The sequence below is a fragment of the Vipera berus genome (assembly GCF_964194415.1).
Source record: "Vipera berus genome assembly, chromosome: Z".
Lineage (NCBI taxonomy): Eukaryota > Metazoa > Chordata > Lepidosauria > Squamata > Viperidae > Vipera > Vipera berus.
This window is the reverse complement of record NC_138205.1, coordinates 89,672,047-89,816,225: the sequence shown is the minus strand read 5'-3', so window position 1 is coordinate 89,816,225 and position 144,179 is coordinate 89,672,047. Positions and strand designations below refer to the sequence as shown.

Below are 144,179 nucleotides of genomic sequence, written 5' to 3'. Positions count from 1 at the left end.
ATTGAAGAGTGGAGCCAGACAGAAAGATGACTCTGCAGGAAGTAAAAGAGATTAGCACATGTAGAGAGTAGGTTTTTCTACTCCCTGGAACCTTTTGTTTGGAGTTATTTCCTTAGCCTGAGTGTGCCTTTCTTAGTGGTGGGTTAATCCTATTATGTCCTGAGGTCATATCCTGCTTTCCTGGGGCTGGGTATTTAGGTCTTTGTCTTCCTAAGCTTCTAGCTGGGGCCTCCTATATCTGCATTTGTACAGAGCTTGGGGGAGGGAGAGCTAGGGCTATTAAGCAAACTGGGCATGCTTTTCTGGTTCTTCAATATCTTTTTAGGAAACATATTTTCTGCCCTTTTAATATTTCCTTCTCTGGGGAGCTGACTTCCCACACTTATAAAGTATTAAAGGTGGGATGAAAATTTAATAAATACCTTACTGCTGTAATTCCTTCTTTACAGTTTAATAAACACATGAATTTTCAATAGTTATGAAATATAATTCCATACATATCTAATTATGTATTATAAATATTACTTTTATAATATTTTATATTTGTTGCTTATCTGCCCATATTTCTCTATATGAGCCTGATTTTCAAAGTTGTACAACCTATTTTTTAACATTCTTTCAAAATATATAATAATAAAATGGCTAACCCACACAGATATAAGATGATGAAAATCTTGGTGATTACAGATGATGGGAATGGTAATCCAGCAATTGCTGCTATAAGTCATTTTTGTCCATTTGTTCCAGAAACTGGAACAACTTTGTCATGGAACAGCCCCCATGACAGGATCTTGAAGTGTTAATTGGACAGCAGGCAGTTGTGCTAAATGTTTCCAGCACTATGTGTGAAGGGATTCAAAAATATATTAATTTTAGAATAGACACATAGAAAACTGTAGGATTGAATTGAACTATCAATGGACGAAAGGATATCAAATGATATCAATGATATCAAATAATATCAATGGACGATTCCAATAGGAAATAATTGTTTGAACATAGAAGATGTCTTTTTTTACCTGGTATCTTCTAGTTGTCATTCATTTATTTTTGATAGCATCATTCATGACTAATCTTCCTACAGTACTAGTAAAATGTCTAAAAGAAACAACTGACATTATTGTAAAAGCATGAATGAGGCATCTTAAATATTAATGGTGCACCCAACTTCATTTTGTAGGACACAGTTCATTTATCCCTACTTAAATCTATTTTGCCTGCAAGAAGGCAAGGAAGATACCAAGTGTGAATACTATCAGGAAAGATCTTCATGTCTCTGTCTTTCCTCCCCTCCTAACCCACAACATTTCTGTGAATATGTGATTTCTTATCTGTAGTGCCACCTTTCAAATAATATCTTGATCAGCTATTGGGTACTAATAACTTGGGAAAAATAACATTAGCAATTTGACTAATTCCAATAATTCTCTAGAATGCATTTCAAAAGTTTCCAAGGGTGCTGTTCTGGTTGTCAGTGCAGAATAGCTGTGAATGTTGTTTTAATTTCCATTACTGACAAATTTAATCTGCTTATTTGAGAAGCCAATGCACAAAGGCAAGGAAAGTAAGGCCATCAAATTTAATAGATTTATTTCTAGTATTTATAGATTTTCAGATTTTGGTGTGATTCATATGACTGGTTTGCTTAACCATGGAAATTCTAATCCCAGAATTGGTTGTAATCAAGAATTACCTGTACATTATACTTAAGAGTTAATATAATGTAATGGTTAAGGCACTAGAATAGAAACTGAGAAACTGTATGTTTTAATTCTTCCTTAGCCTGAAGCTAGGTGGGTGACGTTGAGCCAGTCACTCTCTTTCAGCTCTAGGAAAGAGACAATGGCAAATCACTTCTGAAAAACCTTGCCAAGAATATTGAGGGGACTTGTTCTGGTAGTTGTCAGGAATAAAATACTAATTCAAAGATACACACACACACACAGAGAGAGAGAGAGAGAGAGAGAGAGAGAGAGAGAGAGAGAGAGAGAGATTGAGATTATCAAAGGGCAGGAAAAGAAACAGGAGGGCAAAATAGCGAAAGGAAAGAGAAATTTAAAGAAAATTTGCAGCATGAAGTACTCGAGAGGGCTAGGACCCTATTTCTCTTATTTGTTTTTCGCATTTATGTGTATATTGATATTTTATACTTTTGACACCAGATGCTCATAAGGCTATAAGAAACCTATCAGTAATGTCAACCTCCAACAAATTCTGAAGTGCTATCATGTTGCCATCTCTTTGTAGAACAGTGAAGAAAGGTTATAGGCCAGAGCAAAAGAAATCTATCACTTACAAATTCACCAGCAGAACAGAACAGAATAACAGAGGTGGAAGGTACCCTGGAGATATTCTAATCCAATCCCCTGCTCAAGCAGGAGATGCTATATCATTTCAGACAAATGGTTGTCCAATCTTGTCTTAAAACCTCCAGTGCTGGATGCAGAAACATCTCTCTTCCATTTTATCATTTCACAAGAACTTCAAGAAATTAGAATGATAGAAGTGATTGATATGAAATGATGTCTTTCTTACAGGAATTCAGTGGAGTATACCTTATGTGAAATCCCTTCATTTTATCTACGCAATAATATATTTGATCGTGAAGTAAGTTAACCAGAAAGAAGAAAGAAAGAGAGGTGGCTTAGAGCAGACATATCAAACTTGTGATGTCATGTGACGTTGTGCGACATATCAAGACTGTTTTGCCATTGCCGGCAATGGGGTGGGCGCGGCTTCTGCGTAACATGTCTGGCCTGCCAGCCGGCAGATTCACACCCCTGGCTTAGAATCATCCAGTGGGTTTCAATGTATTTCAATATTCCCATTTGTAGTCCAACTCTACAGTACAGCATGAAAGTGTGTTGAAGCAGGAATATGTTGATGTAATAAATTAAGTCAAAAATTAAGAAATATTAATTTTTCTAGGCAGGGAATTTTTATATATAAGCTGAATCCTGAATCCTTCATATTAACGAAGTTTAGGCAACTGTAATTGAGGTTTAAAAAACTCCAAGCTAGAGGCAAATACCGAATCCTCTAGAAACACGTTGCTTTGTTACCTGTGAAATGTGAGTGAAACAGATTTAGCATCAAGGATCTCTACAGCAGGGCTTTTCAACCTTTTCACCCATTGTACCACTTTTAGGATATGTCAACATCCGAGTACCACCAGTCGCCTAGCAAGGTGTCAAAAACTTGGATGACCAAAAAAAAAAAAAAAGGAAAATGTGATGAAGTACAGGTAGTCCTCGCCTTACAACAGTTTGCTTAGTGACTGTTCAAAGTTACAATGGCACTGAAAAAAAGTGCCCCCCAAGCCACAGCCAAGCAAGACACCAGCCTGCCCTCCTGGCAGCGCTCTTCCTCCTGTCCAAGGTTTTCATTGTTGTGAGCATTTCTGTTAAGGATTGGCAGCGGGGTGTGTGTGTGTTGTTTGGTTTTTATTCCCCCCTGTCTGCTGGGTGGTTGCAGCAGGTTTTGGTCACTTCACATGACCCTGGGACACTGTGATGGTCATAAATATGAATCAGGTGGCAAGCATCTGAATGTAAATCACGAGACTCTGGAGATGCTGCAACATTCCAGCTGATCGGTGCTTCTTCTGGGCTCAGCAGAAGCGCCGGGATTAGCACCGAGCTCCAGCTGGAGCATGGTTGCCATCCTGGCGCTTCCGCTGAGCCCTGACAGCCCTGCAGCTCCAGCCATCTCCTGCTCAGGCTTGTGTGGTGCTGCCATTCCCCTCCCCCACTACCACTTTTCTAGGATGGTCGCGTACCACCTGCCAGGTGTCAATGTACCACAGGTGGTACCCGTACCACTAGTTGAAAAGCCCTGCTGTACAGCATATGTATAAATTCATCTCAAATGCTAATTAAACAAGAAGGCAGGATTGTTGTAAATTTCAAATTCATATCTTTTGAGCCACAACTGTTATCTGCCTGTGCACTGAGGCAACAGGTGAAGTAACTCAGCATGGATATTAGCCTAGGCCAGGGGTGTCAAACTTGCAACGTCACATAACGTGTCGTGACGTATTCCATTGCCAGCAATGGGGTGGGCGTGGTTTCGGCATGACACATCTGGCCGTGGGCTGGCAGTTTGACACCCCTGGCCTAGGCTATAGAGGTTTTTCTATTCAAAGGGGATTCTTAGCCAAATGTAAGGCTAGTGTGGGTAAGTGAATGTCTTGTGCATGTGTCATGAAATGGAAGGGCATGCTCCTTTGTCACTTTGTAATATACAGTCAACATCCCAATCTTAGAGTTGTGCTTTTATGATGCAAACTCAAGCTTATGATGATCCAGTTAAAACAACAACATATGCTATTAGCAGGGCAAAGCCAAGGGAGCTTTATTTTTCTAGTCAGATTATTCCTTTTGATATTTTCTTGATATAGGAGGATTTGTCAAAGTATGCAGAAATATTCAGAAATTCCTAAAGATTCTGTTGCTTAATTTTTTTCTTCACCTTTCAATTTTTTTAACCCATGAATTACCATCAAAGATTTTGCTTAGCTCAGCAGTAATTCAATAACTATTTTTGTTGAGAAACAACAATTACCTGGATTCTTGTAATACAGTAACGTAATCTCAGGCCTTAATTTTAATAGCTAAAGGTAAAGGTAAAGGTTCCCCCGCACATGTGTGCTAGTCGTTTCCAACTCTAGGGGCCGGTGCTCATCTCCGTTTCAAAGCCGAAGAGCCAGCGCTTGTCCGAGGACGTCTCCGTGGTCATGTGGCCGGCATGACTAGACGCCAAAGGCGCACGGAACGCTGTTACCTTCCCACCGTAGTGGTCCCTATTTTTCTACTTGCATTTTTACGTGCTTTCGAACTGCTAGGTTGGCAGAAGCTGGGACGAGTAACAGGCGCTCACTCTGTTACGTGGCACTCGGGATTCGACCCGCCAAACTGCCGACCTTCAGATCGACAAGCTCAGCGTCTTAACCCACTGAGCCACCACGTCCCTTTTATAGCTAAGTTCATGCAAAAGGCTAGGGTTAAACCTAACAAAGCAAATAATATATTATGATGTAGGAATAAGAATTAAAAGGAAGGTTGAAAACTACAGTACTACTGAAACTAACGGATCCTGTTCATTTCTATAATCATTAAGTTTCTTTCTCTAGATCTGTGTGTAAATACAGCAGTATAATAGCTTTTCTGTATAGATAACTGTAGTTAGAATGATTACAGTATCTTATAACTCAGACATAATAGAATTAAAATAAAGCTACTGTTCAACTGCTGAAGGAATGTGAGCTATTTATTGTAGTCAGAAATTGGTAATATTATTAGCGTTTTATACTTCTCAAAACAAACCATCTACCAGTCAATTTTATGATGGATCATACATCTTAATATTCACATCACTGAATGACCTTGTGGCTTGAACTTTACATGGCTGAAAGCAAGAGATTAGTCTTCGACCTTTATTGTTATGTGTTTTATAGTGAAATGACTTCTGCTAGCAACAGTAAAAACATTTTTAGTCATACTGTATTCTGTATTAATAGCATATTTTTACATCAACTGTGATTATTGCACTTGAACAAACTATATGTTATTGCACTTGAACAACTATATGTTATTTTGCATCCTTTGAATTAAAGCAGTGACAATGTTAGATAAATGTTAAAAAGTAAAACATTAAAAAGCAAAACAAAACAGTTCTGTTTCAATTCAACTTCCTTTTTGTATAATAATTTTTATTAAAGTTTAAAGCAAAACACTAATACAAAGTAAGAAGCATATAAGATTAAAAAAGAATAAATGTGCAGAAAAAATTAAAAATATAGTAAAGAAAAAAGATGACTTTCTTCTTTATCATGACAAGTACAATTTTAGTAACTTACACTTTTTCTGATACTATGACCTAAAGTCTCTTCTTCCCATATTTATCTGCTGTGCATAAACAAATTCTTAAAGCCACAGTCCTAATCAGGAATAGTCTACTAAGAGGTACTATAAATGACGTATATTTTGAATTTAATCAAATAAACCAATTTTATATTTCTTTACTTACTTTTTAGTATTCTGAAATACAGTAAAAGATCTCTTCTTCCCATATCTTATCTGTGTAACCTTTAAAACCTCTTTAGATTCTGATCAACAAAGATTCATTAAGAGTTACCACAAACAACAACACATATACATATACATATACATATACAAACCTTGATCAAATAAACCATATTTATACTATTTCCCTTTACTTTTAACAATCTTGATCTTTAATCTCTTTACATAGTGACCCGTTTCTTTCCATTTTCTATTTATCTCTTTAGGAAAATCCTTCAGAATGTTAGCATATCCTTTTTGTAAACCTAAAATTAGAAAGTTATCCAAGTCACTGTTGTGCTTTGTTATTTGTATATCTCTTTTAATTATTGAGACATCAGCTAGTTTCATTTGTATATCTGGTATGACATTTTTTCCATATTATCTTTTAACCTGTCATTTTTAAATCTAATTTGAATCAACTTCAGTCTCAGTCTGGCTCAGCAAAATATATTCTTATTCCATAACATTCTTAAAATCTTATTTTATTATAGCACACAATTTTAAGAGTAACTTTTTACTACATTGTTCCCAAAAGTTAGAAATTTTGTGAGACACTTTATTAGTAGTTCTCTTCTCCTTTAATTATGATTTTGGTTGTTTCTAGTTCCCTCTAGTATCTAACCTTCAAAATCCCATATTATTATGTTTATTTTTTAATCAACATTTCTCCTCAGAGCGAGGGGTAAATAGTTAATTTTCAAATTTTATTTAAAATACGTCTGGCCCCTTAGACCTTTTATAACTTTGCAAAATCAATGTTATAATTACCCTTTTGCTGTCCAAAGTAAGACTTTTTTAAGCCCTTAAACTAACATAAAACTTATTTTCCTGAGGATGGAAGGAGACTCACCAGGTGTAGTGAAATCTGCCATTCTGAAGGCTCCTAATATTTAAAAAAATTAACTCCCAGAGTTCAAATCCTAGTGGAGACTATTTCTTTTTGTCAAACAACTGTCTGGAGCATGTGCAGATGATTCCAGGTCTTGTCCTCAAATGGAGAGGAATTCTGAGAAGCCAGTCCATTCATTACAACATCACTCCCAAAAGCACTTATGACACCTTACTGAAGTCACGAATGTTGCAGCACCATGGCAGTCGTTTATCCTTACAACCGACTGCTGAGACACTACAATATTTCCCCTGCCTATTCCCCCACTCCAGGGACCTAACAGGCACTGGGTCTGTGGAGACTCATTTACCTTGCAAAAATCTCCATGATCAAGCGAGCTGTCTCCTCTGTAGTCACTCTGTTGTGGGTTTTTTTGCCTAATCATAGAGCTCCAATAGCAGAGTGGTAAGAACCGAGGCAGAGTGGGACAAGCGCATCCTACTCAGCTTGGTTACTCACCGAGGCTGCCTGTGCAAGATATCTGATCCATTGTTGGAACGCCAGGGAGCCTCAGTGAGTCTAAACAAGTGCGAGATCACATTCTTGAAGGCTTCCATTCTCCATGTCAACAGCTTTTGCTGCAGAGAATGGAGACCTGCAGGGCGCGAAATTGTATTCCTGAAGGCTTCCATCTCCGTGCCAACAGCTTTTGCAATGGGCACAGAAGACTTTGGGGGTGCAAACTCACATTACTTCAGACTCCATTCTCTGCAACAAAACCTTTTGCAAATTGGATGGAGGCCTAAAGCGGCTCACGATCATGCCCCTGAAGTTTTCTGTCCCTTTACAAAAGTTTTTGGAGCAGAGGATGGACAGCTGAAGAAGCGCAAGATTGTGCCCCTGCAGGTCTCCATTTTCTGTGGCAAAAACTTTGGTGTGGAGAATAGAAGCCTTCAGGGATACAATTTCACACTTCTTCAGACTCAACTACCTGCTACTCCAAAAGTGGATCAGGTATCTTGCGTAGGCAGCCTCATTGAGTCAGCCAAGCTGAGCAGGGCATGCTTGTCCCACTCTGCCTCTGCTCTCACAGCTTTATTATTGGAGCTCTGGGAGCAAAGAAATCGTGGCAGAGGCTGGAGAGAAGACAGTTCGCTTGATCATTGAGTGCTTTGCAAAGTAAGCAAGTAAGCCTGTGGAGCCCTGGGGGGGTGTAGAATGGGGTGCAATCAACTTTGGGAACCCCAGGGGAGCATGAGGTAGCTCAATGTGTCAGAGGGAGGCCTTGGGTGGACTGAAGCAGGTGGCCTGCTCCAGCACTAGGCCCGCAATGATCTTCCCCACTCTGAGATACTAATGTGCACTTAATGAACTGCACATTTGATTAACGAATGCGTTCAGGAAAGCAGGGATTCATTTAATGTGATCCAGTTAACAAATCCTCAGGTTATGAATATAATTGGCAGGCTCTATTACATTTGTAATTTGAGGATTACCTGCAGTAAAGTACCGAAAATAAGAACTATCCCAAAAATAAGACCTAGTTTCATTTTTATGTGTGTGTCTAATATAAGCCCTATCCCCAAAAATAAGCCCTAATTAAGATCCTGCCAATCCTGTCTCACCATCTGGTTGTATGAGATGGGGCAAGGTGCACACGTAAAAATCAAGCTAGGATGGGGTTGGGAGATGGAGCTGCCCATACGCCCTGCACAGGCTTACTTTAGGACTGCCGCAGTCAGGCCTCCTATGCCCTGACACCTGTTGCTCTGCTGCCTGACTTGTTTTGCTGTCGCTTGTGGCTGGACACCATGTGGCGCATTGTGCTGGTCATGTGGCATGTTGTACCATGTGCACAAGTGGCAGCCCTGGGGCGATGCACCACATGGCCTCCTTCCACAAGCAGCAGCACCAGCACAACATGCCACATGGCGCTGCAAGCGGTGGCAGTGGCACGGCCTCCTGCTGCGAATGGCGGCGCTGGTGCAACACACCAAGTGGCCTCCTGCCACAAGTGGTGGCACTGGCGTGACATGCCAAACAGCATCCAGCTACAAATGGCTACAGAAGAAGTCAAGCAGCCGCGGGACAAATGTCAGGGCCTAGGATACCTGGTTGTGGCTCTCCTAAGATAAGCAGGGTAAGACATCCCTCGAAAATAAGACCTGGTGCCTCTTTTGGAGGCAAAAAAATATATAAGAACCAAGTCTTATTTTCGGAGAAAATAAATGTCTGTAGTTCTGCCTGTTTGCCTGGGATAGGCTTTCAGGGCCTCTTCACTTGTTGCAGCCATTTGAGATACATAACTAAGGTGACCAATCGTCCTCCTTTAGGGAGGACAGTTCTCCTTTTGTAAGTTCTGTCCTCTCTTGAAAATGTCCTCCTACATGTCCTCCTTTTCGATATTTGAAGACTAATCCAGGGCTTTTCAACCGGTGGTACGTGTACCACCAGTGGTACGTGCGCCCAGCCTAGGTAATTACAGTGGGGGAGGGAACAAGTCAAAATGGAGTCACACAGATCTGGAGATCATCTGGAGCTGCAGAGCTTGCCAGAATCCCCAGGATCTGTGGCGACATGCTAATTGGAGCTTCCAGTGCACCCAGAAGAGAAAAGGAGCAGGGCGGAGAGAAGAAAAAGTATAAAAGGGGCAGACCGGCCTCTTTCAGAGGAACAGCAAGTGGAGCGGCAAGCGAGGAAGGGTGAGTGAGCAAGTGGTGTGTTTGGGGGGGAAGGGCTAGCAAGCAAATGGCTCCTGCACAGCTCGCTTGTGGAAAACATACTGCTTGCTAAGTGAAGCCCCAGGATCAGAGCCGGGTAGCCCGCTGATCCTGGGGCTTCACTTAGTGAGCAGCCTATTTTCTGCAAGCAAGTGAGCCGAGCAGGAGCCCAGGATCAGCGTTTCTGAGCGCGATCAGCTTAGCTGATCCTGGGCTGCTGCCCAGCTCGCTTAGCAAACAGCCTCTTTTCTGCAAGCAAGTGAGCTGGGCAGGAGCCTGGGATCAGCTGAGCCATGCTCAGAAGTTGAGCTCAGAAATGCTGATCCCATTCCTCCCCACCCCAAAAACCAGGGTTTTTACTTGCTTTTTGCACTGCTGCACTTTGCGCGACTCACCCTTTCGCAACGTGAAAAGTGAGTAAAAGGCCTGCTTTTTGGGGTGGGGAGACTCAGGTGCTGTTCCTTGAGAATCCTCTCTCCCCACCCCAAAAAGCAGGCCTTTTACTCCCTTTTCACGCTGCTGAGCTTTGCATGACTCACCCTTTCGCAGCGCAAAAAGCGAGTAAAAGCCCTTCTTTTGGGGGTGGGGATATAGGATTTCCAAGGAACAGCACCCGAAGTCAGAGCACAGCTCAATTGAAGCTCAAAGGGGAAAAGCGAGACCTGGGAAAAAAAAAACCTTCTCCATGGGGCTCGACACAACCATTGTCACTGCCTTCCTTGCTTGCCTCTTGCAGGACCCAGACCCGGACTGCCAGGAAGGAAATCCCAGATGTGGGGGCAAGGTAGGGACAATGGGAGGGAAGGAGGGAAGGGACGAAGAGGGGAGGGAGGGAGGAAGGAAGGAAGGGACAAAGAGGGAGAGAAGGAAGTAAGAAAGGAAAGAAGAAAAGTAGGGACAGTGGGAAAGAGGGAGGGAAGGAAGGGACAAAGAGGGAGGAAAGGAAGAAAGGAAAGAAAATAAACACATTGAAATTGATAAAAGATGGGTGGAAATATTCAGCCATTTCAAAAATGAACATATTCCATGTGAAAATTTATTTATTCTTGTTCAATTTATGTTGTGCTGCCCTGGAACTAATGCAGCAGTTGAAAGGGTTTTTTCAATTGCTAATGATTTTTGGAAAAGTGAGAAATCGAGATTGAATGTTGATACTCTAGCTGCAGCACTTGCTGTAAAATTCAATATGAAGGATATTTCTTGTTCAGATATTTCCAATATATTGTTAGAAGATGATACATTGACAAAAAATATTCATTCAATGGAAAAGTACTCATTTAAATAAAATTAATAGGCATGTAAGCATAATTACCCCCTTCATGGATTACTGCCTTGTCGTGGCGAAGGGGCTTGCGTAATTCAATGAAGCTATGAGCTATGCCGTGCAGGGCTACCCAAGACGGAAAGGTCATAGCAGAGAGTTCTGACAAAACGTGATCCACTGGAGAAGGAAATGGCAAACCACTCCAGTATCTTTGCCATGAAAACCCTATGGACAGTACTAAAAGGCAAAACGATATGACGCTGGAAGATGAGCCCCTCAGGTCGGAAGGCGTCCAATATGCTACTGGGGAAGAGCAGAGGACTAGTACTAGTAGCGCCAGAAAGAATGAAGCGACTGGGCCAAAGCCGAAAGGACGCTCAGCTGTGGATATGTCTGGTGGTGAAAGGAAAGTCCGATGCTGTAAAGATTTTTTCTCCATAGGAACCTGGAATGTAAGATCCATGAATCAAGGAAAGCTGGACGTGGTCAAACAAGAGATGACAAGACTAAACATCGACATCTTAGGTATCAGCGAACTAAAATGGACAGGAATGGGTGAATTTAATTCAGATGACCATCAGGTATACTACTGCGGGCAAGAATCCCTCAGAAGAAATGGAGTAGCCTTCATAGTCAATAAAAAAATAGGAAAAGCAGTACTGGGATACAATCCTCAAAATGACAGAATGATCTCGGTTCGAATCCAAGGCAAACCATTCAATATCACAGTAGTCCAAGTCTATGCCCCAACCACCAGTGCTGAAGAGGATGAAATTGACCGGTTCTATGAAGCCCTACAGCACCTTATAGAACTAACACCCAAAAATGATGTCCTTATCATCATGGGGGATTGGAATGCTAAAGTAGGAAGCCAAAAGATAACGGGAATAACAGGCAAGTTTGGCCTTGGAGTACAAAATGAAGCAGGGCACAGGCTGATAGAATTTTGTCAAGAGAATACGATGGTCATAGCAAACACTCTTTTCCAACAACCCAAGAGACGGCTTTACACATGGACATCACCAGACGGTCAACACAGAAATCAGATTGACTATATGCTCTGCAGCCAAAGATGGAGAAGCTCTATACAGTCAGTAAAAACAAGACCAGGAGCTGACTGTGGCTCAGACCATGAGCTTCTTGTTGCAAAGTTTAGGCTTAAATTAAAGAAAGTAGGGAAAAGCGCTAGGCCAGTCAGGTATGAATTAAATCATATCCCTGTTGAATATACAGTAGAGGTGACAAATAGATTTAAGGAATTAGATCTGATAGACAGAGTGCCTGAAGAACTATGGACAGAGGTTCGCAACATTGTACAACAGGTAGCAACCAAAACCATCCCAAAGAAAAAGAAATGCAAGAAAGCAAAATGGCTGTCTGAGGAAGCTTTGCAAATAGCTGAGGAAAGGAGGGAAGCGAAAGGCAAGGGAGAAAAAGAAAGATACGCCCAATTAAATGCAGAATTCCAAAGAATAGCTAGAAGAGATAAGAATGCCTTCTTAAATGAACAATGCAAAGAAATAGAAGAAAACAATAGAATAGGGAGGACCAGAGATCTTTTCAAGAAAATTGGAGAGATGAAAGGAACGTTTCATGCAAAAATGGGCATGATAAAGGACCAAAATGGCAGGGACCTAACAGAGGCAGAAGAGATTAAGAAGAGGTGGCAAAATTACACAGAAGAACTATACAAGAATGAGCTTAACGTCCCTGATAATCACAATGAGGTGGTCACTGACCTCGAGCCAGACATCCTAGAATGTGAAGTGAAGTGGGCCTTAGAAAAGCTGAGCAACAACAAAGCTAGTGGAGGTGACAGTATTCCAGCTGAGCTATTCAAAATCTTAAAAGACGATGCAGTAAAAGTGCTACACTCAATTTGCCAGCAAATTTGGAAAACTCAACAGTGGCCACAGGATTGGAAAAGATCAGTTTACATTCCAATTCCAAAGAAAGGCAGTGCCAAAGAATGTTCAAACTATCGCACCATTGCACTCATTTCTCATGCTAGTAAAGTTATGCTTAAAATTCTACAAGCTAGACTCCAGCAGTATGTGGATCGAGAACTACCAGAAGTACAGGCAGGATTTCGAAGAGGCAGAGGAACTAGAGATCAAATTGCTAACATACGCTGGATCATGGAGAAAGCTAGAGAGTTCCAGAAAAACATCTACTTCTGCTTCATTGATTGTGTGGATCATAACAAACTCTGGCAAGTCCTTAAAGAGATGGGCATACCAGACCATCTTATTTGTCTCTTGAGAAATCTATATGCGGGCCAAGAAGCAACAGTGAGAACTGGACACGGAACCACTGATTGGTTCAAAATTGGGAAAGGAGTCCGGCAAGGCTGTATACTGTCGCCTTGCCTATTTAACTTATATGCAGAGCACATCATGAGAAAGGCAGGGCTAGATGAATCAAATGTTGGAATTAAGATTGTCGGAAGAAACATCAACAACCTAAGATATGCAGATGATACCACTCTAATGGCAGAAAGTGAAGAAGAACTAAAGAGTCTCTTGTTGCAGGTGAAGAAGGAGAGTGCAAAACTTGGGTTGAAACTAAACATTAAGAAAACCAAGATCATGGCATCCGGCCCTCTCAACTCCTGGCAAATAGATGGGGAAGAAATGGAGGTAGTGACAGATTTTATTGTCCTGGGCTCCAAGATCACTGCAGATGGGGACTGTAGCCAAGAAATTAAAAGACGCTTGCTCCTCGGGAGGAAAGCCATGGCAAATCTAGACAGCACACTAAAAAGCAGAGACATCACCCTGCCAACAAAAGTGCGTATAGTAAAGGCTATGGTCTTCCCAGTTGCAATGTATGGCAGTGAAAGTTGGACCATCAGAAAGGCTGAGCGCCAAAGAATTGAGGCCTTTGAACTATGGTGCTGGAGAAGACTCCTGCGAGTCCCTTGGACTGCAAGGCGATCAAACCGGTCAGTCCTAGAGGAGATCAACCCTGACTGCTCTTTAGAAGGCCAGATCCTGAAGCTAAAACTCAAATACTTTGGCCACCTAATGAGAAGGAAGGACTCACTGGAGAAGAGCCTAATGCTGGGAACGATTGAGGGCAATAGAAGAAGGGGACGACAGAGAATGAGGTGGCTGGATGGAGTCACTGAAGCAGTAGGTGTGAGCCTAGATGGACTCCAGAAGATGGTAGAGGACAGGAAGGCCTGGAGGAACATTGTCCATAGGGTCGCGATGGGTCGGACACGACTTCGCAACTAACAACAACAACAAAGCATAATTACAGTATAAATGTTATTGTTACAAATGTTTTTATTATGTATTTATCATATTATAGTGTATTCTATATTATTGTTGCAATGAATAAAATGTTTCTTTTATTTACGATTTTTTTTTCTTCATTGTAAAAAAGTTGGTCACCTTAACATAACAACCTATGGTCCTTATTTAATGATGACAAATGAGACTACAGTAGTGCAATTGCTGTTGCTAACTGATGCAGTCATGTGGTGTCATGCTTTACAATCCCCTGCTTAGTTACAGAATTCCAGTCCCAATTGCTGTCATAACTAAAGCACTAAGCTGTAGATCTTCTGACAGTTAATTGCGCCAATTAATGCAATCTATGGATTCAGGCAACACCAGATCACTGTTATGCAACATCAAGGAAACAAGAACTATACAGATTTATTAAGTTTTCTTTAATACAATATGGTTAAATTCAAAATTTCACAAGCTGTAAGAATTTCCATCCTCATTTATAGAGACTTTTTCAATACTTTAAAATACATTCACAATTTCTCTCCACTTAAAATAAGCTGTCACTGACTTGCCTACCATCTTTTCAGTGCTTATGTCTCTTAATTTCTTTTCCAGTCTTTTCTCTTACACTGGTAGCCTATTCCTGCTGCTCTGTGGGAACTCTGTAGTGCAAATTGTTTTTTTGCAAATTGAGATGCAGGGAAAAACCCCCAGTGTGCTTTAGAGAAAATTTCCCCATTGAACTAACAAAATGATCTAGGGACAAAGTAACATCACTCATCATACAATTAAATCATGTTTGCCTATCCCCTCCCCGATACCTATTACTTTTGGGATGGACTTGGCCCCTGAAGATCATCTCAGCCTGATCTGCCTGTTCATTACTCCAAAAAGGATAAACCAGCCTGCTTGAAAACTCCCATCAATTTGATCTATCTACTGGCTAATATGGAGCTGTATACCAAAGCCTCATAAACCTATCCTCTCACTTGGCTAGGTATTATGCATTTTTATTTCTGCTTGAATTACATCAGAATTTTGATGTAGATGTACATCAGAAATGGGATTGCCATGATCCAGAACACATTCTACATGCTATTGCAATTCTTTCTAATATGGGTTGAATGTAAAATGTAAAATCCAAATTGAAGTTAATACTCATGGCAAAAAAAAGTATAACCCATTATCTCTGGATAAGATGTAGTCCAAGGAAGAAATGAAAGCAAAGCAGATGGCTATATGCAGAATAATAATGTGAATTGACCCTCGCAATCAAGTTAAAGTACTTTTGATATGTAATAAATTATTTCCATTATCATTAATAATGTTAAATAGAAAACAATACGCATTATGATTGGAGTAAGAATTCAGGACATTGGGTCTCAGTTGTGAATCAGAAAAGTTATCTCTATGATACTGTGTTTTTCTTTTATACAAGTTTTATTGATTTTTTAATATTTACATATACATGTATTTGTGAAGCAATACGGTGGTTGGGTAGTCAAAATAACAAATAACAAGTTGTAAATAGTTCAGGTTGCATCAACGGGGATTCCCTCTCTGATTCCCTTAATTATCACATAGTCCAAAATAGTCAAGTTAATACATTTCTAGTTGTAACCTAGTCAATTAACAAAATTTTCAATATATTTTCACTAATACATATCAATATCCTGCTTTTAAATTTTATCTAATTGCAATAGAATATTCTAGAATAGCCTATAATGTACGAAAGAAAGCTTAATTTTGGGGTAACCCAGAATTCCCTATTTCAATAAAGAATAATTCTCTTACCTACAAAACTTACATTGTTCATTACAAAGCATTCTTATGTTTTACCATTAAAATCTAGTTTTCATCTTAACAAATCACCAATTATTAGAAAGATATTTTTTGTCTTAACCGTTCAACAATTATTAAAATACTACCTTTTGTATATTGTCAGAATCCATTTATATCACATTTCATAATTGTATAGGTAGAACAACGTGCTATTTCTGGGGATTCTGCCATCTCTCCGAGGGGGGGGGAAGGATGGTTACTAAAGCGATTTTCAAATAACAGGGGATGTTTTAACTGGGGAAGGGAGGGGGACAGACAGGTTTGGATTGTATCTTCATTTACAACTGAAAAGGAAAGCAATAACCATAAAACCAAGGAGAGTTTCCTTTCCCATGGAAGGACCTGACACCTAGCAACTGACGACAGCCTGACCAAATGGATGAGGGGAGGGGCTGAAATGGGAATGGTTTATATAGGATTGAAATGTAACTTTTGTCAGATTCCGTCTTGTATTCCCACAATCGATTCCATCCTAGTAAACATTTTCCTTTTGGACTAAACTTGCATACAAGAGTTCTTATTTCCTAAGATGTGGATTGAGGTGGGTCCTGACAGTAGACGGAATCTGCTTTAAGAGTCAACCTGGAAGGGAAAACCTTACCGGGGGACTTTGCAACAAATACAATGTCTGGCGACGAAGCAAGAGAGGAGGGAAGCCCCATGGAGGGGGAGTCTTCCCCCCAAATGGAATCCCAGAGACAATGGGAAGCTGAAGCAGCATATTCCCCCGGGGAAGAAGCGGTGGAGCAGTACGACCGAAAACCCCGGTGGTCGATGGGCGTTGGAAGGAAAAGTGAGTGGGAAAAGGCTTCGGGAGAAACGACCCTGAGGCGTAGTAACCACCAACCGGAATGGAGGCAAGAGATGGAGAGTTCCCTGCACGCCAGCGAGGAGGAGCGGATCCTGGAAAAGGCCATTGATCTGATGAAAGCAACCCTGAGTTCACTGAGGGAGGAGAGAGCTGAAAATCGCAACCGAGGCAGCGCCTGGGGACGCAACTGGAAAGGTAACGGAGGGGATCCAACACCTGAAACCCCGGGGCCATCCAATGGAACAGGAATTGCTGCCTCAGCAGTACCCCCCCCAGAACCACAGATGGGGACCAGGATGAGGAGCGATACCGGCCACGGCGCAGACAACGCTCCAGCCAAAGACTCCCGCCCCTGGAAGTCAAATTCAAGGGGGAGCCATCACGACTGGGATTTTTCCTAACCCAAGTCCTCAGCTACATGGAAGAGTACGGACGGGACATCCCCAGTGACAAAACACGCATCCGAATTGTGCAATCTGCCCTGGACGGGACGGCTGCAGACTGGGTGGTGAACTTGCATGACTCCAACGCCCCAGAACTCAACGACTTCAACCGATTCATGTCATCTTTGAGGCGACGGTTCGAGGATCCTTTGGCTGACCGTAAGGCCCGGGAGAGAATCAAAACGGTGAGGCAGGGCAGGCGAGCAGTGGCTGATTATACCCAAGAATTCCGAGCCATTGCCAGCAAGCTGAACTGGCCAGAAGACATCCTCCTTAGCCACTTCAAAGATGGTCTGAACTACGACCTGTATGATGCTTGCCTGCCTCGAGGAGACCCACCCCACCTCGACGACTGGTACATCCTGGCGGAGGAAGTGGAAATAGACCTACTGAAGAGACACCGCAGAGGAAAACCATGGGGCCGCCTGCCACCCGAGCAAACACGCGAGGGGGAAAAACCACCAGCCACAGCCAAAAAATCAACAAGTTGCTTCAACTGCAGGAGAGAGGGCCACCGTGCTGCAGAATGTCGTTCAAAAGCCCCCCCACGAAAACCAGAGGCATCATCCTCCAAGAAGCCGGGGAAGCCCCAAGGCAACACAAAAGAATCTTCCATGAAGGGGACAGAGGCTGTAGAGTCCACAATTCCTGCCAGGAACTGGGACTGGACTCCGGCCTGCACCGCAGGGATGGTGGACAACTCGGAAGACAGCTCAGAGGGAGAACCATTGGTAAGTGGACCCCTTCCACCCATACTTAAGACAGTGACTATATTAGCTTCCCCTATGCCTGAAGCAGCCAAAATAAAAGCTCTGATAGACTCTGGGTGCATCCGCTGCCTTATCAGCCCAACGCTGGTGGAGAGATTGAGCATCCCAGTGAGGAGGCTAAAACAACCAATCTCTTTTAGTCAATTAGATGGGACAATAGCAGGGGGAGGACCAGCCACCCTAGCCACTTTACCAATCCACCTATCACTGGGGCCCCATGAGGAGGACATAACGTTTATAGTGGCCCCAGGCATGGAATGCCCAATGATTCTAGGACTGGAATGGCTGAAGAAATGGAACCCCGGGATAAACTGGAGGACAGCAGAACTCAATTTCCCAAAGGGGGGGCAGAAGAACTTAGACTCCAAAAGCACCCCCCCAACCCAGAGGGAGGAGACAGCAGCAGTGGGGAAAGAGAAGGGATTACCAGAGATACCGGAGGAATACAGGGACCTGGCTGAGGTTTTGAACACAATTAGTGAATGTAATCTGTACCCCCTTCCCCTAATGAAGGATATGTTATCCCACCTATCGAAAGGAAAGATTTTTACCAAACTAGACCTGAGGGAAGCATACTACCGTATTAGGATTAAGGAAGGAGACGAATGGAAGACTGCATTCAACTGCCCAATGGGGTGCTATCAATTCAAAGTATTGCCATTCGGACTGCAAGGGGCCCCCGCAGTCTTTATGCAATTAATTAATGACGTGCTGAGAGAGCACCTATATAAGGGGGTCCTGGTTTACCTCGATGACATCCTTATCTTCACAGAAACCAAAGAGGAACATATCAAACTAGTCAGAGCAGTCCTGAAGAAGTTGCGAGCTGCCCACTTATATGCTAAATTATCGAAGTGTGAATTCCATCAGGAAAAAATCGACTACCTGGGATATCGCATATCTCCAGAGGGCATCGAAATGGACCCTGAGAAGGTCAGGGCAGTACTAGAGTGGGCACCCCCCCGCACACGGAAGCAATTGCAAAGTTTCCTGGGGTTTGCAAACTTCTACCGCCAATTCATCCCCGCATTTGGCCAAATAGCCATGCCCCTCACAAATTTGTTGAAAACGAAGGGGGGGTCACCCGTGAAACCCAGCCAGCCTCTGAAATGGTCAATGGAATGTCAAGCAGCATTTGAGAGGCTAAAGAGACTTTTTTCTGCTGAACCTGTCCTAAAACACCCAGATCCCGACAAACCTTTTGTAATACAGGCAGATGCGAGTGATGTAGCGGTAGGAGCCGTACTATTACAAGAAAATGATGGGGGGACATTGCAACCATGCGCATACACATCCAGAAAACTCACAGAAACAGAACAACGCTGGCCAATATGGGAAAAAGAGGCATTCTCGTTGAGGTGGGCATTACTAACATGGCGCCAATTTTTAGAAGGAAATAAAATACCTTTCCAGGTCTGGACAGACCACAAAAATTTGGAAGCACTAAAAACGCCCAGGAAGCTCACTCCTAAGCAAGCCCGCTGGTCCCAACATTTTCACCGATTCAATTTCACTCTCAAACACTTACCGGGGGGAAAGAACTTCCTGGCAGATGCATTATCCCGCATGCCCCAATATAACAGCACAAGAGTTACTGACTTTAAACCACTTGTACCAGAACAACAACTGGCAGCACCAGTCACCACCAGGGCACAAGAAAAAATGAAGCCGAAGGTAGATAGCCAAACTGGAATAGAATTCAGGAAATCTTTGGAAAGTGATGAATGGTTCCAGAAAAATAAACATGTGTGCACAATTAAAGATGGACTGCCGTGGGTGGGGGAGAAGCTATATATACCTGCCACACAGAGAATCAATTTCATGCAACTGTGCCATGATACAAAATCAGCAGGACACTTTGGCTTTGTAAAAACCTTACACTTAACTAAAAGGCAATTTTGGTGGCCATATATGAAAAAGGACATAGAAAGCTATGTGGGTAGCTGTCAAATTTGCGCGATGGCCAAAAGACTGCAAGGGAAACCGCCAGGTCTGTTACAACCGGTGGCAAACCCCTCAGCCCCATGGAAAGAAATAGCCATGGATTTTATCGTAGAACTGCCAGAAAGTAATGGAAACACCGTAGTCTGGACTGTCACAGATCTGTTCTCTAAGCAAGTACATTTCATACCTTGCCAAAAAATCCCGACTGCAAAAGCATTAGCAAAACTTTTTGTACAGCATATTTACAGATTGCACGGGGTACCACAACGCATCATATCTGACAGAGGGGTGCAATTTACGTCGGCATTTTTGAAACAATTTTTATCCCTCTTAGGAACCACCCAAGGACTGTCATCTAGTCACCATCCTCAGACAGACGGAGCTTCTGAAAGACTTAATAATATACTTGAACAATATCTGAGATGCTATATTAATTTTCAGCAGTCCGACTGGACGGACCTACTGCCTTTTGCAGAAGTAGCATATAATAATGCAGTCCACTCAAGCACAGGTTACACTCCTTTTCAAGTAGCTACAGGCCAGAGTTTCAACCCAATACCAGAACTAACCCCAAAAGAACCAGTTATCCCTGATCTGAAGGAATGGATTGCTCAATTACAAAATACATGGCCAATCGTTAGGAAAGCGTTGGAAGATGCCAGAAAAGCATACAAGACACAGGCAGACAAAAAAAGAACCGATCCCACACCATTTAGGGTAGGAGAGATGGTATATTTATCCACAAAATACCTGAAATCACTCCAACCCTGTAAAAAACTAGGACCAAAATATATTGGACCCTTTCCAATTAAAAGAATCATAAACCCAGTAACAGTTGAATTAGAACTACCCAAAAATCTTAGACGAATACACCCAACCTTCCACTGCAGTCTATTAAAGAGAGAACAACAATCACCACAACGAGAAAAAAATCCCACCACCACCACCCCCCATCATGGTGGAAGGAGAACAACATTTTGAAGTGAAAGAAATCTTAGATTCCAGAAAACACCATGGAACGATACAATATTTAGTGGCATGGAAACACCTCCCCTCCTCAGAAAATGAGTGGGTTAACAAACTCCATGTTAAAGCACCTAAGTTGCTTAAGAGGTTTCATACAGAATATCCAAACAAACCAGGCTAACATTTATATGTTTTCTTTCCCCACAGATGGACTCATCTTTTTTCTGAAAGGAGAGCCGAATGTCAGAATCCATTTATATCACATTTCATAATTGTATAGGTAGAACAACGTGCTATTTCTGGGGATTCTGCCATCTCTCTGAGGGGGGGGGAAAGGATGGTTACTAAAGCGATTTTCAAACAACAGGGGATGTTTTAACTGGGGAAGGGAGGGGGACAGACAGGTCTGGATTGTATCTTCATTTACAACTGAAAAGGAAAGCAATAACCATAAAACCAAGGAGAGTTCCCTTTCCCATGGAAGGACCTGACACCTAGCAACTGACGACAGCCTGACCAAATGGATGAGGGGAGGGGCTGAAATGGGAATGGTTTATATAGGATTGAAATGTAACTTTTGTCAGATTCCGTCTTGTATTCCCACAATCGATTCCATCCTAGTAAACATTTTCCTTTTGGACTAAACTTGCATCCAAGAGTTCTTATTTCCTAAGATGTGGATTGAGGTGGGTCCTTACATATATAAAGTTCTAGATTCTATAATATAGTTCAAAGGTAACAACTAATATATTCTATGTCGTCTTAACCATACATCAATTGTTAAAATACTATCTTTTGATATATCATTCCAAATTCTATAATATAGTTCAGAATTATATTCTAAAAGCTTACTTTTGTTTTCCCATACAAATCTAAAACCTAAATGTAAAATCAGTTATATTTTTAGTGATTCCCTTTAATCCATTGAAAGGTATTTTTATAGTCTATCTTTAGGAATCCCAAAAAAGAAACAAGTTCAGTTTTTTAAATCTAATTCTTGCCTTCCTTTTGTGCCAATCAGGCTTCCCTTTTGGCATCTTTAAATTCTCAAATATATCTCCCTTTCTTCCTATACCCCTTATTTGAATCCAGGGAGAGTATCCAAATGTCAGTTTTGCAAAAAAAGGTGTCCCCTTTGTAACTATTGAAGTTTTGCTTTAATAATTCAGTTTTTGATGATTGATGTAATATAGTTGTCATTAAATCAGGCACGTCTTTTTCTTCTTCCAATTTCATCTGGATTATGCAAAAAGTAGTAGCTGGTGTGATGGCTGTCATTTGATTAGTTGCATTCTCAATAAAGAATATTTGAAGGCCTTTAATGTCTTCAATCTTAATATTGCTTTCTTCAGGTGCTGTTGCTTTTTGAGCTGTAAGTTTTGTAGCTGACATTGAAGTTTGGACTTTAAGATTCTCTGTAGGTTGCATTTGTTGTTCTTTGAAATCTCTTATTTTAGTGTTAGTTTCCACTTCTATTTGCTCTTGAATTATTATTTCCTCATTTAAGGTCAGAATTTGATTTGGTGGCTTTAAGTTGTCAGATTTTTCTTGCAGTTTGACTTTAATTAGCTCTGTCATTGCCAAAATTGTATCTAGTATCATTTTATAATCAAGTGGTGGGATATATTCATCCATTTCATTGTTGTTTGCAGTTAAATTTTCCATGGAGGCTATTTTAATAATAGTCAAAGATTATCCACCTCCAAGAGTTGTTTTCAGTGCCAGGTGTTCCCACACTTATCTTTAAAAGTAATGTCAAGGACAGCTCTGTTATTCAGTCAGCTCTCACAACAGGAGAAAAGTTTACTTGCTGTACCAGGTTTCGCCACAAGATATCATCAATAGCATATAAAATGCAATGTAAAATTTTTCTTTTTTTTCCAAATTAATATAAAACTTTTATAGCATTAGTCCAATTTTTTCCCTTTAATTCACAGCTTAGACAGGAAATAGGGTAGTAGATTCCCCACCAAAAAAATAGAAGCTTTTTAGTAAATACAAATAAAATTACTTAATTTCTTTGCTGAATTACTTGAATTTCTTTAAGGCTTTAAGATTTGTTCCCAGAGTAGATATTTGCCCTTTTTTCAAAAAGTGGGGAAAGAAATTTTCAGGAAAGTCCCACAGGAAAATAGTTAAGAGAGTAAGAAAGGTAAAATCTCACCCAGGTCCTCCAGATTGCTTCTTAGTGCTAGGTAGTGCTTTTGGCTTTCGGCAGGGAGCAGCTTAATGATCGACCATCTTTATGGCCGGTCTCTTCTTCTTCGGGCCAAAGGAGTAGATTCAAGCAGAGGGCTGCTGCCCTTCTGTGATCACAGGGAAGGCCTCCTCTCAGTAGTCACCCCTCCAGGGCAATTTTTGACCCTTTTCAGGGTCCTCCAAAAAAGAAAGAACTGACGGCAGGAAGTGGACTGTTCCTGTGCATCTGGAAGTGCCATGCACGCAAACCGGAAGCTCTGTGGGTTTTTTTTTCAATTATCTTTGATGGAGAATAAAAATACTTATCAGTAAATCACTGAAAAAATTCTTTTTATTGCCTTGCCAAGCAGCATACACTTTTGTAATTTGTTTCTTAGACAACAGAGAAGGTATGATTATGTTCTTTGCAGCAGGCATAAGGATTTACAAAATACAAATATAAGAAGAGGGCTCTAATTTTCAGTGACTAGCCTGCTAAGCTGTAAAGGAAGATATACTCACTTTTTTAATCAAGACCACACAATTAAATTGTTTATTGTTCTCCTTTCTTGACTGTTCATTGTTCTTTGTATCAGTTAAAATTATTTTAGCTTCGCTGTTGCCAACAGTTGAGCAGTATTCCACACATAGTGAAATTTTGATTTATAAGCTTTTTAAACTTATCATAGAAAATTTTCTGTTGATCATTGACCTTTTTGGCTTTTGAAGTTCATTCAACAGGCCTGCTTCAACAGGCCTGCTTATATTATGTCAGAAGCCATAATATGTTTAGTTTAGTTTAGGCTTAATGGAATTGTGATCCCTCTGTAGTTTGTACACCACAATTTATGGTTGTACACCACATCATTCAACAAATCACTTGCTTTAGTATTTAAAATCATGGAAATGGCTTTAGTATTCCAAATCATGGAAAATAAATCCTAGGCTATATAGTTCTGTATTCTGCATAGTTAGGAGTCACCTTAAATACAATTTAAATGTGGCAGGGATGACTACTTTAACATAGTGTTTGGGCAGAGTACAGAGATCGACTTTGTATAAATAAATATGTTTTAGAGACTTCAATGCAGTATTTCTCAACCTTGGCAACTTTCAGATATATGGACTTCAGCTTTCAGAATTCCCCAACTGAAGTCCACACATCTGAAAATTGCCATGGTTGACAAACAGCACACTAATAAAAGTTAAAGGTTTTCCTGTCCAGTTGTGTCCAACTCTAGGGTGCGGTGCTCATCTGCATTTCTTGGCCAAAGAAGCCAGTGCTGTCTGAAAACATTTTCTGTGGTTATGTGGCCAGCAGGCTATATGCCAAAGGCGCATGGAATGCTGTTACCTTCCCAGCAAAGTGATACTGATTAATGTACTTGCATTTGCATGCTTTCAAACTGCTAAATGGTAGGAGCTGGGTCAACAGCAGCTCACCCTGTCACATGGTACTCAGGTCACAAATCTGGGCTGTCAGCTGATAAGCTGAGCATCTTTAACCGCTAAGCCATCACACCCCCTCTACACCAGGGCTTTTCAACTAGTGGTATGGGTACCACCTGTGGTACATTGGCACCTGGCAGATGGTACGTGATCATCCTAGAAAAATGGTAGCAGGGGAGGGGAATGAGCTGAACCAGTGGCAGCACCACACAAGCCTGAGAGAGAGATGGCTGGAGCTTCAGGGCTGTCAGGGCTCAGCAGAAGCGCCAGGATCAGCGCTTCGTCAGGGCTGTCAGGACTTAGTGGAAGCACCAGGATCAGTGCCATGCTCCAGCTGGAGTTTGGTGCTGATCCCAGTGCTTCTGCTGAGCCCAGAAGAAGCTCTGATCAACTGGAAAGCAGCACTGATCCTGGTGCTTCTGCTGAGCCCAGAAGAAGCGCCGATCAGCTGGAATGTTGCAGCATCCCCAGGGTCTTATGATTTACATTCAGAAGCTTGGCAACTGATTCATATTTATGATGGTCACAGTGTCCCAGGGTCATGTGGAGTGACCAAAACCTGCTGCAACCACCCAGCAGAGGGGAGGGGTGGAAATAAAAACCAAACATCCCCCCACCCCACCCCCGCTGCCAATCCTCAACAGAAATGCTCACAACAATGAAGACCTCCGACAGGAGGAAGAGTGCCACTAGGTGGGCAGACAGGTGTCTTGCTTGGCTGTGGCTTGGGCACTTTTTCCATTGCCATTGTAACTTTGAACCATCACTAAGCGAACTGTTGTAAGTCGAGGACTACCTGTACTTCATCACTTTTTTCTTTTTTTTGGTCATCAAGTTTTTGACACCTTGCTAGACGACTGGTGGTACTTGGATGTTGCCATATACTAAAAGTGGTACAATGGGTGAAAAGGTTGAAAAGCCCTGCTCTACACTAACTACACTAACTACACTAACTACACTACACTACACTACACTACACTACACTACACTACACTACACTACACTACACTACACTACACTAGTGCATAACAAAACATTGATATGTAAAAGTATAAAAACTGACTTAAAGCAAAGTAGGACCAAATTAATACTTGGATAGAGACCACTAGAAAGTTATAGGGCTGAAGTTTAGAATGGGAAATGAAATTAATATCTGGAAGTAGGCTATGACAATCCACTTCCATATTTTATGAAAAAAACAGTTACTCAACTGATGTTTGGAGAGATGATAATATTGCTAACTGAGAATGGGATGGAAATAAGCATATGCTCAGAAATTTTTCCAATATGAATTGGCTATTTTAGGAAAATAATCTACAAATGACTCAGAATAGATTACCTGTTGAATGAAGAATGTATAAATATAGATTATATCTTTATTTACCTTTCCAAAATGTTACTGTGTAGAATCCTAATATTTGATAGGAATAAGTTTGTATTGGTGGTGTAGAATTATGGTTCTCTGTGAAATCACAGTTTGTTAGATTTTTCATCCTGCTTTCAGGACTTTATAAGCAACTCAAGGCAGCAAACATATGTCATATTCCTTCCTCCTCCTATTATCTCCACAACAAGTGACAAAAAAACTCTGAAATGGGTTAGGCCAGGTGTCAGCAACCTGAAACAGTGAAAGAGCCACTCGGAACCGGTTCCCTCACAAAAGGAAAAACTGGAAGCCGCAAAAAAAGTGTGCACATGCGCATACATGCGTGCATGCGCAGAACAGGGTTTGACTAAAGAGTGGAGCCAAGGCGAGATATGCACCTACCCTGCATATTTGAATTGATTGGTTGAACTTTTTTAGTCCCACTTTTTTTTTTTGGACTGCACATGGCAGAGGACTAGGAGCCGCAGGAGGCGGCTGAAAGAGCCGCATGCGGCTCTGGAGCCGCGGGTTGCAGACCTGTGGGTTAGGCTGAGAGAAAAAACCCGACGCAGATCCCGGTGGGCTCCATGGTTTTCTTCAGAGCTCCGGGAGATGAAACGTCGGAGACGGGGTCTAGAGTGCTGTTGGAGATCCAGCCGATCTGACCCTGACCGATTGCGACTAAGAGCCTTTACAAGGTCTTATCTCGCTGCAATGAGGACGGCGAAGTCTAATTACTTCGTTACCCTCATCGCGTTCGCAGATAATCACCCAGCCACCCTGTTTCGGGTTACTCGCTCCCTCCTTCATCGGGAGGAGAGGGAGGATCCCTTGCAGGGACAGGCTGAGGAGTTCAGTCATCATCTTGCGGATAAAATTGCTCAGATTCGGGCCGGCTTGGACTCTGACTGGACAGAATCTGACAGGGAGGATTCAGGTGGTCTTGAAAGTGTTATCTGGACTGAGTTCGATCCTATGACCCCCGATGAGGTGGACAGGATCATGAAGAGGCTGAGCTCTACCACCTGTTTATTGGACCCGTGCCCCTCCTGGCTGGTTTATACAGCCCGGGAGAAGACACGAGGCTGGTTCCAGGCAGTAATAACCGCTTCTTTGAGCAAGGGTGTTTTCCCTTCTGCCTTGAAAGAGGCAGTGGTGAGGCCCCTCCTCAAGAAGCCCACCCTGGACTCAGCGATTTTGAATAACTATCATCCTGTCTCCAACCTTCGCTTTTTGCCGAAGGTTGTTGAGAGTGTGGTAGCGCATCAGCTCCCTCTGTTCCTGGAGGAAACTGATTATCTCGACCTGTACCAATCGGGTTTCAGACCTGGGCATAGCACAGAGACGGCATTGGTCGCACTGGTGAATGATCTCTGGCGGGCTCGGGACAGGGGTTGTTCCTGTGTCCTAGTCCTATTAGACCTTTCAGCAGCTTTTGATACCATCGACCATGGTATCCTACTGTGGCGTCTCAGGGGGCTGGGAGTGGGAGGCACTGTTTTACAGTGGTTCTTCTCCTACCTCCTGGGCCGCTCGCAGTCGGTGTTGATGGGAGGACAGAGGTCCACCACGAGGCCTCTCGTTTGTGGAGTCCCTCAGGGGTCGGTCCTCTCTCCCCTCCTGTTCAACATCTACATGAAGCCGCTAGGTGAGCTCATTCGTGGTTTCGGGGTGGGGTATCACCAGTACGCTGATGATACCCAACTTTTTCTTTCCACCCCGACCCAACCCAGTGATGCCCTCACCGTGATGTCCCTTTGCCTGGAGGCGGTCCAGGTTTGGATGGGGAGAAACAGGCTTCGTCTCAATCCTGACAAGACTGAGTGGCTGTTCATACCGGCATCTCGGGCTGACCAGCCTTCTCCATCATTAACAATAGGTGATGAAATATTACCCCCCGTTGATAGGGCTCGCAATTTGGGCGTCCTCCTGGATTCACGGCTCAGTTTGGAAGATCATATAGGAGCCGTGACCAGGGGGGCTTTTGCCCAGATTCGCCTGGTGCACCAGTTGCGTCCCTATCTGGACCGAGATGCTCTACGTACAGTCACTCATGCGCTCGTGACCTCCCGGTTAGACTACTGCAATGCCCTCTACATGGGGCTGCCCTTGAGGACCACCCGAAGGCTTCAACTGGTGCAGAATTCAGCCGCGCGAGTTTTGATGGGAGCTTCCCGATACTCCCGTGTAACACCTCTTCTCCATGAGCTACATTGGCTTCCAGTTGCCCTCCGGGTGAGATTCAAGGTGCTGGTAATGACCTATAAAGCCCTAAATGGCTTGGGTCCGGACTATCTAAGGGAACACCTGCTGCCGGCATCATCTTCCCATCGTCCTGTGCGCCCCCACAGGCAGGGCCTTCTCAGGGTACCGCCAGTTAATGAATGCCGGCGGGTTATTCCCAGGGGAAGGGTGTTCTCTGTGGGTGCGCCTGCCCTATGGAACCAACTACCCACAGAACCTAGGACTGCCCCTGACCTTCGCTCATTTCGCCGGGACCTGAAAACTTGGCTCTTTGATCTGTTTGGTCCAGACTGTGGGGTTGTTAATTTAACTGGGTTTTAGATTTACTCTTGGGGCTTGAATTTAATTTAATTGTTTTAATTGTTTTTAATTTTTTGTATTCATGGTTTTAACTGCCCTGTAAACCGCGCTGAGTCCTACGGGAATAGGGCGGTATACAAATCCAATAAAATAAAATAAATAAAATAAATAAAAAGACTAGCTCAGAGTCACCAAGCCTGCCTAGGGTAGGATGAGAATTCAGTCTCCTGATTTCTAGGCCAGCACCTTAACCACTATACCAAACTGGCTCTATCTATTGTATGAAGTGATTCCTATTAAAAAAGGAACATATGTCTCCCAATTTCATGCCTTATTCTATATTTCTATACAATTTATGTCTGGGGAATATTTTTGTACATGCTGCTAGTGGCTGTTAGGGATTTCAGGTAGTTTTTCCAATCTTATTCTGAGAAGGAACCTGGGACTTTATCCACACAAAGCAGATGCTCTATTATTGGGCTGTATCTTGTCTATGAAATTGGCAAGAGAACTTTAATGTCCTCAGCATAGATGCACAAATCAGACTTTGTTACCTTCCTAATCATGGGCAAGGAAATGGATTTTGCACTTGGTGTTTATAATGGCAAAAATTAGTGTTCATTTTTATTAGGTTTGTAGTGAGCCTACATAACAAATTATTCTAATAATATGGTTTGTAAATTCTGCTTTTTGTCATTCATTCATTTCTGTGCCCATCTCAGCTAGAGATCTGAGGCAGCTTATAGTTCTAAAAACATAAAAACAAACATTAAAAACATTCAAAATAAATATATAAAACAGCCAAGAAAATTAACCAATTGACAAGAAACAGGGCTCTTAACACATTCAGAGCCCCCAGGCCCAGTACACAGCCAAGTTTTTAAAGCTTTACAAAAGACCAACAGGTTTGGGGCCGTTCTAAGGGGAGAATATTCCATGCATCAGGGGCCACTGCAGAAAAGGCCCATCTTTTGGTCACTGCTAGTTGACACTCTAGATGGTAGGATCTCATGTGTGCCTAATCTACTAGATCACTGGTGTCAAACTCGCATCACGTAAGGTGTTGTGACGTATCACGACTTGTTTCACATTGTCGGAGCTGGGGTGGACATGGCCTCTGCATGATGCAACTGGCCTGCAGGCTGGCAGTTTGACATCCCTGTACTAGATCATACTGGGTGGGTAGAGACTGTTAGAAAAAGGCAGTCCCTCAGGTAGTCTTAAAGGTGTAGAGCTTTAAAGGTGATAACCAGTGTCTTGAATTACTCTTACAACATACCAGTAACCAGTGCAGCTCACACAGTAGTAGTATTATGTGTGCCATGTATCTTTCACCATTTACTACACACATAGTCTCATTCTGCAGCAGTTGAAGTTTCTGAATGCTCTTGAGGCATAGCTCATGTAGAGCGCATTGCAGTAATCTAAGCAAGACTTTTCAATGGCATGGGTGACAGTGAACAGAGCCCCTCTTTCCAAACTATGCAGAGGGTCTCCTAACCAAGGCTGCCACCTGCTCTTCAAGCAGGAGCCATGAGTCTAGAACTCCCAGGTTATCTGGCAGTGCTTGCACATCTAAACATATGCTACTGTACAATCCTACTAGAGATACCTACTTAAGAGATACCAGAAATGAAATCCATATTAAATCATATGGACTCAGACTACCAATTAAGGCATAATTTTATATATTTCTTGGACATAACCTTCTGTTATATTACTGGACCTCAGCTCTAACTATTTAACTCCTTAGCTTTGTAAATGCTGAGGTTCATAGTATGTACTTGTTTATATTTCCTATGTAGTAAATAAAATAAAATAAAGCTACCATTGTTGGCTTATAATGCATGAGCTCCAGTGTACACCTTGGAAGATCCCTTTAAGTCAGGGGTGTCAAACTCAATTTCATTGAGGGCCGCATCAGCATTGCGGTTGCCCTCAAGGGGCCGGGTGGGTGTGGCCAGGGTGGGCGTGGCCTACTGGGTGGGCATGGCTAGAATGCGTATGGCCTACAGGGTGGGCATGGCCAGCTCTACAACGTTGGCATCAAGGGTGCCTATGGGGGCCTGGGCAGGAGTGGGACAGATCTGAGGGTCTCTGGCAGAAGGAGGGTCTCTGGGCCAGGGCCAAGGCAGAGGGGGCCGTTCCCTCACTGTTTCCAGGATGGCTTCATGGGCCACATGAAACCACTTCGTGGGCCGGATCCGGCCCCCGGGCCTTGTGTTTGACATGTCTGCTTTAAGTCATACCAGTTTTCAAGGAACTTTTTTTTAAAAAAGAACTCCATTGTAGGAGAAAATCTGAAGGAAAAGTCTTTCAGCTGTAGACTATAAATGGTATTCCTCTTTTGCTTTTCAAACAGATCTTTATCATGTATTTTCTTTTACTGGAGTCCTGGGAGAAAAGGGTTTCTTATTTTGCAGGAGACATTTTCTTCAGAAAAACAATTGATGTGCATAGGGAGATTTGTTCTCAGAACAACTCCTATTTCATGTCAGGCAACTTGCCTTCTTCTGTTTTCACTCCAAACAACTGCTTATTTTTCAAAATCATTTTTGGAACATTGATTTCTTTTTTTGTTGTTGTTTTGTCATATTTATATTTGCTATAAATTCCTTTTTTTAGTTCTCATCACTTTGTCAGATAATTTAATCTTTTTTGCAGTTCCTGCTTACTTACTGTTTTTATTCATGGTATTTTAAAAGATCAGTTGCTGCTTATAGACTTCTGTTTATTTTTGGTGTAAATGGCTGGATTGGGTAAAAAAGACTACAGGTAGTACTCGACTTACGACCATAATTGAGCCCAAAATTTCTGTTGTTAAGTGAGACATTTGTTAAGTGAATTTTGCCCCATTTTACGACCTTTCTTGCCTTGGTTAAGTAATCAGTGCAGTTGATAAGTTAGTAACCTAGTCATTAAATGAACCTGGCTTCCTCATTGATTTTGTTTGCAAGAAGGTTGCAAATGGTGATTATATGATCTTGGGACACAGCAACGGTCATAAATATGAACCATTTGCCACACATCTGAATTTTGATCACATCATCATGGGGATGCTGGAAAGATTGTAACTGTGAAAAATGGTTCATAGATCACTTTTTTTAGCGCCGTTGTAACTTTGAACTGTCACTAAGTGAATTATTGTAAGTTGAGGACTATCAGTACTGAAAAAGAAACCTCTTAGAAGTATTATTTTTTGTATAGTTGTATGGAGGCATAACAAGCAGATAGCAGTTAACCCCACTGAAGACCAGAAGTTGCTTTATATTGAGTAACGTCTTTGGTCCACTTAGTCCAGTGTTGTCATGAGTGATTCCTACTAGACTTTGGGAATTTACATTTTATTACCTTTATTTGGAAATGCCAAGGAGTTAATCTGGCACATTACAACACGCAAAACATGTGCTACATCACTGAACTACACTTACTCCAAAAAGGACCTTTTTTTGTATAATTGTTAATATTCAGTCTTTAAAAGTGACTGACATTTTACAGCATATGAAATACTGCAAACATTATTCTTACTAATTTATTACATAACATTTATATGTTTGAAATGCAAGCATACAGGATTTGTAGGTGTTATTTTCCTAGTGGATTGCACATTAGGGGAATGCTTTGGGAGTGCCATGATCTGGCTCATATTGTTGGAAAATATTTGCAAGAGATATTCCTTTGCATGGTTTTTTTTTGGGGGGGGAGGCACCTTTAGTTCCCATCTTGCTTTCTTTTTGGAAATGTCATCTCCATATCATTGAGTATACACTATGCATTTATTTCAGTTTGATTTACACTTTGGGGGCAATTTATGGACAGAATTGATTGTCTAGGAATATGATTCTGCCCTAACCCAATCCAGTTGGTCTGATGATGAGTTAACCATGGATAATACTGCAGTATTTTCACAAGTGAAGCCAATGATATTGCTTATCGTGGAAAACTAATGTTTTTGATTATCATTAATGTGGAGAGCACCAATTTTTAACCGAGTGCACGATTTAATCAGATTAGGTTTACTTCCAACACAGATGGAAAATGAAAAGCTGTCAAACGTGCCTTTGTGAAAGCGCTCTTCACAGACAAGCGCGTCCGTGAAAAAAATGCAGTTAAGAAATAAGTAAATTTAAACAAACGCCTTGGTAAGGAAATGACTGAGGAAAAGGCATCAGATGCTTAAAAACAAGCCAGTACTAATTTTGGTGGGGTTTTTTTGTTTGTTTAATTAAAAACCTAAAGGGGGGCAGAGTTGTGATAAAGTGGCCTTTTTCTCCTTCAGGGTAGCGTCGGTCCAGGACTTCGGCTTTTCTCCCTCCGTCCGCTTCACCGTAATTTGTTTGGCTTGCCGAAAGGGGTCCTGGGTGATTGCCCAATCTGAGTAGTGCTCCTTCGAATGATTGACAACTGGGCTAGGCCGGCCGCGGTGCAAGAGGCAGAAGTCAAGGCTGTTCTTCTTGCGTGGGTGGAACCCCGCTTGCCTTGCTTAAGGGTGTCTCGCTCTCCTCCGGCTAGTTTGCTAGCGAGTCGGCGGCTCCGTGAATCTATCACTGCGCGTATCCGGCTTCAGGCAGAGGCGGGAAGGGAGAGGAAGCCGCGATTACTGCTGCTGTTATTGAGGCCAGAGGAAAACAGCGAAGGCAGCAGTAGTGACTTCCCTCACCTTGTGGAGGTGTGTTTTTTAGGTGGGTGAGAAAGGGAAGGAAATGGGCGGTAGTAAAAGTGAGAAGTAGCCTAAAGGATAATATTGGGCGGTGCTGGGGGGGGGGGCATGTTGCGCAGGCGGGATTTGAGGACACCGTACAGGCACAGAAGAGTCGCCCGAAGCGGCGGGCCGAGATCGGAGGACGTGGGGAAGTGCAAGCTGAGAGTAACGCAGGCAAATTGTGCACGTGGGCGCCCTGTTGCCGGAAGATGGGACTCTGCCGGTTGTGCAGGCTCGGTGCAGTTACTCGGAAGAGATGTTTGTCCGCGTTGAATTGCAGAGGTGGGTGGGTCGGTCCGCTCCTTCGGCGCGGTCGACGGAGCTATCTTTCTGGATGGAGGTGTGTACGTTGTTCCTGGACGCCCTTTGCTCCTCGTACGCCTAGATTATGAGTAGGGCGGGAATTGCATTTCAAGGCTAATAGGCGGCGGGTGTGAATTGTTAGCGGGTATAAAGGGTCATGGCTTGGCTCTTGGCTTGCTTGCAGTGTATCCGAATAGAGATCGGGGAACTGAAAACCAGAGAACGGTAGTCTGGTGGTATGCTTTCTGATGTGTTGGGAGAGGATCGACGATGCTTACCGTTTTCTAACTTAACCCTATTCCTTTGACTATTCCACTGCATACGATGCAAAAAATGCTAATTCTCTTTGCCTTGAACTTGCAAACCGCGAACTGCTAGCAGCAGCGTTTACCTTTGCTGTGCCTCGTACATCGCACACGGGCGCTTCCAGATTTTTTTTTAGTGGGGGGGGGGAGGATTGCGATTGTTTTTCTACATTTCCTTCCTTTGGAGAAACCGTCTTTGTTGTAGCAGGAAGGGATTGTAGCTTTAACCTTTTGTGTGCTGCTAAAGCGTTTGATTGTTGCATTTCATCGTTTCCTCCTTCCTCATCATTCGTGCATGCGGTGCGTAATATTTTAACTTATGAGTATTTCTGGGAGCCTCATTTAAGAGCAGATATTCTCCTTTTTCTTGCTTTCCCCCAGGTGTGTGTAGAGCTCAGATGTGTCTCCAGCACGTTGCAATTTAAACTACAAAAGGAGAGAAGAGCGTTTGGCCACTCATCTCTTCAGATCTTTTTGTGTCAGGGAGGAAAAAAAAGCGGAAGAAGAAGCGCAATCATCATCACTGAGCTGAGCCGCTGCAGGAGGTGGAGAAGGAAAGAGAAAAGCAGGAAAATCACAATACTGTATGCTTCTTTAGAATCAGATGGCGGAATTTGGCAGCAGAGGGGGAGACACTAGTGGAGGGGAAATAACCTCCTCCCCAAATTTGGCACATGGAAAGGTGGCTTTTAAAGCAGGTGATGGGGAAGGAGGAGGAGGAGGAGGAGGGGGTGGTGGTATTGCAAGAATCCACTTGGACAGTGCTAGCAATGGGGTCTCCAATGGGGATTGTGCTCTAGTAGGAAACAGAGAACACCCAGACTCTCCTCAACCTGGTAGCCCTGCTGTAGAGAGAGGATGTTCCAATCTGCATCCAGAAGGCAAATCTGGTATTCCCAAGAAAGCCAGCATCATCAAGGTAAGACAATATATTTTTAGCTTTTATTGACTCAGAGAAGATAACTTGCTTGGGGATACAGAATGACCCTGTGCAAGTCAGGTTGTCCCGATCACTCAGCGTCATAAGCAGTCTGATTGCTGATAGGCAGAAGCCACATTTGTACAGTCCAGGAAAGACGTCACAGTCCCAATAACAAGTTTTGTTTATGTAAATTAAGAGACATTATCTCTGAAAAAGGTTCTTAACAAATTAGCTGATGGAACTGAAGGTAAATGTTGCTGGGGATACAGAATGACCCTGTGCAAGTGACCCCATGCAAGTTAGGTTATCCTCATCATTTAGTGTGTTATAAGCTCTCTGCTGATTGGAAGTAACAGCAGCTGTGCAGGCCAGATGTCACAATTCCAATAACAAGTTTTGTTAATATGTGTTATGTTTCTTAATTTATGTAACGTCTATCTGTAAAAGATTCTTGGCAAGTAAGCTGTACTCTCAGAATGGAGGCGAGGGTATTACAACCCAGTAAAGTGTGAAAACAATTCACCTTACAGAGATTATAGATTAAATAGTTTTTTGCTGATCATAGGGGCTGTTAGATGCACCTGTGCAGAACAGTTTTTCCTCTTGCTGACTGATATACAGCAAGTCATGTGAACATAAGGGATTAATGACGCCGGTAAGAGAAAAATATAGAATGCTCTCTTGAAGGTGACTTTCTATCATTCAAGGAGATTGACAGTGTTGGAGATGAGATAATAATAGGAGAATCATATATAGACCAAAAATAGTTTCTATGTGCTTTGTGTAAATATATAGAAAGTATACAAATTTTTTTCCAGTTAAAACAGATTTCATAATAGCTTATTTGCATATATTCTACCCTGGCTGTTTGGTGCAGAAATGAGCTGCACCAAAAATTACATAAAGTAGGATTCTATACGGAGTGTATCAGTATTGCAATCGGTTTTATTTCTCTAATTCTACAGGAGTAAATGTTTTGGGTAGTCTTAAATTCTGTTTCAAAATCTTGCTTGAGATTCAAGGGAAGAACAAGGACAGGGATTACCATAATGCATTTATCAAAATTTTGCATCTACCCTTTCTTTAGAGAATGGCTTTGCAGACTATTAATAACTCACAACAGCATATGTGGCAATCTGTAGTAAAGTTTTTCTACAATGTTAAGTGATTTTCTACACATACACCGTAGTCTATGTTTGTGTATAAGTATAATCTGATCTTAGTTAAGAATGCCAGAGGTCTTTTGACCTAAGTCCAGATTCAAATATTCCAGATATCTTTAAAGGGGGATATTGCTATTTGTGCTATGTTGTCATAGTTTGTTAAATGTATTTTTAAAATATCCATTTTTATTTGAAATACATTGTTTTAACGTAAACTATAACATTTGGAAATAAGCTAAGGATCCACACTTAGCTTATTTCATTTGTTGTATACAAAAATGAACTTTGTCTTCTCTATGTAATTGTTGACATTAAATTACTCACCTATTTAGTGGTCATTGCAAAACTGCATATTTTCTTTAACATTTTTAGGACATAATTGCTTGACAATTTCTACATATAATATAAGGTTATTTTTGTAATATCTGTTTAGCTGCTGTTGCAATTACTTCATCTGGTCTGAGTTTCAGTGCTATTTTAAGTGCATTGGCTCATTCTTATTTTGGACTGGAGTGTTGTTCTTTAGAACCAAATCCTATATATGTTTACTTGGAAGTTAGCCCAACTAGATTTAGTGGAGCTTACTTCCATGTAAATGTTATCAACATTAAAGGTACATGAATTTTATGTGAGCCTTATCTTGGAATTTCATAATCATAAACAGGGTATTTAAATATTTATGCAAAATTTCTGAAAACTCTGGTTTTTCCTTCTTAGCGCGCTACTCTTTATAGATATTTGTATTCAGGGTTATAACAATACACATGCATGGTTAATAGAGCAGAAATACATTCACGGTAAAACTTATTTTCCAAATTAAAGTCATATGGTATGTGCTATCATTTTCAACATATATGGTGGCTAATGCACAAATTACTGATGAATAGATTTAACAAATTTCATAGATACATATTTTTAAAATGGTTCATTCTGTCATTGGATTCTATATAATTTTCCCAAATTATATGATAAAAGATATTGAAATAAGGTATAAATCCATATTTATGCAAATAATACATGATGGTGCTGTTACTTCCCTGTATACAATGTATTTTTTAAAATGCTTGTTATCTCTTTGACTGGGAAATACATTTTTCTTGCTATCCTGTCACCTGATGTTGTTCTCTTCTTAAATTTCATTTTGTCCAGAGTCTCCACTACAGTTTATTTTGCTTTTGTAGCTGAACTTAAGATTTGGCAAAATAGTCCCAGTTGTAAGAGGAGTATTTCATCTCTTTTCAGCTAGTTTAAAACCTGATTATAGTTAATTTTGGCTGTGTATAAAATCCTGAATTAGACTAGGTAGTGTATTTCTGAAGGGTCCTCTGGGTCTTCTCAGGATTTATAGAAAGGATAGTTTCTGCTTCCAAAAAGCTAGTCTCTGTGTTAGTTTTCTGTGGTAGGCCTCATCTGTGTTGCAATTCTCCATGTTCCATGTGTAACCTCTGGGTATCATGTGGCTGTGTACCAAGTAGTTCATCCTGATTGCATCAAAGTTTTCAGTGCAGTAGACAAAGCTAAATAGAAAGTATTGTAAGACTGCATATTCAAGCTCTGGTCCTTTTTAAGATGATGCTGTAGCTGCAAGGATGCAGATACCTAGCGCGAGTCCTTAGCCAAGGTTTTACATATGGTGTATAAGCCTTTAAACTGTTCAGGACCAATTGACTGTATATAGTTTATTTCTGAGTTCATCTGGATAGGTCCAGTTTCCTGTGGACAGAATTACAAAATGCCATCCTCTAATTGCTTATAGGTTAACATTCTGGAATTCTCTCTCCCCTGAAATTCTATATGAGTTTGGAACAATGGGGTTTTATTACTGTTTTTCTTCCTTTCCCCCATTCTTTTATTTTAAAATATGATTTAAAATGCATTGTTACTGTTGTGCATTTTATATTTTATAAACCACTTTGCTTTTTTATAGGAAGCAGTACAAGGTAATGAACCTGCTTTTTCATGTGTTTAAGAGTGGGAGGGTTGTTGTGGTAAGTTTGGTGTTTGTAAATGCATATATTACAGATAGTAGTACTTTTTGCATTTTATTTTTCTATAAAGAATTTTTTCAGTTTCAATTTCTCTAAGTTTAAAAGTATGACTTTTGTTTGTATTGCGTGCATTATTTTCTTAAATATGGACAATTAGATCTGTTGACAAACAGAAGGGTTTTTTTCTTTCTCAACTTGTTAATGTCTCCCATCCTTTTTTTTGTTTTCCAGTAATATTGGTGCCCATGATGTTGGTCAGAATATTCTGCTACATAATGCAAGTAATATATCTGCATTGAGTTCATATTATTAATAAACAATGTATCTAGAAATGCATGTGCTGCTTTATCCCTAAAAGAATTTATTCTTAAAACGGTGGTTTTAGACTCATTGAGAATATGACAAAGGCAGATTCCCCCCCCCTCTTCTAAGATTGTTATTGAAAAAGCACTTTTGTTCTGTATTTTTTCTTTCCTAAACATAATGGATCTTTCAGTGTCCCAAAAGGAAAATAATAGATACATTTGGTGATTTAATTGTAAAATACCTTTAAAATTTCAGTTTATATTTCTCAGTTTCTGAGAAATAGTACTTTGTGCATTTCAATGGTAAATTTACAGTTGTGTTCAATAGAAATGAAATTCTGGCAAAGAAGATTTTTCTTCTTTACTTTCCTGCATGTCCCTATTATCTGCTCTGGGGAGTTCTACAATTGATTGTAAGAGATTTGAGGTCAGGGTATGCAAGTGAAATACAAGGCAGAGGAGAATTCAGAAGGTATGTTTCATGAACTGCATTAATTTGTCTATTGCTGGCTATTTCTCAGAATGAGGAAGTAAGATAAGATTTTATGATTCTGTCTTTATGAGAACCAATAATCTATATTTCATCTAAGTTGCTCAGGAGATGGTCTACTCATTTCTTCTTTCATTCTTTTATGAGGATAATTCTGTGAAGTAAGTTAGATTGAAAAGGAAGTTCTCTGTTATGTTATGAGCTTCAAGACTTAAGAACCTTTAGACCTGAGGGGGTCTGGTTCTCCTTTATTATATCATTTAGGATTAAGTAATCTGTTACCTTCTACAATACAGCTTCATTTTGTCAGGCTAATAGGGGATCAGGTTTAAAATTCCCAGAGAGGACTCAAAAGCACAGTATCCTAGTTTCTAGTCCAATGACTTAATTGCTAGAACAAACAGCCTCCTCTTCTTCATTTGATTCTTCAGTTACTACCACTTTTGTTTACATAGTATTCCTTCAATTTTGGGGATGAACGGAAGTTACATAGCAAAAGGTCTGGACTACATGGAGGAATAAGTAAGACCATGGTATTCAACTTGGTTAAATGTCTGTTACTTGAGTCCTGAGGTATGAGACCTAGCACTGCTGTTGTAGCAAAATTTCTTTCTTGTGCTTCCAAATATAAACAAAGTGAATTAATGTTGCAATGAAACACTTTTGAGTTGATGTCTAGTTCCAGGAAGTCCATGTGAATAATGTGTATCCCCAAAAACGTTACCATAGGTTTTTTTAAAGTAAAGCCTGGGATTCGATTATTTTTTTCCTGCAGGTGAAGATTTGTAATCACATTTAATAAACTGACACCTCATTTTTGAGTTATAATGATGGGTCCATGATGATGGGTCCATCATCTTTGGTTGTCACAATATTGTGAAGAAATTCCATATTTTTATTTCCATAGTATGATTATTGACAAATTTCATCTCTCAAAGCTTTCATCTCTGCTGTCATATGCAGTGAACCTATCTTACAAACTCTTCCAATAGTATAACCTATATCTTCCTTGAAATGCTGAGCTTAACAGCAATTCCTCTTTGATTGATCCACTGATTGTCCTTTACTAGTTTAATGTTTCTTGTTGATTGCTGTGATAGGTTATATACTTCATACTTGATCACACAAATCAGTGGTTTTTGGTTCACCATCTGTACATTTTTGGCCCAATCATGCACAGTACTTACATCAACAGAGCCATTATATAAACAGCCTGCATTTAGCACTGAATATCAGTTGGAGGGACTCCTTCAATGGTAAAAAATTCAGTCATGAATGCATTGTATGAAATGCATTGACAAGTATTTAATGCAGGTTTCCATTTCATACCAATTCAGCCTTTTTGGACAGCAACTTTCCATCAACTGAAGTGAAACAACAGATGCTAAACAACCCATCAAAGCTTCTACCATATCAGTACTGCCATCTGTTGGCAGCTAATAACATTGAAGGCATTACGTTTCATTCAACAATTGTAAAAATCATATGACTATTCTTAAAGGATAATGTAATGTATATGTTCTGATATTTAAGACTATTTTAAAAAGCTAAAGGAATGTTAAGGGCCACTGATTAAGATATTAAGAAATGAATGTTTGTATTATTATATTACAATAACCTATTACAAATACATTCTACAAATGATTCTACTAGATGTACACTTGCTATGGTAAGAACATAATTTGGAATTTCCTACTTTTATTATTGTATATCCACACTACCATACATCAATATACTTTTTGGAACAAAAGGACTGTTCTTTGTTATTTTAAAATATAGTTAAAATGGCTAAAGATGAACTAACAGCATTGCATAAATATAATTCATAAGCAAAAATATAATTTCATACTTTTATCTTTGCAGGGGCAAAGATCATAAAAAATCCTGGAAGAAAGTGATACGTTGCTCTTGTTAAGAGTTATTTTTCTTGGTCTTAATTGCCTAGAATTTTTAGAATTGTTTTATTGACTGTTTAATATATTAAGATGTTGCAAATCAGTTATTACAATGTATAGAAATGTTTTGTTGCAGCACTATACAACAAAACTGGAAGACAGGTAACACAAACTCATTTGTAAACATTTATTTTAAGAATTGTTTACTCTATGTATAAAATACAATTTTTAAACAGAGGAGAGAAATTTTTCAAGTCAGATTGTTTAGACTGGATTTGACTTCCAGGGTAGAGTTTTATCCTGTAGTTTCTTATATATAGCCAGTGGCAGAACTGGTAGCCAATTTTTTGTTGCCCGGGCCTAGAACAGACTTCTGGAAATGGCATCCACACAGAGAACTGGTTGTTCACATATTTGAATCCCACCACTGTATATAGCTATCTAAACTACAAAAGATAGAAAAAGTTCCCCAATGTGCACAGTTTTGAAAGATGTGAAATATCAAATAAAAAAAGCACTTTAACTTGACAAGTTTTAAAATTTCAAAAACAAAGAATGCTGAATGTTCTGAATATATAAAATACTAGATTTCTGAAACATGTTTTCTGAAGTAAAACTTCAGCTGATATATTTGAAAGGTTTTTAACAAGAATTTAAGAAAAGAAATACTTTAAAACATTTTAATTAATTAGTAACCCTGGGGACAGTTGTGATTTGTAAAAAAATTGAAATATAAGGAAGGTAACAATTGATATGCCACATAAAACAAACATTAAACTGAAATGATATGCTCCATGAGAAATTTTCATTGATTTCTTACAAAGCGTATATAATACCGGTACTTTGTTTTTAGGCCTTGATTGATGCTTAGAAACAAAAAGTATTGTGTAAATTTGGGATTCATATTATTGGATAAATAAAATCAATTAGATTTGCTTGTGTGATAATTCTGAATTAAAAGAACTAATTTAATCTAGCGGTTAAGCAATTGGGCTAGAAAGCAAAAGACTGTTCAAGTTCTTGCTTTGGACATGAAAGCCAGCTGGGTGATCTTGGACCAATCACACACTCAGTCCAACTCGCCTCACAGGGTTGTTGTGGAGAAAATAGGAGAAAGATGTGTTGAATATTTGCCACCTTGAGTTATTTATAAAGAAAATAATAAAATATGAGATATAAATAAATAATACAAAAATAAAAACAGTGAAAGCTAAAAATATATCCTCCAGAAAGTATTTATGGTTTTTTCTTAAAGTGGCTGGCAATCTATAGCTTCACTAAGAGCATAGACAAGATTAGTGTGGTTTCCTAACTGTGAGTCTTTGTTTTGGAATGTTTAATGGTTTTAATGGTTTTTTTCTTAAAGTGGCTGGCAATCTATAGCTTCACTAAGAGCATAGACAAGATTAGTGTGGTTTCCTAACTGGTTTCCTTAGTTATTCTTAGTGAATTAATTGAGGCTGCTTCTAATAATAATGTAATGGTATAGAGAATGACCATGTTTCATTATAATTGTCTGTGGGTCTGCTTCACTCTTACTTTCTCTGCTCCTTTCTTTCCTCCCTTCTCTTTTTTCAAGGTTGTATCTATATGGTGAAGTGAGATTAATTTCAGGCAGTGGTGCTGTTTGATAATGAGATAAGTGTTTTATTTTATGTCCTTTTAGTAAGTTAGATATGAACTTCCTTTTTAGAATGTAAAGACGTTTTTTCTGTTACTAAATAAGACAGAATTTGCTTACAATTTTGATTATATATTTTAGTTCTGGAATTGTGGCACTAAAGTGGCATGTACTATGGCTTTGAAAGACCTTAAATGTATTTTAAAAAATGCTTGTTAACATTCTAAAAAAAGTTCTTTCTAATATTTCACAATATTTATAGCAAGAAAATATTCTGAACAAATTCAGTTTTTGCTATGAATGGATAAATTTATATGCATAACTACAGGTAGTCCTTGACTTACAACAAGTTCAAAGGTACAATGGCACTGAAAAAAGTGACATTTTTTTTCAAACTTGCGACCATTGCACAATCCCCATGGTCATATGATCAAAATTCAGACACTTGGCAACCAGCATCTTTATGACAGTTTCAGTTTCCTAGCATCGTGTGATCATCTTTTGTGATCTGACAGTAGGGAAACCAGATTAACAGTCATGTTACTAACTTAACAACTGCTGTGTTTCACTTAACTGTGACAAGTAGGCTTGTAAAAATGAAGCAAAGCTCACTTATAATAATAATAAAGTTGGAAGTGACCTTGGAGGTCATTGAATCCAACCCCCTGCTCAGGCAGGAAACCCTATACCATTTCAGACAAATGGCTGTCTAATCTCTTCTTAAAGGCTTCCAGTTTTGGAGCATTCACAGCTTCTGGAGGCAGGTTGTTCTACTGACTAATTGTTCTAACTGTCAGGAAGTTTCTCCTTAGTTCTAGGTTGCTTCTCTCTTTGATTAGTTTGCTTCTTGATGAGTTCCCCATCTATCCCCTCATCCCAATCATTGATGAAGATGTTTAAGAGCACTAGGCCCTTAACAGATGTCTCACTTAGCAACAGAAATTTTGGGCTCAATTGGGGTCATATGTCCAGGACTACCTGTATATGTAAATATGAAATGAGTAGAAAATATTTCTCAAAGTTGCCCTTTATATTTTTAAATGCTTAAACTATAAGGTATATTTTGCTGCTTATACTGTATTACTGCAGTAGAAACTGCATTTTGCTAAATATATAACATCTTTCTTTCAAAAATCTAGATAAATGAATCATGGAAATTTGAATTTCTAGCTGCTAATTGGGAATAATTAGTCATTTTGTTGTAGAAAGAAGAGACTCACACCAGCTCTTCAGGAAAGGAAAGGTTTATTGCACAGGTTCAGAAGGCTTAAACAAAGTAAAAGGTCTGAACCCCGAAGGGCTCATGAACAGACGTATTTATACACCTCTAATTCCTAGTTATACATTGTTATACATTGTTCCTTATATGGTTACATCCTGCACATTCTTATCAGACAACAGTTTACAGAAGAAAATTACATGAAGTACATGTAGTTTCACAGACAGGATATGGCATCCCAATCATCATCTTCCTTAAGGACAAGACTATGTTTGCTTAAACAAGGACTTTAATACATTCCTCTTTAAGACAGTCGCCGGGGAATACGTGCAGTTACGCTATCAGGATTATGGCTACCTTGATCAGCGTCTGCCCTAAGGACACGAATACGTTTGTTTACACAATTACTTTAGTACACTTCCTCTTTAATTTTACATCTGTTTTTTAAATATGCAATTTTTATAAAATTAGAACTAACTAGAAACTTACTATCTTCAAGCAGGACTTTGAAAACGGTATTATTGATCAGAAGTATAAGTTTTCCCAAAACAGGGCTTTATTATATATCACTTAAAAGTTTTCCCCTATATATGTATAATCCCAAGAAAATGGTGAAAATTTTCTTTGCATTTTCCTGCCTCTTAAGTAGGATATCCTATTTTTAAAAAAAACAAAACAAAACTTAATTCATATTTTGCAAAACATATGTAAAATATAGAAATCATGACAATGCTTTAGCAATTTTATTGGAAATAAACATTCTAACTATATTCTGAGAATTCTTCCCATTTACTTTGCCAACTGTATTGGGGCCTGCTCATTATGGTCGAATATAGTGAAGTGTTCATTGATTGCCTCACAACCCCCTATGCTGTTCTTCCTGATGCAGTCAATAAGTGGAACATGGTTTACCTCAGGGACCCTGGGCCAAGCCCTGGGAAGCCAAGCACATGTCCTGCCCTGAGCCCCCCAACGCCTGCCCTACCCCAACATATCCCATGCTCCACTTCCTGCTCTTCCTCCTCACAAGCCTTGGGCCTCTGCTTCCCATCCTACCAGACCCCACACTTCTAACCTCACCCCACATCACCCATTGTATACTTATCTTTTGAAGATCTATGGAGTTCAGGAGAGGAGGCTGCTCCATCTGTCCATATGGTATGATCCTGGAAGCAGCTACTATTTTTTTGGGTGGCCAGAATGAATCATGGGTGCTTCAAAAATGGTGGCTGCTGTCTGGATCATACCGTATAGCCCAGGAATGGAGTGGCTTATTCTGCTTCCTTCATGCAAGCTCCAGACTTCTGCAGAGCTTTTTAGAGTTTATGTTAGAGAAGCTCAACAGGCCTTTTTGTTCCTGGGCTGTATGGCACAAGCCAGAAAGTGGCTTCCTTTTTTCAAAGCACCCACAATTCAATGTGTTTTTCCCCAAAATGGCAGCCACTTCTGGGATTCTGCCACATGGCCCAGAAATGAAGAGACCTCCTCTGCTTCCTTTACACAAGCTTAGGGAAAATTTATGGTGGTCTTGAACTCTCTGCAACTCTTTGGTTCTCACATTAAGGAAGCAGAGCAGGCTTCCTTCCTGGGCCATGTGGTGTGATCCTGGAAGTGGCTGCCACTTTTAGAGTGGCCACAATTCAATGGTCTCCTTAAATGGAGCTTCATAGATCTTCAAATGGTAAGTAAGGAGGAGGCTGTGATGCTTGATGGAATAAGAAACAGAACCCAGTGGAGGGGTAGGGGAGAAATGGGCGGGAGGGGGAGCGCCATAGTGGCCTTGCAGTTGATTATAAGGGTGAATGACCGCAGGGGCACTGCAATGACCATAACTTTGAAACCAGGTTGTAAGTAGTTTTTTTGTGGTGGGGGTGTCCATTGAATAAGTCAAAGACTACCTGTAATTAGAATAGCTGTGTATAAGTAATTGCCAAAGAATGGCTAGTGAAAAATCCATCTCCAAATGTGAAATTTTTATTGCTTGGATATTCTGTGGCTGAATTCTATTTTTTCCCAGTGAAGCAGCATAGGTTTCATTTCTTGTAATGTTGCTTTTCAGTTTGGGATTCCTAAGAAAACAGGCTGTATATTTGCTGTTCGTTAAAAAGATGTTTTAGTACTCCAACTTTAGACTGAAGCTTAACATAAGCAGGCAAATCCCACTGTAAATAGCTTCATGTGTGCTTATAATATGTGACTTTATTATAAAATATTTGTTATGTAAAATCAACAAAGCAAAGCAAACATATATGTTATCATGCTGTTTCCTTTTATGATAAGCAACTGCATTGCACAGAGGGAGTAAGAAAAAGCTACTCAAAAGAAATTTAGACATTAGATAGGAAGGAAAATAATAACAAATCTAGTTTATTCCACCACCTACCTGATGTATACCTTACTAGACTTGCAAACTACAATTGTTTCTGTGTCCATATATTGCTTCTTATATTGCTTTTTACTCTAAATCAGGCATCCAAATGCAGCCTGTGGGCTGTATGTAATTCTGAACATGTAATGTGGCTTCACAATATCATAAGCGTTTAACATCATTATTATTATACTTCCTAGATGCAGCCCAAGACAATTCCTCTTCACTCAGTGCAGTTCAGACAAGCCTAATTTGGTTATCTATGCTTTAACTTTTCATTTCATTTTATAAATCTTATCAAGTCCATCTGGCCATAACTTTCTCAATACTGTCAACCCATTTACATTAATACATATACAAAACACACACACATGTGCACATGCATATCCCAGTTTGATTCTCAAACTACTTCAACATACTATCAGACTAGATTTTTCTTCTGATCAGTTGTGTCTAATTTGTGAATACTGCTTGGGTAAGTTCCTGCAGTTTTCTTGGCAGGCTGATTCAGAAGTGTTTATTGCGTCCTTCCTAGTCAGAGAAAATAGTCACCCAACTGGCTTTTATGCCCAAGGTGGAACCAGAACTCCTAGTCTCTGGTTTCTAGTTTGATGCCTTAACCATTACACTAAATTGACTCTAATCACTTTTGTATTCATCTGTGTTCATTCAACATCCATTTTCACCTCCATCTCTTGTTAAGAATCCTATTGTCACTCAAAACATAACAACTTTTCGAAATAAGCAGGATACTTTTACATAGTCATTTTCACTGATTTCAATACTGATTTATTTATTCCTTATTAAGGACCATATTGTCCATTATCTTTCTATTACTATTTACACCTATTAAAATTTCTTCATTGGTTTTCCCACCTTCAGGAAATATTATACAGTCAGACTCACAAATGTTTTTAACTCTAGTTTGTCACCATTTATATATGCATTGCAATCATTCTCTTGGTTTTTCCTGTGAAACACAATTATCTTAGCTTTCAATGGAGTATTTTCCAGAGTCTAAGAATTTATAATAGAGCAGCATATAACAGTAAAATAAATCTGTCCAATGTTCTTTATAAAACTTTTATCCTGAACACTTCTATAATTACCATAAATTTCCTTTATACATTAATCTATAAATACATTAATCAACAAACATACATCTTTATTTTGCTCCCTTTTCAATGGTTTGGTAAACATTCAATATATTTCCAATCATGCTTCTTCATCCACAGTCAAAACAACTTTTTATTTCTATCAAAATTGTTCTTTATTTCTCTGTCTCTTGTTATTTTAACCTTCCATGCCATTTGACTTTGTAGCATTTTATTTCTGTGCATTTTAGAATATCTTTCTCCTCGTTTTATATGCATCTTTTTCCTCATCAATACTTTTTTTTACACCATGATTCATCCAATGATCTTTTTATATATTTTTCATTAAAGTGCTCACATTTCTGTGGCACTCTGTAATATAATTCTTTTCATTTTTATCAAGCAGCTTCTTGTTCTTTTTCTTTATTTCTACAATCGGTTCATTAGGTTGAAAGATCTATCTTCTAGTCCTTACAGGACCCATCTTCCTGTTGTTCTATTTTGACTCATTTCTTTCACTTCTTTTTTCTCTGTATAGTTTATATTGACAGTAACAAACAATGCTCTGTCTCATACATACAGCTACTTAATATCCTGGCATTCTATATTGATTTTCTTAGTTTTCATCATATGTACAAACAATTAAAACCAAATCATGCCTTTTGATTTATATATTTTTTTATTTTTAATTCCATTTATATCCCGCCCTTCTCCGAAGACTCAGGGCGGCTTACAAGCTTAGCAGTAGCCTTCATTCTATGTATATGCCTGCTTATTAGGGCTTTCACACACACCCCAAGCGGCATTATTACAAAGTCAGCTTAATTGCCCCCAACAATCTGGGTCCTCATTTTACCTACCTCGGAAGGATGGAAGGCTGAGTCAACCTTGAGCTTGGTGGGATGTGAACCTGCACTAATTGCAGGCAGCTGGTGTTACTTAAGGAGGCACTGCTCCACCAAGGCTCTTTTTTTTTGTTAGAACAAACAATTTTTAAAATATATATAATGTTTTATCAATAAAATACAAAACAGAAACATACATCCAGCAATAACAAGAACAATAAAAATTTTGTATTAAAAGGGGGGGGGAAATCACCCAAACATCCAACATCAAACATAAAAAAAAATCCACCCAGGCTGGATGCTGAAAAAACAAAACAAAAAAATCCTGATAAATTTTCCTCCCTTTACTTAATGGTCCTGCAAATAGTTATAAATTTTCTTATACTTATTTGACAAGAAAAATATATTACATAGACAAATATTTCAGATGAGGTTATATTTTTTGAAGCAGGGACTTGGGTTGGTTGATTGATTCATATATAAATAGCCAGACAGGTGTTTTTTTTAAGTCTCATGGGATATTTTCCTATATACTCATTCATGTCATTTAGCAGAATATTTCCTTCCCCTGTATCACATGAGTCCTACTATCGTTAGAGAAAACAGTTTTTTAAAAAAGTGACTTGATTTTAGTATAGGATGAAAACTATTATGTCACCCATGTCAGGAGAAAGAATAGATTGCTATATTAAAATATTCATTTTCTCTGAATGGTTTTTTGTTGCCAAGAGTAGACGGCAAGCTTGCATCCAACCGTCTTGATCTCCTAACTCTGAAATGAGAAATAAAGTGAGAAATGAGTAGGTTAATATTAATAATGACTCAGTTCTCATAGTTGGTACAGTAACAGTTACATTACTAAAGAATGTACTTCATAATATTTCTCATATTATCATTAAATGATAAAATACAGAAAAGGAAAATGATGAGATTAAGTGTTTTGTCAGGATTAAGATTGTGTTTAATATGCTTATTTGTATGGAAAGAAATGTATTAGAGAAAAGATGATATAATACTACAAGGGAATCTTCTGTTACTACAGAATCACATATAATTTTTAGATAGCTCATATGTTAAATAACTAAAATATGTTCTTCTGTTACAGAGCAAATGGTTACAGTCCCCAAGATATGACTGGAGCTTATCTATTACAGTCATATGTCACAACAGTCATTAAATGAAGCAGCTCAATTAATGACCCTTCCATCCCAGCTCTCCCCAATTAATTATTAAATGAACATGTATGTCATAAGTTGAGGTGGATCAGGTCCTTTGAGGCCTAGCACAAGTCCAGACAACTTGGCCTGGCCCTCCGAAGGCCTCTCCCACACTCTTGAAATGTTCTGTGCTCCACTTCCCACCCTTTAGGTCTCCATAAGTCTTTTCCACTCCACCAGGCGAAACACCATTTACTTTTTGAAGAGCTGGAACGCATGGCCGCATGGCACAATTCTGGAAACAGCTACCATGTTTCCAGTGGCTTTCTGAAGCTGTTAGAAGTTTTGCAGCACTGTGCAGACCTCCTTAATGCTGTAAAATGGAGAACTTTGTTCTTGGTCTGCACGATGGTGACTTGTAAATGGCAACATTTTGTTTTGCCCCCCCCCCCCCCCAAATATCGGCTTCTGGGTCACAGTCAGATAGCTCCAGAACAATCTGCTTTATTTTGCTGCCTTAACCAAGTCTGCATATTGTGGCAAAAGCTTTCCGCAGCATTCAGAAATTTCTGCAGCTCTATGCAGACCTCATTAAGGTAACAAAACAAAACAGTGTACCACAAGCAGCTTGTCACAAGTTGCCATAAGCAAGTGGAACAAAATTGTCTGTTGCCTGTCATTTTGTCCTGCCCACAAGTGGGCGGAAAAATAGCAGCTGAATTTGGATCAGCCCCTCATAGCCCAGGGACAAGTTGCTTTATTTTTCTACATTAACGAGGTCTGCACAATGCTTCAGAAGTTTTCTGCAACATTCAAAAGCTTGCAGCGCTATGCAGACCTTGTTAAGGTAGCAAAACAAAGCAAGTGGTCTGCTGGCTACCATTATATCCCCACCACCAAGTAGCTGCTACAAAATGGTATTAGTGTTTAGGGTGTTTCCACGTAGCCGGGGACACATGGCCAGGGACACTTTTTCCCTAACATGAGATCCAGAGAGCTTCAAAAGATAAGTGTGAGTGGATGATGGGTGTGTGGAGAGCAGGCCCAAGCATTGCAGGTTCCTGATGAGGTAGGATGTGGGAGAGAGGTGCACTGCAGCATCCCTGTGGTCAATCATAAGGGTGAATGACTGCAGAGGTGCTGCAGCCCTCATAATTTTAAAGCAACGTCACATATAATTTTGGGGCATCTCTTATAACTTGAATGTTCATTAAGTGATCTGTCAAGTCTGGAGGATTACCTGTACATGGATTTAAAAGTGCTTCCCCAATATAATGCTTTCCAAAAGCATTACATTACAATTCACGTTTTCCAGTCGTCTTGCCCTGGGTCGCTGGCTAGTGATTATGAAAATTGAACACTAGCCTATAAGGCGTGGAATCTGAACTTCTGATTCAGATGTGATGATGATAAATTTTATTTATTTACATTCTTATTTTAATCAATTGATCAAGTCTTAACTGCCAGTAATCATGACCACAAAATAAAATCACAGCAATAAAAACATTACATTTTAAAGCATGAAACCATCATAATCTTTCATTTCCAAAGATACTGTAAACGAATTCAAAATTTAGTGTTTTCTGAAGGATGCAGAGAGTTAGTAGGGGGTGAGGACTGTTCCACAAAAAAATAATGCTTCCCCTCTCCTCCTCACAATTGAGAGGCATCTGATGCATGAAAAGCTTAGTTCTATCTGAAGATACTAGGAGAAATCCAGTTTTCAAGGTTAAAATCAACATTTAATTGCACCCAGATTGCTATAAGAAACTAATGTAGTGCTTGTGACACAGATATTGCACATCTCAATATTTGATCTCAGCCATTAGCAAATAACTCTTCAGAGAGGGTATCAGAAAGGATTACCAGAGCTTTATTTCTTATTTTAAGTTTAGTCAAACAAATGAGCTTTATATTGCTTCCTTTTACTTCTGCAAGTTTGATCTTTAATTCATTCAGATATTGTCATAGGATTTGATAGCTTCAAATTTTCTTTTTCTTATTCAAAAGTCTTATTTACCAGTATTCCTGGTTTTAATATTTCTACATCAATCAAAATTTGTTTCACTTTTTTATCCTGTAAATCTCAAAAAAAATCTGACCTTGCAGCTGTTAAATTCTGATCTCATTCTTCAAAAACTCTTGAAATATTTTGAAAGTCATAACATGCATGTCATTTTGTAAATTCTAGTACTAACCAAAAACAAAGGGCAATATTTCACTTTTTTCCCCTTTCCCTTTTCTGCTTTCTGAAATTTTTAACCCCCTTATAGACACCAATTTCTGAAATCATAACGTCTGAAATTAGGATAGTTAAAACAACTTAGTTTCCATAAAAATTATATAAAAGTGTTTGTATAATTATTTAAAAAATCCTATAGTAAAAATACTAATGCTCCAAATTCGTTTGGTCCCTTAATTTGTAACTTTCTTAGATTAGAATCATAGTTAGATTTTGCTGTTTATTTCCATTTTTTTTAGATTTTTAAGCTTTATATCTAATTTTACTTTCCTTCAAGAATGAAATTAAATTTACCAGGTGGCTTTTCAAACTTGTCATTTTCAAGGTTTCTAGTTGCCTCAGGTTAGGTAATTAGAAAGTGAAGTTGGAACCTAGTATCTTTTAAAATCTCCACCTCAGTAGAGAACATGATAGCTTCCCTTTGTCTCTCAACCTACAACTCTGTGGGAGACTGCTATCTGGAGCACATGTGGGTAATCTCCCATCCTCTCCTTATCAATAGATGCAAAAAGGGTCTGTAAGACCTGTTCTTTATTTTTTGCTGCGGTTGTTGTGTCTGCTTAATCAGACTTGTGCTAGCTCAACATACCTCCCCAGAAAGTCATTTCTTGTCAATCCTTTTCTTACATGATTTCACACATATACACAGAGACAGAAAGACAGACAGACAAATAGAGAGACACCAGCTATTTCATGTACCTCTTGTTAGTATTACCAAGGAAAAGAAGTTGTACAGATTAAATTTCAACTTCTATAAACTCAAGATTTTGGCACTATTTTTAAGAAAAAAAATTTCATTCTCAGAATTTAGGCTGTTGCAGAGTCATGCTATTTAGCAGATGCAAAATGTTACAGTATTGTGGGAGAAAAAAAAGAATTTATTAACTAGAGACTAGATTGGGTAAGCAGTCTCTTGTTAAAACTATCTGTTGTACATAAGATTGTCAACAGGCATAGATGAAAACTGCTTAAGTTTTGGTTGATTGCAGTTCTAAGAATTCATTTTTTTCTTAGTGGAAATGTATCTAGTTTATTCTGCGGTCACAAAATTGTCGTTTTCTTTTTCCTTTTTTAAATATTTCTATTATAAAATACAAATGCAATTAAAGATATGGCAATGGGAAAGAAAAAGAAAGTGGAAGGAAAAGTGTAGGGTACAAGGACTCCCCTGCAGATTTTACTCTGCATGTCGTTGCCAACAATAGGATGCGGTGCATCTCTGTTTTCAAGGCCATTGAACCAACATTGTCTGAAGATATTTCCATGGTCATGTGGCCAGCATGACATGACAGAACACTCTTACCTTCCCATTGAAGTGTTACCTATTTATCTACTCACATTTGCATGTTTCCGAACTGCTAGGCTGGCAGGAGCTGGGGTGAGAATGGGAGCTTATTGAATCAGATGACAATCAGGTCTTGAACCTGGGCTGCCAGGTCTCCAGCCACACCACCTCAGACTACAAGGGAAAACAAAAATATGCATTGAGTTCCAACTTTTTCCAGTACAGTAAAATAGAAAGTTACAGCCTCAAATCTTTACTTTTACATAGTTAGTAATATTAGCCATTTCTATAACAAACTAATCTAATCAGCAAATCTCAGTCAAGATCTCATTTTTTCTTGTTTCCAGCAGAGTCTAGAAAGTTTCCAAGTAGAAACTAAAATAGCTAGTATATTCTTTTCTCTGATTAAAACAGTTGTTATTTTCTTGAACATTTGCTTAAAAAAAAAACAGTTATTCCAGATCAGTTTAGTTATTCTAAATAGACTAATAGACTACCTCTTGCTTAGTTCAGACTTTTTTTTAAATTTTATGGCGTAATACTTTTGAATATATGGTAATATGTCACTTTTTAGTTACAGCATTTCTACCACTTGTTCCACTGTATGTATATTATATATGTTGGCAATCATAGAATTATTTACCATCTGTAAAACAGGCTAAAATACTTCCTTTATATTGTGGCATGGACCAATTTTCCATTGGCCTTCCCATTGATCTGTAATTATGTGTTTTGCATCCTTTTTGCACCCAGTTATTATATAGTTTAAAATTATTTTTTCTCTAATATGTTTCAGCAATGATCCTAATAAGTGATCTTGGTTTTATATAAGAATTCAAAATTCTGTATTTTTTCTCAAAAATACAAAAAAGTCCTTTTTTGAGATTGTTTTTTATTTTTGCAGTTATGTGCAAATATATTAACCAAATTCTTTCCTGCATTGATATATGTAAAACTATTTTTGTATAATTATCCTTGGAAGTAAAAAGTGTTTGATGGTGAACTTGCTAGTCTTATTCTTGCTTTTAAATTGCAGGAAATCTTTAAGAGACTTTGTCTTATTTTATGTCCTTTCAAATTCCAGGGGTCTCCAAACCACTGTTTTATTTGATCAAAGGATAGGTGCTGTATTGTATCCCAGCATCCTACCTGTTAGGGTTTTTGTTTCATTGTGTGTGTGCATGTGTTTTCAGTTTTATAGATAATTGAAACAGAATGTAGAAAGGTTTATAAGGTGTAAAATACAGAGAAGAAAAAACAGAGATTTGTGTAAGTAAATGCTGTTAAAAAGGTTAAAAGAATAAAATGTCAAAAGTGGGTACTTAGTTAGACAACTAACTTATAATAAACTATTTTTTATTGAGTAAGGCTGAAAGCCAGCATCTCTAACTATTTCTGTGGATTCATTTTTATGAGAGTTGAAGCAGAATAAGATGCCTTTTAATCCCATCAGAAGCTTTAGAATAATTCTTTTATAAACATTATAGACTTTAACTTCTCAAAGCTACTTTGATGTTTCTCTAAAAAGAATAGGGATTAAGATAGTTGTCTATGCTTGGCCATGGAGCAAGTGGCTGAATCTGTGACATAACTGTTTTATTTAAGTTGGGTCTAAACTAAACCTTCAGCTTTTTAGATACTTTTCTTAACATACTGTATATGTTCCATACAAAAAGGTAGAAAACAATCTTAACTATTAAAACTGTAAAGGCACAGTCTTCTGCATTTGTAGGAGAGTTATTTGTAAAGGTCCACTTTGATCTAATTGTTAAGATACCATGCTAGAAATTGAAAGACTATGAGTTCTGATCCTGCCTTAGGCATGAAAGCCAAATGGATATTTTGGGCCAATCACTGTCTCTAAGCCCAACTCACCTTACAGAGGTGGTGTTGTGGGGAAAATAGGAAGAAGCAGTAGTATTATATATGTTCACCACTTTATAAAAATAACAAAAGCAGGATTTTAAAAATAAGCAATAAAAATGTAGTAAGAAACTGCTTAGGAATTATATGTAAGCTGCTGTTATTATAGCATAGGTCACTAGCGCAATAATAATGTGATTTCTAGTAACTGGGCAAAATAGAAATAGATGAAGGTAACAGCATATTTAGAGATCAGTCACATTGTTTGTGAAAGTAGAAAAGAAAACATTCCCAAATTTCAAAACAATTCTCTTAAAAACTAATTATATGCAGCAGTTAAGATGAGAATTAGATGAAAGAAAGAAATGTAAATCTGAATTGGAGGATAAGATGCTATGATCTCCTGAAAATTACTTGGAAAAATCTGTGGTTGATGGAATCCTTGGGTTTCAGGAGCTATTAAGAGTTATAGCAAATTTAGGTTGAAGTTCCAACTTGAAAAAATGAATATAGTGGTTGGTACCAGGCTATGGAAAAGATTTTATGCAAAGTCAAGAGGATTATATTGACTGTATAATCCTATATACTTATAGAATAGAATAAAATAGAATTTTTTATTGGCCAGGTATGATTGGACACACATGGAATTACTATGTACTTGGCACTTAGCACAGTTACTTATGCACTGTTCATCTCACGGTTAGCTTATTGCTAAGCTTCCACATGGAATTAAGCTAGAAGAGTATTTGGAAGCTACAGTTGGTACAAAATACAGCTGCATGGCCAGTTAAGGAGACTGCTAGGGTGGCACATGTAAATCACTGCTGAGCGATCTGCATTGGTTACCAGTTTGTTTCTAGATGCATTTCAAGGTGTTGGTCATTACCCTTAGATGGTTTTAGATGAAAGTTCACAGATCATATTAGCTTTTAAAGTATAAGGTTCTATTAACTTAATACAGAATTAATTTCATGAAAATAAACTGGATTGTATTTTTGATTGGTTGTCCTGTCCCATGATCATGTGACCACCATTTGTGATATTTTTTGCCGGTTTCCAGCCAGAAAATCCTAATTAGGACAATTTGTTTAACAACCATGGTGACTTTATTATCTATCATAACAATCCTTGTAAAATTGAATCTGGTCACAGGTGACTCACTTAACTACAATAACTTAAAACCAGTTTTTTTGGGCTCAATTATGGTCATTAAATGAAGACTTATTGCATGGAAATATAATTCTTAATCATGTACAGCAAATCATAAACTGAAATACAAAAAGGTCTGTAGGTACCTCTGATTAAATTAAAATGAAAGATTCTTTGTTGTTATGTAAAAAATGAAAGTGCACAGGGAAGACTGTAAATTATTCCTTTTTGCTAACTACATCAAACCTCATTTAAAGCATTCGTGCACAATTGAGTTTCCAATATTTCTAGAAACTGAGACCAAACTATAATTTTAATTAAATACATGATTATTAATAATTTAATTTTAATTTTAAATCTAAATGAAATTTACCATATTACTTTTTTTTAAGATGACAAACTTTCCATTAATTAAACTTACTGCTAACGCTGTAAACATTGGATGTTCCCACCCTTGACAACTGATGAAAATTGCAGCCATTTTCTCTTTTAACATGCTTTTTCTGGTATTTAGAAATCAGGTGCAGAAGGGGGGGATGGAAGCTTGAGCTCAGCTAGCTATAATAATGTGGCTTTGTGGGAACCCAAGAACAAAATGATAATGTTTTGGCGGACTGAGGAGCTGGGGAGAAAGCCGTGTTTTAGGCTAATTGGAGAATAGTTTATGACAGCTTATTGTGGGTGGGAATTGCGCTTTGTTATTTTGTATCCGGGGGAAGGGAATTTAGTTTTTGGGTTCAACTATGTCAGGGGTGTCAAACTCAATTTCATTGAGGGCCGCATCAGCATTGTGGTTGCCTTCAGGGGGCTGGGTGGGTGTGGCCAGGGTGGGCATGGCTGGAGTGTGTGGCCTACTGGATGGTGGCGCAGAGGTCAAATGCCCAGCCCAGCCCTCAAGCACCCACGGCACTAAGCCCAGCCACACTTCCCCAAGGGGGCGCCCAGCTGCACTTACCTCCTCCTCAAGTCTGGTGCTGCTGTGCTTGCTCTCCTTAGCCAGGTTGCTCATGATGGGTACAAGGGCAAAGTCAAGAGGGAGACCCACTCCCTCTCCATGTGAGGAGACCTGGCTTTGTATCCAAAGCTTCCTTAGCAATAGGATGGGAGACCCCCCCCCCAGGATAGGCTAGGAGGAGGGGGCAAGGGGATGGTGAAAGGGCAGCAGGACTTAAGGACTAAGGCAAGACTTCACTCAGACTTCCTTCCTTCCTCCCTCCCTCCCTCCCTAAGAGTGGTGGGAAAATATTTGAGATGAGGGAGGGGAAAAAACAGGCAAGAAACGCAGCTGGGGAAGTGTCATCCTTCGTGAGGAATGAAGAAATGCACCATCGCCTGGAAGTGGCCAGCACATGGCCCTCGCCTACTTCACATATCCGGCTTGGTGGGTTCTGGGGGAGGGGATGCCATGAGCAGCATGAGAGTCGATGTTACCTGCGCAATGTTGCCCAGCCCCCAGCCTGCCTGGTTTTGGCAGGCAGCGGGGTGCTCTCCTCACAGTGTCGAGAGGCTGAGCCAGGTGGCATGAATCTGAAGAGAAGCGCAACGCTGCCCAGCCCCTAGCCTGCCCGAAGTAGGCAGGAACATGTGCTGGCCACTTCCAGACAATGGCACATTTTTTCATTCCTCACAAAGGGTGATACCTCCCCAGCGGGTGCCCAGTGGCCAAGGCCGACGTGGCGGGCTGGTCCCTCGTTGTTTCCAGACGGCCTTGTGGAGCTAAGACTGAATGCGTTTCAGCATAGATGGCCACCATAAAATTGTACATTGGCTCCTGGCCAGCCTGGGCTGGGGCCAAGGCTGTGGGGGCCGTTCCCTTACTGGGTTCGCGGGCCATATGAAACCACTTTGCGGGCCAGATTTGGCCCCCGGGCCTTGTGTTTGACATGTCTGAACTATGTAGTGCCAATACTTTGTTTCCTGAATATAATGTTCTTTAAGGAAGAATTTTTGCCTTGAAGTTCTTTTGATGGGTTTCATGTATTGGACCCATGACATTTATATGCTAGTCCTTCCTTCCTTCCTTCCTTCCTTCCTTCCTTCCTTCCTTCCTTCCTTCCTTCCTTCCTTCCTATTTTGGTAAATTGACTTAAAACTGTAAGACGCTCCTGTACCTTTTGGTATTAAGTACAGTAGCATGTTATTTGGATAAGAGCTGAAGAATTACTATCTGGGTCCCTTATGAATGTGATTCCCCTGCCAGTTGACAGCACTCAGAAAAGATACAGATCCCTGAACAAATACTGAAGATACTTTTAACATATGTTTCCTCAAGTGAAACAAGGTCAAGCACAGTCAGATAACCCAAGTACCTCCTTCTGCTGGTAAAATAAATAGACTTTATTTTAAGATGGGGTAGGATACAGATGAAGATGTGAACTGAAGCTGGGAAATACATGTAACTCTCATCATTTCCTTACAGATTCTGATTAATTGGAAATTTCCAAGAAAGGAAAATTGAAGCAGAGAAATAAATGTTTGAGATGTTGCAATTCCAGTAGAACTAATAAAAGTATAGCCAGAACTTGTATTAGGTTCTTGATTGTTTTTTTGTGCAAGACTAACATTCTTAATTTTGTTACAAATTCTGAAAGAGAGTGGGTAACTTCAATCTTTTTTCCCATTTGTCAAACATATCTGTAATTTTCTCTAGAATGTTCATATAATATTAATCTGAAACTAAATATTTCCTGTTTTACACACTTGACACAAAACATACTTATTTGTAATAAACCAGCACCCGTCTTGCAGTATGCCTGAAACATTACATGTTCTGTTCATTTAGTCATATGTTTCTACTTGTTTATTTATATTGTTTATTATTTTTCTTCTGTTTACAAGTCTTTCAATTTTTCCTTCCTTTTTATTATTATAAACTGCCTAGAGTAGCCCCAAAAGAAGATATAAGGTAAATTAGTTTAAGAAATAAATAAATAACATGTAATATATTTTAATAGGTTGTAATTTTGGTACAGTATGAGAATCCTATTTCTCATACACCAGATGAGGGTAGATTGAAAGTGGAAAGCCTCTAGGACATGGGTTGGCAACCCGTGGCTTGAGCTGTATGCAACTCTCAGCCTTCTTGTGCAGCTCCCAGTTTGCATAGAGACAGAGAGAGGCACTTGTGCTTCCCTTCTCTCTCTCTCTCTCTCTCTCTCTCTCTCTCTCTCTCTCTCTCTCTCTCTCTCTCTCTCTCTCTCTCTCTGTGTGTGTGTGTGTGTGTGTGTGTGTGTGTAAAATTCACACTGTTCGAGAAGCTGACAAGCTTATCGGGCAGGGCTCTGGCCTTTGCTGCGTCTCCGCAGAAAGCAGCAGAAAACAAGGCAGGAGAGCCAGCCCAATAAGAATGTGTGTCAGCTTATCCAGAACAGCATGAAGCCAGCTTGCCAGGCGAGCAGAAGATCAGAGAGAGGGAGAGAAGGGGGGGAGAGAGAGAGAGGGAGAAAAAGAGAAGGGAAATGCAAGTGCCTCTCTCTGTCTCACACACACACACACAACACACAACACACAAACACACTGAGTGGAGGAAGAGTACTGGCAGACCAAGGGCAGAAAGGAGGGAGGGAGAGAAGGGAAGCACAAGTCTCTCTCTCTCTCTCTCTCTCTCTCTCTCTCTCTCTCTCTCTCTCACACACACACACACACACACACACACACACACACACACACACACACTCTGGGGGAAAGGACTGGCAGACCAAGGGCAGAAAGAGAGAGGGAGGGAGGGAGGGAGGGAGAGAGAGAAGGGAAGCTCAAGTGCCTCTCTGTCTGTCTGTCTCTCACACACAACACACAAACATTGAGTGGGGGAAGAGGACTGGCAGACCAAAGGCAGAAAGAGAGAGAAGGAGAAAGGGACGGAGGGAAGAAGAGGGACAGAGAAAAAAATGGATATATTACTGGACTTTTAGTAAATAACATTTAATGAAATATTTTGATTTTTTTAATTAAGAGGTGAGAGATGGGGAGATATGCTTTTGCTGCATGCAGAAATAAATTGTTTTCTTGTAGCAGTTCATTGATTTCATAAATGCAGCACACTAAAGTTTTTTATACATAGCATAAAGGTAAAAAACAAAATATGCAGTATTATCTTCATTTTAGATGTCAAAAGTGTTTTGCAGCTCCCAGTGTTTTCTTTTTGGTGGGAAACGGTCCAAGTGGCTCTTTGAGTGTTTTAGGTTGCCTACCCCTGCTCTAGGAGATAAGTGATGGCAGTAGGAACTATGAGCCTAGATAAGTACAGTCAGGGAATGAATCCTTTAGAGGATTTTTGAGGGAGGTTTAAAAATTTCAACTATCTAATCTCAGCTCATACTTTTGAAGGGTCTCTATCCCCCTTTCCCTACAACCTTATTTCAAATTTGAACCCACATCAGTTAGCAACTCCACATATCTGATGAGGTAAACTTACACTTTTAATAAAATTTGTTAGTAAAAAAATAAGATTTTTGGTTAATATGGATTACTGTGACTCACTTGCCCTGGTGATGTTTTTATATTATCTTGCTGAGGTTCTACAAAGTTTCCTGTATGTGTCAGAGTACAAGGATGAGAAGTTTCTTTTACTTTATTATTTTATTGGAAAAGTGGTTAACAAGATAATACAAATGTTAGAAATGAAACAATGAAAATTAAGAAAGAACAAATAGAAAAGAAAGAAGCTTCTGATCTTTTTCACAGGGAGTTATAAATACATTACCATCACTCTCTAAGGTTACATTATATTCCTCTCAAGAACTATTTTTTCTAATCTTCAAATCATAAATCACAAGTTTATCTTTCTGTTTTCAGAAAAAAGCTCATAAAAGATTTCCATTCACTAATAAATGTAATTGATTTTTTTTAATCAAACAAGTTTTATTTTTTATTTTTATTTTAATTCCATTTATATCCTGCCCTTCTCCGAAGACTCAGGGCGGCTTACAAGCTTAGCAGTAGCCTTCATTCTATGTATATGCCTGCTTATTAGGGCTTTCACACACACACACCCCAAGCGGCATTATTACAAAGTCAGCTTAATTGCCACCAACAATCTGGGACCTCATTTTACCTACCTCGGAAGGATGGAATGCTGAGTCAACCTTGCCATTTCTATTGGTTAGGTCATCTTCACCAAGCATCTTCAATAGATATTTAATAAGATAGATATTGTAGATATTTGTAGATATTTAATAATATTTCCATTTTCCCCCAACATAGTAGTCTTCAACAGTAATAATATATAGAAGCAGTCTTCTTTCTAATCAACTACCTTGACAAGAAAAGTTCCTGTATCAGTTGAATGTTGACTTTTAAAATTCTTTGTATGATTATGTGTATTTATTATACATATTTAAACCCAGAAATTCCTGATTCCTTTATGAGTCCATCGGGCATAATAAAATGAGCCTTTATGTTGTCCACATGTCCAACATAACTTTGAAATACCTATATGCATTCTAGACTGTTTTTTTGGATTCATATATTAGTGGTGCATCATCGTAAAAATTCTATATAACAGTTTCACTCCTGTTAATCTACATATTTTCCCCTCTAGTATATTGCGTCCAAAGTTCTTAGCCCATTTTATCAAAAGAAACTTTTCTTTTGATTTCACCTTACATTCTCCATGTATCTGTTCTAACGACTTCTGTTAAGTCAGGGGCGTCAAACTCAATTTCATTGAGGGCCGCATCAGCATTGTGGTTGCCCTCGGGGCCGGGTGGGTATGGCCACGGTGGGCGTGGCCTACTGGGTGGGTGTGATTAGAGTGTATGGCCTACTGGGTGGGCGTGGCCAGCTCTACATCGTTCGCATCAAGGGTACCTATGGGACCCTGGGCAGGAGTGGGACAGATCTGAGGGTCTCTGGCAGAAGGAGGGTCTCTGGGCCAGGGCCAAGGCAGTGGGGGCCGTTCCCTCACTGTTTCCAGGATGGCTTTGCGGGCCACATGAAACAGAGCCCCTCTTTCCAAACTATGCAGAGGGTCTCCTAACCAAGGCTGCCACCTGCTCTTCAAGCAGGAGCCATGAGTCTAGAACTCCCAGGTTATCTGGCAGTGCTTGCACATCTAAACATATGCTACTGTACAATCCTACTAGAGATACCTACTTAAGAGATACCAGAAATGAAATCCATATTAAATCATATGGACTCAGACTACCAATTAAGGCATAATTTTATATATTTTATATATTTCTTGGACATAACCTTCTGTTATATTACTGGACCTCAGCTCTAACTATTTAACTCCTTAGCTTTGTAAATGCTGAGGTTCATAGTATGTACTTGTTTATATTTCCTATGTAGTAAATAAAATAAAATAAAGCTACCATTGTTGGCTTATAATGCATGAGCTCCAGTGTACACCTTGGAAGATCCCTTTAAGTCAGGGGTGTCAAACTCAATTTCATTGAGGGCCGCATCAGCATTGCGTTTGCTCTCAAGGGGCCGGGTGGGTGTGGCCAGGGTGGGCGTGGCCTACTGGGTGGGCATGGCTAGAATGCGTATGGCCTACAGGGTGGGCATGGCCAGCTCTACAACGTTGGCATCAAGGGTGCCTATGGGGGCCTGGGCAGGAGTGGGACAGATCTGAGGGTCTCTGGCAGAAGGAGGGTCTCTGGGCCAGGGCCAAGGCAGTGGGGGCCGTTCCCTCACTGTTTCCAGGATGGCTTCGCGGGCCACATGAAACCACTTCACGGGCCGGATCTGTCCCCCGGGCCTTGTGTTTGACATGTCTGTGCTAAGTTAATCATTTTTCTTTACCTAGTTTGTTTCTTGTATTGAGATCTGATGGCATTTTTGGGCAGTCTGGATTTATATATGTTCCATATTCTCAATATGACACTGCTAATGTAATAACTCTTAAAATCTATATTAACCTTAACACTATCTTCCTTTTTTGTTGTTGTAGAAAAATGAATTTGTATAGTTGAGAAATATTTCCACATTGCTTTATCTTAAAGGTGATATTCAGAACAAACTTGTCAAATGTTATACCAAAGGGAGATGTTTATTCAAACTGAAGAAAGAGCATCACAATGCTGCTAATTAATGAGTTCTTTATTTGAAGAATCTTGATAGATTTTCAACCAATCATATATTTTGTGATGTGATTTGAATTCTCTAATGTCACTATAGAATAGTTATTGTACTGTAATGATTTGTTTCAATCTTACAAATAGTTTAATTTTGTATAATACAGGTGAATTGTTTTGATTTCTACAGTCAAACAAGCCAGCCATAGTAATACAATATCAATATTCTAATATCTTAATATTTTCTAGAAACCTGTGTTCACGCACTACAAAAAGTTCTCTGTGTGTGTGTCTCTCTCTGTGTGTGTTTTCTTCTGGGCAATATTACAAGGAAGTGTATAAGTGGAAAGACACATTTAAGGAACGTCTAAGAGCTAAAATGAAAAAGTTCCAATAATAATATGGAAAGCATTGAATGAAAACTTTGAAGAGCAGGATAGATTTGCTTATGGATTGGATTAGTATACTGCCTAAATAATGTATACCATATTGTAGTAAATTTCATTCTTATAAAAATGCCTTTCAAATTGTATCCAGTGATACAGGTACAAATCAGTTTGGCTTAAGAATGTTACATTATTATTATGAACAAAATACCACAAAGCATAAGGCTCAGAGCAAAATACTTTGGCAAAGAGAAAAATGGTCTCTTTTTGTAAACATCAGATTATTTGTGGAAAGAGGAAGGGTGGAAGTAATTACATTAAATCTATTTTTTTTAAATGATGGATTTTGCATTACTAGTTTGTTATATATAAAAGTTAATGTTTGAGTAACCATGCCCCCTAAAGTTAATGAGTAAAGTATTTCAAATAACAGGTGTTTTTGAGTGATGGTTAGCAGAAACACAGGCCACTTTATGAAATCTTTCATGTAAATATTTTTCAAGTGGTCCTCAAGTTACAAACACAATTCATCCCAAAATTTCAAGACAGTTATTGAGTTTTGGCCCACTTTATGACATTTCTTTCCACAGTTGTTAAAGGAATTATTGCAGTTAAGTTTAGTAATACAGTTGTTAAATGAATCTGGCTTCCCCATTGACTTTGCTTGTCAGAAGGTGATCACATGACCCAGACCACTGCAACCGTCATAAATACATTCTGTACATTTACCAAGTGTCCAAATTTTGATCACTTGACCATGGGGTTGCTGCAATTGCTTTTTTAATTCCAAATAAGTCACTAAGCAAATGGTTGTAAGTCAAGGACTACCATATTAGCCCATATATAAATGTATTTGGCATTTCTTGGCCACATATTCTAATTATGAATAAAATCAGACAAAACATTTTCCTTTGATTTCCATAAAATAAAAATTGGTATAATTGGGAAATTGGGATAGAATTAAATTAAAAAGCAAACTTCCTGGGCTAAATCCATTGAAGCAATCAGAATTTCTACATGGAGGAAATGGATGCAGAATTCATCCATATGGAAAGAAAGCACATCTATATATTTTGTCCAGATATACGTAATAATTTTTATTTTTATATTTTTCACAATTGCTAAAGACTGGATAGTTAACTGTTAAAAATATTTAGAACAAGAAAAACAATATAAAACAAAAAGAACAAAGGCAATTAAGATAACAAATCTTGGTGGAAACAAAAAGAAGAAAAGGGAGCTTCAGTTATGCTTGACACAGACATGAGCAAACGGCCAGGTCTTTGGTGGTCTCTGAACTTGATTGTTTTCTTGCAGATATTTCATTACCAAATTAGATAACATCATCAGCACGATCTGTGTTGTTTAGTTTGATAACGAAACATCTGCAAGAAAACAATCAGGCTCAGAGAATACCAAGGACCCTGCCATTCAGTCCTGAACTACAACTATTCTTTTTGAACAGCAAAGTGTGCCAATCTTGGCTGATCTGAGCAGCAGGGTAAATATGTCAGGCAATTCCTCCTGTCCATGTGCCATATGGGGCACATATAGGTAGATATGGATTCATATGTGATAATTGCATACTTTTTACTGTTATAGAAGATTAGAGGCCTCTGAAGGCTGCATTTGTTTCTACAGCTCTTCTGATTCTATGGCAGTCAGGCAAAAGTGGTATGTTGACTAAAAGAGATGCATTTGTGATCCCATTATCTTATAATAATAAGTTGGAAGGGACCTTGGAGGTCATCTAGTCCAACCCCTGCTCAGGCAGGAAACCCTATACCATTTCAGACAAGTGGCTGACCAGTCTCTTCTTAAAAACTTCCAGTGTTGGAGCATTCACCACTTCTGGAGGCAGGTTGTTCCACTGATTAGTTGTTCTGTCAGGAAGTTTCTCCTTAGTTCTAGGTTGCTTCTCTCCTTGACTAGTTTCCATCTGTTGCTTCTTGTCCTGCTTTCAGGTGCTTTGGAGAATAGCTTGACTCCCTCTTGTTTGTGGCAGCCCCTGAGATATTGGAACACTGCTATTATGTCACCCCTCACCCTTCTCTTCATTAAACTACACATACCCAATTCCAGCAACCGTTCCCTATATGTTTTAGCCTCCAGTCCCCCAATCATCTTTGTTGCTCTTCTCTGTACTTTCTAGAGTCTCGACATCTTTTTTACATCATGGTGACCAAAACTGGATGCAGTATTCCAGGTGTGGCCTTACCAAGGCATTGTAAAGTGGTATTAGTACTTCATGTGATCTTGATTCTATCCCTCTGTTAATGCAGCCTAGCACTGTGTTGGCTTTTTTGCCAGCTGCAGCACACTGCTGGCTCATATTTAAGTGATTGTCCACTAGGACTCCGAGATCTCTCTCACAGTTACTACTATTGAGCAAGGTACCACCTATACTATACCTGTGCATTTGATTTTTCCTGCCTAAATGTAGAACCTTACTTTTTTCACCATTGAATTTCATTTTGTTAGATAGTGCCCAGTGTTCGAGTCTGTCCAGATCCTCCTGTATCTTAAGCCTATCTTCTGGAGTATTGACTATTCCTGCCAGGTTGGTGTCGTCTGCAAATTTGATGAGTTCCCCATCTATCCCCTCATCCAAATCGTTGATGAAGATGTTGAAGAGCACTGGGGCACCCCACTACACATTTCCTTCCATGTAGATGCAGTTCCATTGAGGACCACACGCTGAGTACGGCCTGACAGCCAGCTACGAATCCATCTGGTGGTGATGCTATCTAACCTACATTTTTCTATCTTTTCAAGTAGTAGGTTGTGATCTACTTTATCAAATGCCTTACTGAAGTCAAAGTAAATTATATTTACAGCATTCCTCTGGTCCACTAGTTTTGTCACTTGGTCAAAGAATGCAGTAAGATTTGTCTGGCATGATCTGTTTTTGACAAACCCTTTATTGGTCTGTATTAGTATGTGTATGTGTTACCTTAGCTGAAAAAGATACTAAACAATATTGTACCAAAAGAGGATTACATCAATCCTGTACTATTAAAAAGTTAGATTTTGCCATAGTATAGTATATAGAACCAAAGTATAAATTAAGCCTTCTGTATCTAACTTATTGCTTTATAATATGCAAACTGGAACACAAAGACTTTGAATATTTTTTCAGGCCTATTATTTAAGTAAAAGATTGCCCTGACCTGAAAGGATTAATCCTCAATAGGCTTGGTAATTAAATTAATTAAAATATGAGTTTTACTTTTCTTGCCTTTTATTCTGGCCAAAGAAGCAAATATTTTAAAATTAGGGTAGAAATTGCTTACTATAAGCCTGCTGGTTATCTGAAATGTGCAAGTCCAGGAAATTACATGTACTACTGTTCAAAACTTGGGTTAAAATGTTAAACGATCACAATATTTATTTCCTGAAGAACTCTCAAAGAAATTCACTGAGGATTTCATTTTAGCAGTATCTATTTGTAACAGAAAACTTGTGGCTGGCTGGGTGTGGATGGAGGAAGTGGGTTAAGAAAAACCATAAAATAGAAGGTGAAAGAAGGGAGAAGCATTAAATGAGCAAAGTAAGAGGCAAATTTAAAATTACTTTTTACTTTCCCTTATTCAGCTATATTTTCAGAGAGGTTTGCTGTTATTAAAATAGTTCTGTATATAGGACTGCCTGAGTAAATTGGCATAATAAGAGAAAAGAGAAATGATTTCAATTATCATTTCAATACCAGAGAGAAATTTAAAATGGTGTAGATAATCCGATACATAGTATACTCAGATATATAAGAATTGGACAACATACTGTTTCATAAAATGTTTAATACAAAATTTTATCACAACTTAGCTGCAGTAACTGTAGTCTTCTCTCCAAACGTGGTTGAAACCACAGGAATCTTGGCGGGGAGTGACCATGCAATATTGGAATTCAGCATTATGCAAGCACAAGCAATAGAAAACAGTCAAACTAGAGTCTTGGACTTTAAGAGAGCTAATTTCAACGAACGTAGAGCTTGGGAAGGATTCAATGGATGAGAATCCCCAAGGGGAGAATAACTTAGAAAGCTTGGGAAATTTTGAAATGTAAAATTATAAAAGCCCAATCTAGCACAATACCAACAAAGAAGAAAAATAACAGCTCTCAAAAGAAACCAGCATGGCTGCATAATTGAAAAACAAAAAGGATAAGTATAAAAAGTGGAAAGAAGGGTGCATTACTAAGGCAAAATATCAGCAAATAGCCCAAGCCTGCAAAGATGAAGTTTGGAAAGCTGAGGCTCAAAATGAACTAAGGCTTGCAACAAAAGTCAAAAATAAAAAAGCTTCTTTCAACATGTAAAAAGCAAGAAAAAAGTTAAGGAAATGATTGGTCCGTTAGTGGGGGAAAGTGGCAAGAAGGTGACAAGCAACAGGGAGAAAGCGGAACTATTTAACTCATTTTTTGCATCTGTCTTTACACAAAGGGAAAAAACAGTCCAACCTATCAAAAACAGTACCATAAAAAACAGATTAGAAACACAAGTTAAGATAGAAAAGAAAATGATGTGAGCACCTGTCGACCCTAGATGAGTTCAAATCACCAAGACCAGATGGACTACACCCCAAGGTTTTCAAGGAACTGGCAGGTGTGATCTCAGAACCACTGAACTATATTTTTCAAAGATCCTGGAGCACTGGGGAACTAACAGAGGACTGGAAAAGAGCTGATTTATTCCCATCTTCAAAAAAGGAAAAAAATGGATCCAGGAAACTACTATCAGCCTGACCTCAATACCTGGGACGATCTTGGAAAGATAATCAAGCAACAAATCAGCAAAAACCTAGAGGCAAACAAAGTCATTACCAAAAGCCAACATGGTTTTGTCAAAAACAGATCATTCCAGACAAATCTTATTGCATTCTTTGACCAGGTGACAAAATTAATGGACCAGAGGAATGCTGTGGATATAATTTACTTGGATTTCAGTAAGGCATTTGATAAAGTAGACCACAAACTACTACTTGATAAGATAGAAAAATGTGGGTTAGACAGCATCACGACCAGATGGATTCGTAGCTGGGTCACCGGCTGTACTCAGTGTGTGGTCCTCAATGAACTGCATCTACATGGAGGGAAATGTGTAGTGGGGTGCCCCAGGGCTCTGTTCTGGGCCCAGTGCTCTTCAACATCTTCATCAATGATTTGGATGAAGGGATAGATGGGGAACTCACCAAATTTGCAGCTTGACACCAAGCTGGCAGGAATAGCCAACACTCCAGAAGATAGGCTTAAGATACAGAAGGATCTTGACAGACTTGAACATTGGGCACTATCTAACAAAATGAAATTTAATGGTGAAAAAAGTAAGGTTCTACACTTAGGCAAGAAAAAACAAATGCACAGGTATAGTATAGGTCAAACATGTCAAACTCGCAATCTCATGTGACGTCGCACGATGTATCAGAACGTTTTCCTCATTGCCGGCAATGGGGTGGGTGCGGTTTCATCGTGACACATCTGGCCTGCAGGCTGGCAGTTTGACATCCCTGGTATAGGTGATAGCTTGCTTAATAGTAGCAACTGTGAGAGGTATCTTGGAGTCCTAGTGGACAATCACTTAAATATGAGCCAGCAGTGTGTTGCAGTTGCCAAAAAAGCCAACACAGTGCTAGGCTGCATTGACAGGGATAGAATCAAGATCACCTGAAGTGTTAATACCACTTTACGGTGCCTTGGTAAGGCCACACGTGGAATACTGCATCCAGTTTTGATCACCATGATGTAAAAAAGATATTGAGACTCTAGAAAGAATAGAGAGAAGAGCAACAAAGATGATTAGGGGGCTGGAGGCTAAAACATAAGGAACGGTTGCTGGAATTGGGTATGTCTAGTTTAATGAAGAGATGGACAAGGGATGACATGATAGCACTGTTCCAATATCTCAGGGGCTTCAACAAAGAAGAGAGTCAAGCTATTCTCCAAAGCACATGAAGGCAGGACAAGAAGCAATGGATGGAAACTAACCAAAGAGAGAAGCAACCTAGAACTAAGGAGAAATTTTCTGACAGTTAGAACAATTAATCAGTGGAACAACCTGCCTCCAGAAGCTGTGACTGCTTCAACCCTGGAAGTTTTTAAGAAGAGACTTAAAAGCCATTTGTCTGAAATGGTATAGGGCTTCCTGCCTGAGCAGGGGGTTGGACTAGATCACCTTCAATGTCCCTTCCTGTTGTTGTTGTTGTTGTTGTTGTTGTTGTTATTATTATTATTATTTCTTTGACCTACCTAGGATTCCTGCTGAAATTTGTTGAAAACTAATCTTACGGCATGTGTCATATTTCTTGATAAAATACTAATAGAAAAAGCATGATATTTTAGACCAGGCATAAAATTAGCTTTTTGCTAATCATGACTTTGAAACCAGGCATCAGTTTTATGAATGTATGTTGCCTCTTTTTTATCATCCTATGATTAGTCACATTTTATGTTAAATTTGTACATAAAAGCAGTCTATAATATTTAGGAAATCCGTGAATAGAATCTGAAATTAAGACAAGTGAAACATATGATAAAAAAGATTTGCTGCAATGCAAATCTCTTACATAAAATCGTTTAAGGAGTAGATGAAAAAGTCATTTTCAGAAAAGGACTAGAAAGTGACTGAAGAGTGCATTGCTAAAGAGAAATATCTTACTAAAGTTTGTTGCTGCTTTTACAATTATGATTTGAGCATATTAAAATATTTGAATAAGTTACATTCACTGCTGCTTAATAATATTTGACTACATAGTTATAATTATCATTAAAGTAAATTTTGTCAAAATACTAATTCAGTTGATGGATATATTTTCTTCCTGACATTCAGGCAACTCTTTATAACAATCTTTCCATCTATCTGTTTATCCTACTGCAGGGACTTGATTTGTTTGTTATTTTACACTGATTGAAAATAAAATTAATATAGGAATAATTAACACTGTTTTAGGAGTCAATATCCATCTATCATTGCAGCATTGAAATAAAGTTACTAGATTTATGAAGCTCAGCAGTAGGTATAAACATTTTTTGATATGTTAAAGTTTAAATTAGATTTTGCAGCTCTTCAAGCATAACATATTTTTGGCTATCTGTGAAGTTAAAAGAATAATTACTGTAATTTAGTTCTTCAGTTTTGAAAATAATTTACTCCAATTATGGTAGATTTCACAAAACATATTGCACAACGTTTAAGCAATAAAAGTAGACATTCCAGAAGACTCCTTTAGTGGGTTAGACAGCATCACTACCAGATGGATTCGTAGCTGGCTGACTGGCCATACTCAGCATGTAGTCCTCAATGGAATTACATCTACATGGAGGGAAGTGTGTAGTGGGGTGCCCCAGGGCTCTGTTCTGGGCCTAGTGCTCTTCAACATCCATCAATGATTTGGACGAGGGGATAGATGGGGAACTCACCAAATTTGCAGCTTGACACCAACCTGGCAGGAATAGCCAACACTCCAGAAGATAGGCTTAAGATACAGGAGGATCTGGACAGACTTGAACACTTGGCACTATCTAACAAAATGAGATTCAACGGTGAAAAAAGTAAAAGTTCTACATTTAGGCAAGAAAAACCAAAAATACAGGTATAGTAGGGGGTACCTTGCTCAATAGTAGTAACTGACAGGGATCACTTAAATATGAGCCAGCAGTGTGCTGCAGCTGCCAAAAAAGCCAACACAGTACTAGGCTGCATTAACAGAGGGATAGAATCAAGATCACGTGAAGTATTGGGTTCTGGAATTTCGGTGCTCCCAGACGTGTGAGGGAATCGCTCCTCGTGTCGCCTGGATTTGTTCATTGGGGCGCCCCTGTAAAGGGGTCAAAAGTCTCCCTGGAGGGGTGATGAGCGGGGGAGAGGTATCTCCAGTCAGCAGTAGAAGGGCGGCAGCCCTCCCATTGGCTTGGAGCTACTCTCTGAACCAAAGAAGAAAGGATCGACCACTCCCATGGCCCATCATTTAGCCGTTTCCTGCAGAAGCCAAAAGTACAACAAAGCACTTGAAAAATGGGTGAGAATTGCCTTCTTGTTTTCCTAATTGTCTACTTTCCCTGCCAAAAGCGTCTCAAATTTGCTTTCCCCTGCAAGGAGAGAGGGAAGGGATTTTTCCCCCCACCCTTCATAAGAGTGGCCTTTGTCTACATTGGGAGAGAAAAGAAAAAGCCTTCTACTAAATTATACTGATTTATTGGACTTACTGCCTTTCTACTTTTGGCCCAAAGTTCCTATATTTATAGAAATGGACTATTCTACCTATTAGTCTAAAAAAGGGGACATACATACATACATACATACATACATATATACATACATACATACATACATACATACATAATAAATAAATAAATAAATCTGTCTGAAAAGGATTTGAAGCATTCTGGGGATATCTAGTGAATACTATTGGCAAACAAGCTTGCTTACATTTTGGACTGACCTTGCAATTAAGATAAAAACGTGAAACAGCTGGAGATGAATTTGGCTTAGGCTTGTGGAGTTGGACTCTTACTGATTATTGTTTGAAACATAGCCTCCACCAAGAACTATTTATAATTATTACAAAATGGAGAAAGATCAACCACAAACTGTGCTTGATTATAACCTCATACTGGAAACAATCTACAGAGTCACAGATGTCTATCTCCAGATTTAATAATTTACATGCCAACCTTAAGTCACAAATTGAAACCCAGACTGCAACTAAAGAATTTATACTTCAGAATATAACAAAATTGGAAGATATTACTATTGAGACAGAGGAATATAAGAACAACTATCCAAAGAACCAACAACTCTAAAAGTACAAGGAACTATCACTATGGCAAATAACCTTAAGGATCAACAAACTATGGGAAAACAATACTCAACTCCATCAAAAGGGCCTATAGCTTTAGAAGTATACTATGTACAAGATAGTGATGCTAACGTAGAGGACGTGGAAGATCAACAAAGACAGTTTTCTGAAAGCCTGCATACCCAAGCATTAATTACAAAATTGGATAAGACTCTTTACTTAAAGCAGATGAACCCAGACGGAAGAGGAATCCAGACTTAACTGAAGATAAAGTTTTTAGAGCAAATACAGAGACTAGAAATCAAGTTTCTGATGTATGAGCTTTTCAAGTGACTCTGAGGCATTGTTTACCTTAAAAAGTCCTTTATTCAGCCTAATACACCGGCAAATGCTTGCTCGAAGGAAGCTGGAATCTGACATCTCCGCCCCCTTGCACAATATATTAAAACACAATTCTCCACCTTTCTAATTTTGTCATTAATCATATTCTATTAATTTAAAGAATCAGTTTCCCTTCCATTAGAAACCCCCCCCCCCCAAGCTCTTATCTTCTTTAATTTCAGATGGCCTTGAGGAACAATCCTTCTCTCCCAATCTCATAAAGCAAAAACTCTTAACATATGAAATAGCTACTACTTCATCTCTTGTCAAGCAATAACATTCGATGTTAGCAGCGTTGACATCCGGCCCCCCTTACAAAAAGGACAAAACACAAGTTAGGAACTGGCTTTTGGTTTGTTGGGGTGTTTCTCGTAAAACCTTTTTATAAGTCTGTTAGCTTTCACATCAGTAGATTTCACGCAAATGGCTTCAGACAATGGGTATCCCTTCCATTGTACTAGGTACTGCAATTTTCCCTTAAAGATTCTAGAGTCAAGAATACGTTTCACTTCATAATGGGTCTGGCCTGCTACTACAAAGGGTCCAGGTGCTTTCTTAGGGGGACGTCTTAAAGTGGAGGTTCTAAAAGGTTTCAGCAAGCTACAATGGAACACCAGGTGAATTTTTCCCAAAAGTCTGGGTAGTTTCAATTTTACTGTGACTGGGTTGATGATTTTCACAATGGGGAAAGGCCCCAGGAATTTCGGTCCCAATTTCTTATTGGGTAGTTTAAGGCGTAAGTATTTGGTCGCCAAATAGACCTTTTCCCCAACATGGAATGTTCTTTGGGGAGCTCTCTTTTTGTCAAAAGTCTTTTTAAAAGCCACCTTTGTATTTTTCCAAACTTCTTCCCAACCCTTCACCCAATGATCAAGAGTCTGGGAAGTGGAGGGTAACTGAGGGTATTCCGGTATGGGGTTGAATTCTTTCCCTGTGGCTACACGGAAAGGAGTGTAGCCAGTGCTGCTATGTACTGAATTATTGTAAGCCACCTCTACGAAAGGGAGGAGGTCGGTCCAGTTTGTTTGTTGGTAAGAGACGTAGCATCTAAGGTATTGTGCCACCATTTTGTTGCCAGATTCTGTGGCTCCATTAGTAGCCGGGTGAAAAATAGTTGATAGGCCTTGAAATGATCCAATTAATTTAAGAAAGTTTATCCAAAATTTAGCTGTGAACACCCCTCTGTCCGAAATTATTTGGGGTGCCATGTAGTTGATAAATATGTTTTAGGAACAACTTAGGCGTTGAGCTGATGGAAGTCCTTTGCAGGTGATAAAGTGAGCCTGTTTTGAAAATAGTTCTATCACAGTCCAAATGACAGTATTTCCTCTACTGTCGGGTAGGTCTACTGTAAAGTCCACAGCTATTTCTTCCCAAGGTTGAGAAGGTTCGGCCACTGGTTTGCAGTAACCCAGGGGTCTTTCCTGGGATTCTTTTCATGGTGGCACATACGGTACAGCTCTTGACATAGTTTTCTACGTCTCGTTTTAGTCCTGGCCACCAAAATTGCCGGCGAATGAGATGTAGAGTTTTTAGGTATCTGAAATGTCCAGCCTGTTTGACATCATGGCTGTGTTTGAGGGCATTAAGACGAAGAGCTTCAGGCAAGTACAATTTTCCCCCCTTGTATGCCAGACCATCCCTGCATGTTAGGGATGTCTGATTGTCTTTAAACCTTTGATCAGTGAGGAGTTCTCGCTTTATTTTCTTTACCCCGGGGTCATCAGGATTAGGGGTCCTGTGAGGTGTGAGTTGGGCTGCAGTTTGTGGACCAGGGATAATTGCCTCGTGAACTTCTTCGCGTTCGCTTTTGTACTGTTGGAGAGCACATCAGCTAGGAAGTTTTTTCTTCCTAGTATGTACTTTAGAGTAAAGTTAAAATGGTTGAAATGCTGTGTCCATCGTACTTATTTTTGGGACAATTTGCGGTGAGTTTTCAGTGCCTCTAAATTTTTGTGATCTGTCCATACTTCAAAAGGCACCTTGCTCCCTTCTAAGCATTTCCGCCAGTTTAATAGCCCCCACCTAATAGCGAAGGCCTCCTTCTCCCAGATTGTCCATCTCTTTTGACTGCAACAGTCAAAAGTGTGAAACCGTCGTAAATCACTTTTTCAATATCATTGTAACATTGAACGATCACTAAATGAACTGTTGTAAATCAAGGACTAAACAAGTTTTGACAAAGGCTAGAAGGAAAGAAAGGCAAACGATAGAAGACCAAAAAAAGGTCTGTTTGCTCAATAGGTTGGATATCCCAGCCTTAAATTAAGAACTAGAGCTCATAAGGCGCTTATTATGATTTAAGCATGAGAACCCTGTTCTGTACAATCAAAAACCTTTCTGTGACTAATAAAGCAGGCATAAGTTTCCTTTTTATATTTTCTTGTTCTCTCTAATATCCATCTTAGATTATTTAATGTCATGTAACTGCCTTTTTAAAATTGATCCATTACTTTTGGGTATCTGTTAGTATACAGTTACATAATCTTAGCTTCTGTGGATTGCAGAAGTTCACTTATTTGCATATTCTCTTACCTTTCTTAGTGTAATAGCGAGATTTTTTTCCCAGTTGCTAGGCTGAACATAGGCAGAAATATTAATATCTTAACAGTCTCTTGCATCCTTAAACAGTTCAGTTGGTGTTTTATTTCTGCTTGGTGCTTTCCTATTTGATAATTCTTGCCTATCAAACCGCCTTTTCTAATGGGTTTGTTTCCTGAACATATGCTCTCTACAAATGTTTTCTATTCTGTAGTCCCATTTGTAAAATGTTTCATATGTTTAATGTTATTCTACCTTCCCTTAACCTCATCTGCCTGTATTAATTTTCCCCTAAGATTTCTCATTTTCTACGTTAGCCATATATTTTCCTGTCACCTTCTAAAAAGTTTTCTCATTTTACTTGCATTTATCTATTTATTAATATTTTTTTGAATTTACAAGATGTTTTTGTTTGAAAGCTCATCATCTTGCATTGTTATTTTTACTCAAATCTTTTATCCTACATCTTTGCCTGGTCAAAATTCTTTTCCAAAAATTATATTACCAAATCTCTTCTATTATTGTATCTGAGTTTCTATCTTCCTTCATTGTCCAACACTTTGCATTCTAGTTAGCAATTGGTATTTCCTAAAATATTAAGATTACAGTTATTTGCCATAATATATAGTGCCTGTCTACATTTTATGGACAATCTTTTAAATAAATGAATACATAAATTGATTTTTTTATAGTACTTTACAAATATAACATGTTTAAAAATATAAATATATGTGAACAATATTTATGTATTGATTTTTACTGAAGCAATACAATTATCTGTTTACTTAGAATAAATCAGAACCATATTATTAAAATGTGCACTGCTGGGTGAGATCATCCGTGGCTTTGGGGTGAGGTATCTCCAATATGCGGATGATACCCAGTTGTTTATCTCCACCCCGAGCCAACCCAGTGATGTCCTTGAAGTGATGTCTGTCTGTCTGTCTGTCTGTCTGTCTGTCTCTGTATATATGTATATGTACGTGTGTGTGTGTGTGTGTATATATATATATATGTATGTATGTATATGTGTATGTATAGGGACGCGGTGGCTCAGTGGGTTAGGACGCTGAGCTTGTCGATCAGAAGGTCGGCAGTTTGGCGGGTCGAATCCCGAGTGCCGCGTAGCAGAGTGAGCGCCTGTTACTCGTCCCAGCTTCTGCCAACCTAGCAGTTCGAAAGCACGTAAAAATGCAAGTAGAAAAATAGGGACCACTACGGTGGGAAGGTAGCAGCGTTCCGTGCGCCTTTGGCGTCTAGTCATGCCGGCCACATGACCACGGAGATGTCCTCGGACAAGCGCTGGCTCTTCGGCTTTGAAACGGAGATGAGCACCGGCCCCTAGAGTTGGAAACGACTAGCACGCATGTGCGGGGGAACCTTTACCTTTACCTATGTGTATGTATATGTTTTTATAATAAAAGACATCTGATGATGTTACCTAGTTTGGTAATGAAATGTCTGCAGGAAAACAACCAAGGTCATAAAACACCAAGGATCCTAGTTCAGTCCTGAGCTACAGATATTCTCTTCTATCAGTACCTCTGTACGTTTTAAACTTATTTTTTATTAAACATGTCTTAGAATGCTTTTGTGGTTTTTCCAAGTCCACATTTTATTATTCATTTCTATAAGTTTCTAACAATACTAAATTTAACAGAAAATGATGCAATACAAAATTGTCTGCACAATGTTTGAATATTATGCTGTGTCTGGTTTAAAATCTACCAGATGGTTGGCAAAAATTATCCTAGAAACACAAAATAAATTACCCAAGAATAATTAAACATCCATAGTACTGTTCTCATCAATTACAGAGAGTAAATGGCATGTATATTGCTTCCTGGAATCAAGAAAAATTGTGCATGGCAGATATTATGGATTCATGGTTTAACAAAGCTGGAAGAGAAATCATTATGATACTTTCTCCATCAATCAGAGGCATACATTTCTCCCCCCCTCCCAGTGGGGAGGGGATTAAGAAAGACTTTTTTAAAAAATCAAATCATTAATCCTTTTTAGCCTTCCCAATAGCTAATTATCCATTTTGAGGGAAAGAGATTTTTAGAAAACAAAAGTCTCTCTTCACCAGATAAATAGTTGGGTTAAAGTTTTGTCAGTGTACAAGAATTATTTATTTTATGTAGGCTTCTCTGGTTACTTTGAACCCAAATACTGTAGGTCTGCCTGATCTTGTCAGGCAGCTAACTAAGGTCAGATCTGATTAATTCATATATGGAGGGCTACTGGGGCTCCATCGTATATTCATGTTTCTTGAATAGTCGTATCTCAAGAAAGTAATGCACAGCTTTTCTATACTGTTGGCAAGACAATTGCAGAAATGTGGCCACAAATTAGCTAGCAAGTGTGTTTCATTTCTTTTAGAAACAGGCTAGCAAGTACAAGTACACTAGTGAATTATTTTCTTGAGATAAAAGTATTCAGAGAAAATATTCCATATTTTATAAAATACGTTTTAGTTGTTGTACCACAAAACTACTACTATTGTCTGTGTGGTGGATTGTCATAACATATAAGTTGTACAAAGTTGGTTTTTTTGCCAATTCTAGTTGGCATTCCAACAGACTAGAATATTGTGTATGGAAACAATAACATATTTAACTTGCTCATTATTCAGAGTATTTTTACTCTACTACTAGAGAGATGCATAGATCGATAATAAAGGGTATACCTGCTTCACAAAGACATAGTCCAAAGAAAAAAGAATTGAGAGTGGGAGAGGAGAAGAAAACTAAACAGGCATTACATTTGTCTTACAAAGTTCTTATAATGAACAGCTGGATGAAAACAATATAAGGAAAAGAAAAACCAAATATTGCTAATGTCTTTCTTTTCTTTCATGCTGATATTATGATTGCTGTTTGATGATAGTTAATGAAGAAATTAGCAGAGTGGATTAAAATACCAGAATAAATTGTGTGGAACTTACATAAATGTTAAAATTAATAAAGTATTATTTCATTTTCCATCATGCTTTCTCCATTTTATTCTTGCAAATTTAATTGATGATAAAGTTACAAGTAATGTGCTCCTCTCAGTAGTACGTAAGCATAACGAGAGAATGAGCTTTTGGCATTCAATTTCACCCTTCTGGAACCATTTCCCCTATTGCTAGAAAATTTGAAAATTATTAATTCTAGCTATACAGAAAAGTTGCCAAAGCCTCATGTCAGAGATACACATTCACATTCAGAAGCACTTCTAATCTTCAGTTAAGTAGTTTTAAAAATGAAACTTACAAAGAAGCATCCTAATATAGTTGAAATGTATTTAATTACTCTATTTTATTAAAAGTATGATCACATATTGCACTTCAGAATAAAAGTCTGTAAAAATTAATGTGCAAGTTAGTAAGATTACTGGGGGGAAAAAACTCCTGGGGAAAAACATAATAAAATAAATGAATATGGCATTCTCTATTCTAGGCATGTCAAACTCACAACGTCACGTGACGTCGCACGACATATTGGAGCCTTTTCTCCATTGCCGGCAATGGGGTGGGCATGGTTTCCTGGTGATGCGTCATGCCCGTGGGCTGGCAGTTTGACACCCCTGCTCTATTCTCTTTTCCTGATTTGCTGAAAATGAGATTTATGCATACTGTTGGGAAGTGAAGGGATAGCCAAGATTTTTAACCGTTTTCATTTTGTGAATGTTTTGCCATAATGTTTTTATTAATCTAACCTTTGGGAGATGAGGAAAATCAGAAAAACATTTCTGATTTTTTTTTACATAGTATTCCAAATCTATTACAAATTAGGTATTTGGTGGATGGTGTTTTAAAAAATAATTAAATAATCTTTCAAAATATATACTTCAACAACAATGGCAATAAAACCACTTTACATGTGTGTCAAAAATATGTTGGTTACATAGCAATAATTAATCTATCTTTTCTATAATCAAACCAATAACAGATTTATCATAAAGCTTTTTACTTGTCCAAAAATACCCACTGGTTCTTTTCATAATTTCAATCCAATCTATTTGGAATTCTGTCGCAGCTCATTAGCATAACCTTCCAATTTAAATTGCAAGCTAAAAATGTTAATTCTTTAATTAATTTCTCTATCATTTTTTCAGTAGAAATGACAAAGTGTGTGTTTTTCCTTCTTCTATCTTCTTGTGAATTCAGGTGTCTGTGTGCCTGTCAAATGTTTTCATACTACTCCCTCCCTCACCTTAGTTTCTGCTATATTTACCTGTTCATTGCCTTGGTAACTGATCTTCTCTTCCATCAAGGTCACCTCTTCACAAGCAATGACAGCTGAAAGTAATTTGGTGACTTTCCTAGTAAGAGGAATAAATAAGACAACTCGGGGCAAAAAGGACATCTGTTGACAGCCACGAATATGATGATAAAGCATAGGTTACACTAAAAAGGGCATGGTATAATTACAGTTAAAATAATTTTTAATAAAATATTTTAAAAGTAAAATTAAAATAAAAAGGGCAAGGGCAGATCAGCATGCCACCAAAATTAATTTGAAGATAATGTTCCTGACTTTCAGTAGGCCACATGATCTTTAGAGTGATGATTTTTATCTTTGTCCTATTTGTTATTATTTTAAATATTAGTCTGATGTTCCATATCTCTTATTGTCTCAAATGTGTACTGTATTGTCATTTTAAATCATATTCTTTTGAATCCCTATGTGGTTTTGCTGTTGAGCATTACTTCCATTAATATCTTCGAGCATTCCTTCTATGAGTTTCTGTCAAAATGATTGTTATTCCATAAATGATGTGCTTAATATTAAAGCATAAAGAAGAGTGTAGAAATATTTCAAGACATATTTCTTGAAGCAGTAATACTATTATCTTAAAAAAGGCATATGCTAAATAAATAAAGATAGGAAAAGATATATTATTGGGGAATGAGAATGGAAACAGATTTTAGTTGTCTATTCTATATGGCAACTGAATTTACTATTTGATTATCCTGTTTCTCTATTCTCGCTTTTCCAAAAATAATTCTCATTTTATCTATGATCTTTCTACATTAGGATATCCAAGTGAAATATTTTGATTATAAAAAATCCTACTGTTCTTTAATCCTGTAGGTTGCAATAGTTATTAATGTTATTGTCTATGCAAGACAGAAACACTGAAGTGGATTGGTCTGGGACTGAGTGACAGGTCCGCAGTCACACAAGCAACTTCGTTGTTTCAAGGAGGACTCAGGCACAGTCTCCTTGTAACTAATCTGATGCCTTATCATCACATCAAACTCTCTAAAAATGCATTTTTAATATATACTATTTCTCCATTTTCCCCCTGCATTTTTTATATATTTTGGTCAACTGAAGATGGTGAACATACCTAATACTCCTACCTCCTATATTCCCCAGAACAACATTTTAAGATATATTGAATCAAAAGATAATAATTGACCCAAAGTTATTCAATTTGCCTTCAAACCTAAGGCAGGCTAAGAACTCCATCTCCTGGTTTTTAGGACAGCAATACATCAAACTGACTCTTAGTTATTATATTAGCAAACATAGTAGTACACTGTGATATACCTTGTACTGGTATACAGTGATTATGTCAAAGTTAACCAAAGCTTGGGAAAAATGAAATGGACTTCACAATGACTCATATTGCTTCTCTATCTTGTTTCCACATTTGCTGTCTAGAAAGGTCAGGAAATTGCTTCATTTTTGCCTGGTTTTTTTTAACCTCTTTTTACCTCTGTCTTATTTGCAACTTGAGAAGAATACTTATTTTCAATTCCAGTACAGAAATTATTTTTACTCTTAAGATTCTTCTTCACTTTATTATCATTTTAGGACATTACATTAGTAGGATATTAGTAGGACATTTCACCTGGCTTAACTTATGAGGAGATGTTGCTGACTTGTTTATCCATGTACAGTACTATTTTGATTGATTGATAAATTGATTTTATGCCATCAGGTTGTTTTTGACTCCTCAATAACTACACAGAGTTCCTCCATTATGATCTATCTGTAATCTAATTTTTTGATAAATTGATTTTATGCCATCAGGTTGTTTTTGACTCCTCAATAACTACATAGAGTTCCTCCATTATGATCTATCTGTAATCTAATTTTTTGAATCTTCCAATAGTGTTCTCAGTGCTATTGTGACTGAATCCATCCATCTTCCCTTTTCTTCCACCTTTCTCAGTACTAGAATCTTTTTTAGGGAGTTAGGTCTTTGTATAATGGGTCTGAGGTAGGAAACTTTGAGCCTTGGCATTTATGCCTCTAATGAGAAATTTTAGTTGACTTGTTCAGTTATCCATTGATTTATTTGTTTTTATCCATGGATCTCCATGTTATTCTTAGTCTTCTCCTATACCAAAATTCAAAAATGTCAATATTCTTCCTATCCTGCTTCTTCAAAGTTCAACTTTTATTTCCATAGTGTCACAAGGGATTCCGTGGCTTGCAGAATCTCTTTGATAAGTGTAGACACATCAGGCATTTTGATACCTTTCCCAAGGCCTTCATTGCTGCATTACAAAATGCTGATGTGAGACATATAACTTAACTTCTGGATTTTTATTTTATTTTTATTTTTTGCTGTTGATATTTAATTCTAAAAAGTGGAAGCTATCCATCACCTCAATATATTCACTGCCAATTCCAAATTGTGGTAACTTATTAGTTTGGTGGTTTTTATATTTAATTTTAATCTCATATTTTTTCACTTTTCTTCTTTTATCTTGATTATATCTCTTTGTTAATGCAGCCTAGAATTGCATTGATATTTTTTGGAGGCTGCAGCACACAGCTAGCTCATATTTAAACGATTGTACACTAGGACTCCAACATCCCTCTTGCAGTTGCTACTATTGATCCAAGTTTCACCTAATCTGTACCTGTACATGTGGTTTCCTCGCCTAAGTATAAAACGTTACTTTTCTCTGCATTGAATTTCATTTTGTTAGATAGGGCCCAGTGTTCAAGTTTGTAGAGATCCTTAAGCCTGTCTTCTGCAGTGTTGGCTGTTCCTTCCAGCGTGGTGTCATCTGCAAATTCTATCCCCTCACCTAAATTGTTTATGAAGATATTGAAGAGTACTAGGCCTAAAACAGAACCTTGAAACACCCCACTTTAAGTGTGGTTTGTCAGCCAGTTACAAATCCATGTGGTGGTGATGCTGTGTAACCCACATTTTTCTAGTTTACCAAGAAATAGGTTGTGGTCTACTTTTTCAAATGCCTTTCTAAAATCCAAGTATAATATGTCCATAGCATTTCACTGGTCCACTAACTTAGTCACTTTATCAAAGAATGAAGTAAGATTTGTTTGGCATTATCTGTTTTGGACAACCCAATGTTGGCTTCTGCTTATAACTTAGCTTCTAGGTGTTCGTAGATTGCTGGTGATGACCTATAAAGCCCTAAATGGCTTGGGTCCGGGATATTTGAGGGAACACCTGCTGCCGGCATCAAGCTCCCTTCGTCCTGTGCGCTCCCTCAGAGAGGGCCTTCTCAGGGTACTGCCGGCAAAAGATTGCCGGCGGGTAACCCCCAGAGGGGAGGGCCTTCTCTGTGGGTGCGCCTGCCCTTTGGAACCAGCTGCCCATAGAGCTTAGGACTGCCCCTGACCTTTGTTCATTCCGCCGGGACCTGAAGACCTGGCTCTTTGAGCTTTCCAGCCAGGACTGAGAATTTTAATTGTAATTTTATTTTAATTGGGTTTTAATTGGAGTTTAATAGAGGTTTTATTTTATTCAAGGACTAAATTAATTTAATTGTTCTTAACTTTTGTAATTTGTATTGTTATTTTAAACTCCTTGTGAACCGCCCTGAGTCCTACGGGAGAAGGGCAGTATATAAGTCCAATAAATATTAAACATTAAACAAACATTGATTATCTTTTCCAAGATCTTCCCAGGTATTGATGTTAGACTGATTGGTCTGTAGTTTCCTAGATTATTTTTTTAAACTTTTTTGAAGATGGGAACCATATCAGCTCTTTTCCAATCTTTTGGTAATTTCCCGGTGCTCCAGAATTTTTTAAAGATATGGTACAATGGTTGTGATATAACATCTGCGAGCTCCTTCATAACTCTGAGATGTAATCCATCAGACCCTGGTGATTTGAACTGGTCTAGAATGGACAGATGATCTCTTACCATTTTCTTGCCTATTTTAATATGAATGCCTAGTCTTTTTTATGGTTCTGTCTTTGGTAGATTGAGCTATTTTTTCTTTTTGTGTAAAGACAGATTCAAAGAAAGAGTTAAGCAGCTCTGCTTTCTGTCTGCTACATGTCACTTCCTTACCATCATCTCCTAATAGTGGACTTTTTTCTTATTTTTTATATGTTGAAAGAATTTTTTTTGGCATTTGTTGCAAGTCTTAGTTCATTCTGAGCCTTAGCTTTCCTGACTTAGTCTTTGTCCCTATTCTCTAGAAAATCTCCCCCTCTAAATCAATATATGACATACCCCTACTCTTCTTGGATTTAAGAAAGTGCTTAAGACCTGGCTCTTCCCCCGGGCATTAGTGGTCATTTGATTGAGAATTCTCCTTGAAGTTGTTTGGTTGTATTCTTGATTGCCATTTTATATTTTTGAATTTGTATATTTATATTTTGTTTCTGTATAGTTAGATAGTTTTCCATTATTTTTTTCTTATTGATTTACAGGTAATCCTTGCTTACAATTACAATTGAGCCCAAAATTTCTGTTGCTAAGGAGACAGTTGTTAAATGAGTTTTGCCCCATTTTACAACCTGTCATGGCACAGTTGTTAACTGAATTGCTGCAGTTATTAACACAGTTCTTAAATGAATCTGGCTTTCCATTGGCTTGCTTGTCAGAAGGTCACAAGGTGATCACATGACTCCAGAATACTGCAACTCTCATAACTATGAGTAAGTTGCCAAGTTTCTAAATTTAGATCATGCAGCAATGGAGATGCTGCAGCGGTCATAAGCGTGAAAAACTGTCATAAGTCACTGTTCAATGCCATTATAACTTTGAATGGTCACTAAATGAACTGTTGTAAGTTGAGAACTACCTGCATTGTGTATTTATGATGTAGGCTGCTCATAGTCACCAGTATGAATTTGTGGGCTTTATAATTCTTTCAATAAATTAATGTAAGTGAGCTGAGTGAGTCAGTAAGTGTTCAAAGAAAGTTGAAAAGTTTAAAGAAGAAAAAAAAATATGCAAAGTGGGTTATAGAAATGGGGAAGCAAGGAGATTTCCAAGGTGAAAGCGATATGGTTTTCTGAACTATGTTGGAACAAATTTGTTGTTGTTGTTAGCTGCAAAGTCGTGTCCGACCCATCGCGACCCTATGGACAATGTTCCTCCAGCCCTTCCTGTCCTCTACCATCTTCTGGAGTCCATTTAAGCTCACGCCTACTGCTTCAGTGACTCCATCCAGCCACCTCATTCTCTGTCGTCCCCTTCTTCTATTGCCCTCAATCTTTCCAAGCATTAGGCTCTTCTCCAGTGAGTCCTTCCTTCTCATTAGGTGGCCAAAGTATTTGAGTTTTAGCTTCAGGATCTGGCCTTCTAAAGAGCAGTCAGGGTTGATCTCCTCTAGGACTGACCGGTTTGATCGCCTTGCAGTCCAAGGGACTCGCAGGAGTCTTCTCCAGCACCATAGCTCAAAGGCCTCAATTCTTTGGTGCTTGGTCTTTCTTATGGTCCAACTTTCACTGCCATACATTGCAACTGGGAAGACCATAGCCTTGACTATACGCACTTTTGTTGACAGGGTGATGTCTCTGCTTTTTAGTGTGCTGTCTGGATTTGTCATGGCTTTCCTCCCGAGGAGCAAGCGTCTTTTAATTTCTTGGCTGCAGTCCCCATCTGCAGTGATCTTGGAGCCCAGGACAATAAAATCTGTCACTACCTCCATTTCTTCCTCATCTATTTGCCAGGAATTGAGAGGGCTGGATGCCATGATCGTGGTTTTCTTAATGTTAAGTTTCAACCCAACTTTTGCACTCTCCTTCTTCACACGCAACAAGAGGCTCTTTAGTTCTTCTTCACTTTCTGCCATTAGAGTGGTATCATCTGCATATCTTAGGTTGTTGATATTTCTTCCTGCAATCTTAATTCCAACTTTTGATTCATCTAGCCCTGCCTTTCTCATGATGTGCTCTGCATATAAGTTAAATAGGCAAGGCAACAGTATACAGCCTTGCCGGACTCCTTTCCCAATTTTGAACCAATCAGTGCTTCCCTGTCCAGTTCTCACAGTTGCTTCTTGGCCCACATATAGGTTTCTCAAGAGACAAATAAGATGGTCTGATACGCCCATCTCTTTAAGAACCTGCCACAGTTTGTTATGATCCACACAATCAAAGGCTTTAGCATAGTCATTGAAGCAGAAGTAGATGTTTTTCTGGAACTCTCTAGCTTTCTCCATGATCCAGCGTATGTTAGCAATTTGATCTCTAGTTCCTCTGCCTCTTCGAAATCCTGCCTGTACTTCTGGTAGTTCTCGATCCACATACTGCTGGAGTCTAGCTTGTAGGATTTTAAGCATAACTTTACTAGCATGAGAAATGAGTGCAATGGTGCGATAGTTTGAAAATTCTTTGGCATTGCCTTTCTTTGGAATTGGAATGTAAACTGATCTTTTCCAATCCTGTGGCCACTGTTGAGTGTAGCGCTTTTACCGCATTGTCTTTTAAGATTTTGAATAGCTCAGCTGGAATACTGTCACCTCCTCTAGCTTTGTTGTTGCTCAGCTTTTCTAAGGCCCACTTCACTTCACATTCTCGGATGTCTGGCTTGAGGTCAGTGACCACCTCATTGTGATTATCAGGGACGTTAAGCTCATTCTTGTATAGTTCTTCTGTGTAATTTTGCCACCTCTTCTTAATCTCTTCTGCCTCTGTTAGGTCCCTGCCATTTTGGTCCTTTATCATGCTCATTTTTGCATAAAACATTCCCTTCATCTCTCCAATTTTCTTGAAAAGATCTCTGGTCCTCCCTATTCTATTGTTTTCTTCTATTTCTTTGCACTGTTCATTTAAGCCGGCCTGGCCTGAGGGGGGATTGGTGGGGTTTTTTATTATTTTTATTGGGGCTTTTTACTATGTATCAATTGTATTTTAATCGGGCATGCATTTAATTATCTTTTAGTTTTTGTAAATTTCTGTGTTTTATTCTTGCCCTCAGTCCTCAGGGAGAAGGGCGGTATAGAAATATTATTAAATTAAATTAAAATTAAAATTAAGAAGGCATTGTTATCTCTTCTAGCTATTCTCTGGAATTCTGCATTCAATTGGGTGTATCTTTCTTTTTCTCCCTTGCCTTTCACTTCCCTCCTTTCCTCAGCTATTTGCAAAGATTCCTCAGACAGCCATTTTGCTTTCTTGCATTTCTTTTTCTTTGGGATGGTTTTGGATTCTACCTGTTGTACAATGTTGCGAACCTCTGTCCATAGTTCTTCAGGCACTCTGTCTATCAAATCTAATTCCTTAAATCTATTTGTCACCTCTACTGTATATTCAACAGGGATATGATTTAATTCATACCTGAGTGGCCTAGTGCTTTTCCCTACTTTCTTCAGCTTAAGCCTAAACTTTGCAACGAGAAGCTCATGGTCTGAGCCACAGTCAGCTCCTGGTCTTGTTTTTACTGACTGTATAGAGGTTCTCCATCTTCGGCTGCAGAGCACATAGTCAGTCTGATTTCTGTGTTGACCGTCTGGTGATGTCTGGTGATGTAGAGCCATCTGTTGATGTCTGGTGATGTAGAGCCTTCTCTTGGGTTGTTGGAAAAGAGTGTTTGCTATGACCATCGTATTCTCTTGACAAAATTCTATCAACCTGTGCCCTGCTTCATTTTGTACTCCAAGGCCAAACTTGCCTGTTATTCCGCTTATCTTTTGGCTTCCTACTTTAGCATTCCAATCCCCCATGATGGTAAGGACATCATTTTTTGGTGTTAGTTCTATAAGGTGCTGTAGGGCTTCATAGAACCGGTCAATTTCATCCTCTTCAGCACTGGTGGTTGGGGCATAGACTTGGACTACTGTAATATTGAATGGTTTGCCTTGGATTCGAACTGAGATCATTCTGTCATTTTGAGGATTGTATCCTAGTATTGCTTTTCCTACTCTTTTATTGACTATGAAGGCTACTCCATTTCTTCTGAGGGATTCTTGCCTGCAGTAGTATACCTGATGATCATCTGAATTAAATTCACCCATTCCTGTCCATTTTAGTTCGCTGATACCTAAGATGTCAATGTTTAGTTTTGTCATCTCTTGTTTGACCACGTCCAGCTTTCCTTGATTCATGGATCTTACATTCCAGGTTCCTATGGAGAAAAAATCTTTACAGCATCGGACTTTCCTTTCACCGCCAGACACATCCACAGCTGAGCGTCCTTTCAGCTTTGGCCCAGTTGTTTCATTCTTTCTGGTGCTACTAGTACTAGCCCTCTGCTCTTCCCCAGTAGCATATTGGACACCTTCCGACCTGAGGGGCTCATCTTCCAGCGTCATATTGTTTTGCCTTTTGGTACTGTTCATAGGGTTTTCATGGCAAAGATAATGGAGTGGGTTGCCATTTCCTTCTCCAGTGGATCACGTTTTGTCAGAACTGTCTGCTATGACCTGTCCGTCTTGGGTGGCCCTGCACGGCATACGCAAGCCCCTTCGCCATGACAAGGCAGTAATCCATGAAGGGGAGGAGCAAATTAGATAAGGCTTTATTTTTTATTTTATACATTGTACAGAATATCTTACTGTCTTTCTAAGCATTGCATAGCATTTTGTCCAAGAACGGAATAGTGTGATTGATATGTTTATATGCCTAAAATTCAGAAGCTAATACCAAACAATAGGAGAATGATTTTCCACCTATTCTCTGAAAAGAAACAGAGGACATACTGTGTATAAACGAATAATAATTCTTGCTGCCATCTAATGATCATTTGGATTTTGGCAGTCCAGATGTGATAATTCTAATTGAAAATACATTTAATCTGCCTTGCTGCCTGCCTTTTGTTGACAGTTTGACATGCAAATTTTGACTTATGACCATAATAGGACTATAAAATTTGTGGTTAAGCATTGCAGCCATTAAATGAGGCATCACATGCTTTTACAACATTTTTGCCACAGTCATTAAGTGAATCACTGCAGTCATAAAAGGAGATGTGTGGCCATGAATTGCAATCTTCCCTGTCAATTTTGCCACTGATTTGTCAGAGGCCAGCAGGGAAAGTTGCAAATGGCAGTTACGTGATTGTGGAACGTTGTGACTAATGTAAATGCATGATGGTTGCCAAGTGCCCGAATCATGATCATATGACTTCAGAGACCCTGCAAGTGCAAGGACCAACCATAAGTCAACTTTTTCACCAATTTTGAACAGTCACTTAACAAATGGTCATGTTAAGAATGACCTACAGACTAATGTATATGCAATATACATTTAGAAATGAAGTGTAAAAACATGGAAATATGTTAATTAAATAAATTTGGGGGTTATATGGTATGATAATTGGAATCATAGATTCAAAACGAATACCTTAGATACAGTATGTATAAACTGTAAGATATCTCATGGAGTTATTGCATATATGGCAGAAAATGCCCTGGCCCTTAATCCTAGTAATTTTCTTGGAATTTGCATAACATTAAGCTACATATGTATGTAATTTATAATTATTATAATTAGTTACATGTCTGTAATTTTATATAATTCTTATCTTTTTATGTATGAGTGAAAATAGTGGACATACTACTTACTCTTCTGCAATCTTTCTGTACCATGTAATTTAACATTTTCTCTCTTCTCTATTTCCAGGATGGCACAAAACAAAAAAGGGAACGGAAAAAAACAGTCTCATTCAGCAGCATGCCTACTGAGAAGAAGATAAGTAGTGCAAGTGACTGTATTAATGCTATGGTTGAAGGTTCAGAACTCAGAAAAGTTCGATCCAACTCTAGGATATACCATCGATATTTTCTTTTAGATGCAGATATGCAGTCACTAAGATGGGAACCTTCAAAGAAGGATTCTGAAAAAGCAAAAATTGATATCAAATCAGTCAAAGAAGTGAGAATAGGGAAAAATACGGATATTTTTCGTAGCAATGGAATTTCTGACCAAATTTCAGAAGACTGTGCATTTTCTGTTATTTATGGAGACAATTATGAATCCCTAGATCTGGTTGCAAACTCTGCAGATGTTGCAAATATTTGGGTAACTGGCCTAAGGTACTTGATATCTTATGGAAAACATACATTGGACATGCTAGAAAGTAGGCAAGATAAAATGCGCACCTCATGGGTCTCCCAAATGTTTAGTGAAACAGATATAGATCATATGGGGCGGATATCCTTGGGCAAAGCTGTGCAGTTTATAAAAAAAATAAATCCTGGTTTAAAAACAAATAAAATTGAATTAAAATTCAAAGAACTGCAGCGATCAAAAGACAAACCTGATACAGAAATCACAAAGAATGAATTTATTGAAGTTTTCCATGGGCTTTGCACTCGTCCTGAGATCTATTTCTTACTAGTTCAGTTTTCTAGTAATAAAGAATTCCTTGATACCAAGGATCTTATGATGTTTTTAGAAGCAGAACAGGGTATGGCTCATGTCACAGAAAAGGCTAGCCTTGATGTTATTCACAAATATGAACCATCTAAAGAAGGTCAAGAAAGAGGCTGGCTCTCTATAGATGGTTTTACAAATTATCTTACTTCTCCAGAATGTCATATATTTGATCCAGAGCATAAAAAGGTGTGCCAGGACATGAACCAGCCTTTATCTCATTATTTCATAAACTCTTCTCACAACACATACTTGATAGAAGATCAGTTTCGAGGCCCATCTGATATCACCGGTTACATTCGTGCTCTAAAAATGGGATGCCGCAGTGTTGAGTTGGATGTGTGGGATGGTCCTGATAATGAGCCTGTAATTTATACAGGTCACACAATGACTTCACAAATCGTTTTCCGTAGTGTAATTGACATAATTAACACATATGCATTTTTTGCTTCGGAATACCCTCTTATTTTGTGTTTGGAAAATCATTGTTCTCTCAAGCAACAGAATGTGATGGTGCAGCACATGAAGAAGATCCTGGAGGATAAACTATATATAAATCCTCCGAATACAGAAGAATCTTATCTGCCATCTCCTGAATATCTTAAAGGAAAAATACTAATTAAAGCCAAGAAGTTATCATCTAATTGCTCTGGGCTAGAGGGAGATGTTACAGATGAAGATGAAGGAGCAGAAATGTCCCAGAGAATGGGAAAAGAGGCAGCGGAAGCACAGAATGTTGTCCCAGTGAAACGGTTTCAGCTTTGTAAAGAACTATCAGAACTGGTAAGCATATGTAAATCCGTTCAGTTCAAAGATTTTCAGGTTTCATTTCAACTTCAGAGGTACTGGGAAGTTTGCTCTTTTAATGAAGTGCTTGCTACTAAATATGCCAATGAACACCCTGGAGACTTTGTGAATTATAATAAACGCTTTCTTGCAAGGGTTTTCCCAAGCCCTATGAGGATTGATTCCAGTAATATGAACCCACAGGATTTCTGGAAATGCGGCTGTCAAATTGTGGCAATGAACTTTCAGACACCTGGATTAATGATGGACCTCAACATTGGCTGGTTTCAACAAAATGGCAATTGTGGCTATGTGCTGCGGCCTGCTATTATGCGGGAGGAAATATCTTTCTTTAGTGCAAATACAAAGGACACAGTGCCTGGTGTATCACCTCAACTTCTTCATGTTAAGATTATTAGTGGGCAGAATTTTCCAAAGCCAAAAGGTTCAGGTGCCAAAGGTGATATAGTAGATCCTTATGTGTATGTAGAAATCCATGGGATTCCAGCAGACTGTGCAGAACAAAGGACGAAAACTGTCCACCAAAATGGAGACAATCCTATTTTTGATGAGAGTTTTGAATTTCAGATTAACCTACCTGAACTTGCTATGGTACGCTTTGTTGTGTTAGACGATGATTACATTGGGGATGAATTCATTGGGCAGTACACAATTCCTTTTGAATGTTTACAACCAGGTTATCGTCATGTCCCACTTCAGTCTCTAACAGGAGAAGCTCTAGCTTATGCTTTTTTGTTTGTCCACGTTGCTATTACTAATCGAAGAGGTGGAGGGAAACCTCATAAAAGGGGACTTTCTGTTAGAAAAAGCAAGAAATCCAGAGAATATGCCTCTATGAGAACTTTGTGGATTAAAAGTATTGATGAAGTATTCAAGAATGCTCTTCAGCCCATACGGGATGCCACAGATTTGAGAGAAAATATGCAGGTATGACGTCCTATCTTCTTTCATAGACAGTATAATTTTGTACATGCATTTATCTAATTATGAATCCAGAATTTAAAAAGAATATTAGATTGTAGGAATAATAATAGTTTATAAAGGGATATTTAGGTTTTATCTGATGAATTTCCTTGATAGTGTGACTGGGCCAGGCAGTCTTTTTCAGTTCAACCCATCTCACAGGATTGCAGCTGTGAGGAAAATAGGAAGAAAAAGGGAGTATTGGGTATGTTCATCACGTTGTTATTTATAAAATAATGAAGGTTGTATAAAGATCTAATAAATAACATACAAGAAAATTAAATGTGGAGCAGGTTTTTTTATTTTAAGCTTGAGTTTTTTTACTGAGGGAAAACTGCTTCTTCAGTAAATACCACTATGTAAACTTGGAATACATAGTGGTGAGAACAAGCTTTTAATTGTAACTTAACATTTAGTCAATAATTAAATGTCAGTCCTTCAGTATAAAAATTGTTGCCAGATAGTATCCTTGGGCAATTTTCCCAAAGAAAACTGGCACAGGCAATTGAAATAGCTGATGAATCCAAACACTGTGCAAACTTATGTCAGTCAAATAAATGAACCTATTTCCTTATGTCAGCAGTCTGTTTATTACAATAATTTCAAGACTAAAATGACGGATTGTTTTTCTTTAAAGGCTTCTTTATTAAATTACAGTTGTCTATTTTAGCAGTGATTTGCAATGTATATAAATATTAGGTACTATGTTTAGTGAAGTGATGGAAGATAAGCTGGAGAAAATGCTGAATCTAGTATTATGGGGTCATTTTCTTTTCTTCACTTTTCTTGTATTTACATCATTGCATTTTCTTGCCATAATTATCCATCTACCCATCCATTTATACAAAAACATACATTAAAGAAATACTGGGAAGAACTTAGCTGTATGTTTGGTGGAAAATTATGTGTGGAGAAGATATTTTCATATGTTGAGCAATTTACCAATTGTAGATACAGGCTAATTTATCTGCCTCAACTAAGTTTGAATATTTTTAAGCTCATTTACATAACGAAATAGCAATCATTATTTCATTACTGTCTTTAATTAGAAATCAGAGTTTGAAGTGGAGCTAAGATTCAACAAATGGGAAAGATCAAAACATTTATCTCATTTTTATGGCAAAATAAGTAATTGGTGACTTTTTTAAAAAAAAGCTCAGTAATTAAGTGAATGACCCAGAGTTATTAAACCTCCAAGGATAAGAAAGTTGCATGATAAATATTATAAACTTTCAACATAGGAGGTTTTGAAATGGAGACCATAATGTAAAATTACAACATAGATACCTCAGTATTTTTCTGCATGAGAAAGCAAGCTGTCTTTATCAGTTACAAGTGAAAAATGGAATTGATTCCTTAGCAAATTTTTTAAAATTTATTTATAATATTGAGCATTTGTTATAAATGCAGCAAATAAATATAGATGATTGATTGCATAGGAAAAGTAGTTATTTTCCCAGAGTCTATATGTGTATTGTTTAATAGTTTAGCTGTTATAACTTCTATATTATAAACTAATTGATGTCTATTAATAAAGTAACCAAGTACAGTATCATTTCACTCTTTTTCTCTCTCTTCCAAATAGAATGCAGTAGTTTCATTTAAAGAGTTGTGTGGGCTTGCTCCTGTAGCAAATCTCATACAATGTATTGTGGCAGTGTCTAGCCGCTTAGTGAAATCTGATAATACAACCTTGGTTGTGGTAAATCTCAATGATCAGTATCCCACAATGGAATTGCAAGGGATTGTTCCAGAAGTTTTAAAAAAAATTATCACAGCATATGAAATGGTGAGTAATCTATCTTTTTCCCCCAGTTTGAAACGCTTATATTTATATATCAGTCTATATATAGACTTAAATATGTAAGTCTACTGTCCTGCAATTCTTCCTCAACCCCCATCTGCTGCTTGGAAAATTACCTCTATGAACATGAAGGAATTGTTTCTGGAGATTAATTATGGTTACCAGATCTGGACTGCAGAGGCACAAAATTTTCCCTTTGCTGTCCTCTATGGTTATTTGGATTCTTGCTGAACATGTCTAGAGGTTTGAGGTTAGCACAAAAACTGATTTATGCAAATCAGTTATTGCAATTAAACAAAATTTATTGTATACATGTTTGCATATATCTTGCTTGGGCATTTGTTGTTCAGTTGATTTAATAATTTTGCTGCACAAGTATATATAATACTGAGTATAGCTTTGTAGTTCAATAAAAATGGAAAATTATTTTTTTAGAATTTAATGTGTTATGATTAATATGAACTACAAATCACATTCTGTGTTGAAATTTGTAGCTAGCCATAAAGTTCAGTTTTATTTCTAGTAACTATTTTTTGCAGATTAGAATATCTTTTCCATGTTTAAAAAAATCTTTTTAAACCTATATACATTCTAAATTAATAGAAATACAAATATAATGCACATGGTAGAGATGATTCCACAAAGATGACTTTTTTAAATGGTTGGGTTTTTTTAATATAAACATTTCATGTCTATTGAAATCATTGCCTGAAATAAGTGTGGTCTTAAGTATAAGTGAGATCTAGTTCTGAATATGATTGAGTCTAAATAAAATTTTATTTAGCAAATTGCAGTGATTATAATTTCTCAGGCTTTGCTTCCTTCCCAGTTTGTAACACACAACTGCCATTTCTTGTGAAAAGTAAAATTTAGAGAATAATTCTATTAACTACTGCACAAGTTGTAAGAGTAAAAAGGATCTTCTCCCAGCTTTTCAGATGTGTAGATGTAATCCCCTTCATGGATTACTGCCTTGTTGTAGCAAAGGGGCTTGCATAATTCAATGAAGCTATGAGCTATGCTGTGCAGGGCCACCCAAGACGGACAGGTCATAGCAGAGAGTTCTGACAAAATGTGATCCACTGGAGAAGGAAATGGCAACCCACTCCAGTATCTTTGCCATGAAAACCCTATAAACAGTACCAAAAGGCAAAATGATATGACGCTGGAAGATGAGCCCCTCAGGTCGGAAGGCGTCCAATATGCTACTGGGGAAGAGCAGAGGGCTAGTACTAGTAGCGCCAGAAAGAATGAAATGACTGGGCCAAAGCCGAAAGGACGCTCAGCTGTGGATGTATCTGGTGGTGAAAGGAAAGTCCGATGCTGTAAAGATTTTTTCTCCATAGGAACCTGGAATGTAAGATCCATGAATCAAGGCAAGCTGGATGTGGTCAAACAAGAGATGACAAGACTGAACATTGACATCTTAGGAATCAGCAAACTAAAATGGATAGGAATGGGTGAATTTAATTCAGATGACCATCAGGTATACTACTGCAGGCAAGAATCCCTCAGAAGAAATGGAGTAGCCTTCATAGTCAATAAAAGAATAGGAAAAGCAATACTAGGTTACAATCCCCAAAATGACAGAATGATCTCAGTTCGAATCCAAGACAAAAACCATTCAATATCACAGTAGTCCAAGTCTATGCCCCAACCACCAGTGCTGAAGAGGATGAAATTGACCGGTTCTATGAAGCCCTACAGCACCTTATAGAACTAACACCAAAAAAATGATGTCCTTATCATCATGGGGGATTGGAATGCTAAAGTAGGAAGCCAAAAGATAAGCGGAATAACAGGCAAGTTTGGCCTTGGAGTACAAAATGAAGCAGGGCAAAGGCTGATAGAATTTTGTCAAGAGAATACGATGGTCATAGCAAACACTCTTTTCCAACAACCCAAGAGATGGCTCTACACATGACATCACCAGACGGTCAACACAGAAATCAGATTGACTTATGTGCTCTGCAGCCAAAGATGGAGAACCTCTATACAGTCAGTAAAAACAAGACCAGGAGCTGACTGTGGCTCAGACCATGAGCTTCTCGTTGCAAAGTTTAGGCTTAAGCTGAAGAAAGTAGGGAAAAGCACTAGGCCACTCAGGTATGAATTAAATCATATCCCTGTTGAATATACAGTAGAGGTGACAAATAGATTTAAGGAATTAGATCTGATAGACGGAGTGCCTGAAGAATTATGGACAGAGGTTCGCAACATTGTACAAGAGGTAGCAACTAAAACCATCCCCCCCCAAAAAAAAGAAATGCAAGAAAGCAAAATGGCTGTCTGAGGAAGCTTTGCAAATAGCTGAGGAAAGGAGGGAAGCGAAAGGCAAGGGAGAAAAAGAAAGATATGCCCAATTGAATGCAGAATTCCAGAGAATAGCTAGAAGAGATAAGAATGCCTTCTTAAATGAACAGTGCAAAGAAATAGAAGAAAACAATAGAATAGGGAGGACCAGAGATCTTTTCAAGAAAATTGGAGAGATGAAGGGAACATTTCATGCAAAAATGGGCATGATAAAGGACCAAAATGGCAGGGACCTAACAGAGGCAGAAGAGATTAAGAAGAGGTGGCAAAATTACACAGAAGAACTATACAAGAACGAGCTTAACGTCCCTGATAACCACGATGAGGTGGTCACTGATTTTTTTTTTAATTGAAAAGTTTTAAAATACATTTTTTGAAAACATAAACTCCCTTCCCCCCCAACCCTCTCCCTTGCCCTCCCTAGCCCTCCCCCCCCGACTTCCCAGAGCTGAATACAGGGTATTAACTAATACAAACGTAAGCTAAAATATGCTACTTAACTAAAAAGAAACATGTTAAACTCTATCCCACTTTAACTCCCCTTAAACATAACTAAATTACTAACCAATAATAAATAACTGATAATACATCATATAAAACTAATACTTATTCAAATACTAAATGAAACCTTTTAGTCCCATATTTGTTCTGAATATATTCAATCCATCTTGTCCATTCCACAATATATCTCTGTTGCGATTGTTCTTTCAAATATGCTGAAATCTTTGCCATTTCCGCCAAGTTTGAAATTTTCAAAGTCCACTCTTCTATAGTAGGCAGTTCCTCCTTCTTCCAATATTGCGCTACTAAAAGTCTTGCTGCCGTAATTAAATTCAACATCAATTTAGTATCTATGACAGTACAATCCGTAATAATACCCAACAGAAATAACTGTGGAGAAAACCTTATCTTTTTCTTGAATATCTTTTGCATATTCCACCAAACTTTAATCCAAAAAGCTTTAACTTTTTTACAAGTCCACCATATATGATAATATGTTGCATCCTCACAACCACACCTCCAACATTTGGGCTGGCAGTTCGGATACATACTTGGCCACAGGATTGGAAAAGATCAGTTTACATTCCAATTCCAAAGAAAGGCAGTGCCAAAGAATGTTCAAACTATCGCACCATTGCATTCATTTCACATGTTAGTAAGGTTATGCTTAAAATGCTACAAGCTAGACTCCAGCAGTATGTGGATCGAGAACTACCAGAAGTACAGGCAGGATTTCGAAGAGGCAGAAGAACTAGAGATCAAATTGCCAGCATACACTGGATCATGGAGAAAGCTAGGGAGTTTTGCTTCATTGACTATGCTAAAGCCTTTGATTGTCTGGATCACAACAAACTGTGGCAGGTTCTTAAAGAGATGGGCGTACCAGACCATCTTATTTGTCTCTTGAGAAACCTATATGTGGGCCAAGAAGCAACTGTGAGAACTGGACAGGGAAGCACTGATTGGTTCAAAATTGGGAAAGGAGTCCGGCAAGGCTGTTTACTGTTGCCTTGCCTATTTAACTCATATGCAGAGCACATCATAAGAAAAGCAGGGCTAGATGAATCAAAAGTTGGAATTAATATTGCCGGGAGAAATATCAACAACCTAAGATATGCAGATGATACCACTCTAATGGCAGAAAGTGAAGAAGAACTAAAGAGCCTCTTGTTGCGGGTGAAGAAGGAGAGTGCAAAAGTTGGGTTTAAACTTAACATTAAGAAAACCAATATCATGGCATCCAGCCCTCTCAATTCCTGGCAAATAGATGGGGAATAAATGGAGGTAGTGACAGATTTTATTGTCCTGGGCTCCAAGATCACTGCAGATGGGGACTGTAGCCAAGAAATTAAAAGACACTTGCTCCTCGGGAGGAAAGCCATGGCAAATCTAGACAGCACACTAAAAAGCAGAGACATCACCCTGTCAACAAAAGTGCGTATAGTCTTCCCAGTTGCAATGTATGGCAGTGAAAGTTGGACCATAAGAAAGACCAAGCGCCAAAGAATTGAGGCCTTTGAGCTATGGTGCTGGAGAAGACTCCTGCGAGTCCCTTGGACTGCAAGGCGATCAAACCGGTCAGTCCTAGAGGAGATCAACCCTGACTGCTCTTTAGAAGGCCAGATCCTGAAGCTAAAACTCAAATACTTTGGCCACCTAATGAGAAGGAAGGATTCACTGGAGAAGAGCCTAATGCTGGGAAAGATTGAGGGCAATAGAAGAAGGGGACGACAGAGAATGAGGTGGCTGGATGGAGTCACTGAAACAGTAGGCGTGAGCTTAAATGGACTCCAGAAGATTGTAGAGGACAGGAAGGCCTGGAGGAACATTGTCCATGGGGTCGCGATGGGTCGGACACGACTTCGCAGCTAACAACAACAAGATGTATAGGCTCTGTGTAAAAGGCAAACTGTACTATATTTCAATATGTTGTAAATCTTGACAACTGTAAGATATGTGGACTTCGATCACCAGAATTCCTCATTTGTTCTGATGATGCCCATTTTCTATATTGATATAGGAATTATTACCAGCATTCATGACTATAAACTTAATAGTAGAACCTTAAATTAAAATTTTAAAGTATGCAAACAAATTATATCATGTTTTTTACTTTGAATTTTGCTTAGAAATTTGCTTTTTTGGGAGAGCATAAACTTAAACCATAAATTATTAAATTTATTTGCTGCCCATCTCGTGTCCATGGACTCTGGACAGCTTACATTACAACATAAAAATATTAGAAAACATTAAAATCATCAATCATAAAAAAGTCCTACAGCAAATAAAATCATTAACACAAGATGGCAAAGAGGAAACTTAAGTTGAAAAATCTTTTTAAGACTTTTAAGTAAACAATAATAAAAATAACAGTGATTATTTAAAAAATACAGGAGATTAAGCCATAATAGATGGAAATATATGCTGAATAGTAGATGAAAGATATGATTATTACAGCTAGTTTCAAATGAGCATTTTTACTTAATTAAAATGTCTCTGGATAGCATGGAATTACATTGCGCTATATTACTTTATTTTTCTATAGAGAGATTTAACAGTGATAGAATTTGTCTTATAAATTTAGTATATATTATTGAATTAAAAACATTTACATTTATTTGTAAATTGTTGTCCTTTCTTTCATATAGAATTGTATATGTAGTGTTCCCTATTGTTTGTCTCACCACCACCACCATCCTGTGAGGTAGATACAAAGGCAAGATATAGAGGGGAAAAAGCATTCTTTAAGGATGAAGGTTTATATTTCTAAAATATATACGATTTATAGATGACAATTTTGGAATGAACTAATAATTAAGTGTAGATAATCCATTTATAACCAGTGTGGATTTGAGAATATATCTTACTCAAAATATGCATACAATTTTGTGCTTGATTTTTGCTAATGAAAAGTTCAGACTGATTTTGTATTCTGAACAATTTACCAAATGGCCCCAAGTTGAGGCCTTTTAGATAAGAAAGTGAAATAAAAATTAAAATACAAGTAGTCCTTGACTTACAACTAAATTAAATTGCTCATATTTACAATCAGTTGCAGCATCTATGGTCCATGTGATTGGGATTTGTGATCTTTTTTTGCCAATTTCCCATTGGGGAAGCTGGATTTGCTTAATCCTGCAATTTGCTTAATAATTGCTGCAAAAATTGTCATAAATTTATCATGATTTATTATCACAATGACTTATAATGGAAATTCCAGTCCCAATTATGATCATAAGTCAAGGACTACCAGTGGAGGAACATAGTTATGTATGTTTATATCCTTGCAATAAGTAATAATGCATTATCTTGAAAATTCATTAACTTTCATTAAAAAAATCACTATGGTATTTAGACATATTTGTAGATATTATGAAAATATTGTGTTATGTATTCCTGGGGGACCCTGAAAAGGGTTAAAATTCTCCCCGTGGAGGAGACCAGGAAGGAGGGGCTTTCACTGGATCGCGGGAGAGCAGTAGCTCTCCCGTTGGAGCAGGCAATTCTCTCCAAACTGGCGGATGAAAGACCGGCCATAGGATTATGGCCTGTCACTAGGCTGAGGACAGCCGAAGTTACACTTACCATCTGGCAACCTTAAAGCAGTATAGAAGATTGGGTGAGTATTACCTCTCTTAAATCCTGACTTATTTCTGTACCTGCATAAGCTGTATAAGTATTTTCCCCCTGTGAGAGGGAAGGGCGATTTTAACCCTCCCTTTAGAAACAGTGGCGATCGACTATTCAGGGGAGCTAAACATTGAGGGGGGAAAAAGGAAAACAAATTGGATCACTCATTGGAATTCTATCTTAAAATTGTGGATTAAAAGACTTTATTCACTATCTGCTATTCTCTATTTTTGGCTGAAAATCTGGACTTTTCAAAATAGAAGTAAAATTGAAAAGATTAAAGCAGCTCAGGGGCGACATCTTGTGGCTAATTTGAGACTTTAACTTGTTATTATTTAAAGAGACTTGGCTGACAGCCCAGAAAGTAGATAAAACACCTGTAACTTTGATATCAGCTGTGGGAAAGCTCAGCTGCGTCCTTCACTGAGTGGATTCCCTGACTGTAAAGTCTGTATTAACATATCACTATGGAAGAAGATCAGGAACACACACACTGTATGCTGAAAAAAATACTGCAGACCCTTATTACAATTGGGGATGAAATAAGAAATTTCAGAATAAAACAAGAAGATAAGCTGGAGAGGCAAACTCAAACTATGAGTATAACCAAAGAACTATCTATACAGAATACAACGGAAAAAGTGGAACAACTAAATACTATGACAGATGATTTAACTACTCAACAAATACAGTCAATGCAAAATCCAGAAAAGAAACTAACAAAATGGAAAAAGGAAAAAAAAATCTATAAAAACCAGAAAGATCTTGAGGAGCCAAAAGAACAGATGGAAGAAAAGATAAATAGCTTAGGACAACTACAACTACAGCAAGAGGGAAAAACAATCTTGCCAGATCTACTAAACTTCTTTAAAAAATGGCGACTGAATGGTGTTTCCAATGCCAAATAATGGGCACAACAATACAAGAAGAGGTGCTTGACGATTCAAAAGCACAGACATGGAAGACAACATGGCAGAGAAAGAAAGCTAGAATAAGACTGAAAAAGAATGGAAGATTGACATAAGTATATAATTAAAATAGAATACATTCTAATAGTTAAGATGTATATTTAGAATATAAGATTTGGTTATGAATTGAGATAAAGACAACTTTGGTTATCTAAAACTTAGAAGTATAAGTACTAATAGCTAAATCTGAATATTGATTTATGTGTAAAGGTTGAGGGAAAAAGAGGAAGTATTAAATGCTGAACTAAAAAAACTGTTGGTTATTAAACTTAAGGTATTTGAAAACTTAAAAAACAAGAATATTATATTATTTTACTAATTTGTCGATGTAAATGGTCAGAATGAATACAGATAAGATGTGTATCCTGAATATTAGATTTTGTGAGGAATGGTGATAAAGGAATTGGGGTCATTTAAAAGTGTGGAAATGGTAAATATGAAATGTTAAATTTAATTATTAATTGAAATTAGAATTTGGAAAAATATATTAGGTCATTAATTGTCTAAAAGATGGAATATCTAAACAATTGAGATATATAAAAAACTAAAAGCTATTGATAAATGTTAGAAAACTTTTATTTGATTGATAGACTCATATTTGTATCAATTTAAATATAGACAGTATTCTGGTTCTCATATGAGTTCTATGCATTTATGCTATTTACTGCACACGTTTTTAAGACTTGAAAAAAATATGTAGCTGCATTAAGAATTGCATTAAAGTTGTGCTGTTTTAATGGTCTGAATCATTCTTACTTTGATGCTGCATCGTTGTAATGTTCATTCCAAATAGTAATTATATCCATTACGATAGAATTGAAACTAAAAGAAAGTTTTTTGAGTGTGCCAAATTTGACATATTCTAGGAATCATTAGTCCTGTTCTTAAAAGGAAGAACAGAAAGTTGCCTGAAACAGAAAGTCAGCTTTAGCATACAAACATTAAAAAAGTTGCTAGGCTTTTCTTAAGAAGTCAGTAATTTATCTGAAAATGTAACTTAATTGCCTTACAGCTTATCATTTATTTTTATTTTAAATTTTAATTATTTCCCACATTTGTTATTTATTATTATTGCATTCTTTGACCAAGTGACAAAATTAGTGGACCAAAGGAATGCTGTGGATATAATTTACTTGGACTTCAGTAAGGCATTTGATAAAGTAGATCACAACCTGCTACTTGATAAGATAGAAAAATGTGGGTTAGACAGTATCACCACCAGATGGATTTGTAGCTGGCTGACCGGTTGTCTTCAGCGTGTGGTCCTCAGTGGAACTGCATCTACATGGAGCGAAGTGTGTAGTGGGATGCCACAGGGCTCTGTTCTAGGCCCAGTGCTCTTCGACATCATCAACGATTTAGATGAAGGGATAGATGGGGAACTCATCAAATTTGCAGATGACACCAAGCTGGCAGGAATAGCCAACATTCCAGAAGATAGGCTTAAGATACAGGAGGATCTGAACAAACTGGAACACTGGGTGCTATCTAATAAAATGAAATTCAATGGTGAAACAAGTAAAGTTCTACATTTAGGCAAGAAAAAATTTAGATGAAGGGATAGATGGGGAACTCATCAAATTTGCAGATGACATCAAGCTGGCAGGAATAGCCAACATTCCAGAAGATAGGCTTAAGATACAGGAGGATCTGAACAAACTGGAACACTGGGTGCTATCTAATAAAATGAAATTCAATGGTGAAACAAGTAAAGTTCTACATTTAGGCAAGAAAAAACAAATGCACAGGTATAGTATAAGCGGTAGTAGTAAGACTGGAAATTTTTAAGAAGAGACTGGACAGCCATTCGTCTGAAATGGTATAGGGCAGGGGTCGGCAACCTAAAAAAGAAAAAGAGCCACTGGGAACCGGTTCCATCACAAATTAAAAAAAGAGGGAGCCGCGTGCGTGTGTCCATGCACGCGCATGCGCAAAAAGGTTTTTTGCGCATGCGCGGACGCACGCGGCTGCCATTTTTTTAAAAATGAGATGGAACCGGTTCCCGGTTGCCCGACGGCGACGGCCCATCTGCAAAGCTGCCGCTTTCGGCAGCTTTGCAGACGGGCCGTGGCAGCTTCCTCAAAGAGCGGCGTCCCTGCCCATTCCGAGAGGTGCGCGCGCACCTCTCCGAACGACCGGAGGTGCGCGCGTACCTCCGCGCAAATGGGCAGCGGTGCCGCTCTTTGAGGAAGCTGCCGCGGCCCGTCTGCTAAGCTGCCGCTTTTGGCAGCTTCGCAGACGGGCCGTGGCAGCTTCCTCAAAAAGAGAGGCGCCCCTGCCCATTCCGAGAGGTGCGCGCGCACCTCTCCGAACGACCGGAGTTGCGCGCGCACCTCCCCAAACCTTTGGGGAGGTGCGCGCGTACCTCCGTGCGAAGGGGCAGCGGCGCCGCTCTTTTGAGGAAGCTGCCGAAAGCGGCAGCTTCCTCAAAGAGCGGCACCGCTGCCCGTTCGCGCGGAGGTACGCGCGCACCTCCCCAAAGGTTTGGGGAGGTGCGCGCGCAACTCCGGTCGTTCCGAGAGGTGCGCGCGCACCTCTCGGAATGGGCAGGGGCGCCGCTCTTTGAGGAAGCTGCCGCGGCCCGTCTGCTAAGCTGCCGCTTTCGGCAGCTTCACAGACGGGCCACGGCAGCTTCCTGAAAGAGCGGCACCGCTGCCCATTCGCGCGGAGGTGCGCGCGCACCTCCCCAAACCTTTGGAGAGGTGCGCGCGCACCTCTCGGAATGGGCAGCTGCGCCGCTCTTTGAGGAAGCTGCCGCGCCCCGTCTGCGAAGCTGCCGAAAGCGGCAGCTTCGCAGACGGGCCGCAGCAGCTTCCTCAAAGAGCGGCACCGCTGCCCATTCGCGCGGAGGTACGCGCGCACCTCTCCAAAGGTTTGGGGAGGTGCGCGCGCACCTCCGCCCATTCGGGGAGGTGCGCGTGCACCTCTCCAAACGGGCGGTGCCACTCTCCATTTGGAGAGGTGCGCACGCACCACTGCCCGTTGGAAGAGGTGCGCGCGCACCGGGCGGCTGGGAGCCGCAAGAGACGGCTCAAAGAGCCGCATGCGGCTCCGGAGCCGCAGGTTGCCGACCTGTGGTATAGGGTTTCCTGCCTGAGTAGGGGGTTGGACTAGATGACCTCCAAGGTCCCTTCCAATGTTGTTGTTGTTGTTGTTGTTGTTATTATTATTATTATTATTATTATTATTATTATTATTATTATTGATCACAGTCAGCCAGATGTTCAGATTGGATTTGGCATTTTTGTCTACCTATCGAGTCCTTACCAAGGACGTGGGATAGGCAGATATGGATGTTTGATGGTATTAAAGATATTGTTGCAGGATGGAAGCTGTTCTTAGTAAGGCCGCCTTTTGCAATTGACTAATGGTGAATTTGTCAATGGCAATGGTGTTCAAGTGGTGCTCCAATTGTTTTGGGATTGCACCTAAGGCGCCTATTACTATTGGTACTACCCTTGCTTGCCTCTGCCACAGTGTTTCTATTTCTATTTGTAGGTCTTTGTATTTTGTTATCTTCTCCAGTTCTTTCTCTATTCTGCTGTCTCCAGGTACTGCCACATCCACTATCCAGACTTTTTTGTCTTTCTTATTGACTATTGTTAAGTCCAGGGTGTTATGTTGCAGGTGCTTGTCTGTTTGAATTCTGAAGTCCCAGAGCAGTTTAACTTTATCATTTTCTATGACTTTCTCTATTTTATGATCTCACCAGTTCTTGCTTACTGGCAAATGATATTTCTTGCAGATCTTCCAATGCACCATTGTTGCTAATTTGTCATGCCGCTGCTTGTAGTCAGTCTGTGCAATCTTCTTGCAGCAGCTTACCAGGTGGTCCACTGTTTCTTCAGCTTCTTTGCTAGGTGGCACTTATTGTTGCTGTCTTCTCAATTTTGACTTTGTATGCATTTGTCCTTAAGGCTTGGTCTTGTGCAGCCAGAATTAGTCCCTCGGTCTCTTTCTTCAACATTCCTGCTCTTGGCCATTGCCAGGTCTTGTTATTATATGCTTTCCCAGTTATTTTTTTAATGTACTGGCCATGTAATGCTTTGTCTTCACATGCCTCTATTCTGTTCTTCATTTGGTCTTTCTTGTAGGCCAGTTTGGTGTCTCCAGTAGTCAGTAAGCCTTCCTGATATACTAATTTCAGTGCATCTTCATCATTGTCCTTCAGATATTCTTCCAAAGCCATTTTTTCTTCTTCAACCATCTGATGTACTTGCAGCATTTCACGTCCACCTATTTTCCTTGGTAGATAGAGTCTGTCAATGTCACTGCGTGGATGAAGGGCATGGTTCATTGTCATTACTTTTCTGGTCTTCCTATCCTTTGCTTTTAGTTGTGCTTGAGTCCAGTGCACTATTCCAGCTGTGTATCTAATGACTGGAATTGCCCAGGTGTTAATTGCCTTCACGGTATTTCCTCCATTGAGTTTGGACTTTAAGATCTTCTTCACTCTCTTGATGTATTCACCTCTCTAATCTTTTTCTTGACTTCAGTGTGCTTGATGTCAGCTTGAAGGATACCCAAGTATTTGTAGTAATCTTCCTCATCCAGACTTTTAATGTTATTTTCATGGGGCATCTTGATTCCTTCAGTTTTCACTATTTTTCCTTGTTTTAGAGTAAGTGTGGCACATTTGTCCAAGCCAAACTCCATTGCAATATCTTGGCTATATATACGGACAGTGTTCAGCAGCAATTCTATTTCAGATGATGTTTTTCCATACAGCTTCAGATCATCCATGTAAAGGAGGTGGGATAGTGTGGCAGATGGTTTTGATGTTTGATAGCCATGTCCTGAGTTATTCAGTATTGTTGACAGAGGAAACAGTGCAATAACAAATAGTAGTGGTGATAATGAATCTCCTTGAAATATTCCTCTCTTGATATTAACCTCTCCCAGTCTTTCACCATTGACCTGCAACTGTGTCTTCCATTGTGCCATCATTTTTTGCACAAATTTTCTGATGTTTCTACTGACTCCTGTTATTTCTAGGCACTTGATTATCCAGTCATGTGGCAGACAATTAAAAATGTGCCTTCAAAATGACAGATGTAATTGTTGTGAACAAAATACCTGTTTTCCAGGCTAGTCCAACAGTACTGTCAGTTTCACATCATGCTCTCCTTCATACTAGTTTATCATTTTTTTCCACTGAAAATATGGGTAAGGAAAGCGTTAGGCTATAGCCATCCAGAGTCACCTTGGAAATAAAGCTGATACTAGAAACAATGTTTTGGTTTTCAGTATTTAAATTTCCCATTAAGATAAAAAGAAATTTTATAACATTTAACCAGGTAGGACAGACAGTTTGTCATACTATGTCTGCCCATGTTGATATCAGTGGGGATCATGATACATATCTCTACCATTCTCTAATGTTGTTAATAACCTAATTTTGTGATCCTCTGTCCCAATAATTTATTTTTCCTGTAATCAAAGACTGGTCTATAATTTCCCAAACCTTATCCTTATTCCTTGCTTGCAATGTAGTATGTAAGGCAGGGGTGTCAAACTGCTGGCCTGCAGGTCGGACGCGTCACGAGGAAACCATGCCCACCCCATTGCCAGCAATGGGAGAAAAGCTCTGATACATCGCGTGACGTCAAATGACGTTGTGAGTTTGACATGTCTGATGTAAGGCATCCTTAACAGAAAAAGATGGGGAGTTCAAATGGATTGAAGTGGAAAACGATCAGAATCAGGATTGGTTTGTATAAAATTGGAATCAGAATTCTCCAAATTCTTGAAAACATGAGTACTCGGTTACGCCAGGCATAAAGAGTAGGTTAGAGATAACTTAAGAAGGAAGTTAATAATGCTGAAAGCTTTTTGTTTGTTTGTTTGTTTTCAATTATGATGTCTTGTTATTGGTTGATCATTTTTTTCTATCTGTACAACATTAAGGGTAACTTTCAGTAATAAAAAAATTAACTGGCATTGTTTTTATTTTTTTATATTTAAAATTAAAATCAAGGCAAAATTAAAATGAATATCTTAAAATAAAATGTGTTCTACATATGCCTGGTTACAGAAGGAACAGTATAGTTGAATTCAGGTCCTTTTTCTAAGGTAAGTGGACTTGCGTAATAAAAACTAAGTATGTTAGACAAAAGAATTTTAACATTAGATTGTAGCTACTAATCTATCAGCACTTGAATGGCATATATTTTGTTACCAGATTAACTTACAAGTAATATTGTAAAATGAATATCTTGACACGCCAGCATTTTATGAATTTTTCAAAATTGCATGTTCTTTTCATAGGAGGAATATATCTGTTTCAGGAAATCTTTGAACTATGGCAGTACAACACCTATCACATTTTTAGATATAAATAATGGATTCATGTTGTACACTACTGCAGGGAAATGAACCATCATGTAGAAATCAGCATTATAAAAAAAGTTATCCTTGAATTATTAAAGTCCATTGCACAGGAATCTTTCACAATGGCATGTCATACATTTGTTGCCCTATTAATCTGGAAAGATTAATGCACAGTACTTTTCTTAAAGACAGTGGACTAAAGAGCTTACAGACTGACTGTTACCTTAAAGGCACTGTTCTCTTCCAAAGAGGACTAAAAGATAGAATTCAGAGGAGAAGGTATTGTTTTGGGTAGTCATTGTCTACTCTAGAAGTTCTTTAAAAAGCATCATTTTACAGTGTTCAATGCCAAAAACTCCCAAGAGAGAACTGAATCCAAAAAATAAGAGCAAATTGGGAAAGCATAGAATTGACGTGTTAGGGGCATTTTATTTCTTTTCTGTGCTATTTCCAGCATTTGGTATCTACTCTTGCTAATATTTTGATCATCTGATCTCTCTACAACAGTGGTGTCAAACTCAATTTCATTGAGGGCCGCATCAGCATTGCGGTTGCCCTCAGGGGGCTGGGTGGGTATGGCCCGGGTGGGCGTGGCTAGAGTGCGTATGGCCTACTGGGTGGGCGTGGCCAGCTCTACATCATTTGCATCAAGGGTGCCTATGGGGGCCTGGGCAGGAGCGGGACAGATCTGAGGGTCTCTGGCAGAAGGAGGGTCTCTGGGCCAGGGCCAAGGCAGTGGGGGCCGTTCCCTCACTGTTTCCAGGATGGCTTCGCGGGCCACATGAAACTTCGCGGGCCGGATCTGGCCCCCGAGCCTTGTGTTTGACATGTCTGCTCTACAATCTACATGGTTCATCATGTTGCATGGAGATCCTGTTTCTTCAGTTAGATAATTGAAATACGTCCTTTACTGACTTTATGATAAAAATCTGTTATTCTTGATTACTCCAGTGTTTTGAATTGTACTAGCATCAGACATTCCAAAATGGTTGGTTCCTAGAACTAAGGGAAAACTGAAAACTTGGTTTTGGGCAAGAAGAAACTCATCTTCCTTTCCGTCTAAAATCCAGGTGAAGAGGTATTCTCCACTCAAGAACAGTCTCTTAAGTGGGATTTGTTTTTTTAATGTGTAGAAATCTATACCTGCACAGTTAGAACCCTGGTTTGAAGTTCCAGTTGTTGATATCAAAAAATACATTAACCTAAAAGGGTTTTTTTGTGATAGATATAATCTGCTGTATGTGCAAAGAATATTTTAAAAGAAAAATGTGGAGAGTTATAGTTCAATTTTGGGTATTTTAGAAAATACAGTTGTAATTTATTTTCAGATCTGAAGTACAAAATATTGATAGTAACTTTTTGGTAACTTAATGTTCTGTACCAGCCTGCTACCGGCCCTGCAGAAAAGGCAACCCCTTTACCAACGGCAAGAGGCTGGAATTACGCCTGCCAAATTTATTACTACAAAAACAAACAAGACACAACCAAGAAACAGGAGCTTTAAGAAACTATCCGAGCGGTTGCCTTCAGCAAACCAGCCCTCCCCACACATTCCCCTTATATAGAGTTCAGGGCGTGGCTTCTCTCTGCCTCCTTCCGAGAAGCCCCATTGCCTTCCTCTGTTTACTCCTAATTGACTGCCTCCTGCGTCGGGCGTCCTTGAACAGGGCCAGCTGTGGGTCATCTTCATCCACACTGTCAGGCTCACACAGCTGGGTCTCCGTGGTGACCAAGTGGGAGGGGCCTGGCTGGGGGCTATCAGCAAGATCTTCAACCCCCTCAGCAAGGTCTTCCAACACCCCCCTCCTCCTCTGAGTCGTCCGACCCAACTGCCGAACCCACAGGCTGACCCTGAATCACAACACTTAATGATTACTACAATGAATCTTTAAAGCTGACTTTCACAAACTAGTTGTTAACTCTGATGGTTCAGTAGGTCTGTGTTAAAACTGATTATGTATAGGATTCTTTAAATATTTACTTTCTTTCATTCATTAAATGTTTTTAAAACCTTTTAAAAAGTGTCTGTTTGTTGTTGCTTCCTGAATTTTTTACTTGAATCTGTAGCAGTGATGTATGTGGCATAACTTAGTGTTTTACACAAGTAGATACACCCGAAAAAATATATAACTGTAGATAATGCAAAATAAAACAACACTTACTAATTATAATAGAAATAGTACTAATTATAATAGAATCATGCGGATTTTGAATTTTGGGGACATGGGAATAAATATCTGAATGTTTTAAACAAAATTGCACATCAGTATTTTTAGCTTTAAGATAAATGGGGCTTAAAGAATTTAATTAAATAAAATTAGCTACTTACAAAGAATAAATTTTTTGAAAACTCCTTTTCTCCTCTTCCTAATCTATGTAAACCTGTTTAAATTGCAGTCGTGTTTCAGTGGTATATGATGTATCATTATATATACCAAAAGTTTAATCTTTGCATCTTTAGCTGTACAAGTGCCAGAGATCTGTTGCTACTCAGGGCAGATGGCTGGTTTTAATGGGTTAATGGTTGATTTTTATATGGAGACTTCAGTGTTCACAAAAGCTAACTTTGTTTTTTGCAGATGATTAATATGATAAAGATTCTAACAGAAAATGCAGATACTGTATATGAAAAAATAGTCCAGTGCCAAAAAGCAGGTAAGGAAACTATTTTGCATTGCATGCAGTTATTCTGCTACATGTTTTATTTATTTTTATTTTATTAAATTTATTTGCCTCCTATCTCTGGGGTTACTCTGGGTTGTTTATATATTCTATTATATATTATATATTCTACTAAGCAGAAGAACCGTACAGCTTAAAGAATTTGTATAAGCTCCAAAATTCAGCAGATGAATTTTTCAACTATTGAGTTTGTATGATTTGTATGGAATATTGTAGCAATACACTCTTTTGTTAATTCTTTTTAATGTTGACACTCTTGAAACAACACAAATTCATTCTTTTATATCAATCCTTTGACATTATGCAACATTTCTCCACCATATCTGCTGTCATATATGGTCATAGAGGTAGCCCTCAGATTACAACCAATGGTGCGATTCAGCCAGTTTGCACCACTTTGTCAGAACCAGTAGCTAATTTTTTGTTGCCCATTCCAGGATGGACTTCCAGAAGCGGCATTCACACAGAGAACCGGTTGTTCACATATTTGAATCCCACCACTGGTTACAATGGTTCATTTAGTGACCATTCAAGGTTATAATGGCATTGAAAAAAGTGACTTAAGACCTTTTTTCACACTTACAACCTTTGCAGCGTCACTATGATCACATGATCAAAATTTAGCCATGTGGCAACTAACAGTTGTATTTATGATGGTTGCAGTGTCCCGGGGGTGTGTGTCATGTGATCACCTTTTGCAACCTTCTGACAAGCAAAGTCAGTGGAGAAGCCAGATTCACTTAACAACTGTGTTACTAACTGCAATGATTCACTGAACAGCTGTGGCAAGAAAGTTCATATAATGGGACAAAACCCACTTAACTGTCTCACTTAGTAATAATAATTTTGGGGTCAGTTGTGGTCACAAGTAGAAGACTGCCTGTAGTTCATCTTTAAATTATACTTATTGATAAATTTATAGAAAAAAGAAATTATTTTTTGAAATATTGATTTGTAATATACAATTAAGAAATTGCATCAATAGGATATATATAATAATTTAATTTAATTTTAATTTTAATCCCATTTATATCCCGCCCTTCTCCGAAGACTCAGGGCGGCTTACAATTTAAGCACAAATCAAATGTGCTTAGCAATAGCCTTCATTCTATGTATATGCCTACTTATTAGGGCTTTTGCCCCCCCCCCCCAAGCGGCATTATTACAAAGTCAGCTTATTGCCCCCAACAATCTGGGTCATTAATGTGTAAGAAACAATGATGAAGAGTTCATTCAGGTAAAAGTGTTTGGCAGTGTGACTTTGAAGTTTGTTAGATTTCATTTAAACCTTCTTTTGCTTTTGTCTTTCCTCTTTTCTGATAAACAGAATAAAATAATTTTAAGGAAGTGAAAAAACTTTAGAGCCTAGCTTAATATGCAACACATTTACAGTAATTCATTCTACAGTAATGTACAATTACACAATCTTTGGAACAAAGCAAAATTATGTGTAACTTATGGTGGCATTTTTGCTGTTTGTGCTTAGCAGGATTTTCGGCAATAGAAATAACACTAATATTTGGATAGCCTTTTGTTTGGCTATTTTTGCATTCAGAACTTTATAGTGAGTAATGGCGTAAATTACCAGTTTTGTAGCTCACATAGAATTTCACTAATATGAAACAATAGGTAAAATGGCCATTGTTTTTCAGTGTTTCTAATCAAGAAAAATGCATTTTCTTTGGATCATTGATTAAATTTTGTTGTATGGACATCAGTATGGACATCTATGTTCCTATATTGTGTTCCTAGAATGAAAAAATATTTTTTTCAAACTTTTTCTGGCACAGCTGAGAACATGTATGTAATTATACAAAATTATAGAAAAACTGAGTCATATTTAAGACATTAGGTCTTTGCCAGTTACATCATGAAAAAGCACTTTCAATACTTCATAGTAAAAAACTATCATAAATTGTAATACTCACATTTCCTATGTAAATACATATGTTCTATTTTATCCGTTTCAAGCTATGTGGATTACTTTGGATTTGTTTAAACATTCATGCTGCATTCTTAATGATGTTTTATCCTATTTGGTATCTGAAGCTAAAATATTGTATTTAGATTAGACAGTAATACTAAATTTTGTTTGGAAGGGAATTATGAATTATTGTTCTACTCCTTAGGATCAGAAATGTCTCACCCTCACTAACATAGAACTTAGACCTAAGTAGCCAGCAGTGAACAGAAATTAGGGAAGAAAAAATATTTCTATCATGTAGCAATTATATTCACTTCTATGAATAGATAGGCAAAGAGAATCAATTGGAATCATTTTTGTTCCATCACGCTTGGATGGATTCAAGGATTAGCAACTAGGATAAGAGAGTTGTAAGTTTAAAGAAAAATAATTCTAGACAAAGTAATAGACTTCTTTAAGTAGACATTATATTGATAGAAGAAAATATTTGTAGCTCAGCATTGAATTGTGGGGCCCTTGGTGCTCTCTGAACTTGGTGGTTTACTTGCAGATGTCTTATTCCTTCAGTTTTGCGGCAGGTAGATCATGTGCAGAGTGGGCACTCTACTCTCTGATCAGCGCTGCCTCCTTATTGCTGTGATTTATAGATGCACATTTGCTTTCTGCATCTAGCAAATTCACGTGTGTGTGTATGAACAGGGATTAACACCAAGACTAATACTAGACCAACTAATCAAGGAACTAGCAATGCAGATACACAAGCTAAGTGTAAACAGTCTAATCAAGGAACCATCAAGAATACTCCCCCCCAACACTGAAAAGGCAAGCCATTGGTTTATAAAAATAAGAGCAAACCCCACTGCCTTCTTGTACTATGATGTTACCTAGTTTGTAAGGAAACAACTGCAAAAAACCACTAAGCTCAGCCATTATAATAAGTGAAAGCTGAATAAAAATTACGTTAGAACTTCAAGTCAGATTAGTGATTTATAGTCTTCATTTACACTTGTTCTAACTATAATATAACATTTTTATTTCATGAAACCAGCAAGAAAGCAGCCTTAAAAAGTTAAGTAGGCCATTGTTATTAATAATGTTAGACTAGTTCTCTTCAAATGTGGTATGTGTAATTTTTGCTTTTTGCCATCAAGAGGTTGATGTGTTTGAGCCATTGAACCAAATAGTAAAAATATACTGGAATCTTAAACATTTCTTCATATTGTTTATTATCTCGGACATCCTCCCCATTTTTAATAAATGGTTAGTTTTACCTAATAATTATGCCCAGGAGTTGTAATAAAAACACATTAAAATAACGAATGAATTTATTTTAGAAGTATCATGAGATTCTCTAGAAAGAACCTTTGTAGTGATTTATTGCACATTGCATATTTTGCCACCGTAAATACAAGGGGAACTCAATAAATTTCCTTGTGATACAAAAGTTGTACCAGTGGTGCCCATAAGAACCATTGATTATTTCTTTGTAAAGATAATTACAGATGTACTACATTAAACAACTTGCTTGTGATTGGGCAATGAAATAAGCATCCATGAGGTAAAATCTGATGTTCTTTTACTTTCGTTCAAGAGTCCTCTAAGTCAAGGGTCCCCAACCCCTACTCCATGGACCAGTACCAGGCCGCGGCATGCCAGCAACCGGGCCGCACAAACAAGCAAAGCCCCATCTGTGGGATGCAGGCAGCATACAAAACCACGCATTCTCTGGTCTGTGGAAAAACCTTTCTCCATGGAACCGGTCCCTGGTGCCCAAAAGGTTGGGGACCTCTGCTCTAAGTAACCCATGTTTCATTCATAAATTCTGATAGCAGAATAAAATGTTAAAATGGGACTGGTTATTTTTCTTTATAATTCAGAAATATTTCCCTGCCTACCCTTTCTGATCATTTGGTAGAGACTGTCCCTAGAAATATCTGTGACCTGCATACATGTGCCCAGCTGCCTGTTTCTGAATATACATGATATCGGACAATAATGGGTAGTTTTTATATAAAATACATTTTATTGTGTACAAAAGTTATATTTAATTGGGTGGTATTACTATTTTTAACACATGTTTTTAAATGCTTTCTAGATAAAAAAGAGATTTCTAAGGTCGATATGGATGATTCCAAGCTGTAGCTAAGACATGATTTTCATTCAAAAAACCGCTCTGTAGTATTATTGTAAAAGATGGAGATTTATTTATTTTTTCCCCTCTTGATGTTCCCAACTTACAAAATATATGAGTCAGCACTGCACACAGCCTGGTGCTGAAATTTGAAAGCATGTTTAGTATAATTTATTTTGTTTTGAGAAGCAAAAACTTTTAAGATTTGTGTCAATTTATTTTAGCAATATAAGCAACATGATTGGCATCTCAAAATACAGCACAATAAAAGCAAATCACATTTTACTTCTTTGTTATGGAAAAATGGAGAAAGGGGCAAACTGGATGCACTGTATTATTTCTTTATTGCTGCCATTTAATTAATAGGTTTAGAATTCTGTCTTCCATCAACATAGCTTACACAAATAAAACAGTTTTAGCCCAAGCTCAGTTACGTTTTTTCAGTATGTATTAAGCAATCCATCTTCCTTGTTCTAAGAAGGGGAACTCCGGCAGAGAATTGTTTGTATTTTTTCTACAGGTGAAGAGACTATGATTTCAGATACAAGTTCAATAGTTGAAGCTGTCTTCTAGTTCTCAAGCCTCTAAAATAGTTCTTTCTAACACCGGACAGATAGAAAAGTAAATGTGCTGAAGTTGACTAAGAAGTTAACAGGGGCCAAGGTCTCCAGTTAAGTGATGTGGGGCCCTGTGGCTAACAGTAAATTGCCACTAATTTCAATGGAAGGAAGCAATGCCTTAAATGCGATTGAAGATAAAATATAATTTTACTTTAAAAGCAGTCTGACAGGGAGTCTCCTGCAGAGAACTGTATACACCCTCATTTAGTGACTGTAATCCAGGGGTGTCACGTGATGCGGCACGTTTGACACCCCTACTGCAATCCCTTCCAGTGACTATGAAGTCACTGGTTGCTTCTGGGCAAAGAGATTGCTTAAACAAACCATCTCTTCCAGAGCTGCTTTCTTCTGCAGTGGAATGCTTCCCTAAAACATGCTAACTGAAAATTAAGAAGCTGAGCTCTGTGATCTTAATTGAACAGAACCCTCCAGCTGACTCATTCTGCTGCCTAAAACTGATCAGAACTACCCAAGGCTTCTCGGGCCAAGATATTTTGTAAATGTTCCAAAAATGATTTTGCAAAATGGTCACTGATTGAGGAAGTAGCTAACCAAGAACTGACTGAATATGAATTCTTTTTGCAGTGTCTCTAATTTTTGAACTAAGAAAACATGCTTGAGATCCCTTTGTATATAACATTTAAGACAAATTATTTTTAATACATTTACAATAATAGCATAAATTAATTTTATTCCTGTGTTTAATATATTTTTCTAATTTTGGATAAGTCATCGATTGATAGGAAATTAATAAGTATGTTTCCTTTTTAGTGCGAAAAAAAATTCTTATAGTAAAAACATTAAAAGTTGAATAAGAAGGTTTAAATATTTCTTATTCCCCAGCAATGGAGTTCCATGAGAACTTACAAAATATAGGAGCAAAGGAAGGATTGAAAGAGAGCAAACTACAAAAAGCAGTGGAGAGTTTTACCTGGAATATTACCATTTTAAAGGTAACATTTGTTTATTGAAGTTTTTTCCTATAGTAAGTTATTCTCTTTAATTAGTTACTAAAAGAAAAGAAGAATGACATGTCAAGTATTTTACTGAGATAATTTGGTGTTGTTTCAAAGGAACAATTGATGCATAAATTTACAGAATCTTATTATTATGTAAATAGTAGTAGGTGCAGTCTGTTGTAGCATCAATTGAATGTTTTTTTTTACTATTTGAGCTGATTTTTGAAAATACTTTGAGGAAAGAAAAGGATTTAGATAGAAGAAATGGTGACTTGAGCATAAGGCAAGGTGATGGAACAGCATCAGCAGGTTTAGGTGATATATTCCTGCAAAAGCAGCAATTATTTATTTATTTATTTATTTAATTTATTTTAATTCCATTTATATCCCGCCCTTCTCCGAAGACTCAGGGTGGCTTACAAGCCAAGACATGCATTTCTGAAAGATGGCTATCTCAGCCCAACCCATCTTGCAGAGTTGTTAAAAAAAAAGGAAGAGGAAGGAGTATTATGCATCTTTGCTGCCTTGCTTTACCTTTAAACTAATAAATGTGGGATAAAAAGCAAATAAATAAGTAAAAATACAAAGCGACTGCAATAGAGAACCCTTCATAATTAAAGCTTCTGTTTAGAAGCCTGGAATGATGAAGACTTAACTTTTCTGAGAAGTGATAGGAGTGTTAAAGGTATTGCAAAGCTGTCCTATAATTTAAAAAAAGAAGTAGCAGCAGCTGCATTAAGAGTAACGGAGTTGAGAAATTAAGTACTTTTTCCCAGTCTTTAGCAAAATTCATCAATAGAATTTAATGATTTAACCACAGAAGTTTTTCAATACTGTTTCGTTTTGTTGCCTATCTTACTCTATCTTTTGTTGCCTATCTTACTCTATCTTACTCTGTACACCGCCCCGAGTCCCTCGGGAGAAGGGCGGTTTATAAAAACAAATAAATAAATAAATAAATAAATAAATAAATATGCTTCCTTCATGCTTCTGTCTCTGCTTAACTACAGGACGTTTCCCCCCCGTAAGTTCTGGCTGAATATAAAATCATACTGTAAAGTAAGCTTTTTTAGAAAACAAAAATTGAAGCATACAATTAAAATGCAAAATTTATCATCTGAAGTGTCTGATTCACCAAAAGGAAAGAAGTGTGACAAAATTAGTGCAGCTGCTTCTCTGTATTTACCATCTAATTCAATCTCTATAAATTTTTATGGGCAAAAATTTCATTTCTTTCTGAAGGTATCTATGTTTGAACAGTGGGATCTATTTTGACAATATAACATTTCATGCTATTTATCTTTCTATCTCAACCATACAACCTTCTGAAATCCTCTTTTCAGTTTTAAAAAAAAATACTTCAAGGTTATTCTGTTCCTGTTGCAGAGCTTTTAAGAATAGTTAATACACATTATTTACCTTGTGCATATTAGTTATATTGTTTGTAATGGTAAACTAAAATAGATTGGTTTTTAAAGAGCAGTGGCTTATTTTGCTTAATTTTTTTTCCAGCATATAGAATCCATCTGTATACTTTTTGTTTCCAATAATATGATGGGATCAGCTATGCAGAAATTGGAACTTCCTAAATAGTTCTAAGGCTGCTGCATGTTTTATTATAAGCACTTGCTCATTGGTTCTGAAATAGTTTGGAAGGTACATGGTAGCATTCAATTTCTTATTTGGAGAGATGTACAAAATGTTCTGAGTTTGAAATTTTCTAAGCTCAAACACTTGATGCTAAAAGCATTTTGCTTTGATCTTGGGGCAATAATGGGACATGGTTTTGAGTGTTTCCGCATTCCACAATTAACCTCTGCTGTTATATTCTTCAGGCCATTAAGGTTTAGAAAGTACATTGGTCAATAAACAATTATGTTCTTTTTGCTTGTTTGTTGAGCTTTGTAGGCCGATTACCAAATGTAGAGAAGTTAGTAACTAGTGAAATGTATTTTTATAGTCGTGCTGTTCGTAAGTTTTGTTCAAAATAATACATTGCTATTAATTGAGTGATGTGATTTTGCAGAAGACATCATTTGCTTAACTGTTGCTTCTGTGGCTTGCGATTGGAATTTAGAATATGGAAGTCATCCCTTGGTCTCTTTCTCTGTAGATGGACTGGTGGGAGCACTTTGCAGAAATCCTGTCTATTTTTGTAAAAAAATGAAGGAGCAAGAGGCATCGTTTCCTAAAATGAAACACTATTTGAATTTGTTCCTACATAGCCCATAGAAATACTCTTTTAAAACATTCTGAATATGACTGTTCTATTTCTTGCAGGGAACAAGACAAAATTGACAGAATTGGGTTTATTTTATCCTCCTATTGGTTAACTTAATAAACTTTTGCCTTCCCTGGTATCTTTTTGTTTTGCTCGGTCAACACAGACAGAAGGCCCAGCATAACTGAAAGTCATTCATTTGGAAATTTAACCTGAAAACAAAACAGGCTCATAGAGGCTGTATAGACCACCACAGAATTTGTTCTGCTTGTGTCATAATTATCCATTATTCAAATATAATTGCTTAGAAATGTGCATATTAAATAAAATTATGGTTTTGCATACTTCTGATAGAATTTTAAAAATAATTTAAATTTTTATTACTAGCATTAATATTTATTCAAATTAAGTTAGAGTATTAAGAACAGGTATGCAGATAATAAATTGTACACATATTTATTCATTTAGGAATGTTCTTAAAGTACAAGTAATATATTTACTATTTACAGTCTTTGTGATTATGACTAGAGCTGAAGAGTTTTAATTTAACTTTTGTGAGACCAATTTCAAAATCATTTTTTGTAGAAAATATTCACAACGGCAGACTTGTCTATGAAAAATGTATTATAAAACATGAATGTTTTTAATGTTGGTGTCTTCAAAAGAAAGGAAAAAATGCTTGGCTAATAATAATGTGTAGCATGATCTAGAATACCTGTGGAAAGGTACATTTAGATTCATATTCTTAGCTGATCTGCAAAACCTTCTTTAAACTGACCGAGTAGGACATTTCTTTCTCCTATGCAAAAGTTACAGGAACTACAATTGCAAGGAATTTGGTAAAGAAAAAGATTGTTTATCAGCAAACATGGACTGTGTAACACTTAAAATATTTATTTCTGTTCTAGAAAGCAGTCTGTCATAGCCTAACTGGACTAGTGCACAAATAGAAGCCACTAACCATCTCCTCTTTCCAGTTCACAAGAAGTCAGCCTCAGGCTTTTCCTATGTGCCAAAAGTAGTGGGTTTTATTTTATTTGTACTAGTTCAGTTTGTCTAATTCAGGGGTCCCCAATCCGTGATCTGGTACCAGACCGTGGCATACCAGCAAGTGGTCCACACAAAGAAGCAAATCCCCATCCGCCCCCTCTGGTCTGCAGAACAACCTCTCTCCACGTAACTGGTTCCTGGTGCTCAAAAGATTGGGGACCTCTGGTCTAATATGCTTGCTTTTCTCTTAGGTAAACTCCTTGACTCCAAGTTGCTATTCTGTATTGAATCAGGAATGAATAAACAGCATGCACATGCACACACAAATGCACACTGCCCTGGGTCACTGGTTGTTGCTCTCTGCAGCCATTTTTCCTGAGCTACTGAAATGATAAAATGCTGTATCTTTTAAAAAAAACATAGATCCATTAAGGATGTTCAGATCCAATACTACTATCGATTGCAGAAGTCTCCATCTTCTGTGTCAAACCCAATATCTTTCAATCTCACTGAAAGTTTGCATCATGGGTACATGAAAGAATTTGAAGAGCACATTTAACATGCAGAATGACTTATTGTTTCCATTGTCCTAATTTTAGATATGCGCTCATTTCAAGATACTACTGAACTGTGGCAATGTTTGGTATATTACTGGCCAAGATAAGTTATTCTGCTATAGATGTGAGCTACCAGCCATTGTCCCATATCAATCTAAAATTGGATGTCAATTATTTGCTAGTTGCTTCTAAGTTCCCTAGTACTTTGAAATAACTTGGTTTACTAATAATGGAAGTGAACAAGCCTCGGATGAAATAATGAAGTTTTGTTCACTTTAATTAATAATTAGATTACAGGTGCTTTTCAGATTCAATTCAAAATGCAATTCACCAGCTTAATTTCAGCAAATGACAAACTTGATTCATGATGAGTAATGAAGAAAAATAAGTAAAATAAATTATGCACTACTGATTTTTATGAAAACAATTCTGATAAAGTATATGATTCACTTATTCTACTATGTTTTAAATTAACTTTCTTTTTCATGGAAAAATAAAACAGTATTTTTTATTTTGACAAAGAATTCACTTAAATAAATGTCTTATACAACAAACTAAACTGCTTCTGTGATTCTGATTTTTCCATTTTAATTATCCAATTTGACTCAGGCAAAAGTAATTTTATTTTTTTAAGTTTCTATAAATACCTATCATTTGATCAAAATATCATTGGCTTTCATTATTCTTAGGAGATTCTGTGATTATAATTACATTGTCCTAACTATGTATATTTTCTACCTTCTCCATCTCTGAAGCTTTGCAGAACTTAATCATTTTCTAGCAGTCCTTAATTAAAGTCAATCATTCCAGCCTTCAAATATATTTATTTTCTTAAAGGTATGACACAATTATAGCTTTTGCACCATTAATTATATATCTGATATGCAAGCTGAATTTTCCCAATATGTGAGATTTTAGACAGAATAATTGAGAATACAGTATTCAAAATCTTTCAGATGTGTGTCATGTTTTGGTGGGTGCCTGTCCCAGTTCTGCCTCTGGGCACTTTGAAATTCCCAATTGTATGCACAGTGTTTGAATTTCATCATTGAAAAAACAAGACATACAATGTATGATCGTTATAATTGCTGGATCACAAGCAATAACAAATTCTCATGGTTTCCATGGGTTCTTGGATTCCACTCAAAATACAAAAATGTTTGCTTTTGCCAAAAGTTGTTTGGTGGGAAAGATTCTTGTCTTTTAAAAATATGTATTTGACCACTTGGATACAGAGCAGTCTAGCTCTATTATCTTCATACGTCTTAGCTGAAAGCAATCTGTTTTTCATCTTTGTGAAGGCGGGGGTCTATTGTAGGATAAATCAAGGCTGAAGAGTGGACTTAATATTGATAGATGAAACTCCTTTTGTTCTTAACAGGGCCAAGCTGATCTTCTCAAGTATGCTAAAAATGAGGCATTGGAGAACTTAAAGCAAATCCACGATGCTGCTGTTTCATGTGGATTGAATAAATCAGTATCTGCAAATGTTGAATCTTCAAAGCCCTGAAGAAGCTTAGTATCAATACCTGAAAAAACGGAAGAAACAGAATGAAAAAAATTCTCATTACCTTGGAGTTTGTAACTCTGTAACTGTTGTAGTTGCACAAGAAATTTTTCTTTGCACTTGTTATTTTTTGTGGGAGGGGGAGGGAGGAATCATGGAGTTCTAAAAGCACAACTGGAAAAGCTAATTACAATCTCTGAAAACTGTGAATGTATGTAGCAACTATATATGAAGGCAATTGAATTATTTTCATGGAAATAATATTGTTGGCTAAAGCATCCTTTATACATGTAAAAGATGCCATAATTCAAGAACTATATGCAGAAAATACCATTGTTATTAAAAGGGAAACATTGGGTTTCTAAATTTGTTTAATGATAAGGAAAGGGAGCTTTTGTCATTGCTTAGAAAAGTGCCTTGATCTGGGGCGGGGGGGGGGGGATCTAGTTATGTTGTATATACTTTACTTGATTTAGGGTAGTTTGGACGATTAGGCCCATTGCTGATACATGATTTGTAAAAATCAGAGAGGAAAACTATGGAAGTGTACACATTTTACTGAATTGTGTAATTGAAGACATTTTACAGAATTATGTGATTAAGAAATTTGGCAGTGTTCAGGTTGGAAAGTCCTGTTGTTTGGGGTTTCATTTGTTGTTGAGCCATAAATAAAAGAGGAATGTAAATACAATGTGCTTACTCTGGCATAGTGCACTAAGGGAGAGCCATTGCATATAAAAAACATGCAATTAATCTGCCATTAAATGCCTGAGTAAGGCACGTACCTGTTTCCACCCAAGAACATCTGTAGATGTCTAAAGCTAATATAAAAGTGACCAAATTGTAAACAACATTTTGTAAATAGTTTTTCTTATTATTTTATGGATGTGAGGTACTCACATTAAAATGTTTTATGATACAGTTCCCGTATTAGTTGCCTAAACTGATTCCTGTTGGTCGCAGGTTTTAATAAAATTTTGACCTCTGGATCCATCAGCATAGCTATTAAGTACTTTTAACACAGATTTATTGCTGTAATATGTTTTTAAGAAGTTCATACTCGCTATAATAAGATCTGTCTTATGAAGTTTATGCTATAAGCCTGAAAATAATAAACTGCAGTTTAGTTGAAGCACATTTAATTAATTTTTAAGAGATTTAAACAGTTTTTAACACTTCATTCAAAGAGTATACTTCTGTGACATCAACCCAACCATTTTATACCTATTTAGACTCCTTATTGATAACTCTATATCTTAACTATTAGATCTTTGTTCTGCATACAGTCAGTGGTGGTATCCCTAGGATGAAGAAATAATTTGTGAAGAAACAGTTTGGTTTAATGGTTAAGGCATGTGGCGAGAAACCAGAAGACTGAGTTCAAATCCTGTCTTAGCCATGAAAGCAAACTGGGTGACCTTTGGCTAGTCACTCACTCTCAACACCTCACAGGGTGGTTGTAGGGAAAATAGGAGGACGAAGGTACAGTAGTGGCCAAAATTGTGGAAACCTTTTGAGAAAAGTGTACGTTTGAAGTTTGATGGCTAATAACACCACTTTTTTTGGAGTAGTACCATAAAATTAAATATTAGTGGAAAGATAATTTAATCAAGAACGTAATGCAATAACTTTTATGAAGGATTTGCTATTAGAATAGCAGTTATAAAGAAGAAAAGTGAAACACGTAGAAAAAACAAGATATACAAAAATTATCACCATAGAAAAAAATGAGATATACAAAAAATATCACCATGTCAGTTAATACTTAGTTGGGTAACCTTTAACATGAATTACGGCCTTAAATGTCTTCCCATGGAGTAAACCAAGTCCTGTAGTTTTGCAGCTGTTATAATGTGAAACCAAGATTGAATGATTGCTTCTATTAACAGGGTTTTATTGCTGGGTCGCTTCTGACTAACGTTTCTTTAGTCGGCTCCATAGATTTTCAATTTGGCTCCATAGATTTTCAAGGTCTGGGCTATTCCCAGGCTATTCCAGCAGTGGAATATGATTATCTTGAAACCACTTTGCACATAGCAGCAACATGACATGAAGCTGAATCCTGTTGAAATATAAATGCTTCATTGTCTTGGAAAAGATCTTGTGGGGAAGGCTTCAGTTCGGGCTCAAGTATTTCATTAATGTATTTTTGGCCATTTATATTCCCATTAATCACACAAATTCTGCCCACTCCTTTTGATGTCATACAATCCCAGATCATAACACTGACTGGTTGTTTCACGGTACATGTAATGCAATCAGGATGCAAATCTTCTCTGATTCTTCTTATGTATTTTATGCCATCACTGCCAAACAGGGAGATCTTGGTTTTATTACTCCAAAAAACTTTCCCATTGTTCTTCTGGCCAGGTAACATGGGTTTTAGCCCAGTTTAGTCTTTTCAACCTTTCTTTGAGAGATAAAAGTGGCTTTTTTGTGGAATTCTAGATTTTAGGCCAAATTCCTGCAGTCTGCGCCGAACAGTCCTAGCACTCAACTTCACATTCCATTGTGCCATTTCTTTTTGTATACACCCAGATTATTTTCTTCAGTCTCTTAATTCTTCTATCATCACTTGCTGTTGTGCATCTTTTCCTGCCTTTACCAGTGTGGTTTTGTAGTGACTGAGTCTCCTTATACCTCTTCAAAAACATAGAAATGCCACCTTTGGTTAAATTTCCACCAGTTTTTCTTCTAATTTCTTTATAACTGTAGCCTTGTTCATTTAATAATACTATTTTACATTGCTTTTTGGGCGACCAGTCAACTCTGCACCATTACTTTAATTTCATTACATTTTGCAAGCTCACTAAATGAAAGAACACAAACCCAACCAACTTGATAGTGATGACATAACACACTGACAAATGTCCTCCTCAGCTTCAATACATGACATCAATAACTGAATCCTACTGTGATATGTTTGGCTCATTGCCAAAACAAGACACCTGATTGGCTCTCTGAACACTCATGCTCATTGGCTACAATCAGATGAAGGAAAGCTACCTGATATCAACCTAAGCAAGTTGTGCTTCCTTTTTCTGGTTATTTGGCTATGACTGTAAATAGAATACAGATAATTGAACTAACTTTGTTGCATTACATTCTTGATTAAATTATCTTTTCATTGATATATAATTTTATGGTACTACTCCAAAAAAAGTGGTGTTATTAGCCATCAAACCTCAAATGTATACTTTTCCCAAAGGGTTTTCACAATTTTGGCCACTACTGTATGTTGGATAGTTTGCTGCCTTGTTATTTATAAAAATAATAGAGATACTAATAAGAGAATCACGCAAGCAGTCCATTAATTAGTGGTAAAAGTCAAGTTTGATTTCTGTTGCATACTGTATTGCCTGTCGAACAGAAGGTCAGCAGTTTGGCGGGTCGAATCCCGAGTGCTGTGTAAGAGTGAGTGCCTGTTACTCGTCCCAGCTTCTGCCAACTTAGCAGTTCGAAAGCACGTAAAAATGCAAGTAGAAAAATAGGGACCACTACAGTGGGAAGGTAACAGCATGCCATGCGCCTTTGGCGTCTAGTCATGCCGGGCACATGACCACGGAGACGTCCTCGGACAAGCGCTGGCTCTTCGGCTTTGAAACGGAGATGAGCATCGGCCCCTAGAGTTGGAAATGACTAGCACGCATGTGCGGGGGAACCTTTACCTTTTTATCGCTATCTCTGGACATTAACCAAAGAATACATTGTTTCTATTAAAAACTATAAAAAAGACCCCTCTAGAAGACAGTGGGATACTTGCTAGTGTTGAACCTGGTGAAAGTGCAGTTACTTTTTTGTTCTCGCTAACTTATTTTATGAAAGAATGTCTTCAGCTAGGAGATTTTGAAACATAATTCATGCAAAGTAATCCATCAAAGATTTAATGGTGCAAAAAGAAAATGGAATAAGTGAAACCCATTGAGCTTCGAATTTTTCCCCAAATTGTACATAGGCTGCTGTTAACTCTAATGACAGCACAAGATGGAAAATTTATACTGTAATGCAGGGAGGTCCTTTGAACATGCTGACCGTGCAAGTATCCATTTGTTCTGTGAAAGTCTTTCAACCACAAGAAGTCAGGATAGCATGCTTAAGTGGAGTAGCAACTAGATTTGGTCATTCGTTATTAAAAAAAATTAGACTGCTTTATTGTCTTAAATGATAATAAAGATTACTGGAAGGTACAATGCAAAAATGATTTCAGTGTAATTCAGAATATGTAGTTTTATCGGCTGGCATCTTCTATTAAAGTGTTCTCTACAACTCAAGTTTCAGTGAAAACAGGATTTCTCTCAATACTGGTTTACTGCTCAAGCAATATGCAGTATTTATTTACAGTAGAGACAGTTCAACCTGTCTCCTTAAATAAATTGCCTTATTAAGGTAGCCCTTAAAGTTATAATGTCTATTGGAACTGCTTGCTAAGTGATGATCACAAAGCTCCATGTCACATGTTTAGCAATAGCAATCTCAACATTGCTTATTTCTGCCATTAATCAACCTGTCTTTAGCTGAGGTCCCACCCCAATCCAAGCAATTCACTGTCTCCCAGCCCTGAACTTTAGTTCTTCCAAGAAAAGGGAATGCCTCATCTTCAACTCCCCAAACGCTATTTTTCCCCATTTCTGCCCTTCTAGTCCTGCACTCTGCCTAGCAGGGCAGCAAGCAGCCCCAGAACTTCCTGGCTCTGGGGCTGCTTGCCAGGCTGTCGCAGGCTGTCAGGCTGCAAGAAGCCCTTGAGCTGGAGTGTAAAGCAGCCCAGATACAGTCACCTTCACCGCCTTACACTTTGAGGCAGTCAACTTGCCCTTGCGCCTACTACTTATAAGGTATGCCGGGCCTTTCATGGGGCAACTGCTGGCCATGTGAGGTCATCTTCCCCATGTCTGGTATGTAACCTTAGAAAATTTTGGATAACCACAGCTTTCTCATTAAAGGCCATGCTGGGCATGCTTGATCAGCAGTAGGAGCAAGAAGATGGCAATGGGAGAAGCTTTGCAGTACAGGGGGACGGGCAAAGGACAGACGGGGGGAAATAGATGGGAGAATTATTTATCAAGTTTATATTACACCCATTTTGTGGTCCAAAATGAGTTTAAGTGCCTCTGGAGTTGTAAGTGTAATTGGGTTACCAAGGGGTCAAATTTCTGTCACATGACTGGAGGAGGGAAGCACTGCAACAGCTGTTACTTTCAAGAATCAATATAAGTACCATTTGTTCTGGGCCACCATAACTGAATGATTAGATAAATGGTCATAACTTGAGGGCTACCTGTAATTTTCATTTAAGAATGACACATTTTGTTTGTAATGCTGTAATTTTTTGATTCTTTTAATAATTATGAAGGCTTAAGCCAGAAATGTCAAACTTGCGACGTCTCGGAACTTTTTCCCCATTGCCGGCAATAGGGTGGGCGCGGTTTCTTCGTAATGCATCCGGGCCACGGGCCCGCAGTTTGACACCCCTGGCTTAAGCCAATCTGAATATCAGTAGCAAAATTCAACCTGTGCTGAGCTGGCTTTGATTTCTCCAGGAATAGAAATAACTGGCCTCAGAGTAAAGCATGTGAAGAATATAATGTAAACATTTCTTTTAGTGGTGCAATTCCAAATGCAGGGCCTTTTGAATTGCATGACATTTGTAGACCAGCAGTTGAAAATCTGTTGTTGAGAATAACCACAAAAGCTTTTGAGAGTGTTTTAAAATATTCTAAAAAATGCATACTGGCAGTCTTTGTTATTAAGACTTTTCTCATTGGCCCAAACAGCCATTAAAAACGATTTCAGAAGTTTAAGGCCTCTGAAAATAGGAGTGAGGCATAACTGCAACAACAAAGAAAATGCAGACATTATAACAATTGTAAAAATGGAAAGAGGCAGGGCAAAGCAGAGGTTTCCCAAGAGTTACTTTAAAAACCACAGGCCAGCAAGTAAATTACATTTCCTATAGACACATCCCTAAAACCCAAACTAATTCAACCTCTGAGTGTTCTCTACCTGCCACATTGTATGATGAGAACCAACCTCATAAAGACATTTTCTGGAAATGTCTCCAGCATTTTCCATGTAAGTAAACTTACAAGATTCTCCAGGGATTTTCAACAGGATCCTGTGGAATTATTAATTAATTTAATTAATACAAGGCGTTATAGTACTAGTTTTCACAATATGGGATAAATAACCATGCTTCTTTGCTGAAAACAAGTTGAATACCACTAGTTTCCTGAATAGGGATGTCATGTGAAATGTTTCTGTTCTGTTCCTTCCTCAAAATTATTTTTCTTACAAAATGCCAACATTTTGAATTTAGCATGTTCACATGGCATCTTGCAATTAAATGGATGAGCTTGCTAAATCGTTTGATGGGTTAATCCATGCATGTCAAACTGCCGGCCTGTGGACCGAATGCATCATGCTGAAACTGCACCCACCCAATTGCCGGCAATGGGGGGAAAGTCCCGATATGTTGCACGACATCATGTGATGTCACAAATTGACATGCCTGGGTTAATCTAATAATCCTTTATGAAATATAGATAGGCACCTTAAATTGTACGATTTGCTGAGTGATTCTAGACCATTATGAAAACAATGAAATGGCCCTATGCCATGTTCTGTTACAGCCTTGTATCACTCAAGATTACTTATAAGTTTTCTGATGGCAATCAGATGCATCTTGATTATAGAAAAAAGATTGCTTTTTCTGTTCATTAAAAAGGTCAAACTGTCTTGGAGTTTAGGTCGACTGCTGGTGAGTTCCCAGAAGACTTGCAATTTTCTTGATAATAGAAAAGAAGTGGTTTGCTCTTGCTTTTTCCCAGAATATTCTTGACTTCCTTGATTGTTGCAGCTTTGGTTATTCTAATAATTTCCCATCTGAATTTTAACAAGGTCTCATCCCACCCAACCTCATAGTTGTTTGAAATCAGCTGGGTATAGCCATCTGCTTAGCAATGTTTAGTTTCTAATTCAGGGGTTCCCAATCCCTGAACCACATCTCACTATTGGGCCATGGCCCATTGAGAATCGGGCCACTGAAGCAGTGACTGAGCACGCAAAGCTACATTTGTGCATGTGTGAGATTTTGGTTGCATGTGCAAAACCAATCCCCCCACTGCCAAAACCACTACTGCCAGTCCGCAGAACCAAAAAAGTTGGGGACCCCAGTTCTAATTCCTTACATTTATATTTAGTTCATCACATGGAAGTAAAATCAAGTTTACTTGATCAGTTGAGATGTTAACTATCAAATTATCAGGATATCACTTGCCATAATTATTTGCATCAAGGATCACCCAATTAGAAAACAGCAGCATCTAATCATATTGCAGGAAGGAGTTCTTATAATTAAAGGGGCAACTAGTATGTTTTGATTTGTTTGATTTGAAACAATTAAATACATTGAAATACCCTCAAGGTAAGACATCATCCTTGTCTGAGAAAAATATATTTTGGGGGAAATTAAAACGGCAGAATATTATATTTCCCCAAAGGAATAATGGAGAAGATCTTAAAAGACAGAAACCCTCCACCCCAAGTCTCTCTGTCCCAAGCAGAAACCAGATCTGTAGAAATGTAGATTTGATAAGCCTTTCAGAAAGACTGTAGCCAGGAAGCTTGGAGCTGATGGGATTGGAAGGACAAAGATCCCTAGAACCAACAACCCCTCACCCAAAAAAATCTAGCACAGGACATAGCCATCAGCAACAGCCCCAGGGAAGCAGGATATGATCTTTAGGACATAATAGGATAGTATTATTATCAGAATACTAAAAGGGCACACTGAACCTCAGGTCAAAGTTCATGCCACAGGAACAACTCTAAACACAAAAGCCCAAGAAGGTAAAAGAAACCACTACTCCCAGCAATATGTGGTCAGCTTCTCCAGAGCCACATGTCTTGTGGTTCTGCTCTTCAATAAACTACAACCTTCTTTCTAAAGAAATCTCCCATTTTGTTTATTCCTGGCTTGGATTGGACCCTGATGAAGATTTTTCTTTCAACAATACCTTACCTGAATTGCATCTCTGTGACAGCCCAGAGATTAAGAAAGGTTTTATATGTTTTGCACAACTACTATATCTATTTCAAACATTTCTCTTTTTCTTCCTCAAAATATAGCATAAGGAGCATTGTTTAAGGCAGTCTAATGAACCACCTACATTTTGCTTACATGGGAGCTATTAAGCAATGAAAAAGCTTTGAAGTTGTGGGTGTTCCATCACTGGAGGTTATCAAGAGAAGACTGCTATTTTCACAGAATGGTAGGATTCCTGAACTGGATAGGAAGTTGGAGTAGAAGACCCCAAAGTCTTTTAATCCTATGATTTTGTAATAAGCATAAGTTAACTGTTTTAACTGAACTATTTTCTGCATAATAGATGCTGGGTTGTGGGAAATTATAGTCCTTAGGATAGAAATATAGTTTGTTAGCTTTTTCACTTTATAGTGACATCTCCAAATTAAACAAGCTGCTTAATTGGATGAATGGTAAATTGTGCATACCACAGTTCTATGAATATGTTTTACAGCAGAGGAAATATCTATGAGAGTGAGTCAATTATGAAAATGCATACGCATTGCTTGTATTTTTTCCCTCCCCGTATCAAAGTTCTGGATGGGACTTTAAAACATGAATGTATTATCAACTGGAAAACTCTAATGACCCAATTCTATCAAGGCTTTAATGTTGTTGATCAGTGTTTCTCAATCTGCAAAACCAAGCTGATTGGGGAATTCTGGGAATTAAAGTCCACATATCTTAAAATTGCTAAGGTTGAGAAACACTGCTGTAGAGTATTAAACATTAAACAGGGATTGTGAGTCCCAGAAGTCTAAACAAAATGCTATGATTAATAAATGGATTAAAGCAATAAATCAATAATTAACTAATAATTAACCAATCAATATAATTTCTGGAGCAATATTAGAAACTAAAAACACACTAGGTTATCAAAGAAGAAGCAATTAATCTACAGAGATATTAATAATTCAAAGAGTCAAGGCAACAAGTTGTTTTCAAGACAATTTCATGAAATCATCAATTGAATGGAGCATTCAGAGTTCAGATCAATAATGCCAGACCTATGTCATATGTAGCAAAGGTGTCAGGCCACAACATTTTGAGAGACATATACTCCATTCTCACATCACTTTTAGAGGCTGTGGAGGCCACACAAAAAAGGGGTGCGCTGTGTAGCCTACAAAAATTGCACACAAATGGAGCATGTTTCAAAAAAATGAGGCCTCATGGAACCCAGAGCAGCCTCAGTTAAGCCACGGGCCTGTCAACAGAAAGACAACACTATCTAAAGGTATGTAGCATACAGCAGGTCCTGGAGAACATTGGACCATGGGAGCAAGTGTGCTGTTCCCCAATCTTGCACTCCTTTGGGAATGACACAAGTCTATCTTCTTAAATGGCAGTGGTGGTGCTAAGGTTGAAATCAAGGGTCAGACCTTGACTTCAGGCCTAAAAGAAAATACTGAAAAGACAAATGGAAACAATAGAACATAAATTAAATTTCATAGAATCAGAAAAATTGGCACAGCAAATTAAAAGAGCAAACCGAAACTTTTTTGATAATGCAAATAAACCAGGAAGATGGCTAGCTTACTAAACTTAAAAAACAGGAGAAAAAAATTGATAAACAATTTATGAGATGAAAAGGGCTGTCTACAATTTAAAGATGAAGCAATAAAAACATAAAGAATATTATGAGAAACTGTATGATATAGAAGAAATTTCATGGGAGAAAATGATTCAATATATGGGGAAAAAATAGTTTACCAAAAATTCCAGAAAATTTTAAAACCGTGTTAAATGGGAAAATAACAATGTTGCAAGTGACAGAAGCTATAAGAAGACAAAACAAAACAAATGAAAACCCCTGGACCAGATGGGCTTCTGGCAGAGTTTTACAAATGTCTACAAGATACCTTAAATGTACTGTTGAAAGATGTGTGTGATGAACTTTTAAAGGTAAAGGTAAAGGTTCCCCCACACATGCATGCTATTCATTTCCAACTCTAGGGACCGGTGCTCATCTCCATTTCAAAGCTGAAGAGCCAGCGCTTGTCCGAGGACGTCTCCGTGGTCATGTGGCCAGCATGACAAGACACCAAAGGCGCATGGAACACTGTTACCTTCTCACCGTAGTGGTCCCTATTTTTCTACTTGCATTTTTACGTGCTTTCGAACTGCTAGGTTGGCAGAAACTGGGACGAGTAACAGGCACTCACTCTGTTACGTGCCACTCGGGATTCGACCCGCCCAACTGCCGACCTTCTGGTTGACAAGCTCAGCGTCCTAACCCACTGAGCCACCACATCCCCGATGAAGTTTTACTGGAGGCTAAACTCCCAAACACATGGACAGAAGCAAATATTACTTTGATACCAAAAGAGGACTCAGACCTGACACAGATATAAAATTATAGACTGATACCATTACTAAATGTGGACTATAAAATCTTTACTTTAATAATAGCGGAGAGGCTGAAAAGATTTCTAACTGAATTTATACATCCAGATCAAAATGGATTTCTACCAAAGAAACAAATAAAAAATAATTTAAGAGTTATAATGGACATATTGGAATATTAGCATTAGTATTTCTAGATGCTCAAAAGGTATTTGATAATGTTTCCTGTCAATGTATGACTCAACAACTAAAAACAATGGACTTTGGACAAAATTTTATAAATATGATTAAAACAATATATCACAAACAAACAGCAAAAGTGATTGTAAATGGAGATTATACAGAAAGACTTGACATAAGAAAAGGCACAAGACAAGGATGTTCACTATCTCCATTGTTGTTTATTTTAACTTTGGAAGTTTTGAATAGAAATATCAGACAAAACCCAGAAATTAAAGGACTAGAAATAAAAGGTGAAACTTATAAATTGCAAGCATTTGCAGATGACTTAGTATTCATCCTAGAGCAGGGGTCAGCAACCTGAAACAGTGAAAGAGCCACTCGGAACCGGTTCCCTCACAAAAGGAAAAACTGGGAGCCGCAAAAAATGTGTGCGCATGCGCGTACATGCGCACATGCACAGAACAGGGTTTCACTGAAGAGTGGAGCCAAGGCGAGATATGCACCTACCCTGCATATTTGAATTGATTGATAGAAATTGTTTAGTCCCACTTTTATTTTTTTTTGGACTGCGCATGGCAGAGGACTGGGAGCCGCAGGAGATGGCTGAAAGAGCCGCATGCGGCTCCAGAGCCGCGGGTTGCAGACCTGTGTCCTAGAGGAACCTTTAGAGATGATTCTCTATATTATTGAAAAAGATAGAACAGTTTGGAGAGATAGCAGGGCTGAAGATAAACAGAGAAAAAAACCAAAGTGATAGTTAAAAATCTTACAGATAAATAAAAAAACAAATGTCAGAAAAAATAGAATTACAAACAGTCAAAAAGGATAAATACATGGGAATATACTTGACAGCAAGATGTTCAACGATAAAAGATAACTATATAAAATTACTGAATCAAATAAAACCTGACTAGGAAAAATGGAAAAACTTACAAATGTCGAGGTTAGGAAGAATTGCTATGGTGAAAAATAATATATTACCAAAAATAATGTTTTTATTTCAAAAGATACCTAAAATGGAGAAAAAAATCTTTGAAATCTTAAATTTTCTAATTTTAAAATTTATTTAGCAAGGAAAGAAAGATAGAATTAAACTGAAAATGTTACAAGAATTTAAGGAAAATGGAGGTTTTGGCTTGCCAGAGTGGGTTTTATATTATCAAGCATCAGTGCTAACATGGGTAAAAGAATGGATAACTCTTAGAAATAAAAAGTTATTGTATTTGGAGGCACATGACTTACAACTTGGTTGGTGCGCTTTCCTACGGTATGGAAAAAATAAAATTCATAAATATTTTCAAAACTATATTAGAAATGTATTATTACTAACATGGGAAAAAATAAAATGTAAAACTTACTTAAAAATTCCAGGATCGCTTTCAACAATGGAAGCATTTGTACATCCAAATGTAGTTAGTCTTGAGAAAATATGGACATATAAAAATATTCTAAATTCTGAAGGGAATTTAAAATCTAAACAAGAGATGGAAAATCAGGGTAGTGATCTATCGTGGTGGGCATATTTAGTGAGATATGATAAAGATGTTAAATTGTACGGATTTTATAAAGAGCAGACCTTGTTTGATCAGATATTATTAACCTCTGATGAGAAACTAATTAAGAAAATGTATAACTTTTTATTGAATTTGAAAATGGAAAATGAACAAGTAAAAGAAACAATGATAACATGGGCAAAGAATTTTGGATACAATATAGACTTAGAGAAATGGCAAAACTTGTGGGAAACGAATTATAAATTGACAATGTCCACCTCTTACAAAGAAAATGTCAATGCGTTTTTATGTGTTTGTCAGCAAGCACGTTGCAGTCTGCTCTTTGCCAGCTGTACTGTTATCTTATCATTGTAACCATGGTGAGTATCACATGTTCAACCATGTTTTGGTTTCATATCTGGCTCTACTACAGTGTGCGCATGTCCAAACAAATTTTCTTCTTCTTTTTCTCTCTCTGTGCTGCCTGGTGAGAGAGAGCATGTAGTCAGTTAAGAGTCTTTCTTTGTATTCCTGATTAAAGTTTTTTACAGTAGAATATGTTTTGGGTTTTCTTTCTTTTACCTCTTGTGCACCATGCGTCAAATGAACCACGGTTCATCGACCTCTGAGAAGGAGTTTTTTTATTTACTCCTTTGACAGAAAACTTATATAAAATGTTTTATAGATGACACTTGCCACCAGCAAGACTTGGTTAAAAAGATGTTGAGAAAAACATGTAGATTTTAAACCTGAACTTTTAAAATTAGGCACAATGCCAGAAAAGCTTGATAAACAAAGTATATACTTGATTTTACATGTGATAACAGCGGCAAGAATCATATTTGCACAATATTGGAATACCACCAGAGGAAGAAATAATTAAAAAAAAATACTAGATTGTGCAGAAATGGACTTACTCTGAGGTTGAAAGAAAAAGAAGAAACAAAATACTTGCAAACGTGAGACTTGTTTTATCAATGGCTGGAGAAAAGAATAAGGGATAAGGAATTCAATTTGTATTAGTGAATGATAAACTCAGACAACACGTTTGTTGAATACATACTTTTGAACTGTATTAAAAATCAATTAAAAATTTTAAAAAAAGAAAGAAAAGAAAAAGAAACTGAAATATACTGATGTACATGATTACTTGGCCTGGGTACAGAAATTGGTCTAGCTTCTTTGAGATGAGGAGAAAGAGAAAGAGGGGGGGGGGAGAGAGGGAGAGGGGGAGGAGAGATATGCTCAGTTGAGTGGAATTTCTAACTCTTCTGAATGTTTCAGGGCCCTTTTGGTTCTTTTCTTTGGGAATTTAGTAAATTAAAAAGAAATCTCAGTTTATCTCTTGGAGTTTTGGACATCAATAAGGTATCAGAAGAGGAAAAACATGAAATAGCTTTTCTAAGTTGAAGAGAGGAGATTCTGGAATATAATGATTGCCCACAGATACAAAATTGTCAGTGAGGAAACTTTCAGAAGCAGAAGGACATGACAAATTCAAGCAATGCAATTCCCATGTGTACAGGTTCTCAAGAGTTAGCCTTTTCTTTATAGCAGGAGTATCAAACTCACAACATCACATGACATGTCGTGACGTATCACAATTTTTTCCCCATTGCTAGCAACGGGTGGGCACAGTTTTGCTATGATGCATCTGGCCCGCCAGCCGGCAGTTTGACACCCCTGCTTTATAGCATCATCAGAAAACGGACTTGTTTCTATTTCTATAGCTAACCAATCATCCTTTCTTCACACTTATAGATCTATGATTCTAAGTAAGCAATATTGGCAATTTTACGAGTGTTTAAGAGCCCCTCTTTTTTATAGCAGGCTATCTTTACTCAACACATGGAAAACAAAGTTTCTCTTTATTATTAATCCAGTAGATGAAAGTATTTCCATATTTTCATTATTTGATAGCCAAATATTAATTATTATCCACAACGGGATAATTTGCAGTTAAGAAACTTAGGCTGCAGCACAAAAGCATTTTCATTAAGAAGGATCAGCAGCTGTTTCTCCTTGGCTGAAATACAATCAATTCTGTCTCAGTTCTTAATTCTTTCAATTCCCTTGCTTTAAGAAATGATAGGATATGAAAGATATAGTAAACACAAAAGAGGGAACATTGAAAAGATTTTAAAATGCTACATTTCAGAAAGAATGCATAATATTAAACTAAATGTGCAAAGACAATTGTAAATTAAAAAGACCATATTGTAGAACTGCAAAGATAATATATTTTAGTGGTCTGTGTCTGGTTTGGTGAAAGGCATTCCTCCTGGCCCCAAATGAGGAGTCAGAAAATGTAGAGATTTGCTTACTGTCAGAAGGACTTGGCAAACATAAATAATGTAAATATCTTTTTTATCTTGTTTAGAGAAGGCTGAGGGGATTTTGGAACTATCTTGAATTTGAGAAGTCATTCTTGGGTCCTTTTAATAATATTTTATTCATGGCTTGCTCAGGGTCAAACAAGGAGTCAAACTGGGGATGCAATTTAGGAAAGGGAGCATAAACTATGTAATAAACACATGCTTAGAGTTTCTGCAAAATTATAAAGTCTCTTCCTGCCTTTCTAAGTTCAGTTGCTATTTGGTGCCTTCCGAGTCTTTGTCATTTATATTTCTTCTCTGCTGGATCATTCTTCAATTTTCTTTGGTCTCCAAAGTCCCTTCTTCCTAATTCTGTTTCCCGAAATCTGGGAAATACCTCTGGACTTGTCCATTTAACAAAGAGACATTCAACTACTTTGTCCAGCAAGGGTTTCCCCCAGTGGTGGGATTCAGCCAGTTCGCACCACTTCGGCAGAACTGGTAGCTAATTTTTTGTTGCCCAAGACCAGAATGGACTTCCGGAAGCGGCATCCACACAGAGAACCACGTGTTAGTATATTTGAATCCCACCACTGTTCCCCCCCCTCAAAAAAATATTTTCCATTATTTTGGGGAGGGATTATATCTCTTTCAGAGATTTCACCTAAGAATATAACACAAATGATGATTGAAAACAGCTGTAGACTTTCATTTTGACGGCTACCTGAAAAAAAGAAAATCAGTATAAATTTCAGAGTTGTGAATTAGAAATAATAATAAATTCATAAAAATCCGATTCTGGATGAAGACCATGGCAAAGATCTCCCATATGTTGCCAACACAAACATATCCATATAGCCATCCAGAGTCAAGGTCAACATAAAGATTTATGTGAACATAGGGAAAATAGATCATAGATATGAAATGCCACAGTGCACCACTTGGGTCTAGTGAATAAGGTTATAGACTAGAAACCAGAAGACTGTGAGTTCTAGTTCTCTCCCATGAAAGTCAGCTGGGTGACTTTAGACCAGTCACTTTTGGCCAGGCCAGCCTAGCCTAGCTCAGAATATTGTTAAAAAAAATAGGAGAAGTGTTAGGTATATGCACTGCCTTGAATTATTTATAAAAATCATAAAGGTGAAATATAAATGAATAAATAAATTTATAGACATTAGTCCACCATGAAATACCCCAAAGCAATTCCTAAGCTCTTCATAGCATAAATATCATAGTTTTTAGGTGGTGCTTGCAATTGAATGGCTAACCCTAATTTATGATGTCATTATGGAAAACCATTGCCTTATCCTCTAATACAGTAATGCTAATGCATATTTGTGTTTTCACTCCTGGTTTCTCCCTCTGAATGTGATTATTCCTTCTTGTCTCAGTTTTGAAGGAGATTATCATGGGAGAAAGGAATAATTTTCCATAGTGAGACATTTAAATGTCATAGAATATTTGAGTCAATAAGGGTGAGGAGCCGTGGTGAGGTAGTGGAGGGAGGAAGAATTAATGGGACAGAGAGTTTTCTGAGAAATGGCATACAGTTAATGTACAGACTTTCCTATGCTATTTCAATACAGTTTTAAAGTGCAATTTTATGGTATAATTCAATTCAGATGCAGCCTTTATTAGGAAAGCATCCATAACAGGAAAATTAATTAGGGAATAAAAATTTGCAGGCAAAGGAGACCTTTTGCGTATTGAGACATTAATGAATTAAATGCAAGCCATGAAGAATGCTATTTTTCATCACTAATGACAAGTACTGAGCTTGTGAACCATGCCTTCCCGTTTCCCCTCCCTTTCTCACTCAGCCTTGACTAGGCTGCCATAAAGCTCTGTACTGTACATATGCTGAGTATAGGAAATACTTCACATGGATCCTGCCATGTATAAATCCATATTATACTCATTGAGTTTTCCAAGGAGGTAATGCAACCAACCAGCTAAGTTCATTGTTGCCGTTCTGATTCAATATGCAACTTAAGGTGCGGTAGAATATGATGCAATGGCACAAATGTTTACTCCTTGTGGCTTTTCTATATCTGCTGCATGTCCCATGCCATAAAACTTGGTTTACAAACCATAGTTACTGCATTTCCATAATGTTCTAAACTAAATTCAACCAATGCGCATTATGGTTTAGTATGCATAAGTATGTCTTCATCTTACTTAGTCAAGAATCAATGTTAAAATGTGGCTAGGATGTCATTACGTTTGAGGTTTGCTTATACAAGACCATAAGTGCAAAATTCTTTCTAGAAGGTTATCATGCTCTGCAGACCAAGTATGACTATCATTCCAGCTGCCAGGATCTAGCAAATTATTTGCAAGTGATACATAATTTACTTTAAATTGCTATAAGAGTGATGATCAAAGGGGTGACACTGTCAATCCATATCACAGAATAAATAAGTAAATGTGTTTTGACAGTAAAAAATGGGGTTAAATAAAGGGGAACAATCAATAACTGACAGAGAATGGGACTGTTCTGCTGAATGAGATTTTGGTTAGGTTGCCCTATGACTTTCAATGTCTATAGTAGTGATGCAAACAACCTTTATTCTCAGTCCATACATGATATGTGGTGAGGTCTTTTGATTCTAGCTTGTCCCAAAGGGATAAAGGGATAGAGAATTGGTTGATGCTTGGTCTTCTAATCTTCAGCTTGGTTTTCCTTATTGATCTCCTCTCCTCTCACTTTGTTAGAAAATTTGCCATCCAACTTCACACCTGCCTACTCTAGGAGACCCCAGAGGTGATTATCTTGGCAATTCTCCCAGGGTAACTGGTCTGCAGAGAGTGTCAAAAGAGTCAAAATGGGAGCTACAATGGGACAATTGAAGCTGTTGGTGGTTTTTATATGTATTGCATGTGCAACCAGCTGGAGTTGCAATTGCACCATTGCGACCATCATCCTGACTTTTTTTTATTAAAGAGTTTTAAAACAAAATTTTACAATACATATCCCCAAAACCCAACATCATCCTGACTTTTTGATTAAAGTTTGTGGTCTCCCTGATTCTCCCTCAGCCTCTATTTACTAAGGATTACAGTTAACCAAACATAGCTTCACGTGTGCCAGTTATTCATGAATATCAATAACTATATCACAGAAAACAAGCTCATTTACATTGGTGTCTGTATGAGTCTGCAATGAAGCAGCACACATCAAGGCAATTGTTATGCTCCATTTCATGCAATATACTACTTATTATAAGTAGAACGACATAGTCAACACACAGCTAGCAATCAAAGGGACATGGAATTAGTATATATTTTGCTTTGGAATGTATAAGCTACAAGTGAACTGGAAGAACTGCTGATTTTAACATTGTAATGTTGTAATGTTGCCTTTGTGTAATGATATTGCTTACTTGATCAATTTGTCTCCTAGCCAGTTCATCTGCATTGTTTATCAAGCAGTATGATGTACAATAAAACTGCATATTCAAAAACTGAACAAGACCTCAAGGCAACTGGTCAAATTAACATATCAACATGAGACAAACCCTTAACATTTATTTATATAGAAAACATTGTTTTAGATATCACTTCTATGATATTTTGTTTATTGCATTTTTCACTTGTTTGAGTTGCTTTCATTTCCATTTGAATTTCCTCTTCATTTCCATTTACCCAAATCATGCTTATTTATCTATTTTTATTGATTCAATTCAACAATCCAACAAATCTTTGACTGCAGGTGACTTCTAAGTTTTCTATCCAAATGAGACAAAATGTTCCAGTATTCTAATGTTTTAATTTCAAATTTTAGGCCACTTGTCTTATGGAAACTCTGAATTTACCATTGCAATAACATGCTAGCCAGAGTCATTTTGTTTGAAATCATTTAAACAAATAACAAACAAATTGTGCATGTAGGCACATTATCTCTTTTCATATAAAGCTCATCTATTTCTAGTAAACAATGACTCCATATGACTATCTTAAAAGGCTTTGGATCTTTGATGGATAAGGATACTAACCCTATATACCGTATATACTTGAGTATAAGCCGACTCGAGTATAAGCCGAGACCCCCAATTTCACCCCCAAAAACTGGGAAAAGTTGTTGACTCGAGTATAAGCCGATCCGCCGCTCTGCAAGCCTCCGCCGCCGGCGGAGGCTGGATCCGCGCTCTGCAAGCCTCTGCCGCCAGCAGAGGCTCGATCCGCCATTTTGCAAGCCTGAATACACAGGAATACCCTGTGTGGCCGCGGCTCTCGGGGAAGCCCTGGCTGTCCGCTTCCTCGCTCCACGCTGCCATTCGGGGCCCGCGCGTTCCCCGGGCAAATCGCGGCGCCCAGCAGGCGAGGAAACACGCCCGCTCCAGTCGCCCCCCCTTCCCTCAGGAGACGCGAAGCAAGTGACCGCCCGGAGCTTACCGAGGACTTGCGCGCGGCCGAGGCTTCGGTGCTTCCAGGATCGCGCGCACCTCTCCCAAGCCGTCGCCGTCCGGAGACCTGCCGAAGTTTGGGGAGGTTTGGGGAGGTGCGCGCGCACCTCCCCAAACCTCCCCAAACGTCGGCAGGTCTCCGGACCTCCGCGCCCTGCCTGCCTGCTTCTTTCCGCTGCGGAAAGAAGCAGGCAGGCAGGGCGTGGAGGTCCGGAGACCTGCCGACGTTTGGGGAGGTTTGCGCGCGCACCTCCCCAAACCTCCCCAAACTTCGGCAGGTCTCCGGACGGCGGTGGCTTGGGAGAGGTGCGCGCAATCCCGGAAGCACCAAAGCCTCGGCCGCGCACAAGTCCTCGGTAAGTTTTTTTTGTTGACTGGAGTATAAGCCGAAGTGGAATTTTTCAGCCCAAAAAGTGGGCTGAAAAATTCGGCTTATACTCAAGTATATACGGTAATTATACAATAACATTTATAGACTTCACTTTTGTTCTTCCCTGTTCCCCAAGTCGTAGCAGGAAACAAATCCTGTTTTTTTTATCACTGCTGCTGCTAAACAAAGGCAAGATAATTTTTAATTTGTACCCTCCTTCTCTCATTCTTGTCCAGCAGCCCTTCAAATGACATCTACATTGTATTTGCCCCTGGACTAGAGAAGGAAAACCTGGGTGAAAAATTTAAACATGGCATATTTTGTGATGAAAAATTAGAGAAAAGAAAGGGCTAGTTAAACAAACTCTCCTTCTATATTACTCTCAAAACCCAGAAAAAATTGTTGAAATCCTGGCACATTTCTCTTTGTTTATGAGCTGATCCAAAATTATCTTCATAGAGCAGAGAATTTTGGTTCACATTCTTCTCTTCTCTTCTTCTCCTCTCTTCTCTTCTCTTCTCTTCTCTTCTCTTCTCTTCTCTTCTCTTCTCTTCTCTTCTCTTCTCTTCTCTTCTCTTCTCTTCTCTTCTCTTCCCTTCCCTTCCCTTCCCTTCCCTTCCCTTCTTTTCTTTTCCCTTTCACACTGCAGGTGACCAAGAAGGTCTAGAAAACAACTGCAGACTCTTCAACTCAAAACTCCTAATGCCAGGACAATTGGCAGACACCTATGTTCCAAGATTAAGTCTGGATGAACACAGTTCCTGGCATCTATTGCAGAGAGTGTCATCCAGGTTTATGAAAGGGTGGAGTTAGTTTCTTCCAGCCATGTCCATGTGTTGCAATAGACTAGGGTGGATGGCAGAGACACAATGTAGCTGCTGCTTACAGAAACTCCATCTCATCAATCAAAACTTTATTCAATGGTCATCCACGCTGAGAGTTTGCTGTTGTATTGGGTAGCCAGAACTGTGTAATAATATCTTTAACATATTGTCTATAGCAGCCTCTCTTCTGAGAAAGTTGAAATGATATCAATCAATCAATCAATCAATCAATCAATCAATCAATCAATCAATCATAATAGAGCTGGAAGGGACCTTGAAGGTCTTCCAGTCCAACCCTCTGTTCAAGGTGGAGATCCTATACCATTTCAGACAGGTCCAGTCTTTTCTTAAAACCCTCCAGTGATAAAGCACCCACAAAGTCTGAAGGCAAAAGCTGTTCCACTGGTTAATTGCCCTCACTGTTAGGAAGTTTCTCCTTAATTCCAGGTTGCTTCTTTCCTTGATTAGCATCCACCCATTGTTTGTTGTCTTTCCTTCAGATGTCTTGGAAAATAAGTTGAGTCCCTCTTCTTTGTGGCAGCCTCTCAAATACTGGAATACTGTTATCATGTCACCTCTAGTCCTTCTTTCTCTAGATTTGCAATACCCAATTCCTGGAACTGTTCTACATATGTTTTTATGTCCAGGTCCTTAATCATCTTAGTTGCTCTTGTCCCAAAGGTGCTTTTTCACAAGACACCCAAAAAAGCACTCAAAGGTGCCTTTTCATCTTAGTTGCTTAGTTGCTCTCCTTGCCTCCAGAGGTTGTGGGTACTCCCACACTGGAGGCTTTTAAAAAGAGATTGGACAACCATTTGACTAAAATGTTATAGGGTTTCCTACCTGAGCAAGGGGTTGGACTAGAAGGCCTTCAAGGTGCCTTCCAACTCTGTTATTCTGCTATATGACTTTTTGCATTTTTTCCAGTATTTTAGCATCTTTTTTGTAAAGTGGTGACTAAAACTGGATGCAGTATTCCAGGTGTAGTCTTACAAAGGATTTATAAACCGGTACTAATACTTCATAAGGGACATGGTTGCTCAGTGGGTTAGGACGCTGAGCTTGTCGATCAGATGGTTGGCAGTTTGGCGGGTCGAATCCCGAGTGCCATGTAACAGAGTGAGTGCCTGTTACTTGTCCCAGCTTCTGCCAACCTAGCAGTTCGAAAGCACGTAAAAATGCAAGTAGAAAAATAGGGACCACTACAGTGGGAAGGTAACAGCGTTCTGTGCACCTTTGACATCTAGTCATGCCGGCCACATGACCATGGAGATGTCCTCGGACAAGCGCTGGCTCTTCGGCTTTGAAATGGAGATCAGCACTGGCCCCTAGAGTTGGAAACGACTAGCACGCATGTGCGGGGCAACCTTTATCTTTTTACTAATACTTCACGTGATTGTGATCCTATTTCTCTGTTTAGTTTTTTTGGCTGTTGCTGCACACTGCTGGCTCATGACAGTCCACTATGACTCTAAAGTACCTCTCACAGTTACTGTTTTTGAGCCAGGTTTTGCCTAATGCCCTAATCTGTTACTTGTACCTTTTGTTTTTCCTGCCTAGATATAAAATCTTCCTTTTCTCCACGTTAAATTTCATGTTGTTGGATAGGGTCCATTGCTCAAGTCTCTCAAGATCTTTTTGGATCCTGAGCTTGTCTTCTGGGGTATTGTCATCTGCAAATTTATTAGATAATAATAATAATAATAATAATAATAATAATAATAATAATAATAATAATAATAATAATAATAATAATAATAATAATAATAATAATAATAATAATTTGGAAGGGACCTTGGAGGTCATCTAGTCCAACCCCCTGCTCAGGCAGGAAACCTTATACCATTTCAGGCAAATGGCTGGCCAGTCTCTTCTTAAAAACCTCCAGTGTTGGAGCATTCACCACCTCTGGAGGCAGGTTGTTCCACTGGTTAATTGTTCTAACTGTCAGGAAGTTTCTCCTTAGTTCTAGGTTGCTTCTCTCCTTGATTAGTTTCCATCCGTTGCTTCTTGTCCTGCTTTCAGGTGCGTTGGAGAATAGCTTGACTCCCTCTTCTTTGTGGTAGCCCCTGAGATATTGGAACACTGCTATCATGTCACCCCTCACTCTTCTCTTCGTTAAACTACACATACCCAATTCCAGCAACAGTTCCCTATATGTTTTAGCCTCCAGCCCCCTAATCATCTTTGTTGCTCTTCTCTGTACCCTTTCTAGAGTCTCGACATCTTTTTTACATTGTGGTGACCAAAACTGGATGCAGTATTCCAGGTGTGGCCTTACCAAAGCATTGTAAAGTGGTATTAGTACTTCACTTGATCTTGATTCTATCCCTCTGTTAATGCAGCCTAGCACTGTGTTGGCTTTTTTGGCAGCTGCAGCACACTGCTGGCTCATATTGAAGTGATTGTCCACTAGGACTCCGAGATCCCTCTCACAGTTACTACTATTGAGCAAGGTACCACCTATACTATACCTGTGCATTTGATTTTTCCTGCCTAAATGTAGAACCTTACTTTTTTCACCATTGAATTTCATTTTGTTAGATAGTGCCCAGTGTTCGAGTCTGTCCAGATCCTTCTGTATCTTAAGCCTATCTTCTGGAGTATTGGCTATTCCTGCCAGCTTGGTGTCGTCTGCAAATTTGATGAGTTCCCCATCTATCCCCTCTGTTTGATCTTCCACTTGGTGCAGAGTTTGTCTCCCAGTTGATATCTGGGTAATTAAAGTCCCCCATTACTATTGTGATGTGCTTCTTACATACCTTAGTTAGCTGACTAGCAAAAAGTTCATCTATTTCCTCTGCTTGGTTGGGCGGCCTATAGTATACACCTATGGCAATGTCATTTTTTCCCCTTTTATATTACCCAAATGCATTCAAGTTCCTCTTTTATTTCCTTGTCTAAGTCATTTATGAAGATATTGTAGAGTATTGGGCCTGAGACGGAACTCTGTGATACCCCATTGCTTACTTCCCTCCATGTAGTTGTAGTACCATTAAGGACTACTCACTGAGTATGGTTTGTCAACCAGTTACAAATCCATTTGGCTGTGATGCTGTCTATCCCACATATTTCTAGCTTACCAAGAAGTAGTGATTTACTTTGTCGAATGTCCTGCTGAAGTCTAGGTATACTATGTCCACAGCATTTTGCTGGTCTACTAATTTAGTTACTTTGCCAAAGAATGAAATAAGATTTGTTTGGCATGATCTATTTTTAACAAACCTGTGCGGGCTACTAGTTATAACTTTATTTGTTTCTAGATGTCCACAGATCTGTTTTTTGATTATTTTTTTCCAGTATCTTCCCAGATATTGATGTTAGGGTGATTGGTCTGTAGTTTCCTGGGTCTGGTTTTTTTCCATTTTTTGAAGATGGGAACCACATCAGTTCTTTTCAAATCCTCAGGTAATCCCCCAGTGTTTCAGGATATTTAAAAGATATGGTAGAATGTTTCTGCGATAACATCTGCCACCTCCTCCAGAAATTTGGGATGTAATCCATCAGGTCCTGGTGATTTATATTCATCAAGATCAGACAGGTGTTCTCTTACAATTTTTTTTGCTTATTGTAATTTTTATGTCTACTCTGCCTTTTACAGTTATGTTTTTGGTAGGTTGGGCTATATTTTCTTTTTGCGTGAAGAATGTTGCAAAGAATGAGTTAAGCAGCTCTGCTTTCTCTCTATTGCTTATTACTTCCTTGCCATCATCTCTATTTAGTAGACCAACTGTTTCCTTGATTTTTTTTCTTGTCATTTGTATGTTGAAAGAATTTTTTTATTATTATGTTTGACTTTTATTGCAAGACTTGGTTCATTCTGAGCCTTTGCTTTCCTGGCCGTCTTTGCAGATTTGGGCTATCTGCTGATATTCTGCCTTAGTTATATATCCCTCTTTCCATTTTTTTTGTATTTTGTCTTTCAGTTTGTCAAAGAGATATTTGTGCAATCATGCTGCTTTCTTCTTGGATTTCTTGTTTTTTTTTTCTTTTAAGTGCTATTGTGTTGTACTAATTATACTTTTCAGTTTCCCATGCTTCTTGAGTTGTTTTCCCTTTAGGATTTTTATCCATGGAATTTTTCTTAAAGTCTTTCTGAGCTTGTTAAAATCAGCTCTTCTAAAATTTAAGACACTGGTTGCATTATATTCTATTATTTGTGTTTGCATTATATTGAATTCCAATATGATGTGGTCACTCTTACCCAAGGTTCCGGCAACTTCAACTACCTCTATCACTTCTTCTCTATTAGT

The 144,179-nt window shown here is 38.3% G+C and overlaps 1 protein-coding gene across 1 annotated transcript; it reads left to right on the top strand.

Annotated features, from left to right (window-relative positions):
- The first annotated feature begins 32,973 nt into the window (after positions 1-32,973).
- On the top strand, positions 32,974-121,020 carry PLCL2 (phospholipase C like 2). Its single transcript, XM_081345563.1, has 9 exons — positions 32,974-33,099; positions 34,122-34,324; positions 34,541-34,659; positions 38,045-38,094; positions 88,250-90,736; positions 92,358-92,561; positions 108,898-108,973; positions 114,519-114,628; positions 119,784-121,020. Exons 3-9 carry the CDS (start codon positions 34,599-34,601, stop codon positions 119,910-119,912), a joined length of 3,117 nt encoding a protein of 1,038 aa, XP_081201689.1. The 5' UTR covers positions 32,974-33,099; positions 34,122-34,324; positions 34,541-34,598; the 3' UTR covers positions 119,913-121,020.
- The last annotated feature ends 23,159 nt before the right edge of the window (positions 121,021-144,179 follow it).

Excerpts from the sequence above, each read along its gene's own strand:
- PLCL2 (XM_081345563.1), top strand. The coding sequence starts at position 34,599 with ATGTTCCAATCTGCATCCAGAAGGCAAATCTGGTATTCCCAAGAAAGC. Across the intron at positions 38,095-88,249 it reads TATTCTGCTACATAATGCAA|GATGGCACAAAACAAAAAAG; the intron begins GTAATATATCTG and ends CTCTATTTCCAG. Across the intron at positions 114,629-119,783 it reads GGAATATTACCATTTTAAAG|GGCCAAGCTGATCTTCTCAA; the intron begins GTAACATTTGTT and ends TGTTCTTAACAG.